Source organism: Annulohypoxylon maeteangense (assembly GCF_022496945.1).
Source record: "Annulohypoxylon maeteangense strain CBS 123835 unplaced genomic scaffold GGS22scaffold_16, whole genome shotgun sequence".
NCBI lineage: Eukaryota > Fungi > Ascomycota > Sordariomycetes > Xylariales > Hypoxylaceae > Annulohypoxylon > Annulohypoxylon maeteangense.
Window position 1 is genome coordinate 108,828 of NW_025953263.1, and position 132,301 is coordinate 241,128.

Sequence of the window (132,301 nt, forward strand, 5' to 3'; positions counted from 1 at the left end):
GCTATCCACACCCTGGCCCTATGACCGTGAGTTGCAGGGCAAATATGCAGAGAGTGTTGCAGCAATTAGGGCATCTTGCATATCGGCTTCATTGGATGGATGTATTGGATATTTGTGTTGGAGTGGTATCGGCGCGATCACCGCCGTCCTATCATCAGCAATGTCGTCCGATTCCAGAACCGAACCGAACTTGTAGATTGCCAGGTTCGGCAAGCGGTGTCTTTTTTCTAAGACTGTATGTATACTATGTAGATGGTAGGATGGGTAGGTAGATTTTGTATTAAGGTATTTTATGTAAGTGTATTTTAGGTAGGCAGGTCATGATTGACTTGCTCCCCCCGGCCTGCTCAATAAGCAAGCAAAAGGGGGGTTGGCTGGGCTGGTAGACTGGGCTGGGTTGGCTACATAGAAGGTGTTTGGAAGCGTGTAACGGTGAACAGCGACACCGCAAAGGAGGCAAGTCAACGGTTGACGATGAACCACTGGGTATCTACGCTGGTATTGGTAGTAATTGCGTACATACACCGATAAAGTAAAATAACTTGTCATCTGTGAACAAATGAAGATCGATCTCCAGTATTCCAAAGTCTGCAAATGCAAAGTCTCTAACGAAGCGAGGATTGCCAATAGCCAGACAAGTAAGCTGGGTCAACCCCTGATGGTTCTGATGATTAGGTGTTCAAGAAACTCGAGGCTTTCCTTTCAATAGGAAACTTTCCGGTACTGGTCTACTGGTGTTTCTCCTAAACAGCACTGGTGCGCGGTTGTGAGAACGACTGTCCATTGAGATGACTGGGAAACAGTCTTGTCCCCCTTAACCCCCTGTCGATAGCCCATGGCCACTAGTGCGCCGGTGCATATTAAACGACGTTGTAATTTCGTCGAGCGAGCTAGACAGGGCCTTCATTTTACAGAAAAAAAAAATGTTGCAGGCACAGACCATAGCCGCAAGATTTGCACGATGCGATGACCCAGCAACAAGTTAGGTGTAAGGACCAGGTTATTATGCGAGAGAGGAGCAAATGTACCGTACTATGTAGTATGGAAATCTCCTTAAGTCCTGGTAGTATTCCAGGTATTCAAGGTATTCCAGGTCCCTTGTGTGTCGGTCAGTCTGAGATGTTTGTTGTACGATTTTGCATTGCGAATACATGGAGACGCGTTTGAAGTCTCGACAAGGTCGACGTTACAATGTAAGAGGTTTCGATGATTTTGGACTATTTTCGACAATTATGGAAAATGTTAATAATATCGGTTTGAAGCTATCCAGATGACGTTTCTTGTAAAGTTGAAAAAAAGCGAAAAGAAATTTGAGATAACGATATTGTATTCTGTACATCTACATACGTACTTAATTAAGCATGGTCTGTGGATGACAGCGGGTCATCCCCTATGTTCACATCCATCGTTCTTACCTCGATATTGGATGGTTATTTTTTTTCGTGCCTCTAGGGCTTTCTCTTCCCTTCTTACAGGGGATTAGGGGGGATTAGGTCAATTAGTGCAATAGCTCAAATGTACTGATGTGGGTCACCTGTTTTCGCTCAACCACCCGCGACCCGCCCAGTCCCACATTTACATCCTTGCTCAATTACTACAGTGAAGAATACACTGTACCTGGTACATCTCTCAATCCCTGGTTCTCCTGTTTTGGTGCTTGGCCTTCCCGACCACCACCACAGTAGCAAGTACAGTACGAGTCACTGTACTTCAATTTCGCGGGACTGTGCTCCCTTTCCATGTCACTCTTTCCTGAATCACGAGACAATAAATAAGGACCGGCAGAAGCTGCTGTCCTCCAATTCGACTTTTCCCTCCCACCCTTCCTGTCGTACTCGACTTTAAATACAAGTGTTTCTTATTCTTCAACTTCCATCAGAGGTTCAACTATAAAACACTCACGAGACAACGAAGTGTCATTTAATACTACTCCAATACCCTTTCGAGTAGATAGTCGATTGTTTAATTTCCCTTTTTTAGTGATACCCATCTTCTTGATACCCAATTTTTCATTTTCAAAAAACCCCAACTATCAAAATGGCCGATCAACAGAAGCCCGTCGAGGTCGCCGAGACCACCCCCGCCGTCGTTGAGCCCGTCGCCGAGACGAAGCCTGAAGAGACACCCGCAGTCGAGGCTCCCGCCGCCGAAGCTGCTGCCACTGAAGCTGCGCCCGAGACAACTGAGGGTGAGGCCGAAGCTGCCGCACCCGCTGAAGAGGCCAAGAAGGAAGAAGTGAAGCCCATCGAAGCTGGTACCCTTGAGCACAAGGGTGCTCCCGCCAACTTCCCCAAGTAAGACTACCTGACAATGTGACCTCCTCGTTACAAAGGGGCTATGGCTAACAAAGATCAGGAACCTCATCTACTCCAAGCTACACTTCTGGTTCGGCACCGAGGCCGTCCCCAAGGACAAGCTCGCCGCCTACCTAAAGAACGAGAAGACCGCCGAGGTCGCCCAACACGTTGCCGCCTGGGCCACCGAGACCGGAAAGGGTCTGTTGTTCTACGGAAAGGAGAGCGATAAGAGCACCCCTACCGGCGCTATCCAACTTGTATGGTTCTCAACTTGTAGTACCAAAGAAACTAGTACTAACGCGCACATAGGCTGAGGCTTCTGAGCCTAGTACCGAGGGTACCAGCAAGTTCTCCTTCACTGCCAAGGGCCACAAGCACACCTTCAAGGCCCCCACTGCTGCTGAGCGTGACAACTGGGTCGAGCAGCTTAAGCTGAAGATCGCCGAGGCTAAGGAGGTCGCCGCTACCATTGCTGAGACCGAGGCTTACAAGCAGACCATCGAGAGCTTCAAGCCTACTCCTCCCCCCAAGGAGGAGAAGCCTGCTGCCGCTGCTGAGGGTGAGGCCCCCAAGGAGGAAGCTAAGGAAGAGCCCAAGGAAGAGGAAGATAAGGTTGAGGAGCCTAAGGAGGAGAAGAAGGAAGAGAAGAAGGAGGGCTCTAAGCGCCGATCTGCCAGCCGAAAGCGCGCCTCCATCTTCGGTAACCTTCTCAGCAAGAAGGAGGAGCCGAAGAAGGAGACCCCTGCTGAGGACAAGCCTGCCGAGACGACCGAAGTTGCTGAACCCGCTGTCGAGCCCGTCGCCGAGGCTGCTGCTGAGACTGAGGCGCCTGCTGCTGAAGCTGCTGCACCCGCTGAGGAGGCTAAGAAGGAGGAGCCCGCCACCAAGCCTACTCCTTCCAAGCGTGCTAGGTACGTCATATTTACTAATCACTTTACTAATGCTGTGCAATGATGACTAACATGACGCAGCCTTTTCGGTGGTCTATCTTTCGGCAAGAAGAAGGCCGAGCCCTCTGCTGAGTCTGCCCCCACCACTCCCGCTAAGGAGACATCTGGTGCTGAGGCCCCTGTCGCTGAGACCGCTCCTGTGATCCCGGCTGTCGAGACCACTGAGCCCCTCTCAACTGAGGTCGCTTCTCCTACTGCCGCCGCTGCGGAGGGTGCTGATGCCCCTGCTACCAACGGCGAGACCAAGGAGGTCAAGACTGAGAAGCGCAAGTCTTCTCTGCCTTTCGGCTTCGGCAAGAAGGACAAGTCTGCCGCTTCCGACGAGGAGGGTGAGAAGGTCAAGTCCCCTCCGTTCTTCTCCAAGCTACGCCAGACCGTGAAGGGTAAGGGCAAGGCTGAGAAGCCCGCCGAGGACAAGCCTGCTGAGACCGCCGAGGCGTCTGAGCCCACTAAGGAGGCCACCCCTGAGGAGCCCGCTGAGGAAGCCGCCCCCGCGGAGACGCCTGCCGCTGCTACCCCTGCCCCTGTTACTGCCGCCGCATAGAGTGCGCGCCGGTTCGGCCTACGGGTCCTACATTAATGTTTTCGTAAAGAGTATCCACGACACTGGGTTTGGTCGGGAACGGATCTGCATTTCAAGATACCCTACAAGACTGGTTCTGAACTGATACCCCCATCTGTTGTCGGCTATTGACATTCGCTTTTTCCGTTTGTTGCGGGAGTGGGCGCGTTGATGAGCCGAAGGAGATGGCATCCATGATCTTTATAATTGACGCTTTTTGCATGTCTTGTCTCAATTTGCGAGGAGAACTGCTTTTGTTTTGACACATCTTTTCCTAATACTCAGCTGATACCCAGTATACCCCCTGTCATTTGGTTGATGCGGATCAGAAAATACCTGCGAGACGGCACGCAAACGTTTCTTCTTTTACAGTGACGGAGTAGTAGGAAGTGGAATATGGAGTGGCGTTGCTGCTCGATGATGAGTGGGCGAAGCCCTCTATGGAACAGATGTCGTGCAGAGTGTTTTACCATGTAGGGTATGCCACCTGCCGGCTGAAGCATTCTCTTAATAGCTAATAGAAACTCATGTGTTTGGTGTTGTTACCTTCTCTGTGTTTCGTAATATTTTGAACTTGTGATTGTGGTATGTACTTAGCTGAGTTGATATTGCCCAGGTGGTACCGTAGTAAATCATATTATTCAATTCGTTCCGAAGTCCTCAGATCGGTAAAATCCCTGTGATATTTCTTTTTTCATCCAGTCCTAGTCAACTTCATCCAACTTTTTCCTTTGTACGTAAACATGACCGCGTGCTACCTGTTGAACATTGCGTAAGCAATTGGAATCCCAACGATCCCGTTATCATAGTCAATATGAACGTTAGATTATCCAAGATCTTGCCCATACATAAATCGTACCTACTAATCGATAGTCTCTCCTACCACCTACCTACTTATCGCATATCATTCACCCGTGGCATACCTAGTACCCATGTACCTGGTAGGTACACGGATATATCTCATTGTAGCTGCATATTCAAGATAACTCGGTTGAGTTTACCCCTAAGTAGCAAGGTTTACACTAGCTATTCTTATGTCAACGACAAATCGATATAATGGCGTCTTCATTGTTGGCATTTTCCTTGCCAATTTTGTTGCCTAGACTAATGCTCCGTCTTCGGGATCATGTCGGTACCCTGGCGGCGAGTAATCTACTTATAAAGTGATTCGTTTCAGTGTATGTATGTGCCTATTACCTATGGGCTCGGCGTTTTTCCTATGCTTTAAAATTCATGATATCCTAGTCGAATCCTTTTGTGCGGTATGCGAGAGTCGGATAGGGGTTCGTTCTATGAGAGGCTTGACCTGTTGGGAGTGATACATCTGCGCCTGACAGGTCTTGATACCCAATAGGTAGGTAAATGTACCTTATAGCCTTGTTACCATATCGTAATCATCGACGGTTAGATTTAAGATTCTTTCCGTAACAGTGTCATCATCCTATTTACAAGGCCTATGGTATGGGAGTCTAATAGTTGACATATCCGATACCCCCATAAACTCGGCAGCATGAGAAACTCTATAGGGTATAACTAGGTACCTATTCAGTCGACGGCCCTTCCTAGAGAATTAACCGCGATATTGGAGGAGCAGCAGATGCTACTAACATCGAAATGTTCGACATATCCCTAGGCACTAGGTAGATATCGGATAGTAAATCTAGGCTTGTTCCTGGAACCTATCCTAACTAACCCATATTGTTCTAGCCATACTGTAGGCAGAGTTGAGATAATGGAGATAGATGTCACCAACGATAGCGAAGCTTGCTTCGGAGCTGACAGCGGCGATTAATTCCTTGTGCTCAATATGAATACCCCAACTTCGCCCTCGTCGAGTTATAGGTCGTCTGTTGCGATATTGTGGTTTCGAGGGCTCCATGAGATGTAGGCTAGACACATTAGAAGATACGATTACCCCTACTGGACATCGGGAGAGTCAAGTATTTCATGGAGCTCGAGCAGTAGATAGGTAGGATTTAGGGATGTGGAGGGAAACGGGGACTTGGTGGGTTTAGAGACGGTATTCTTAGCATATGTTGATGCTATAAGAGACAAGTCCTATCTGTAGGTCAGCTGAGGTCTTTGCAAGACATAAGTTACGATATACAGGGATAGAATTCGATTGCTCCTCCCCTTTCACAAAGCTAACGCAGATAGAAGAATTCCCGAAGTCGGGTGATCTAAACATAGGATTCTCGAATTGTAAAGCAGCCAGTTTCTAACGGCGTAGGATATATCTTTGCGATATTGGTGGTATCTATATGCTATTATTATATATATGTATTATGATTTTCATAGCCCGTTTGTACAATTTTCTTTAATCTCTTAAACGCCTTTATTGCTTATGCTTAGAATCGAAGTGAGGTTAGCTCCAGAGGAAGCTCAGGGTCGCGAGACCTAAACCAACGAATACGTATCCCTTCTGGACGCCGGAGTAGGCCGAGCCGGCACCGGATGTTGTCGCTGCGGGAGAGGACGACGCTGCGCTGCTGCTTTCCGCCGCCGCTGTGCCGGATAGTACCGTGGTGCTTGGTGCCGCTGTGATCGATCCCGAACTCGCGCTCGCGGTCTCCGATGCACTCGACTTCGAAGTACGTCTCGTAGACGTGATAGGCTCCCCAAACGCGTTCGTGGATTCAGGCGCTAGAGTTGTAATATCCGGCGTCGGCAGCGTGATCTCTACTGTCGGGGCACCAGATGTGTATGCCCAGAAGCAGTTCGGCGTGTTTGTAGGTATGAAGTTGCCCACCGTATTGGAGCCAAAGCTCGCGCTCGTATACGTGACGCGGAAGAGCTGCGCGTTCTCCGTGTTCGTGTTCGCTAGGCTCGCCAGAGGCGTCGGTGAGCCCCCGTTGCACTCGGTGTTCACTTCAGGGAGGGGCAGGACGCCTCCTGCTTGGGGCCCGCTGAGGCCGCAGCAGATCATGTCGGACAGGCTTAGCGAGTGGTTGTTGCCCTTCCAAAAGGCGGGCTTCCATATGTCGTGGACGGAGTTGATGATCTCGCCATTGCAACAGAAGGTCTCGAAGTCGGCTTCCTTGGTTCCCTTCGTCTCGTTCGCGCATTGGTACTTGTCGCCATCGTAGTATTGGAGTGGCCCTACGCACCACTCCGATATGGGGGCGGTGGGAATCGCCGTCGTAATCGAAGACATGGTTGCGGATCTTGTGCGGAAAGTTCCACCGAATTGCGACTCCTTTATTGTTGTCGAGACTTGAGCACCACCACGTGTTGAAGACCAATTCTTTTCACCGATAGTGTTTTCGAATCTGGGGTAGAGATTCGTGCGGTTATAAGAACGAGAGGAAAAGTCCAGCGAATCCACCAGGCAACGGGGAAATTGTCACGATCATGTAGGGAGGCGGCGTAGGCTAACCAGCCGTCATTTGCTTGGCTCAGGCAGCATCTTCGCCACTATCCACCCTAGCCTGCACTTTTTAGCTCCTTGTAATTTCGGTCCGCTGCCGAAGCCTAGCCCCAGAATCACGAACCATTCAGCCAAGCACAATTGAGGGTGCCGAATTATGCGTTCGCCATTGCCAGTGATTATGCCAAGGCTAAGGGAAGGAATACGAGGTTATCTTTGTTTTAAGCAATGATTATGGATTGGTTGGCGGCAACCCAATTATGATGATAGACAGCTGGAGATGATGAGCTGAAGCTAGGGCTGAGGCAAGGATAGGCTCGTCCTGAATTTCTTGATTTTTTCGCGCCCCTGGTAGGGCGCCTAAGCTCTTCTACGGCGTTAAACAGCACGTTAATCCGGGGTAGATACGGCAGCTCTTGCATAAGCGAACGGCGAAGTTGGGACGATCTCGAAACATATTTCTATTCTCGCCTATGCCACTTCTTCGGGATATACGTTCTGAACTAGTCTTATCAAAGTCGGGCATCTAAGACTGTCTTTTAGGTGCATTATCCTAGTAGTCTCCGGAGAAATTCGCTCGCATAAATAATACTATTTTGGTATGGGGTAGACCGAGATCGACGGGCTTTCATATTGATTCAGATACCCGACCATTTTCTGCAAGCGTGATAGCCGAGGTCACCGCTATGAACTCGCAGGCAAAACATATGTGATGATGAAATCCTACATAGGTAGGTACCTAATCATGTGAGTTCATGAAGAATATCTCTAGCCATACTTCGGAATCCTCCATAATAGTTCATCAAGCATTCTTTGACAGCGTTCTCCCACCCCGCGTATTATGAAGGATACGAAATATATGTAATCCTAAATCTGCCGTGATGTGCGTTCCTGTTAGACTCGGCTAAGGACGCTAGAGGAGCGCGCAATTGGGTGATAGAAAACGTCCGTCACAGAGATATGAGAGGGATAACAAACTAGAAGGTTCTTTTTTTCTTTCCCCAAAGAATCAATGTAAAGCCGCGGGTAAGTAAAAGCCCGTCATAATCCGAGAGCCTTACAAGGTTGTCTTTACCTTCAAATATTTTACTTGGTTTCCAGATGACGGTAATACAACATCTAGCCCATGGACCACGGACCATGGTTCGTCCCAACATGTAAGTCAGTGTTTCTAGCGCCGAGGTATCAAAGGAGATTAATTCTTTACTGCCCCCACGTTTTTCTCAGAGGTCTTAGAGTAAAGTAAGCGGGTCTAAGACCCTGAGAATTTCATAGCTGAGACCTGTATCAGTTTATCTAAGACAACAGCACGAAGAAGAGACTTAAATAGGTACCCGTGCTGCCGTCTAGATATATATCTGATAATGATCAAGCCGGCGGAATCCTCACTCACCCTCGTATCGAGGGAAACAACTATCATTATCATACATAAAGCATCTACCCATCATTCTCATACACATCTAGCAGTAAAACATGAATTACCTATCCATGAGTAGAATTAGCGTTATCGAACGTATGGTTTAGTAATGCTCTTCTAGCCACTCCCACATAGGAAAATCTAAGTGACAAACGCACATGGATTAGCATGAGAATCAAACCTCATTCATATTTAGGTAACTTATAAGCCAGATAAAGTTTGGTAGTTATTAGATTTTGTTACCAAGAAACCTGTAGTCCTGAACCCGAGATGTGGACTAAAAATAGTAGCTCGTAAGAAGTAATTTCAACGACAGTAATGCGTTAGAAATTCTGTTGACTACTACCAAGCTTGATTCCTATTGCAACAATAGAAAACGAGAAACGAGGCCAGTGCTTTTAATGTAACAACGATATTATTTCATAATGACATGATTATGGCGAGCACTTCTGTGATAAGCACCTAGGACTTGGTCCTAGGTACCCGGGAAAGTACTTTAACGATCTGTCGGCTTCGAGCTGTTCGTGGGATATATGTGATACGTTAACCAATACGTATTCGCAGCAACTAAATCAAACAGACTATTGAGATTAGGATGGATTACGGAATTATGACTCTCTATGAGCAAATCATGTTAAAAAAACAGAGATTCTGTATCACTGGTGGTGTTCGTGTTCCATTAACGCCATAGCCATGCAACCTCAACCAGCTTTCCCCACCCGTGATTATGGTTGCACTGAAGTACGTAGCAACCGGACAGCGCCTTCTAATTCCGCCCGACTATCCAATAAATTCCGAGAGGCATCTATCATTAGATTTAGAATGGTAGAATAGTAGAATTTGTGAATTATTTTTTGTCCTCTTTCGTGTATCTGGGGTTGAAACCTTGACGTGGAAACCAGAAATGTTATGGCAAATGTCGCGCCGAGTCTATTCTTCTTCATCGTGTTCGACGAGGGTGACAAATGGTTTGTCACCTAGCAGCGCCTTGCCCTTGAGATTTGTGATCTCAATCATGAAGAGGTAACCCATGACCTTAGCACCGGAGAGCTCCACAAGTTGGCCAGCAGCGGCAGCAGTTCCTCCTGAGTCATCGAGTCAGTCGAGAGGGCAGGCTGAAAGAGGAGCTAGCAGATAAACAGGCAGGTTACGCTAGAAATGGGCTATAAATGATATTCGCCTAGTGTTGAATGCGGCACTAGGTCTTATCTATTCGAATCCTCTCTCACTTACATGTGAGATTCGTTGACACAACTTGAGTCAACTTTAAGCCGTAAATCGAACAGATGGCTTATCCAGGTTCAATTGTATGTAAGCCTCGGGTGATAGTACTTTTTCAGCACTGCCGCTATGTCCGACCATGCTCGTACTAAACACCGGATGGTATTGAGGGATTAGGAGTAGGCAAATTGCTTCCACGTTCATTGATACTTCAATGGGAAACAAGCAAATAAAGGCATATGGAAGGAAAATAACCGAGTGATCTCATATTTCAAGCGACAGAAAAAAGCATGTGATAGGTAACGCGGACAAGGCTTCCACTCACCAGTAGCAATGATATCGTCCACTATCAAGCATGTTTGACCAGGCTTGATGGCATCTAATTGCACCTGGAACTCGTCTTTGCCATATTCTTTCTTGTATTCAACAGTCCTGCATGCGCCTGGCATCTTGCCCTTCTTTCGGACTGGAACAAATGGACGGCTGAGCCTCAATGCAAGTGTAGGCCCAAAGAGGAAACCGCGGGCTTCTAGACCCACTATGACATCTGGAATCTGGTTGCCGAATCGCTCTCGGATCAAGAGGACGAGCACCTCAAGAAGCGACTCAAAGGCGACTGGGTTTTGGAAGATCGGTAGGATGTCGATGAAGTTTATACCGGGGATAGGGAAGTCAGGTACGAATCTAAGCGCGTCGATGACCAGTTTCTTAGCAGTCTCGAGTTTCTCCTGCTCGTGCCCAGTCAAGGCAATTACCGATTGACCGGCGAGTTCGGCGGTACCGGCGGCGGAGGAGGCGGGCTCTCGTCGCGAGGCATCGGTTATGGAAGATGAAGTGATGCTTGGCTGACTTGGGTTTGTTGCCACGGAATCAGCGGGGGTGTCGGTGGTGGATAGACCGCTCATGCTGAGGAAGAGAAAAGGAAAGGAGAGAAGAAGAGATGATGAGGAGTGAGGGCGGGCTTGGACGATATGTGTACCGACGGAAGAGATAATGCGAGAGAAAAATTTTGGGGGTGTGGCACAGTGAAGGACCAGGAGGGGAGGTAGAAAGACGAATGGGATAGGCAGAGACAAGGCACAAGCCCAGCCAAGTCAGACAGGCAGAGAGACAAGGCCGCCTTAGAGGTGACCGCGGAATATGCGCAGGGGGGCGGGATGGGATAGTAGGTAGGAGGAGGTGTAGGTAGCCTGCTTGCCGCCAACCCGGGTGGTAGATAATAATAACAACAATAATAAACCGCAGCCCTAGTTAGGAGGTCTGTGAGATGTTTCTATGTTTCTATGTATGTATGTGTACAGTACAGTACAATACAATACAATACGATGTGATATTGGGTACCTAGGAGAGGAATAATAGGGAGGGAAAAGGGATAGATGAGAAGAAAAAAAGTGAGACGGTCGCTAGGAAGACAATGAGGTTGCTAAGACGAAGTGGAGTGTCCAATAGAGAGCGGGATGGAGTTGAGCTCAATTAATTTTTTTCCTCTTCTTAACTCTTTCCCTCTCGAATTTTTTTTCTCTCCATGGAGGGGTAGATTATCTTAGAGAAACCAAGCGCGTTGTACCGAAACAGTTTAATCTACTTATTTTCCACAAGTAATAATACCATCTTCATATGTACCTAAGAACTGTACGATACATGCGGAAACCCACCAACCAACTAGCTGGGGACCCTAAGGCAGGTCTAAAGCAAGCTTAAATGATAGCCCACTTACCAAGATAGGTAAAGGTACGGGATAACTGGGAAGGGGGAACAGAGAAAGGAAAGGAACGTGCTAAAAAAACTCCTACTGCTTACAAGGTACCCAGGTATATAATTGCCATCAATCAAATCTGCAACAAGATTGACTTGAGCATATATCGGTGTAGTGAAAAAAGAAAAAGAAAAATTGCTTCGCCAGATTTAATTAAGAAGGTACATGACGCATACACACAATTAAATACGCAATCAGGTACACACATATTATAAGGTAATATCGAGAACGAATGATGAACCCCTCTGCCCCTCTCGTGGTGGTGGTGCAGGGGTTTTCTGTATTTTCTCGGTGCTCTCTTTCTCACCATGCAAAGACCCCACTACCTCCTGATGCCACCATTATGACCATACCGAACGAAGAACTAGAACGTATGCAGAGCTGGCCGCCTTATCAAGGATTGTCCTCTTCGCTGCAAGTCTGCCAGTCTGCCAGTGATGGCTTGGTTCGATGTTCCCGGCTAACGCCGCGCTTTTATTAGCACCTGCGTTTACATAATCTTGTACAAAGAATCGCCCGGCGGAGAGTCGGTAAGAGCTCATTAAGCCTCGCCTAGTACTATGTATGTATATCATGTACTCCCAGAGGTGTCCGCAAAAGCGTGAGCAGCCATGCATGTACATGCGGTGTAAGGCAGTCTGAGGTCAAGAAACAGAAAAGAAACAGAGAAGAAATCAAGGAACGCCCAGTGACATCGTGTACCTTAGACAATAGACGGCTTGTTACAGAGTTTCTGCGATACTATATTGAAACCCGTAGTAGATTCCTTCTAGAAGCATTAGAACATAGAAACCCTGTAAAAGGATAGGATGATCAGGGGAAATGTGTTGCGGGTTGTACGGGATACTGGCTCGAAACGGGAAACACAAGACTGACAAGAACTTACATAGTAATGTCGATCGAACGGCATATAAAAAAAATAAAAATTTGCCACCTTCCTAAAGAATTATTTCGGTCATTGAATAGGTTTACCGTAGGAATCATTACAGTTGTGAAACTACATGTATACTACCTACTTGTATACATAAACATAAATAGCCTGGGTCTTGATATGGGGGTGGCCTAAATGGAGGCCCGAATGGCACATTATCTTGCTTAAGAGATTTGAGCAGATATCAGATATCACAACAGACAAGCCATGAAAATTCCTTTCTTTAATTATTATTAATGAGAACTTATAACTTACACATATGTAACTCTAAGTACTTGCACATATAGACACTTATAGACACATGTCTCTCCTGAGGTAGTATATCCAGGTTACGAATTTTTACAGTACCCTGGAAATATCACATACAGCAATCCATTGGACATTGGACGCATGTAAGGTAGTCTATAAGTACATGTCTAAGACTCATCAGATATAGTATGCTCTCCTAATATACTTAAACAAGGAATAAGGTCAGGGATTAACAAGTTAAGAAACTACTGCCCCGCTACGACTATTCATCAGATTTTTTGGAAATCGCGATTCGACTTCTACCTAAAGTTTCTTTGGTCAGACCCCACACTTCGTTTCCCTAAAAGACTTTCTACATCTTTTTTTTAAACAACGAAGCCTCCTTTTACCCTTCAAACATTTTCCACCTAGGCAGCCTAAGAAATCTCCTTGAGCCCTGACTCATCGCATACTTCCCCGTACACCCGGTTTCTTCCACAATCCACCTATGTACATCAATAGCACCTAAGGTATGTATTCGCAACCCACTTGCAACGCTATGGTGGCTCGTACAATCCTGGCCCAGTTCCGTCTTTGACACGGTCTTGGGTTCTTGGCTACGTCCCCGGAATACATACATGAAATGTTTCTATGAAAAAAGCCCCCAATCGCCACATCGGCGTCTGTGTGGAGCAATTGATGAGGTGATCGAGTTGATCATTGACTAACAAGGTGCTATCGATGCTCCCCGAATTCGTTTCGTCAACTGCATCTATAACGGTCCGGGATCCAGTTAGAGAATGTTTCGAAGGATCCCATCTAAGTTGCTAGGATCTCAATCGTCCCTTTCAGCCTTTGAGCATCACTAGAGCCAAATACTACTTTGTTCACCTACCACTACGTACATACGTACATACATGCATACATACATACGTATGTACCTACATGCCTAGATGCTAGGCACATACTACGCAGTATTGCACTTTCACATCCACCGCCTAGGCTCGTATCCCGTTGATCGGCTGGGGCTTAAAGGCCGCGTTGCGCCTCAATCGCCATCCGCTTCTCTTTTAGTCGAATCAGACCTATCCGTTGGTCCCCGTTTCGATCGAGGTGGTACAACGCACTCCGGCTCCTGCAACCCATCTCTTGCATGCTCTCAGCAACCGAAACAGGGGATCCAATGTTGTGACCAACATTTGATGCTGTAACCACACCACTTATAACTCACATGTTTGAACTTGGAGTTGTGATAGTTTCCGTCGAAGCTCCAGCATAGGTCTGTTGAAGTTGTTCTAGCCGGGGAAGGATACCCGGATGATTGGACGCCCAGCGTCTAGAAATTGTAACTCTTAAAGTCTCCTAGCCAGGTCCTATCCATGATGTATTGCTCGAAACGCGTCAAGAATTGGGTCGACACAGCCTCGCACATATTAATTCGCCGGTTTCGCCGAATCGCGTTCGAAACTCATATTTAGCGATGCTTGCGCTAAATCGAGCTTCCAGGTTTATCTATTCTTCTTCGCGTAAGCCGGCCGTACTCACTCCTGGATTTGGCCGCCATAGAGTTACGGACTAATAAGCATCGGCTCGTGTTCCTGAGCAAGGGACACTGATAACGATGAGTCCCTTAATTCCTTTTGTCAGCCACCACACCATTCTTTTATTCCCAACATGGCTGGCTGACTGTCCTACCCACCGGCGATTTTCCGAGACAAAATGGCAAGCCGTACTCTCATAGTCTATGATAGTCTATGAGATTCTTACAAGCCGCAAGCTATAGGTATATGACTCAACTTTATGTAGGTAGTCAGGACGGCTGCCTTCGCCCATCTAGACGCTATCGCCTAACCCTTTACGGAATCCCGGCATGTTAAAGACAACAAGACCGTTGTATCATTCCGTGATACTACAACCCACTTTCTGAAGTTCTAGTTGGGCCTTCAGTATCCGCGTGGGTCATTCAACACTTATAGCCACATGCGAGGTTATGCGACCTGCATTGGTTTCACCTCAACGTCCTGTATGCATGGAATACTCTGTCCAGCGTTTCAGTACATCCCCCAGTCCCCCGCATGTTGAGGTATCTTGACCGCGTTTTTCTTATTATCCTATTTGTAGACAGCTATGCCGGGGAACTGGACCACAAGCAGCAACAGTTAGTCATCGCGTATGCTCACCGCCAGTCTACGGGTTTAGTTGAGTAGATTTCCCTGGTTGATCCATCGACCTCTTCTGACTGGACCGGAAGACGGGAAGATGGCGAAGGCTTTTTGAGCATTTTTCAAGTTGCCGTAGCAGGTTGATAGTAAGCGTTGACGGCCACGACCACAGCCTTGCCAAAAGGCGACGTCGCCGTTAGTGGATCTGCAAATCTGTCGATCATCCAGAACACACACCATGCCCACTCATCAGCCTTGGGGTGTTCTAGGCTTTCACCAGAAAGCAGAGTCGAGATGGTTGTACCCATTCGGTAAATGCTCGCTCTACCCTCTTGCTGCAACGGTCTCGTCTCCCGGGTTGAGACACCCCGTCCCGGGAAATCGATCTTGTTACTGCCAGGTGCTAGACCTCGATTGTTGATAGGCGCCACCCGCTATATCGGAGGGGGTGCACAGCGTCATGCAATCGGCCGATTCAGACACACGCTAGTATGGCCTCATTTCTACCTGCTTCTGCTGCCGTGCGTACATGGCCGTCCCGAATCTTAGGGCATATACCGGATAGGTTTAGGCGACCGGAAGCATCCTCGGATGTGGCCATGAAGCAGATATCACATACAAAGCTACACACACCTCTTCGTATTTGCCGGTCCCCCCAATATACTAGAATAGATGGTAGTATGTGGGCGATACGTCGCCAAGCTCCTGCGCGGTTGTCCGGCCGGCTCTACGTACTCCACACTGCTCTCTCGACTTTTTCGGCCTCCAGAACTGGTACACCGGGTATGCAGTATTTCGTGCATCATAATACCTCTCCACCAATAAGTGACCCCACCGCGATGCAGAGATAAAGGCACTGCAATCGAAACTAGACTTGGACAACCCTTTAGCAAGCTTCTCTTCCTACCCTGTGGACGTGTCCATTTCGCTTTAGCTCTTCTCTCTTCTAGCAATGCAAAACAATCAGAACACATGCATCTTCATTTCGATCCACGTCACCACTACACACCATCTCCGCGCAAGTCACGGTGAGTTTATAGCAGAATTTGATTAGCAGTTAGGGGATATCTATTCTACGGTATTTGTTCTAAAAAGGGTATCATCTACTCCGCCTTGGGCATCTTTGCATAGTAACTGAACGAAGAGCAACATCTGAAAGCAAACAAGACGCCTACGGCCCGGGATACAGGCCGCTGCCCGACAACCAGAAGCCAGTCGACCGAGCACCACTAATTCCCCAGATTCTGTCATTGATAAGATCCTATCCGTTCGTCCTAGACATCGAAGCGCGCGCGCAGCATTCGCTGGCCACGCTTAACCGAGCTGCAAAAGTCTCTGGGGCCACCAATCCAGACTCTCCACATCAGTTCAACAAAGGTTCCTCTACCATCCCGTCACCGAAAGTGCAATCGGATGATTGAGAACAGCATGCTCTGCAATACATGCAACATGACGGCCACGCTCGTCGGTAGCAACTCCGGCCATACAGCTAGGTCCATCTTTCCCTCGACACTGGCATTCACGCCAAAGATCCACCGAATTAAACCTCTGAGAACGATTCCCGCGACCAATTCACAAGCCCAAGTAATCATGGACGCATAGAATGTTAGTTCGAAGTCATACAGCTCATCAGGGTCGTCGAAGGCGAAATACGGATATACGTCCTTGTTCGCCCCAAAGTGCAGTACCAGGATGCTCCCAAGAAATGTGAGCATGCTTACGTTTTCGGCTAAGAAGCGGATGAAGACATTTCTGGTGCAGATCTTCTGGTACGAGGCATACGACTGGGTAGTCAGCCCTATCATCGATAGTATGCGATGATAAGTTTGCGTCATAGTTACCGGAGTAAGGATGATGAGGAAGCCGGACGAGAGAGCTTGAAGCCAGATGAATTGGGTGGGTGAACGAAGGCGCGCATATAGCGCGCGAACATACGTTTGGTACGTCAGCATGAAGTAACTGCTCATTTTGTCAGTAGATTCGGGGTAAGCCGGCGAACCCCCACGAAAACTTACAGCTTGAAGATCCAACTCAGGGGATAGCTTCCTACTCGCTCCCCTTCAGTAGCACCGAGAATCCAACCCGTAAGCGCGTCCAATAGATGGACCGTCACAACCCAGCTGTAGACATAGACGATCGTTTCGAAACTGTTGTGCGGCAGCGTCCGTAGATAGATCTCGGCGTACGCCTCTCCTATCAGGTAGGCGAGCAGACTAATGAAAAGCGCAAGGCAAAACCACACGAAGCGTACGAAGCTGGCGGGCAGCCAACTGCGTCGTTGCATGAATGCCGGAATGGTTGGTCGTGACTGGTCTGCGATCTGCAATGCGGCGTCTGGATCGAATGAGGTCCTAGCCCGACTCAATCTCCCTCGACGTCGATTAAAATCTCGAGTAGCTGAAAGCGTGTCCGACTTGCCAGTCCACCACGAGCTTGTGAATATACGCTGGGTTTCGCTGAGCGAGTTCCTAAGACCCAAATGGCGCTCGTGCGTCATCAAGATGCAGAAGGCAATAGCCACGGGCATGGCCATGATGACGAATGTCCAGCTGATCCATGCCGTGTTATGAACCGTCAAGTAGCGTGCCTCTGGGACCAGATATATGGGAATTGGGGCCGCGAGAGAGATAATCGCTATGAGCGAGACGGTCAGGGGAAACCCGAGAGTTGACGGCCACCAGTTGAGGGAATAGAGGTTGAACACCTTGGTGATCCAGATCAGAGCTGTTAGGTTGTAGAAACCGTAGTACACCAATAGGAAGAACCAAAAATTAACTTGCACGCGCGCCTCGCCGTGACCGGGTGCCCTGTGCTTAGAGGAAGGAGTGTCCGGCACGGGTTTAGACTCGTGCGAGTTCGGCGGGAAGGCGTATTGCGGGAATGGGAGCGCGCACCATGCTACTGCCTAGATAGACCGAACATAGCACACTCGTTAGCCTTCATAATCCTACTGTAATCCTCGAGCTATGCCGTGCCCCCTTAGAATGTGTATCGACCATAGGAGCAGTAGAAGAATACTCGAGAAATAATGCAAATTGCGACTCACCAAAGTAGCAGGAAGGAAAACCAAAACCCCCCAACGCCTCCACCAACTCTCCACCACACGTTTAACAGCCGTCTGCTTCGGCGCAACCCATAAATCCCGTACACTCCGCCGCGACACCCTCGCGAACCGTCGCCACGTCCGCACCGCTCTCCTCGCCGCGTATCCTAACCCCCTCCCATTCCCATTCCTATCCCCATTCCCATTACCATTATCCATATCATCATCATCCCCGTCATCCTCGTCATCATCCGAATCCATCCCCGCAACTAACAACGCTCCGTATCCGACATGCACGCTCCCCCGCCCGCCGTTCGTGGACAGGAGTCCGAGCTGCGGCACAGCTGATGCGGCGGCGGTCCGTGACGCGGTGGGGACGGCGCGGAATCGGCCGAGAAGCGGCGAGGCTTCGCTGGCGTGTTGCCGGGCTAGCCGCCCGGTCTCGGTTCCCGGGATGAAGGGGAAGAAGTCCGGCATCGGGTGGGTTGTCGGGGGGCGTAGATTTCGCTCGGGTTGTTTTGTTTTTTTACCGAGATCTGGGTTGAGGGATGGGTGTATGGTCCTTCTACCCCTGTTGTAGAACTAGACCTAGGACGGGTGGCGAGACGCTAGCTACTGCTATTATTTCCTCCTCTTACTTGCCCTTGTTATTCGACGTTGGGGGCTACCCCTAGATAGGCTTGGAGCTGACCTACTCGTGGCGGAAACGGGAATGGGGGCGGCGGTTTTGGAGAGGTGACGAGGCGGCGCACATGACGAGCTGGGGTTCTTGTCGGGGGATGTTGTCGCGAGGTGTTGGTCGGTGGTAATAGGCCGAGGCGGGGGAGGGAGAGAGGGAGAGGTGGTGTTGGTCAGATTGGATGTTCTTTTGTTCTTTTGTTCGATTTGTGTTTTTTTTTTCTGGGTTCGTTGGTGATAAGGTCCCGCGCAGGAGGGATCTGAGGTGAGGCGAGACGGGTTTCCGAACTAGTGGCTAACGGATCAGACGCCGCTAAAGAATGGCAAGGTACGTATGTACGTATATATGTGTGTAAAAGAGCAAGCGAAGCGAGGAGAGGGCGGAAAGATAAGTGTCGTCTTCCCGTGCTCGTGATCACGGTTCGCTGCAGGCCGCTGGGTTATGCGTCCGGCTGCTGCGCTGCGCTGTTGGTTGGGTTACCCTACCGGCCTCCCTACCTGACGGCGATGCGATGTACCCTTTCTTACAGGACGGTGTGCACGTGTAGGGAGGTTCGTTCGAAGCATGTATGTAGGTTTCAAGCGCAAGGTAGGTCAATGGTAGGTTCGGAACGCGCAAAGCGGAGGAGGGCGCTCAGCGGTGCCGTGCAGTGGATTGTCGCTGCAAGAAGGGGAGCGCGTGACGATGACGCTACGTAGGGTACCTGTGTACATGCAGCGATAATAGGTAATCGCTAGACGCATGTGGGTCGCTGGCTCGAACTGAAAGAGCTCTGTGCTTAAGCTACTGTGGGGCCGCTGCCGCTTCTGTTTTTTTATCTTCAGCGCAGCGGTCTCCTTTCCGATTTTGGGAGTCGGAGAAATGAGAATTGCATTGCCCGCTCATCCAATCTTATTTTTTCTTTTATTTTTTCCTGTCATTTTTTATTTCCTGTTGGTTCGTTTTCGTACCTATCAATAGGACCTATCTTTCTATTTCTTAGCACGTGGCTTGGTTATAGGTGAGATGATCTGAGGACTTTTTAAGCTATTGTTGTAATTTATTTGAAATCTTGGAAGTCAATCGCAAAAAGATGCCTCTTTATCCTTAGTCCCGGCGCTTCGTTTCAATATATCGATACTAATTACTCAGTGTTCACTAGGTACCTAGTAAATATATTCTTATCTAATCCGGTCTGATGGAACTGACGGGTCCCGATGGCTGGGATAGCAAGATCGCCATGTCTACGGTACACGTGTATGGACGATCTATAGTTAGATGGGCAGTAAGAACTCAAGTTATGATCTCCAAACGTTAAGCGATTCAAGGTTGTTGGTAGATGCAATGCAACATTAAACGAGCGAGCAAATCGAACTTCGTCCTCTCTTTTTGTCTTCATGGAACTTAGTTTATCTCCGCTAACTATGAACGGAAATACTAGTAACTCCCCCGTGATTGAACATTTTCCGATGTGGAGGACACTATATTTACATGTGGTTCTATATATGTATGTGGCTATGGTGATGTTCGCGTATTTTGATATTATCGCTAAGGAACACAGCCTATGATCACTACCTGTTATATTCCCCGTCCTATACCTAGCTCACATAGTTAGTTGGTCACACAAATAAAACATGCGGAATTGTCAATGAGACTATCGCGCTTAGCGAGTAGGAGACTAGTATGTATCAAAAAGGGGGTCATATTTGCCTATAATTGAAGATATATGCATCGAACCATACTCAGATTAAATAGGTCCTAGCTGGAAGCGATTGTCTAATTATTTTCTAGAAAGAGGCCGGCGGGTAAGCAAGCATTGTCCTGTGGCTTACTTACATCGCCTTATTACCTCCCTAGTACCTAGTGTGTAGTATGCTTGATTTTCCAACTTCACAATTAGAATGATGGTCACAATTAGAATGATGGCCTTAGAAATATCGGAGGAATCACGGCGCTGACGTACGCGGGCTCTCGAAGGCGAGCGTGCGGAATGGAATTTCCGCCCCGGAGCGGGCGTCTCAAAGTTGCAGTATAAGGCTAAGCGAAATATGTACCCAAAGCACCATCGTACGTTACAATTAAGGACCTTAATGCCTGTATGTACGCGAAAGATTGTCAATTATCGACTATGTAATGATTTACAGGAAGCAAATGTTTTTATGACACCTAGGTAGGCACAGACTGACGATGGGACAGTAGAGCATTTGAACAACGATTGGTTACTAGAACTATTACATAACTATGACCGTGACCCATTCCCACTTTGATATTATTCCAGTTAGCTCGATTAGACAAGGTAACGCATTGCGACCAGATGCTGCGTATGTAAGCATCCTGTAGGAGACCTATTCAGGACGAAGTGAGAGTTTTATTTAAAAGATGATAAAAATAACATCGATTGTCGGCCCTGAGGGATAGGAGGCGTAGGGCTATAGCGAGAGCCGAGACGACCGCTAAAGATATGGAGCCTTCGAGCATTAGGTAGTAATGGATGCAACTTATGCCAGGCGAGAGAGGTGTTGATGAGCTGAACTGCATATTTCTTCGAGTTATACCTCCCGGCTTATCCTGCAGCCTTACTGGTCCTCCCAACCGCAACCCCTGAAACCGGGGCCAGGCAATAGGCTATCTCACCACCGACTTGCAAAGTAAGACGCGACGACAAGTAGCCACACACGTGTCGGAATAAAGGAGGTACGGATCCGTTCTTCTATTTAACTGGCTCTGGGAGATTGAACGCATAAGGACACGTCCAGGTAAACCTTCAGCTAGGTGAGATAGAGAGGTGTGGGCTAACAAGGCGGTCGGCGAAATTGGTTCTAGACGCCAGCAGGTTGCCCTTTTCTGATAGGAGAAGGTTGATCATAATGCGCGACGTTGCGTTGTGGCTCGAGAGCTGCAGTACAGCGTTAATGGTATGAGTATAGGGGACTCTCTAGTTAGTGTAGCTAGAATCTGGACATCCCGAGTCTTGCTTGTCCTTGTCTATTTTGGCAGAGTTGTATCCATCTTGCGATGCTAGGTGTAGATGACGAAATGATAATCAGTCATCAAAGTCGCCGTTAATTTCGGCTTCTTCTTCCTCGTAACCCTCCGAGTCGCTGTCTTCAGGTTCATCTAGAGGCTCAGCTATAGGTGCCTCGTCTGGAGTTACATTCCCAGACCGACGAAGGGTATCGTCCTTCTCCTGCAGGAGATCAACGGAGGGTTTCTGATCGTCAATAAACCCAACGTGCTTCGTAGTTGGTGCCGATGATTTGATTTGTTGTTCCAAGACGTCACCATTCCATGGTTTACACTCCTTCACTAATTCGCCACACCGAAGACAGGTCCATCCCTCCCCTTCCTCGCGCTCCAATCTAGTCGCAAGACATACGAAACAATATATGCAGCCGCACGGGATGGTTTCGTATGGATTCGTGATGTCCGTCTGTGCCGATCCTACCACTCCGCTCGAGGCTGCGGCGGCAAGGACTTCATTTTCCGACACAGCTGAATTCTGGTCCTGGTAACAAATGGCACAAGTACGTTCCGGTAGGAATGCATAATCGCCTTGCTTGCCGCTATCACCGCCGTCCGTGCCGACGTTGATGATCTCTTTTGTCTTCTTCCATGTGCGACTGAGCCATCTACGCCACCGGTTAATACCTACCAAAGGTAACACAAAGAGTAAGAATTCGGTAAAGGCGTGCCACACTAGTTGCCGGTTGAGGTACTCGAAGGACACCTCGCGAGTCACCTGACTTGTGGGGGGAGCGAGGCGCATTCTCAGCACTCTATCCAGTATAGTCCGGTACCTCCCATGTAATAGGAATGCAAGAAATGAGGCGAAGGCTGCTATAGAATGCAGGGTAGTAATCTTTGATGTGATCTTGGAAAGGCGTTGGACCGTTGGTGAGGGTTGATCGTATCCATTATCCCGATCTAGAAGCCAATTCTCCCATTTGGTCCAACCGTACTTACCCCCCACGGTTACAAGGCCATAGAGGCTCTTTTGCCATATCGTGGGGGGTGTCAGGATGGGTCCATCACGTCTTGCATCGGTATACTTGAGGTTCTGCAGGGCAGCACCATAAGTCGCGTCATGATCCCATACCGTAAGTTTAAAAAGAACGGTACGGAGTGCGAGTAGTATCTCGGCAGACCAGTCATCCTTGATGTTTCCCCCAAAGTATTTAAATGCTTCGCCGACCTGATCTCTTAATTGACCTACGAGGTCTTCGTCTAATAACTCGGCATCGACTTGACCGACTCGAAAGGCCGGCCTGGTGCCTTCGCGTGAGGATATTACTTCCCATGCCGACAGAGAGGTAGCCCCGAGTCGATTCAATGGATATGGCAAACGCGTTACCTCTGACCAAGCTCGCGATGCTTGACGAGTTGCAGCAAGTTGAGCTTGAGCATCGCGTTCACGTGCCAATCGACGCGCAGCCAACCGCTGCTGGGCTTGGGCGAAATTTGTTGAGCTCATCTGAGCTGCCGCATGGTCCGACGGTGAAGCTTCGTTTCGGTAGTTTCGGTGGTTTCGGTGGCTTCGGTAGTATCGTCAATCGTTAGCATAGCTCCTCAGTAAACTTGATCGTTTGATTGTTTGAGGTTCGTTGGCCGATGTGTGTAACGTTTAATGAGGCTTAGAAATGGCGGAAGCTCGACTAAATTGACTTAAAATGGACAAAAATGGACCGAAATGGGTTTAAGCCTGTTAAGCTCAGACAAAATGATCTGGGGAACAGTGACGTTGTGGGTACCTAGCTTTGTTAGTGCAAAAAAAACGTTTGGGAGACATTCGGGAAACACCGAGGTTAAATGGTAGGTTACTCTCTGATTGGCCCTTATCCATTTATCCCATTGAACTAGCTTTTCACACAGCCTCGGTACTACATAGGAGTACGAGTTTTTAATATTATACCAGCCTTATATAATCATGCATAAAAACATGCACTGTGTTTATGCCTCCAGTTGTAGGAGGAAATACAGGGAAATGGCATGAAATAGTACGCGACGCGACATATTTCGCACGGAGTCCATTTACACACATTTACACAATTTTAGAATTTTAGTATTGTTTTTTTGCCAACCCGCCAACCTGCCAACTCGCCAGCGCCACACAACGCATTGATGCATTTTTCTAGGCATTCGAAAGTTCAAAGCGTCGAAGGTGCAGAGAAGCGTCCGAAAGAAAGAAAAACTTGGAAGTAATATCGGAGATGTAATATCACCATATTATCTTGCTACCCAACTACTGTATGTCATAATAATCAAGCCCGTCTTATCAAGGATAAGTGTGGCTTGGTTCTTTTACGATTTCGGAGTCCTCACGAGTCATAAGCTCGACCGCCTAATCACTAAAACTTGAAGCCATCATGACATGAAATTCTACCTGGTACTTCCAACAGGCGTAATCATCATCCTTATGCAGTGTAACTTAAAAATAAGAAAAAAATGGGAAAAAATAAGAAAAAAATAAGAAAGAAGCGCCTTAGTACCTACGTGTATTAAAAATTAAGACCGAAGCCTGCTTACCTGTTTATGATTAGCTGATATTTACTAGTATATACTATTAGGTATTAGTTATCAGGTGTTGAAGCAAAACTTGAATATAGAGAGGCGGGTGTAGATGCTAGATCCTAGGTATGTACCTGGTACGGAGTACGATGCCATCCCAAGGTTACGGATCTCTCCATGCCGGAATCGTAAAGAACTAGATTAGATGCATATGATAACCTCAACTCCCGAAGTCTAAACCGCGGGTTAGGTACTTAGCCTTGTCTGTTTCTATTATTGGATGTTTCTAGGGTGCATACTTGATCTAGATGTCGGAGGCTCAAGTCACGATCGGATGCTATATGTTATGGAAATTACCTATCTAGGACCTAGGTACCTCAGGTAGTTACCTACTAGGTAATTACTCTAACGTCGAACGTCGAAACAGCTGCAAATCTCTCCTTTTCGGCTTCGAACACTCGAGTTAAAGTCTATCATTTCCATTCCTGATTGGAAGGTTCATTAGAAAGATGCTGAACACGGCCATAGAAAAAGCCACAATGTAACCAACGGTGGCCATTCAGAGCATTTTCGAGGTTTATAGGTCATGTTTAATTCTAATGAGATGTTACCAGTCCATTGTTGAAGAGTCGATCATGGCTATGCATTGCAACAACGCGACGGTTGGGCCACATGCATACCGCCCCCCTTTTCGCACTAAGAGCGGCTTACCTGGGAGGTGACTGGCCGCGGAGGTGTAGTGGAGGTTGGTGGAGGTGCGGTGGAGGCACAGCACCACGACGTTATCGGGCATATCAATATTGTTTTTCCCTCCATCCCGTGCTAATTCGCCCCACTAGGGCTGACGGGCCAAGATACATTCATACATCCACCGCTGACACCAGTCTTAGGGGGGCCATGGGCCTTGTCGTCGGGTCCTGGTACACCACGTCGTACCCTTGTACATGGCTGCTTAGAGGCCTGAGGACCCATTTAACACCCCTGGAACCCTGTTCCTCGACGAACATTTGTCAGAACTAAATGTGAAGCATCTGAGCTCATATATGAGAAGTCGCTCATCAGCCCTACACTTCCGTCGACCGCACTTATGGTGTGTAGACATATCCCTCTCGACGGGCACGAACGGAAGTTCGGTGCGTTCAACTATAGACAGACAGACAGACAGCAGCGGCAAAACATCCAGGCGATCATTGCCGTAAAGTCAACTTACAGTACCTAGAATTCCGCTTCACAATCGACGATCTTCGCAATAGGTGATGGGCATGAGTCGAGACAGTGAGCATACGGCAGGCAGCCTCAGCCGCCAAGGTTCCGCCGCCTCATCGCCAGACGGATCGGAACCTAAGGCCGCCAATCGCTCAAAAGCAAATATACGAGTATCGCTGGCTTGCGTCCAATGCCGTAGCAAGCACGTAAAATGTGACGCCACGCTACCCGCTTGCAACCGGTGTCAACAAGAAGACAAGCCATGTTTCTACGCCAAATCGAGACGAGGTATTCGCGATCCGAAAAAGAGGAGTCTAATATCAGACAAGCCACCGGCAACTTCAGCCGGGTCATTTTTGCCTACCAATTTCTCTTCCGGCTCTCCGTCGGTTCAGTCTCTCTCTCTCCATGACTTACCAACCGGGTGGAGCGTCAACTCTGCCCCCTCCGCCGCAAGCTCATCTAAAAACGAAAAAGATTTATTGATCGACCTATTCTACAATCATTTTCATCCTAGTCACCCTTGCCTTCCACCGAAAAGATTTTTTGGTAATCATGTCGAAGCAGACCCAGATTCCTACCACTTCCTGCTTTCCGTCATCAATTTTTGCGGGTCGCTATACTCGGATTCGATACCATCGGATGATCTTAGAGAGGCAGCATTCTCGGCAGCATGTGCTTCATTGCCTTTTACTGTACAATCAGTACAGGGACTTCTCATACTAAGCATCGCAGCTTTCGGAGAAATGAAATTCGAACACCACACCGGATGGGCTAACCGAGCCGCCACGATAGCTGTTGAACTTGGGATGAACCAGAAGACGTTCGCCGATCGAACAACGGATTCCGTGCTTGCGGAAAGCTACCGAAGGACGTGGTGGTGCCTGACTTTCCAAGACTCTACGCGACACCTGGGTGATGTTGGATCTACGCTCTCCATCACAGACGTGGATTCCGACGTGGACCTACCCTGTGAGGAATGGGAGTACGATTCAGGGGTAAGTACTTTCCTATTTTGGTCGCTGCGCCAACACCAACACAAACACAAACTCCAATCCCTCGTGCAACATAATCCATCAATAATACGAATTCTAATACTCGTCAAAGATTATACCCCAACCCATTTCTCAATCGCAATACGAGACGCAGGTCAACCTCGGGCAATCCGACTTCTCCTCGATGGCCTACCTCATCGACATCTGCAAGATCCAGACCGACTTAGTCTTGCCGTACCACGAGGCCCCGGAAAATAAAAAGGCAGAGATATTTGAGCGAGCGGATTCTCGAATCTGTGACTGGTTGCGACGGGTTCCTAAGTGGAAGATGAATTTAGTTGATCCTGACGGCGTAGTCGATGTAGTTCTTTACCACGGCATCTCCATTGCGCATGTGTGAGTTTATGATAGCGTGCTAAATCGTGATGAACATTAATTGACGTCTACGGTACATAGTAATCGACTTCGGCTTCGACAATCTGCACCAAGAAGCGGCCTCAACATCCGGGAGTACTTCCCTCTAGGACCAGCAAAAGGACCGGATCGTAAGGGGCAGATGGTTAAGGGCTTCGGTTGGAATTCTCACCCAATCGACATTCAGGCGGCCAACGGTTACTGTGACCTGTTCAGGCACCCCTTTCCCACCAAAACTTTGCGTGCAGTATTCGCCGCTGGCACACTTCGAGTTATTCTCGCCTACCTAGACGCATGCGTATTCCTCGGGCTGGACTCGCCTATTTTCCGCGAACGCATCAACAGGCTCACACAAATCCTTACGGTGCACGGAGAAACATGGCCCCTTTCACGGAAGATCGCAGAGGACGTCAAGGCAGTTGCGAAAGAATACCTCACACCACGAATCAGTCAGAGTTGGCGGCCAGGCATCTCGGAATCGGAGGCATGGACTACGGTCACAAGCTTACACGAGACGCCAAACCTCACTCCTAATTTTGGCTTCGAGCCATACCAACAGGTTTACCAAGTCGAAGGCTGGTCCATGAACGACACTTGGTCTGCTAATCTTACGGACATATACCAAGCATGAACATGAATGACACTTGATACCAGATACGTATGCTCTTAAACTAAGCATATTTGATGAGGCGGGATACGATTGGGTTTTTTTTATTCACCATTGCATGGAATTGGAGCCCCCGGGAATTGCTGGTGGTTAAGCAATGAATAAAGGGGCTACGGTAGCGACCCAGACACGATTCCAGCCTAAACCAGGCGTTCTACAGTGGGCCGGAATTAAGATACCTACCTAAAAAAATTAGGTGACATTTACAAGGAATTAGGGGAAAAGCAAACAAAAAGGGAGTGGGAGAGACGAAGACCCTTGTCGAGTTTCCCAGTATACAAACCGATATTTTTACAGATTCATTGTAATAAACATTAACTGACACCTTACATTATACATTACATAACATTAACTTCGAAATGGAATCTCGTACTCTGCGATCGATAGAATTACAACTGCCGTATCTATTTTTGTGTTTTTTTTTTTCCTCGTGGCTGGAAGTGGATGTCTTCAATAATGAATGTTCCTGGAAATTATGGCTGTGCATTTAGTATACCAGGTATCGTGACGTTTTAAGGTGTTGACAGGGGAAACCTAGCGGTGATTAGCAGATCATAGTTCAATTAAATAATGGTAATTGTACCTGCCCAGCCAGCCAGCCCGGTGTACTAGGTAGTACCTTCCTGTGGCTGAGTGAACACGATGGCACCTAGCAAACTAGTACCTAAGAGCCCCGGATACGAACTGTTATTCCTGCCTCCTACCCAGCCAGCCAGCACGCGCTACTAGGTCGGTATAGTTGACTAATTTCACTAATTTGACCAATCAAATAATCCATCCTTTTACCTTCACAGCCACATAGGTAAAGTACCCAGTACATATCAATTTCTTAGGAACATGGGTACATAAAACTACCTATGTACATATCTAGGTACCTAGGTACCCGGCAGATGCCGTCAGTACGCTGTAAACGATAGCTCATTATCGCGGGGAGCTAGAATCTACAGCTTACCTTTTTGAGATCCCCCCACTAAATTGTTCATTCATCCCACCTTTCGAACATTTCATCATCGTACATTTCACTCCCAGTTAAACGTCTTAACGTCTTAACCAAGTCAAGTCAAACCAAAACACGGTCACACTGTACGCTTGGTTTGTTACGCGTATAACGCGACATCCATCGCGGATACCGTTGCTGAGATGGATTTTGCCATCGAGGCTCCTGGTGCCGCTGCACCGTTTTCTGTCGACGAACTCTATCGAGCTCTCGAAGCAGCACAATCCTACGATAACAATCAACGTCAGGCTGCTACTCAGCAGCTCTCTACATGGGAAAGCCAGGCGGGTTATTACCCAACTTTACAGGTAAGTCACCTCTAGATAGATCGGTTTGAACTTTTCAATCTTTCAATCAAACCCAACCCCAACCATAGCTCTTGGATACTAATGATGTCCTCTTTGACAGACAATATTCCTAAACAAGAATTTGTCCACACAAGTCCGACTACTTGCCATCATCCAGCTCAAGAATGGCATCGACCGATATTGGCGACTCCATAAAGTTCACAATTCAATCCCGCAAGATGCACGACAGGTAGTCAGAGAGCAGTTGTTCCAAGGAACTATCGGTGAAAGCGAAAGACAACTCGCTCAGCTCAACGCTCTCGTTACAGCCAAGATTATTCGTATCGATTTTCCTAGTGTTTGGCCGACCCCCCTAAACGATCTCACCCAAATCCTCAGAGAAAGAAAGGACGGTAATCAGGTTGAGCTGTACGGCGCCCTAATGCTTCTTCTCCGTATTGTAAAGGAGTTGGGCACTGCTCGTCTACGCAAATCACAGACAACATTGCAATCGATCACACCAGAAATCGTCTATGTTCTTTGTGAGATATACAATGCCAAGTTTACGGCATTCACATCGTTTCTTGACAATGGCCCTGGCGACAAGAATAGCGACGAGGCTTTGCTAGCTATGGAGATTAGTCTCTATGCTCTGAAAACTCTACGTCGACTGTTGTTGGTCGGCTATGAGTTCCCACACAACGACAAGAATGTACAAGATTTCTGGAGTTCATCACTGGTTCAATTCCAGACGCTTTTTCGCTTTGTCAAAGATGGTCCCCCAACCATCTCCCGCTACGTCGACATTTTGACGAAACTATTCATGCAATATACAAAGCTCCATATAGAGATGGCCGAACAGCATCCTGCTAGCTTTGTCTTATTGCCAATTTCTCTAAGACTTGTTAGTTTCTACTGGTCCCTCACGTCGGGGGTCGCCACAGTATTTAACGAGTTGGTTGGAATACGCCATAATGCATCCAGCCAAGGAAAGACTAAGAATGAAGGACCTATCTTGGAGAAGGTTGCTTTGAAAGGCCTCCTGCTAGTTAGAGCTTGTGTACAAACGGTCTACCGCGGAAAACGTTCAATCATATATCGTTCGGCGGAAGCCGTGCAAGAAGAGCAACAAGCTATTGAACGAATCAAAGTTGATCTTCTAAAGGATGAATTCATTGTCCATATCAGTGATACTATCATCACACACTTTTTACTCTTTCGCCAAGCTGATCTAGATGCGTGGGAAGAGGATCCACAGGAATGGGAACAGCAGGAAGAGACCCAAGGCAATGCCTACCAATGGGAGGTCCGACCCTGTGCCGAGAAGTTGTTCCTAGATCTCTTACTTCATTATAAGAGACTCTTGTTACCAAAGGTCTTATCCTATTTTGTCGCAATCGAGGACCCTCAGACAACCCTAGTAGCAAGGGAGGCAATATATACTGCCATGGGTTTATCTTCTTCTGTGATCCACCAAGAGGTCAATTTTGAAGGTCTCCTTAAAAATATCATAGTGGCCGATGCCCAACGAGCCGAACCATTCTGTCAAGTCCTTAGGCGGAGGATCGCCATCTTGCTAAGCCAATGGGTTCCTGTTCAATCAACCCCAGAAACTCGCCCGTTGGTTTACAAGATATTCTGCCATTTCTTGAACCCTAACGATCAGTACAACGATATTGTCGTTCGTATAACTACTGCTCGGCTTTTCAAGGTTGTCTGTGACGAGATGGGTTTTGACGGGGAAATATTCTCTCCGTATGCTTCGGACGTGCTCGTTCAACTTATTAATCTATTGGGAGAGGTAGAGGTCGACGAGGCCAAGTTGGCCATACTCGAGTCAACGCGAACCGTTATCCTACGCATGGAGACGCACGTGTCTCATTTTGGTGACATGATAATGGATGCGATACCCAACATATGGCAATCACCAGCTGGCGACCTGGGATTTATGATGAAGCAATCTGTTCTGGCGATCATACAGACCCTAGTGATGTCAATGAAGACAGAATCTCAACGGTATCATCAGATGATACTTCCATTGGTCGCCGAGGCGACTCAGGAGGGGACCGAGCTCTTTTTATACCTCATCGAAGAAGCTCTGGAATTATGGTCAAATATTCTACATCAAACCCAACCTCCAATGTCTCCGGATCTTCTCCATCTTATTCCGACTGCAATCAAGCTCCTTGGTGAGCAAAATGAGCACACTGTTACCCTCGTGAGCATTCTAGGCTGTTATGTTGTTCTATCGCCCGAGACAATTCTTCAAGACCAATATCGGGCAGCGACCGTCTCTGTGCTAACGCGTTCGCTTGACTCGAAAAATCGAGAGCAAGTGAATCTTGCGGTCAAGTATTTCGAGTCGCTGATACGACTGTCTCACGAATTAGGCGGTACGGCTGGACTAGAAGTGCTCATTAAAGATATGATGAGCACGGGCGCCCTGCCTTCTATTTTCGAAGGGATCCACGACTCTTTCGAAGCCCATCAGACGTCGGGACCAAAGAAGAAGCAATCTCGAGTGACGGGGCTCACCCTCGTCGATTATTTTGTAATATTGTCTCGAATCGCCGTCCTCGAACCAAAGCTGTTCGTCGAGGTGCTTGCCTCATTTGGTTCTGTTGACCAGGTCTGGAAGTGGCTCAGCGCAGAATGGTTTCTCGCATTTGATAACATGGCGGATTTCAATCAACAGAAGCTGAATCTGCTAGCCGTTACGCGTTTTCTCGAAAACCCTCAACCAATGCTAGATCTCGCGTTGTCGAAACTGCAAGATTATTTTTCGATGTGGACAAGTGTGCTCGTCTTGCTTTTAGACCTCGAATCCCCGAACCCTGAGGTTGATACACTAGTTCTCACCTCCGAGCCGGAACCCACTGTGTGGGACACGCCCAAAGACGTACGAGAACGGGCCTTGTCTGCATCTGATCCGGTCAAACGGGTCCAGTCACTCGATTTTATACGGCAGACTTTGGAGAGCCTTCCGAACAGAATCGGAGCGAAGAATTTCGAAGAGTGGACTGCCAATGTCGATAGAGAGATCTTGGTTAACTTCGCATCCGTATCGCGGCTCCCCTTGCCCACTGGTGTGGCCTAGTCCGCCGACAGAGTGGAAGAGCTTAAGACTCGTATGTCAGACAAGATGCAAAGGCTCTGGGAACGGATGTTTCAAATCGGACAAAGGTCCAGACAGGCGCAAAGTATGGACACTCAGTACATGAGGGATTACAATGATGAAGATTCTGAGGTATCGAACTTAGCCAGATTTCAACTGGAGGATACGAGGCACTGAATTAGTGATGACGGTGACGGGAAATGAACCACCTTTCTAGCCACGAGGTTGAGGCGGGCACTTTGTCAAATTGCGTTCATAAGATACCACAGGATTTTCAAAGTGATAGATACGGGGAAAGGTGGTGGCGGAGAAATCAACACAGAAGTCCCGTGGTATTAACCCGCGGACATTGATCCTTGCTTCGTTGCTGGTCTTAGGGAGGTAGCTGCTTTCGATTCTAGCTACCCCAGGATATCGACCTGTAGCTATGGAAGATAGGAAATCACGAAGAGCTATTGACCCTATATGCAATTTGACTTGGTTTTTTTATTGATTGGTGATTTGGTCTAACACTATAAGGCTACGTAAACGACTACATATAAACTTCATGGATCCATTCCAATGCTCCTCAACCCCGAGACCGGGTAGCATAACAAAGTATAGGTACACTTTAGCAGTAGCTCTACACGCTCATTTGAAAGCGAGAGCGGCCCAACCGGCGATCACTGTAGCGTTGTCAGTATACGTCGTTATGATCATTCATACCAGTTAGGTAGGTACATAAGAAGGAAAGAAAGGGGGAAGAGATGGGAAGGGGGAACGAACAGCACAGCCCACCGAGAGGCGTAACAGGCCCGAGGAACCGGAAGCGCGCGGGATCTAGCACGAGCGCGTACAGGCTGCCGCTGAACATGGTCATGCCGGTCGTGAACAGCACCCCTGAAATCGGGTTCTGGTTCTGTGCGGCGACGAGGAGGGCCACGGAGTGGATTAGCTGTGGAGTGTTAGTTTGATCGGATCCTCTGAGTCCTGAATCGAATGAAGTTGGGTTTGTCTCCTCTTCTTTTCTAGGGGTTAAAAGGGGAAGAGATGGGGATAGGGTGCGAGAGGGTATGGGAATACCTGGTAGTGGGCGGCGGTGGCGAAGTTGGCGATCCGCGCCGGGTCCGAGATGGTCTTCTTCAGACCGTGGGCGCCGAAGGCTCCGAAGCAGACGGCGGTGGCGCCGTAGATGCAGCCGAGGGTCCAGAACATGGCGCTTCGTTTTCGGGTTGTTGAATTTGATGGTAGGCTTACTAATAAGGGTGTGCTCTCGCTAGGCATGATGGTTGTTGTGGTGGAAGTTGCGGGTTGGGAGTTGGGGATGGGGTGATGGATTGGGGTTATAAGCACGAAACGATAGCTGCGGCAGGTGCAGGTCGGTTAGGTAGGTAGGTGGTAATTAAGCCTAGAACTATGGTGGAGAAAGCATGTGATTGGTTGTATCTATTAGATTAGGTAAGAATACGGCGGCGCTTGGCAGGCGATTTTAGCTCCCGCCCTCTATTACCAATAATCCCGTAACTGCAACTTCTTTCCGATTGTCTCGATCTTAGCATCCGGACTAATAGACACAACAGTTATATCGGACTCGGTCATATAAACAGTCCTCAAGAACTCGTAGAAATCTTCCTGTCCATGGAAGGAGATGCAGGCATGCGTCATACCCTTCGTATGTATGGACTCAGGCTGTTTGTCTGCACTGGCCGCGACATGGATAGGTTTGTATTTTACGACCCTCTCGGCAAGCTCTTTCGCGGAATCCCATCCTTTCGGCAAGGGTTGATAGTCCACCGCGGCGATCATCGCCACACGGTACGGCCTTCCCCAGCGTTCGTTGACATCGGTCGAAACATTCAGCCTGGCCACGTCGACGTTTCGTGGGTGCATCAGCCTGTCCAGTTTACCTAACTGCCATATGGCTTTCGCGGCATCTCTATATTTTTCTTTTTCAAAACTTGAGACACAATCGTCGGCAGAGAACATATCCGTTCCGTCTTCAAGGCCCAAGTCCTTGTTTTGCCGGCTCGACGCAATGACTTTTGGGAGTGAGATCCGGTAGTCGATGCATTCGATTATGTCCTCAACTTCTAAAGCTATGCGCTCGAAGTCGAAGTAGTTGTCTTCGCCGACGAGTGCGATTCTAATATCCCTTTGGTACCCCTTGCGGATTTTTTCTATCGCACTTTTGAATCCAATTCGGAACGTTGACAAGTGCCCTGGGTATGTTTCGCTGGAACTGTGGTCGGTTCGCTCGAGTCTATGAACTTTGACGTTGTGGCTCTGGACAAAGCTCTGGGGAGATTGCCTCCCCCAGACAGTCCACGGAAGTTCCCTGAGTCGAGGTAGAACGGCGATGTGAGCCTTGTCCACTCTCAGGCGAGCTGCAGGGGGTTTGACTAGGCGAGTATTGATAGCTATATAAACGACGTCGTCAGGAAGCTTCCCTATTGATTTTATAGAGCAGATAGGCGGCATCTTGGGCTCGAGGAGCTCCCTGTAATTTATACGAGTCGACATGTTGATGGAATTATGGACGTATTGGATATGTTAAGAGGTGGTAATAAACAGAATGTGAAGATTGAAATGGGAGGTTCATGTTTAGATATATATATCCAAGTAAGTAACCCATCTCGGATACAATTTAGCTATATTAATAAGACCTAACTCGAATTACTCCTATGTAGGTAGCCATCGAGAATCAAATTCGAATTGATGGTTTACAGTTTTCACGAAGGTAAACACTTACGCCTCCTCGCATAGCGAGTGCGTTAGTGCATTAGTACCTATAGAAAACCATCGCAAGTGAGTATGGTGGCGTGAAGGTAATTTTTTATATCCTTTAGCCCATACTTTATTTTCGCAGTTGAAGTGTCAAAGCGTTAAAATTTCAATAGTCAATATACGGCGACGAGAATATGAACCTTATCGACGAAAACTTGGCGAAAAAAAATAAGTTTTTGAAAGTATCGCGAAGTTTACCTATCGACTGCATCACTCTAGGTCCCTACCCGGAGGAGGGCGGATGCCATTAAAGCCACGCCTCAAACCATCATATGCATGATGATCTATGTACTATTTAGCTCTCAAGCCCATACTCAGCGGCAGCCATCATGTGCATCTATCTACTCCTGGAGTAGTCTGCCGCCACCATGCCGCCGCCGCTAAAAGAGGATGATTAAGTCTGAGACAATATTATTTGCTTTTCGTTTTCTCTGCGTTTCCGTCAGTTTCCGTCGGTCTCCTCGCTGTTCTAAGACTTAGGTTTCAGCTGGATTACATAGAGTGAGAGTAGTGATAGAAGGGTTAGGTAATTCGGTGCCTTTTTACCGCAGCTTTCAACTAACCTCCGATGATAGCTGCATAACATTTCATGTCATATCCCTTCGACAAACATTATGTTAATCTCCGCATCCTTATTAAATGGGATGCCAAATCCTATGATCAAAGTCCTACCTATCACCTATCTAGTAGGCGCCTACCAATAAGATGCTTCAAGCGTCATCTTCTAACCAAAAATTGAATACCCAAAGCAACTGCAAAACGTGGTGGGCGCATTTCAAAAATGATACGCTGTAATACGGAATCACAGAAAAGGTCCCAAGCGACGGTGGATCAATGCTCAAAGAATTTCCTATTCCAGGTGGTAAGGTGCGACGCCACATAATTCCGCTCAGCTGAGCGTGCAATTCTCAGGAACATGTAGCGCTGTTAACCCAAAACGTGCGCAGAGTTTCTAGAAGCAGGGAATAAAGCATTGTCAAACAGGGGGATGAAGAAGCGAAGCAGATCAGCCCTAACATGAGGCCTACCACTCTACCACTTACCCCGGATTCCGGACATACGCGATCTACGTACAGAGCAGGCAGAATAAATATGGCAGTCCGTCTTCCGGCAGTTCCTAGTTCTGTTGTTACCTTCTCTTGCTCGTCTCGACATCATCCTAGTCCCACCTCGGAGGCCAACCCGAAGACCAACATCTTTTCGCTCGTTTTTATTCGGTTGGATAATATAAAAATGAGGGGGTCGTCATCAATAGAGAGCATTGTGCTCTTCCTCTTTGGTGGTTGTATGATTTTACAAGTGTTGGCGGCGACATGCTATCATCTCGATGGCACAAACGCGGGTCCATCGAACGCCCTGTGTAATCCCAAGTACGTAGACTTCAAACTTCTCCTATCCCCCACGATACCCATTATCAGTTTAGAGCATAGGTCCCCATATATTAACAGCAGATGTTTTAGTGCCACCGGCACGGAAGGTTCACATAGTTCGTGCTGTAATGCGGATAATGGTGACGCCTGCTTATCAACCGGTCTGTGTCTCAACAGTCTCTCTCGTCAACAGAGCCATCTGCTATGGGCTACGGCATGTACGGATCCCACATTTAAGGACCCAAGCTGTCCTCAATACTGCCATGGACGTAAGTTACCTACCATATCCTTTATCGTGTCTTATTAAATACCGGGTTAACAGAAGATAAAAGTCAAGATCGACAATGCACATCTTAAGGCCTGTAACGATAGTGGCTTCTGGTGTTGTGAAAGTGACGCCAATATCTTAACTACCCAGCAATGTTGCAATAATTCCTTCAAATTAACGCAACCTGTCGGCACCGTCATCGCACAACTTCAATCCGGTATTGGGGCGATACCTCTCGCAACGGCCTCTTCTGTGATATCGAAACCTGCGAATAGCAATTCCTCCACGGACACATCAGATTCCATCCCTTCGGGTGCCGTCGCAGGGCTTGCCATTGAGGGTGTTATCATGACACTCGCTCTTGCGGGAGTAGGTTTCATGTTTTGGCGTAATAGCCTATTGAATAAGAAAGTATTGGAAGCCGAAGCAGCTACCATAGCCGCGAGGGCTCAGCAGCAACAGCAACAGCAACAGCAACAACAATATCAGTGGCAGCCGCCTCCTTCGTCGCATGGAACAATCCCTCACTCGGGTGCGTGGGGCTACAGCAGTCCAGTTGAGGCGGAACCAAAAAGGAGTGAATTGCAAACACCGGGATTAGGAGCCTACACGGAACTTCCTGGGGCAGATGTCATAGGGACTGAGCTTTCATCGGAGCCGAGGACACCGAAGACACCCGGAAGTCCATTCCATCAACAGTAGATTTAAAAGGGTTAGAGTTACCGAGGTCCATGCTCGCGTTCCGTCTGATAGCTAATCGAAGTAGACAAACTTAAGCGGGATTGTTCATTTCAGGCACAAGACTATTACTCGTTCATATGTACTTTAATACGCCTACCATACATAATTAATTAGATGACGGTCCGAGATGAGCTATGAGGGGAAAAGGTGGTCGTCCGACTCTAGATGGAATATGAGATACAAGCCTTGTCTACCCATTATTCACACCCGCGATCATATACAATTTAGTTTATACCAACAAGTCTGTATTTAGGTAGTGAGAGGGTTCAATTTCTTTGTTTGCCTTCGAATCCAGTGGGTGAGTTTTAAAACACACTCGTAGTAGGATATCATGGATATTGTTAGCGAACATAGGATTGTTCAATCTGTCATTAAATACGAGGCCTCTGAGCAGAGAAAAAAAGGATTCTCTCATTCACCATCCCACACACAAACACACAATCCCAATCTTTCTTCAACAAAGAAACACAAAGAAATACACAAAGCTAAATTATCACAGGAAAATGGACGGGGCACCGGATACGATAGCCACAAATAACTTCCACCGGGTACTCACGTACTTTGACAATGACGGGCTAATTTTGCACCGGAATTCACGGTTCCAAATCGATTGTGGGATCTGCCAGGAGAAGCACATTGCCCTCCTGAATCCCAACTTCGACACGAGGTCGCGGGAGAACCACGAGTCGTACACGGTTCTTCCTCATTGCGCCCACGCCTTCGGGTATACTTGCCTCCACAGCTGGATCGTCTATAATGGAGATAACGATGCGACTTGCCCGAGTTGCCGAGAACCTATATTCATGGCTGGCGATGATCGAGTCCTCCCTATATACGGAGACTCGGGGATTCTAGAGCAGCATCTGGAGATCCGGGAAATTCGGGAGAGTATTCGTAAGGCCGCTGATATGGTGGCAGCTGAAGAGGTACGACGGGCAGCGGCACAGCTATTGCAGATGCAGCAGGGTGCACAACCGCCGCAACAGGGACAGCAGGTGCAGCAGGGGCAGCAGGGTCAGCAGGATCAGCAGGGTCAACAGGGTAATCAAGCCCCAGATATATTCCGGATCTTAGGACAGGACAGAATAGATGATGAAGCCGTGCATATCTTGAGGGATGCGATTCAGCGTAGGGGGGCTATAGCAATGGAGTTGGCCGAACTCCGTGAGATGCTTTTAGAGGAGTTGCGGGAGATGAACGATAATCAGCACTGGCACTTTAACCAGTGAGCTACCTCCTACCTAGTATTCGTTTTCTTCACCACGCTCATATTTCTAACAAAGATTCGAAAGACGAAAAGCGCGACAAAGGAGCTGAGACCCGGCACTGTTTCGGATGGACATAGGACTCAATGTAAGTCAACTGTTTTCTAGTTTAATGTTTATATGTAGCGTAATGATTAATTCTTTCAACCCTGATATATGAAAATATACGTCCCTCTATGAGAAAGTGAAATGTGATGAGCAGAATGTAGTGTATCAAGGTTTGCCGACACTTAACGAGTTGGCAGGTGGGTATCAAATAGTAAGTTCACTTATAGAACGTGACTAACTAGGGATTAGGTATAGATATGTTCATTTAAACATCGTTTCTGGGTATCTTAAGCAGAACTTTGAAAGTACCTATATATCAAGGTGCAATGACACCATCCTCGTCCCCAATTTCAGGGGCATCATTACCATGAACCTTCCCCTTTTTCTGATCTCTCTTGTACATGAACGCCACTACCGCCGTGATAATCGCCTGAGCGCCGAACGCAACCGTCGAGAAAACGAAACCCTTCCTAAACGTTGGCGAATCCACTTGCGGGAATGTGAGTATCGGCACCCAAGCGTTAAATGCGTAGCCCATGGAGTTCATGATTCCAATCACAATCGCTCGCTCCTCAGCATCCGAACCACATATCTCGTTCGCCCAACTCATGCTAAGTGGCCCATACGGCACCGACGCACGCTGAAGTAAGAATGCGAACCATTTCAGTCCATCGGGGATGTTCCAGATGGCCAGGAGAAGAACCGAAAAGCCCCCGAGGAAGGTAGATATAGACATGATCGAAGCGCGACGACGGATCGCATCGGAGACGATGGCGAAAGTAACTGTAAGGACGAGCTGGATGGCTGCTGAAGCTGTCGGAATGAGGTTCTGGTAGGCGGAAAAGGATTAGTACCTATCCTTCACGAATAATAGGGGTAGATATACTCACTATTCGTTCAACGGACTCTCCCTTGGCTTTAAGCCATAGGGCGAAAGGATTAACACTTGAAGACGGGCCAATATTGATGAATATTATGTATAAAATCGTGAGAAGATATACGTGCCATCTGCCTGCTCCGTTTATCAGTATTGCAGCTTTCACCCATTGAATATTTTTTTGTCAAAAAACGCAGCAGTTACGTACCGAAAATCCGTTTGAACGCAGAGAGCCCTAGTCTCGTGCGAGGCGCACGCCCGACCTTGGCCATACGCTCCTTCGCCATAGCACGGTCCTAAAAACCCATGGTAAGTCAACTGAAAGATTTTTTGGTAGGAAAACTTCTCGGTAAACTCACCTTCTCATTCAAATAGAACGCCCTCGTGTTTTCGGGGAGATCGGGTAATATGAAGAATCCCGCGATGCAAATCGGAAGACTGATAATCCCATCCATAATCTACACCTCACCGTTAGCTCAGGCAACATAAATTCAGAGAGTAAGCTGTGAACGCACAAAAAGCCACTGCCACCCAGCAAACCCGCTAACACCATTCAACCCCCGGTAAACACCCGCCTGGAGATATCCCGAGAACATGCCAGCCGCAGCGGAAGAAGCGTGGAAGATACAAGCGCGTTTTCCTAACTCCGACGGCTTATACCAGGACCCGAGAATAGTGTGCGCAGCCGGGTAGAAAATGGACTCGGCCAGGCCGACGAAAAACCGGATCGTGATGACGTGATTCGAGGTCTTCGCCGCAGCAAGGCAGAACGTGAGGACGGTCCAAACGAGCTCGCAGGCCGGGACCCAGACGGAGGGTCTGACCTTGGTCAGGATGATCTGCGAGGGGATCTGGCCGACGACGTAGCCGACGGTCCAGGCGGTGTCGACGAGGTTGATCTGGTTGCCGTTCATGGCGAGGTCTTCCTTCATGCCGCTGACAAAGGCGTTCGAGATGTTGGTCTGGTCCAGGTTCTTGATGAAGTATCCGAGCGAGAGCATCGTGATGAGGAAGACGTCGAGTTTTTGGATGAACACCCGCTCTTCGTGCGATCGCCCGGGCTCGTAGTCCCAGATGTAGGACCACCATGGTGCTTTCAGCTTTTCGTCTTGTTCGGTGCTGCCTTGGTGTGAGGAGGATCCGGCTTCTAGTGAGGACTCGTGCACGAGGATCTCTTTGGGGTTGGGGGAGGGTAGTTCCGACATCGTGGTGGATGTGATTGATCACCCCTCAAGTGAGTTTGGACGGTGCTGATTCACGATGGATTCCAATCGCCCCTGCGTAGGTAGAAATGACCTACGTAGTAGGGGCAACGATAAGTTTATAAAGAACGCACACATGATTTAAATGCATGATATGGCTTGCGTCGACTATGGAGATACGGATTATAGATTATCTCAATACATACGTAAACTCCGATTGATAACGATCGATAGCTTCGCTTCGCCATGTCGGGGTGTACTGTCGTGATGGTCAAAGACCGGATAGGTACTGGTCGGGAGGGTTGATTGGCCACGGGGTGTTCGCGTGTCCAGGTTCCACGCCCAAGTCGATGTCATGATTGACGTCTCCGATGGCGCAATCTCGACTACAAGCCATCGCGCATAGAACCGCGCGCGGGGGAACCCATCGACGCAAATTACCAAGCATTTAAACTGGACCAACTTCCTATCAACCCTTCTCATTATTTCGAACTTCGTCGGTCTTTCTTCCCTTTGGAGGAATGGGCTCGGGTTGTTGAAACAGGAATAGGGGAGTCAATGGAGCATATACACCAACAACTCCTATCAGAAACTTGACGCCTAGGTCACTTGCGATGTCGCTTAAGAAATATCAAGCACGACATGACAATTTTTTCTTCAATAGGTTGAAGCTGAAAGTTGGCTAAGCTGATGACCATGTTCAATAAGTCTGATAGTCTCATGGTCGAAAAAAACTGGTCTTGTCGCATGCTAAGGATAGAACCAACGGTAGTCTTAGCATCTTAGACTCTCCATATGATATTTAAATGCCTCAAAAAGTATTTATTGTCATGTGGGAATATGTGTGAGTGGGAGCAACAGCATTAGAACTTGTCGGCTCCCCGTTCCGACATTTCGCATTGAAGCCATATTGAAATATGGTCCCCTGGAAATTGTATGGGGAGTATGGACTGCCAATAAGCAGAGATGTAAAATTGTTATGTGATATAATAGGTTCAGGTAAGACAAATCAAGGGTTTCTAATAAAGAACTTAAGATATAATAGTCCCGTAGGTAGGTGAATGTCGGGTTAGGGAAAGAGAGTGAAGAGAACAAACGCATCTGTCGCGCAGGCAAAAGGCAAAGACGGTCAACCTTTTATCAATCATTTCCCCTTCCTTTCCCTTCTCATTAACTTATAGCCTACCGAATCTTTAGTACTAGATGCATATGTTGTGGAACAAACGTATTATCAGATCTCACAATAGAGATGTTACAGTAGAGCCTCGCGAGCGTGAAATATTCCGAAGGGTCCGAGACTTAGATTAATTGTTATGTACAGTGTTAATACTGTAAAACAGACACCGTGGTGGCTTTTTTCGCTACCCTCTCTGCCTCTTGGTTTAATAGAGTCTTAATACTTAGAGGACTTTTAAGTTACCACACGGTCACGGTGTCGATATGCCCAGATAAGTCCCATCAGTAGTACTAGGTAGACAGCTTCTTATCAATTTCTATCGAGATGTAGAAACAACAAGCTCTAAGCGGGCGATATTGTATTCATTCTAGCCGATGCGTTACCGACGGCAAGACTAATCCCACCGCATCGCCCATCATGGCCTACAATACTAGATCTAGACTCACTCTAGCGTTGCCTCGTTTTCAGCCCACGGTGTCGTTAGGACAAGAAGAGCAAGTAATAATTGCAAAATGCCCTAGCCAACGATTAGCGATGAAGCATTCGGCCGAAATTAGAGTCAACTAATGCTGAGTGCTGTGTAGACCCTGGTGACAAAGGGAGCTTGCCAAGAGAGATCAAAGATAACATGCTAGCTTAAAGGGACCGCCCGCAATCTTTGCAGTAGTCTAATGCTATATTTAGAGCGTCATTTCCAGAAAACTACCTAGTATTTCACATGTAAAAATTGCGTAAGAATGCCAGAGCTCATCGACTAGATATAAACTGCCTAGGCAAGTAGAGTTCACTAATCGTCTTGGTACGTGATACCATTTATAGCTATGCGTCCTTGAGCACAGGATGCACTCTAGCGAATATGACCTGTTGAGTCTTACATATTTAGTTGTCCGCCTATAGGTATAGTGTTTATACTGTTAATAATACCTATAGAACGCCCTATAATAGTTAACGGAGCGCTATAATCACTGGACACAAGCTGACAAGTTAACTTGCCATAGCATGTAGAAGCAGTAGAATATTAAGCGAAGTGTACGCTGCAGACAACTGACCGGAGCCGAAACCTTGAGGTTCTACAACAATAAATCGCCGGAACCCCAACAAGCGACCCAAAAATTAAGCATTTCCGGTCAGGTTTTTCTTTTTGAGGAGCTAAATTGGGACGGTGGCTGGCTGGTTCCCAACCTCCTAGTACCATGGGGGACTCCGTGCGCTAAACATGCCGTCACCTTGTTTGTCGAATGCCTCGTCTTGTGTGGAGGTTGACATAAGAGTATTTGGGTTGTAATATAACAATATGTATCCAAGAAGCCAAGAAGATAGACCTACCATACTATAAGGCCATTCTTGATGACATGTCCACCTTACAAGATCCTAAAAGGGTACTGAGGTTACATAATTATGCCTCGAGCTGCTTGTGAGATTGTGGCTTAATATACTATGGAGCAGAGTTGCAGTGGGAATAAAGTGCCAATGTCTCGGCACTCGTGATATATCCACTAATGTCGCTGCTCATTTTCTCTTTTACTAACATCTTCTGCATCTCTTGCTTCGAATAGACTATGTGCGAATAATACTGCTCCATGTTTTCTAGAGGGAGCCGGATCGTGGTAAGCCAAGATCGCTAACGACAGCTATGATGTTAGTCTACTATGTTGTCATTAAGCATATTATCTTACCCCAGACCTAGGCCGACCAGAGCGGCCTCACGCTAAACTTCTATCGCGGGGGCTGACAATTCAACCTTCTCACTGTCTCGATAGCCTATTCCTCTATGTAAGTCTCACGATCTCGATCTTAGCGTCGCATGATGAAGGATGAGTATGGAATCTTTCGAATCAGCTAGAGAAATCGTGAAGCTCTACACCATCGTTTTATAAGCCTGTTAAACTGGTGATAATGGGAATAGTATGCCCCATACCTGAACTGGATACCGTCGCGATGTCTATCAACAAAAGAACATCTGCCTCGGGTCTTTAGCTGCGTTTTCAAACGGCATTCGAGAACATAGGCGACCTATTAGCCCTGCAATGGCTTTTGAAAAAGCTCTCAATCCCCTACCGATGGTAACTCTACCTGCCTTATTTCGGAATCTTGGCGAGGTTCTTTATTCTAACCCCTGCTCCGGACATGGGTGAGCGAGCTTGCGATTGGTAGACGGACGATATTTTTAAACCAGCCAGCCCTATGAGAGCACGAGCTCGAGAATACGGGGATGATTAATCCAGAGGACACCCTGATCCCAGAACCACGGCCACTATGTATCCTTGCAACTCGAATGTTACGCTGTCAGCAGTTCTGTCGAGCACAAGCCTCAGTGACGGCTCTCCATTGGCGGAAGCCAGTCTCACCAATGGAGGTCAAAATCCGGCGGGGTTGAATCAGAATCCATCAGTTTCTATTATATCAGCGGCGACCGTCGTGCTACATACCTGCACTGGTAGCTCACGGAGATGATCGCCCGCGTGCTGACAGCCTGACTCCCAGATATCATGGCAACATGAGATGTTTGAGGAGACCTCTCCGCATCATTATACATATATCGTAGTTGGCGTCATCTCGACATTAAATGAAAACCCAGCGGTGAAGTCCCAGTTTTGTTGTTTTTCGGTTCGTCGTCTATGCTTGCGACGTTTTCCCACTTTGCATTTCATCGCATCATATCGCCTTTATGGCGCCTTTAGAGGTAAGTAAGCAATCTCCACCTTCAATGGCCCGCGCGATCTTCCACCGCGTCCGGTCGGCTATTGCGAGGCCAGAACCATTCTGTCGGGACGAATAGATTACTCACAACGTTGACCCTGCAGTTGACCGGGCCCTCGGAGGTGCCTGACATCCTAACGGGAATAATCATTCCAATAGTATTCGCCAGCCTCGTGGTTGTCGGTCGGCTATACTCTAGAATAATTCTGAAAAATCAATGGTGGGATGACGCCTTCATTCTCCTCGCATGGATATTCGCCGTCACAGTCGTCACCGTCGTCGGTGTCGAAACTAGGTATGGACTCGGCCACAAGTTCAGCAACATTCCTCTCCACCTCCGACCGACCGGCATCCGGCTATCCTTCGTGACCATAAGCAGCTATCAAGTGTCCTTGGTCCTTACGAAGATCAGCATTTTGTTCTTCTACCTGCGGATTTTGAAGTTACCGTACCAACGGATCCTTGTCTTCATCACGATGGGCTGCGTTGTGGTGTACGGTACCGTTTTGTTCCTCCTCACGTTTTTCCTGTGCAACCCCGTATCCAACGTATACGAGCTCGACATTAGAGTGGGACAGTGCCTTGCATACTACCCGATCTTGACTGCATCCGCCGTCCTGCATACGGCCACCGATCTATGGCTGATTGGGCTGGTACTTCCTCACATCCTCAAGATGCATCTGCCGATACGACAAAAGATTGCCCTCGCATTCGTATTAACGTTGGGTATATTTGTGGCTTGCGCTTCCCTGACGCGCATGGCGGTAGCCTGGGAATTCCTCAACCCGAAATATGCGCAATGGGATTCTTTTAGCTTCGCAATTTGGACTACACTTGAATCGAGTTTAGGGCTAGTCTGTGCCTCTGTACCGATGTTGAAACCTCTGGTTAGGCAACTGATGGGACGGAAGCCATCTTCGAAACCCGAAATTGGGAAGAATATCCCTCGGACGAGAGGTCCGGATCGGCAGATCGGGTTCGACGAGTACAACTCAAATGCAACGACATTATGGACGAGGAGGACGGGAGACGAGGATGGGATAGGCCTCGCCCCTATAAAATCGAATCAACTACCATCCAGACCACCGACAGCAGTTATTTCCTCAGAGAGACTGTTAACAACTGTATAATATGCATCGTCTTAAGGTTGGGAGGGAGGGTCGACGAGCTATAACGAGATATAATGAGTGATGAATACTACGAAACTGACTGTTCCATACTGAAGCCTTACGAGTGAAGTCATGTTTTCCGGTGTCGTTAATGCGGCTTATAGGTACCCGTCTGGTACCTACCTCTACATAATACGACCCATCAAGTGCGGCGCATGATCTGCACTATGCTATATTACTCGCTGGAACTGAGATGACTGCATCCTTTGTGAAACATGGAAACTAACCCGCCTAGATGCCCTAAGCCGCAGTTGGCTACGGTAATAAAGCTTTATCAGCTGCAAACTAGTTCATAGGCTCGCTGTCGATAGCCTAATATGTCAAGGCGAGTTGATTCCGTGTCTGGAGGATCAGATCTAGGCTGGTAGCGTCGAATCTAGATCGGGCCTCTTGTAGATATCTCTTCGATATATGTTGGCATTCATTGACGGGCTGAGACGATATAACCCGGGCGTTCTCCAAATCACAAGACCCCCACCCCACGCCTGCAAAGACTCAATACATCCCAGAGAGATAATGCTTGACTCACGTTAGTTGAGGTGATGTGACTTGCCCCAGAAGCTGAGCTTTTCGGTATTCTTCCCCGCCACCTCTTCCTATCCACAGACAGTTAAGTGAATATGTGCTAATAATATCTAGATATGATGTTGAACCTGGGTTCTCAATGAGAATTCACCTATACCTACCACCTAGATCTTCTTGTTGGGAGCTGATAAGGAGAAGTGATGTAACAGCGCCTTTGCTGTATTATGTGTAACATACCTGGTGCCTAGTAGGTACCTACCTATATATAAGATGATAGGCATCAATAGTCAGTTAATTATAGTTATACACTACAGCGACTCACCTGCAACGATCACTCACACTGTGACACAGTCTTCAGCTCACGACCATCTACTACCAAGTGTACTTTTCGTAAAGTGCGAGCTCAAGCTGGACTAGATCTTCGGCAGAAGACTCCAGAGGTGCAGCCAAAGCTAGTTCTGACTACTAGGGAACTGGGCATGCATAGTAGCATGTGAATAGAGTCACATAAGCCACCGAAGCCTTCATGGAGCTGTTTTGGTCTATGAGAAACGACCTGAAGAAGTGACTAGCATCTTCGTCAGTGAATAACCATGACCTATCCCAAACCAGCGATCATGAGCTCAGGCGATCGTCAGAACAGAACTCTCGCATGATGACGCTAGGTAGCTAGAGCCCGGAAGACTGGTCCTCCGACCGTTTATAAAGATGGAGATACCCCACACCGGGCTGTGCCGTTCACGATGAGGCTACGATATCTGCTGGAAACTTTCCCTGAAATTTAGTAGTGTATCGGAATAGTTGGAATGCTTGTTTATATTTAGGGCGTGATTATAAAAACATACCTAAAGAATTATAGGGGCATGAAACGAGGCTCATTTCACTAGCGGAAGGACAAGGGTGACCTTTTCCAGAAACCTGATAGACTGACCTGGAGATCCACGTATTTTTATTTTTTATTTTTGAATGCCTTACTCATCGTTTGTTCAAAATCATGAAATCTCGCCAATGAGCTTTGGCTCATTCTGTGATTTACTTGTTCTGAATGATCCACTTATTTGCGGAATTATAATCCGAGTCTTTTAAGCCTTGGAGGCCTGACTCGTTGGTGATACAAGATGCCTGGAATGAGATCGCTAAATGAGATTGTCCTACTCGACATCGTAAAAGCGAGCTGGGCCGACCCAAGAAACTGGATTCCCGTTGCTTCGGAATTTAGTCTACGTCAAATGCTCCGTCGGCCTGGATATTATATTAAGCATTATTGTGTCCACCTCATATGACATCATGTTCGAGTATTTGTTGTTGGTTCGTCACATGGTCGATGTCTTGGAGGTTCGGGTACGTGCAGAATTATTATCGATAGGTCGCGTATGAATGAATGGGAATGTCGTTGAGAAAATTCCATGGTTCAACAACAATAGGTGTAGACACCCGGGACCCGGCCGGTAGTCGGATGCAGGAAACCCTATCGGGACCGTAGGTGAGCATTCGTAACGTTATCCCAGTCGTTGCGCGGGCACAAGATTACATGATTCCATCGTGAGGGGTACGCGACGACGTTATTGGCTCAGCCCCAAAGCTCAAGGAAATACGCCGGACTCAAAAGACAGCCACGTGCGTCACTTCGCGACCCATCCAAATGAATACCGCAGTAACGCAATAAGAAGAATCTCCATACACACGTAAGCATTTGCGGATGCTATGCGGAGGCCATGCGGGTGCTCAATCGGAGTAGCGCAAAGAATAGCGGTCTTGGACTGGCTCGTAGATTATGTACAGCAGAAAATGGTCACAATAATCCTACTAGGCTGACCACAATATCTGCAGCCAGCAAGATGACGTGTCAGTAGATGCGCTATTCGAACCCGTTGATAAGCTAGTAATCGATTAGAGAAATGTCAACTTGGATTTCTCCTCAATTCCTTCTCTTAGGCCAGACTTTGTGGTGAGGTTAAGCGAACCCCTCAGCCCAAATAGGGATTCAAAGTCGAATCGGGCATATGCCAAGTTATTAGAAGCCGTCCGCTTTGTTGTTCTCATTAAATCCAAGACCGACGATGTCCTTAGCCCTGGTTCCTCCTGTAGTATTCGGCGAGATTGGATATCTTGGAAAATTCGGGGGTTCAAGTGTGCTAGATTAAAAAACATAATAACCATGAGAAGCTGAAGTCGGATATTATCTAATAACACTAAGGAACTGTATGTCAGCTGTTTTGACGGGTAGATTTAACCATCTGTCGGACAGTGACGTGGAAGACATGACTAGTAGTAGAATTAGGAAATTTGAATATGATGGCTTAAAGATAAACTCGGTTCCCTTTTTGATCCGTCAAATCGAAGGATGATCCTCCCACAAAACAAGCTCAACAAGGTCAACGATATCTGAAGGAAATCGACCATCTTGAGTCAATGTCATCCTGACTTCTAGACCGATCAGACCGATTCACCATTAAACTATTAACGACTAACGGCTCCGAGCCAGAGCGTCAGTTCTTAATCTGGCCGATCGCAGACACATCTCGAAAAGCTTGGTACTGACGGAATGATCAGAAACTGGGGGCCATTAAAGATACGGGCCTATCAAGTTGCATTAAGCAGTGATCGTAATATTACCCGTGGCCAGGTTGGGTTGTAGCGTAGTGACGATCAGCTCTCTCACAACCATGGAATGAAGGGGGAACTTGAGGAGGCATTGGCGAACACTGCCAGGAACAGGAAATAAGAAATAAAATAAAAATTAGACTCGCAGGACTGTTAGACCAGATGAACCTTAATGACCTCCCGGTGTGTTCCTAATGATTGGTTCCTGGCTACGATGCTGACTTAAGCTGCCGATCCCCCTGATTTTACACCAATTACGGCATAGGATGGAATATGTGCATGTACATTGACTTTCCAGCAAAATTTGCTGCATGGCCAAGTCACCGATTCCTGGGTCACGCAGGTACAGAAGTGTTAGTTGAACTTAGTTGAACTTAATCCCCTGCTTAGCGTTCCATCCATCCCATTTACTCGCAGGAGAGGTTGGCAGGTCCCAGCCAATCTGGGGCGAATGGGAGTGAATTAGGGCGAATTACTTCGTAGGGTCGATTATCACCAATGACACCCCTGCATCTCCTGTGGCGTCTATCTTGAAACCGACTTTGTTGTTCACACTCCCTCCATGGTTGCCAAGTCCTTCTTTAATCTCATTTATCCACCCCTTTCCACTCCTTACTCCATTCAAGGTTCTCTCTTCCTTCTCTCTCGACTTGACTTTCAATATTCATTGTCGTCGTCTTTCTTTGCCCGGAAGCAATTTGCTAATTCCACTCATTGTTTACTGGTGATTTTTCGCCAATCCGCTCATTAACAAACATTTCAATTCAAGGTCAGGCGATAGGCGACCCTTCGTTGTTTTACGCTTCTTGAACTGTGTGTTTGCTTGTCACGTTCACTTCATAGCTATTGTCAATTCCGGTCCACTGAAAAAAAGGTTGCCTTGCATTCCAAAGAGACGATTCCCATCAATCTAAAACAACCTAAACTCGGTCGAGAGAACGCGAAGCCGCATAGACACGAAAGAACTCACGAACCCTTGAATAACCTCATATTTGGGAAAAGCAAACTTCGTCATCAAGATGAGATATTCGATTGCCTTTGCCGTGGCCACGGCCTCGGTCGCTAACGCTGGTTTCTGTACCGATGCCTTCGAGGAGTCTGGAAACTTCTTCTGTCCCAATGCCGTTAAGCAGATCAAGTACAATGGTCTCGACATCGCTGGCAAATACCGAGCCGTCGCCCAGATGACCGAATCGGGTACATGCACGTTCGAGGACAAGGCTTACTCGGGCCCCATTGCGCCCTTCGACGAGGACGTGAGTATCCGCCCCATTTTCCCTTGCGTAAGGCGATTTTGCCGCTAACTTTTAGATCGCAGTTGACACTGCACTTCCGAGGACCCCTTTCGCTGAAGTCGGTGGCTGTCTACACTCCGTCCAAGGGCAAGCGTGACGTTCCTAAGCCTCACTCCAAGCGCCACGGCCACCAGCACCTCCACAAGAAGTTCCATGAGCAGCAGCAGCAGGAGGCCGAGAAGCGAGGCGCTGACATTGTCACGGCTACCATCGACGGCAAGATCGCGACGTGGGTGAACAACTGGTTCGGCGCTAACACCGCATCTCCCACAGCGACATCCGCCGCTACCAGTGCTGCCACCTACGCCGCAAGCAGCGCCGCTTCTGCTAAGTCTTCCGCCAAGGCTTCCAAGAGCAGCAGCTCAAGCAGCGCATCCGCGTCCTCTGTCCCCGTCGGCGACTACCAGCGCGTCGCCTACTACAACTCCAAGGACCAGGTCGCTGACGGTCTTGTCTTCCTTGGCAACCTCGGTGACCCAGCTATCTCCGGTACCTGGGATACGTAAGTGTACATTCGTTTGGATGAGGGAGCTTCAGAGACTAATAATGCGTAGTGTTTGGGGTGCCAGTTTGGCCTACGCTAACGAGGACGGCACCAAGGCTGCTGCTTCCCCCACCATCCTCAAGGATGGCCTAATCGACGACTCCACCGAGATCATCATTGCTTCCGACCAGGAGTGCAAGGATGACTGCGGCACTGTCCGTCCCGGCACCGTTGCTTACAGTAAGCTTCCCCCACCAAATGCAGTTCGATGCTTGTATGCTGACTAGACTTTGCAGAGGGTTTCGAGGGTGCCAACAAGGTCTTCCTGGCTGAGTTCACTATGCCCTTGAGCGGCAAGAAGGGCTGGAACATGGATATGCCTGCTTTCTGGATGCTTAACGGCAGAATCCCCCGAACTGGCCAGTACAGCAAGTGCAGCTGCTGGAGCGGTGACAACGCCAGCCCGCTACAAGGTGGATGCGGTGAAGCCGACATCATCGAGATTCTCGCTACCGGTGACACCAAGGCCAAGTCAACCTTCCACTTCGCAGCCGGTACCGGTGACTCTCACTACTTCGACCGCCCCACCTCCGCGCCCATGAAGGTTGCCGTCGTCTTCCAGGCCTCTTCTTCCACCGCCTCCATCAAGGTCCTCGATGACAGCTTTGACTTCTCCACCAGCCTTACCTCCGATCAGGTTGAGGATCTCATCAACGACGAGAAGGATATTGACCTCTTCAGCTTGATGTCTTTCATTTTGTCGTAAAATTCTCATCAAGGGGTAAAGGGGTACTGGCCACGAGGGACGTATGGTGGTAAAACAGGATGGGCAGGAAGGAATTGGATGGAGGAGGATGCCTCAAAGGGCGGCTATATGTCTGGTCTTCGTGTCTTTTAAGCTGGATATAGGAGCTGTTTTTCAAAGTTCTTTTTTTTCTGCGCCTATATTACCCATTTCTCGCATACGCATTTCCGCATACCTAAGATGACTGACTTTTGCCCTGTTAAGTTGTAATACCCTGCCATCGCATGCATGCACTCTTTTTCTGGACATATCTTTTTCTTCGAGCGTAATGTAGATGTTATGTTATTTAATATTAGCGCCTGTTAGAGCGATATGGCCTTCATGGGCGGCTAGTTAGCTTGATGAGCTTAGGTTCATGATGATTATGATATCGGACGCTGTATGATGAGGTTGGTGAAAATAGGCCCTTGCTTGGGCGTGTGTTACGCTGAGGCTCTACGGTCTCGGGAATGGTCTGAGACAGACTGGTGTCGGGTCCCGTGGAGTGGAACTTCGGTAGGTAGGGTACATCTAGGAGCTTGAACTTAGGGTAGGTTGATATTGTCGATAGGTATCTGTTGGAAGTCTATTGATGATAGTATGGGCTGGTTACTTGTTCGTCTCGTCTCGTGTCATGTTGATGTTCATTCTTGATCCAACTTCGCATCAATCCTAAGGAACCTAGTTCAAGTTAGTACCAGATACCGAGGTAGGCAGTCAAATATACCGGTATGGGTTTGTTTATCTTACACACGTAATTGTTTCGAGCAGAGTTCACCGTCTGCTTTCTTCCCCCTTGTTAGAATCCTTTTCGTCGAGACACCCCTTGAATCCTTGGGATATTAATATAAACGACGCACTGTATAGCAAGACCTTGATCAAAACCCCGGGTCTAGTTACAGGTAGCTTCTTTTCGTGAAATGGATTCTACTTTGTCTTGTAAGCAGATAAGTCGATGTGCAAAGAGTCGGCGCACAGGATTGAGTCCACGAGGTTTCGAGTTATAACCCAAGATGTTTTGCAAAGAAAAAAACAACCTGTGCTATATCAATTCAATCAAGGTACTTTATAGACCTTATTCCAGAAATTCTTTGAGTGGTTTTCAGGTGTATAAGGCCAGAGGAAATAAACTGGTTGAGTCTTCAAGGGGAGAAAGGATTAACTTATATTCACATGGAGCGCTATGTTAATATTGAATAGTGATATTTCTGATGTAAAACCTTAGAGGATAAATCATACTCATCACCAAAATAGATATATGTCATTATTAAATTGTGAGGTTAGAATAAGATGTTGGGAAATGATGATTTCTATTCGGATTGCTGCACCCCCCCAGCAGATATGGCTGAGCTATTTCGCAGAATCAATACCCTCCGATAACCTCCATGCACGTCAGATAATATGTAAAAAAACACTTGTGTATAGGTATATCAAAGGGACATAAGCGAGTTTTCATCAATAATAGAGAAGACACGAGTGTTGTCGAGGGTACGAGTATTAGCTGATAGTTGACTGGACAAAATGAGGCGAGCTATTAGCTTCGGCTATGTAGCTAACTTCAGCAGTGACGGTATGTCATAGATCGTGATGTCAGTTTTGAGTTACGCCTGATATCTTTGTGTAAAAGAAAAAGTTAAAGTACCCCGTAGATACTTCAAATGGGTACATAAAAAGGCACCAGCAGGTCCAACGAGAGTAAGAGAAAACTTGAAGGCTCTACCTGTATGTATATCGCGTCACCAGCTCCTCGTGCAACGATGTCATCGTTTAATCGTTCGTCAATCCGTCAGTTCCGCCTCGTATCGTTTTTATGAGAACAAATGATGTCAAAGATGAACTATATACCTACTAGGTAGGTACCTGGACTGGCAAGCAATGCTCGAACAATGGACAAACCAGGGAAACACATACCGTACATTGTTTCGGTAGGACGGGTACCTGCTTAAGCTAAAGGTGACACTTGCTCACTGAGTTCGATCCTCCAGCTGCGGAGTAATTGTTCCGCTTACGAAATGCAACTATTAGTACAAACTTCAAAGTTTCGTACTTCCCAAACTTACTTTAGGTACATAGGTAACCTTCTTGCCGCGATCGAGAGTTGAATCGTTGTTGCCCCCTTCTGATTTCAGTTCACTTTTCACATGTGCTTGCCTTCAAATACGCCACTTAGTGTGAGCTTAAGCTTTCAAAATGGAGGTTGTGACTGTGTTTTGACAAGAAGCCCGTTTGAGAAGATGGACGCTCAAGTTAATAGATAGCCGGACAAGTCCTCAAGGCATCATCTCTTGACTTATAACCATCAGAACATCACCTCGAATATCCTTTCGAAACGGTTACCACAAGTTTTGTAGCATCAAATACATCTTCGCATTCCGCTTAGAGCTCTATTGGTCTGCTTATTGATAACAATAATGGCTAGTTCTATCGACAATATGGACTCGACAACAGTAGTTCCTACTGTTGATCGTGGAACGCAAACGGAAGATTTTTGGGATGCCGCCGATTCGAAAACAACAGCCCCTACTGCTGGTAGCCGATCTCAGGCCCCACGTCTTGCAGAGGTGATTAAGAGTCATATTTCCAAGAAAATGGAACCCGACAAGAAGGTCTGGCGTAGGGTCTACATACCAGTAGATGTCCTCGAAAAGACAAAACAACCCTGGATCGAAGAGGGCTATCTGGAACAAAACCCGTCGTACGGACAACCATCTAAGAAGCCCATCTGGAGCGTCTCTAGGGGTTTACCTCGTATAGTACGTTGGGAGAAACAAGCTGATGGGTCGACGAAACCTGTACCTAAATCTGCTGAAGACCTAGCAGAGCGCGGACAGTGCAATCTCACGAATACCTCGCTGTCGCAGCTTAAGAAGCAAGAGAATTTGGGAGCAGATACGCGGGACGGCGCCGGCCAACTTAGAAAACGTACTAGCGACACAGAGAAGACCAACAGCGAATCATTGGGTCCACGAGATCGTGATGAAGCAGGACAAGGAGAGAAACCTTTAGAAAAACGGCAAAATTGGTGGGCCCGATTACGAGCGAAGCACTCGGAGCCGTTTGCCGAATTTCTTGCGGTATGCTTCTCGTCTCGGACTTGCCCTTTGTCATGCTTCTCCCGTGACCCTCTGGCTAATCCCCCCACTAGACGTTGATAGCTGTATTTATGGGATTAGCAGCGAATCTTTCTGTTAATCTTTCTGCTAACCAAGCGACCCAATATGGCACATACGAAACATCGTGCTGGGCATGGGGCCTTGCTTGGTCATTTGGCGTATATCTAGCTGGCGGAATTTCTGGAGCACACATGAACCCGGTTATCTCGGTCTGTTTTTCGATTTTCCGTGGCTTTCCCTTAAAGCAATGCTTCGTCTATGTGCTCGCCCAATTCATTGCGAGTATGGTGGCGGGTGCGTTAGTCTTCGGAATTTATCACAACGGCATTCAACATGTCGACTCCACAATGACGGATACGGCCATGACCTTCTTTTCGACTCGACAGCCGTGGATTCCGCTTGGCACGGCCTTTTTAAATCAAGTTGTAGGCGGCGCAATCATGATGATTCTAGTCTTAGCGTTGTGTGGAGAAAGTACAGACAGCCCTGGAGAAGATGATGCCGCTGCACTGGTAAGAATATCTCAGGCATTTCATACTTTATTTTTAATCTCTTTTCCCACAATCGCAGGCTGACGGAGACTGATAAACGTGTAGGCATTTGGGCTGTTGCTTACGGTCCTGAAATTCGCCTTAGGGTTTAATGCCGGATCAGCATTAAACCCGGCTTCTGACTTTAGCAACCGCATGGTTCTATGGGGAGTCGGCTATCGTGGACCAGAGACATTCGGAGGAGCTGGTTGGTGGGTTTTGGGACCTTGGCTTGCCACTATGCTCGGATCTATCATTGGATGCACAATATATGACGGCCTGATCTTTGTTGGTCCCGAGAGTCCAATAAATCGTCATCACCAATGCAATCTCAAGAGGGAAGCCCAAAGACTCTTCAAGTCTGGCAAGAAAAACTAAATTGAAGCAGGTGAATTCGGGCGGGTGAAATAGAGTGGGTGAATTCAAGCAAGCGAACTGTGGGGTTATAGGAGGAATACGGCAATTCGGAGCAGGAATTTCTGGTGAAAAGGTGATTATTGGCGTTATAGAAACAGTAATAATTGGAAGCTATATTTAATCGTGTGAAAGAAGCCTTATGAGAGTTCTACGAAGTACTATGTACTTATGAAGGCACGTCAACCCCACCCTGAAGAGACCGAGGCTGCGACCCGACTTATTAGGTAATACAGTTCACCTTTAGCAGGCTTAGGCATGAACAAGAACCACGTGATCAACTGATCCGTGCGTATTGTTTAAAGTCTTATTGGGTCTTACCGTAGCCGAAGCTTAGAAAGTCATGACCGGGAACAAATACCGAGGTCGTTTCTATCCATCGTATTTTCGCCTCAACTCTCCTTTGTTACCACCGATTTTATTGGAGTAATTCGACATCCCTTTTGCGATATCGTCGTCTATCAATATCCCCGGGCCCCCTGAAGTATTGTAAGTGTCCCCGTTACGATGGCTTCGCCGCCCAAACCCTGGGAGCGTGCCGGCGCGACAACTAGTAAGTTTGCCGTTACCCAAATTTCACATGTGAGCAACAGATTTTGCTAACATAGATATTCATAGCAAACCTCGCTGTACCAACTGCAACGGCGACTGGTGCATCACTACCGACTCCTCCCACCGCGAACGCAATGTCGGCTCCAGCATCAGTCAATGCCGCCACCAATTCTGCCACGAGTACACCGTCTATTCCTCCACGTCCCGACTCTCTAAACTCGACCGTGAACCAGAACGCGTCAGCATATAGTCGAACCCCGTATAACTCTGCCTACAGCCCATATTCATCTCCTTATCCTAGGTATGGAGGATATGGTGGCGGAATGTATGGTGGTATGGGTGGTATGGGCGGCTACGGTGGCTACGGAGGCATGATGGGTGGTATGGGTGGCATGGGCGGTATGTACGGTGGCATGCCAGGAATGATGTCGGGTGATCCCAACAATCCCAATAGCTTGACGAATAGTTTTAGCAACAGCACTCAGGCTACCTTCCAGATGCTGGAGGGAATTGTTGGCACTTTTAGTGGATTCGCACAGATGCTTGAGAGCACATACATGGCAACTCACTCCAGTTTCTTTGGTAAGTTGTGTTGATGTGGCATTTATACAAAGTCGGTTGAATGGTATACTAACCACATCATAGCCATGGTGTCTGTGGCTGAACAATTCAGCAATCTGCGCCAGACTCTAGGGTCAGTTCTCGGTATTTTCACTATGATGCGATGGTTGCGCACATTGTTTGCCAAGGTGACCGGACGGCCTCCACCAGTTGATGCAATGGCACTTACCCCGGCATCATTCGCCCGTTTCGAGGGACGTAACGCGCCCCCCGTCCCCGGTCCCAGTGGTGCTCAATCGAAGCCTAGCAGGAAGCCCCTAATATTTTTCCTTGTGGCGGCTTTCGGGTTGCCGTACCTTATGAACAAAGCAATCCGGTCCATTGCGGCCAATAACGAGCAGGATGAGCGTAAGCGCATGGAAGTGTCAGGTCAAAACGCATCTATGGATCCTAGCAAACTCGAGTTCTGCCGCGTGCTTTACGACTTCACCCCCGAAGCCGGCAACGCTACCCAGGGTGTCGACCTTGCCGTCAAGAAGGGAGACTTCATTGCGGTTTTGAGCAAGAGTGATCCTCTAGGTAACCCAAGCGAGTGGTGGCGCTGCCGGGCTAGGGATGGACGTCTCGGATACCTCCCCGCAACATTCCTAGAAGTAGCCAAACGACCAGGTCAAGCCGTTGCCGCGATTAAGGCAGCGCCAGCTGAGTCGGTGGTATCATCATCTGACATTTCAGAACGGGAGGCGCCCACAGTTACTAGCAAAGCAGGCGATATCTCCCCCGAAAGCTTCCAGAAATCGCACTTCTACTCGTAGAAGAGAATGAGTGTACCTAAGCGTTGGGCCATGCTAGCGAGTTATCTAAAAACAATCACTACATCTCGTATCGACGATACCGACTTCCAACCACAATGGGATTATGACTCGGGGTTGACAAGCGAAATTAGTGAGGGGGAATTGACGCTATTATTTAACAAATTTTGGAGTGCAGCAGTCAAGAGTGTTACTCTATTGTCGGGATTTACTAGAGATGAACCATTAAAGGAGCAGACACGACGGACATTGCCTAATGGAAAAGGCAATCAAAGCGAAATCCCCATCACTACGAGAACGGATAGGCAACAATTAAGCCATCTGATTCGGATTGGAAATTCCACATCAAAAGACGAAGATCCAGCTGTCGACAACACAGAGGCCAGGATGGATCACTCCTCATCTAAATGGCACCTCAGAAAGCTCACACTTTCGGGGATGAGCGGTTACGACTGAGTTAGCATTCATTTCTAATCACTTTTATTTCACTATTTACGATTTTTTTTCGCCCTTTTTATTGCTTTTTTTATTATCCCGGGAAACCGAGCGGGTTAGATGAATTATCAGCGGGGGACAACACAACGGCGAGCTATCCTACGGAGATACGCATACCAGTATTACTCGGTCTAATCCAAAACGACACGAAGTTCAAAACGTTCCAAGTAAAGCATAATGCTTATATATCTTTACACGGCCGACACAGAGGAGAATACGATGCGGTTGATCCCTCTCCGAGACACCTCGATATTCCCTTATCAGTTATGGTCTTTGGCGGAGTGGTGTGTATGGACTAGGTCATTGAAAAAGGTTCTCGGTCGTGCTTTTAGTTTGGCGTTAAGGATCTTGCTGAGGCATGGCTAGGGGCCCTGTATAAAGTAGCGGCTTAGGAAGTACATTAATTAACGAGATTATCGGTTTCGTCGTAATAGATGACAAGTCAACCCAGCTTAGGCTAATTGTCATGAAATGGTTCAAGTGAAAGGGGTTAATTATATCGAGGCGAGGGAGAAGTAGCGTGTGTTGGGCTCGACAAGCAAACATGCCTCTTCAAGACAAGCCCATACTATCGCGGCGAAGATACGCGCTACAGTCGCAATTTAGATGTCTTCCCCGAGCCCCGGCGTCCGCCGCCACCCACTGACGTCGGCACCGCCCACCTTGCCCGCCTTTAGATAGGGGTAGGCCGGCTTAGCTCACTCAGGGACCTCGTCTACCTAACACCCATCCCTCCAGTCCACTCCACGCGGACCAAAATAACCGAAGACGATCATTATCAACCTTGAAACCTAAAAGGAACAATAAACGAAGGGACCCCCCAATCGAACGAAAAGTGACGTCGTCGGATTAGAAATTCCAGGTCCCAAGATTTGGTGGGAGAGGCGGCTGGATACTGGATAATAGCAGCGAGTCGCATACCCCAGGTCTCAAGAAACCCAAAATCCTCCCGTCGCGGATGCCACGTCGATGTCCAATCCGTCGCTGGCGTAAGCGTTGTGGCACGCTAGTGTAGTTACCTAGGTCGTTTGTTTCCGCTTGTCAATCCTCCCCGTCATACATACCTATTTACTTGTTTATTACTTAGTAGGTAAGTAAGTATGTAGTAGGTATGTATATGCCGAAACGATTTGGTTTGGCGAGCTTGGGTTTTATAGGCTTTTACTGAGATATCGCGATTTTGTAGGTATGTCTCGGATGTAGGTACTCGTTATATGCTTGATAGTTGATACTGTAGGTAATTATGGTAGGATATTTCTTAATTGTATGGGTAGAGTACCTAGATAGCATCTCGCTATGTCTATAAAAAGAATTCAAGAAATCCAAGTTTCTTCTTCGATAGACAGGAGTCTCAATAATGAAACAAACCCAAGTTCTATCTATACACCAACCACACAATCACCCTCTGAAAGATACCTATCCAAATGTATCTACCCAAGGCTTTTCCAACCCCAAAACAAGCACAATACACATACACGCGCCAACGCTCGATATGCTCTTCGTAGTATCAAACAAGTAACATCGACAAAATCTCATCCCATCTCATCCTATCATACTTCTCCATGTACAAACATATCCGTATCTTCATTTTTAACCTATCGTATGTAAAAGAAAAAAATCGCCACGTGTAGAAGCAACCACTTCTACCCAAACCCCACCATTTCACCTCCTGAAATACGCAAACTCCGCCGTCCTCATCACCGCATAACTTATCGCCGCAAACGCAAACGCAAGCTCGAAACCCACGTCGCCACCATATCCTTCCGCGCCGCATAATTTGCCAATCGGTCCTATGAACCATGTCTGCGCCATGCCTAGCACAGCTCCCATAACGCCGAAGCAGAACGCGGTGATGGCTGCCAGTCCGGGCGGGAGCTTCTTAGGCTCCACGTAATCCTCGGGGTGGTAGCGGTCGGTTCTGCCGCGGCGGAAGACGAAATGTTCGGTGAGAGAGACGCCCTCGTAGATGGCGAGCCAGTACCCGATGATCAACATGAAGCTCTCGAGGGTGCTTTCGAACTCGTTGTAGCCCGGGATCGCGACGGCGATATAGACGGCGGTGCCGACTAGGGACCAGACGAAACGCGGCACGCGCTGTGTCTTTTCGGAGAGGACCTGGAGAGACAGCGATACGGAGTAGATGTTTGGGCAGTTGTTGCCGATAATGGAGAGGCCGAGAAGCACGATGCAGAATTCGCCGAATCGGCCAAGTCTCGGAACGAGAACCTCGGCTAGCAGACCACCGATATGGGCGTTGTCGTAGGCGTCGAGGTAGGCTTGGTTGTTTGCCATTGCGGTGGCCACGGCGGCTCCGAGGAGCTCGGTGAAACACAGGGCGACGAACAAACCGCCGAAGGTCCACAAGAAAACAGCCTTGCTCGATCGTCCCACTGGCTGGTACACGGTGTAGTCCGCAGCGTAGGAAGTCCATCCCGTCGCAAAGCCGTATACCGACGCTGCAAAGGAGAGAACGCTACCAGCCTCAGATACTCCGGTCTCCAGTGGGAGTAAGCTGTTAAACTCTCCAGAATGGGCAAAGACACCCAACACTATCATAAAGATGATGAAAACAGGAAGCCAAGACCATTTCTCGTAAGCGTGGACGACTTTATAGCCAAAAGTGCAAATAACCAAGGTAGAAAATGCAATAACCAGGATGCCGGCCCAACCAGGAACGTCCTCATTAATTGCGTGGAAGAATTGAGCTCCGACAATAACGTTCACAGCAGACCAACCAAGGCAGGCTAAGACGTTAAAAATGGCAACTACGGGATAGGTTAGCCGGGTCAGATACTCCCAGTGTGAACAAGAATCGAAGATGTCTCGCAAACTTACTCAGTTTGACGCCGTAGTATCCAAACCAGAATCTTGATAATACCATCTGACGTAACCCAAATTTGGGACCGAAGGTCGAGAAGAAACAAACCGGCAAGATTCCAAGGGTATTGATGAATATGATAGTCAAAGCAGTATCAACGAATCCAAGATTGAATACGGGCTTTCCAAGGGCACCGATGGCAAATGACGAAACAACCATATTCGCAGAGAACCACTATATTGTGTCAGAAAGCACATTCATAGGGGTTCATAAACTCGGCATACCAAAGTGCCTATTTGGCTCATATTCGAGTCCGTCCTTTCATCACTGGGGACTCGCTCGATTCCTCGCTGTTCCATACCGAACTTACCAGCGAACCGTTGGAGTTTGGCATACATGGATTTGCCCGAGGCCAGTTCCCGTCCGTGTACGGCATTTTCGTCGCTAACTTGACCGAATCCATAATCTACTATGACGGAATCCTCCCTCTTGTGCTCCTCGCTCCCGGTTTCGTTGCTTCTATTGGAGAGCCGCATGTTGGCGGTCCGCTAATAAAAGGAGAGATTGACGTATGAATAAGTAGACCAGCTAGTTGAAAGTCGGATTTGAGGTTGATTTCACGTAGGTGTAAGCTGACGTGGAAGTGATACGATTCAACCCACTTAAGGTTTGCGAAGTGAGTTGGTTTTTATGTGTCGACACCTAGAGTGTGTCATAAACTGCGTCGTCGATTCCAGATGTCCAGTCTTAAACCTCTAGGGCAACTCCGTCATCCAAAATCTCAAAATGTGGAAATCGAGGAGGATCGATGTAAGTCGGAAGATGCCGACCAATGCCGAAAAGAAATATTGAGGAGGTCCAGGTAAGTTGGGGCGCGATAGGATGAAACAGGTGTTTATAGCGGCGCTCTCTCAACGGCTAGAGTCTGCCACCGTAACACACGATGCAAAGCTCGAGGTAGCTTACGAGACAAAGAAGCGAACATGCGACTGGACGCGCAAGAATTGTGTACCTGAAAGAGAAACTAGGTCCAGCCCAGGCTATCTAGGATTTGACGATAGTGAATGGTTATTGGCTGGATAGTCTTAGATAACGAGTGTCTGGGGGGCGAAATCTGCGACCCTAGCAGTTAGCTTGTAATGTGAATTACAGCTGAATTTAAAAGATAAGAAATAGCAGTGGTAATAACCATACCCACTTATAGAATAAGATATGTCCAAGTGGTGAATGAGATCGAGGCCCTCATATGTACTGTGTGCTAAGTAGAGACACCAGTGTGTATTAGAATGCGTATAAAACTCATAGCAACTTGTGACGATAAAAATCTATGAGGATATTAAATTTATGATCAATCTTTCCTAATGAAGTGAGTACCTACATAAGATATAGTGGGAAAACAGTATCACGATTGGATCGATGTGAGCCAGAAATCACTCCTTAAAGTGTTCAATGACAAGGAATGCCCCGGATAACGGCTCGTGCCATTTTAGTGGTAGTGATTCTTGTCAATTGTCGATTGTCAAGAAATTGTCAAGAAAAGAGACAATCAGTCTAAAATCGGGCCAGTCTAACGAAACAGGGTAATGGCTCGCATGCTGTGCGGTGCTAGAGGCTCGCCATAAGCTGTGATGTCCCAGCACGGCGTCACAGACGAAGATCTCGAAATTGAAATCTTGGCGAACTTCATCTGAAACTTCGGTCCAGGTAATTGCCTTAATTGGAAGTAACGAGGATCTTCGGGGTTCTGAGAACTGCATCTACTATGGACCTGAATAGGCCAGTCAAGCATTTTTGAGTGTGTAAAAAGCTGCCAGCACAAAAGCAATCCATCCGATTGATGGTCGATCCTGGCAGTGCCATGAACAGGGATAATGATTTGAGCTTTACACCGGAAAGACTCCTTTAGGTACCGATTACGTCGTCCTCGACAAATCGATTGGATGATGAAGTAATATTGCACGTCCCGAGGCTTTTCTTATCAAAGTCCATTGGTATCTGTTTATCTGGATTTTGCTTTCAATATCGGCGACTTAAGCCACTGAGCCATTGAATATTATTCCTCGAATAGGGAGGTACATAGGTGAGCCACTGGCTGGCTGACCGGACATCGCTCAAATCCGAGTGGGAGAGAATTAGAATAGAGTGAGCGGAGATGCCCGCCCAGGAGTTGCTTTGCTTTGTATTGTAAAATCTAAAGAGAAATTCTAAAGAGCCCAGAGATTCGGGATCAGCCCGAGAAAATCTTGCCTTGGCGTGCACTAGCGCTTGTGCGCCTATCAGGTCTTTCTCAAGCCCCGTAAATTTCGTAGAATTCAGCAAGGAAAAAGCTTGTTTAGGTCTTCCAGGACACAGTTATCAACCCAATCGTCCCCCCACTTACATGTAGATCAGACGCATGGACCACATTGAGGATCCCCCGCATGCAGCTACGCGATTCTATTTCTAAACTCCCCTCATCCTCTTTTATTCTAGGAACACTCCTATATAATAATCACGATGTGTATGTAGGTAGGAAATTGTTGATGTATTCAACTCTACTTTACACACAGATATCTTGAAAAATATCGCGATGTTTATTTCCGCTGTTTGACATAAATAGCGGCGTCCTACCGGCACTTCGTGTAAGACGAACTTTCAGGGGCACGGAGAGGTAAGGTGGTGGACCGCAGCAAACACAGCAGATGCTGAGCGAGGTGTATAATCGCGATATCGGTCACAGCCAAGGTTCTTGATCCCCCTTAAGGATTCACCTCTACGCGCCGACTAGTTTGAGTCTCGTGTTTTTGCATTTCCCTAGTGTAATTAGGTAACCTGTCATCGACCCAGCCCTAGCCTTCTTACCGCCAGCTTGGGTGGTGATATGAAGGATCAGCGTTTGTCAACTTACCCAACAGGTCGGTAATCGTATAGGATTTTTTTCTTTATTTGCTAGCTGCGGGACGGTCACGGCAACGTGCCCAGGCCATCTCGGAATCCGGAAAGCTCTTGTTTCGTCCACGTTCCAAGACGGCGGGGAGAAGCAGCATATCCTCGTGGGATGTATCACCCGTCCTACCCGTGTGACATATCTGGAGTTCCGGGGGCGTGCAATATCACCTTAGGCCAATATCAAAATTGTAAGGTTAAAATGTATGTAGACGTTGAACTAATGTGGCTACCCGTCCCGAGAAAAATCATCCCTGATGAGAGCGGCAAGCTAAGCTACTGTCTAATTTGACTGCTATCATATCATTCTCCAAATCAAACACCAATCCGGTTTGACTGAGGAACCCCGTGTTCGTGCAAGCGATTGACGTTTGTACACTTCTGTTAACCAACATTCCTAATAGTCGCCCTTACATCTTCTTTTTCTCTGGTAGGTAATTTGCAAGACGAGAAAAACCACTGCCCCTTTTCTCCTGAGGATCACCGTCTACCATTGCAGCAATCGCCCTCAGATATTGTCTTTGCGGCCAGTTATGTGGTATTTTTAGAAGAATTTCCCATTTCAAGGGGTTGAATCTCGACGGCATCAAATGCTCGGCCACGGCAAGCTCACTTTCAGGAGGGTAGAAGCCGCCATTCCCCCAACCAACAATCCAAATATTGCCTTTATTGTCAACAATGAAGCTACTCGGGTCTAGCTTCATGTTTGCCAGAACAAATTTTCCTAAATGTGTCCTCACAAAACCCTGTACTCGAAGGGAATGAGGCCGGCGACAATTGGTTATATTGAGCATGGTGTTCATATACCCATCGTAGTCTTTCCCACTCATACAGACCGGAGCGACATGGCTCTCATGAGCTAAGGCCCGCATGCGATTCATTCCAACCGGTCCTGGATACCTGGCGGTATTTGTTTGCATGGTGCGGATCAATTCAACAATATCCGTAGTGAGTTTGTGTTGACGTGCTGGTGATATATGATGCCAGATGTCGATCAAGTTGGAACCGTGGATGTAATCCATGATGATGATTAGATACCCGGTGACTTCGTCGCGGAGGATCTTGTGCACTATTGGGACATGAGTTTTCACTCTCCATTTGCTCTCAATAATCCACATGATGTCTGCCTCTGCTTGACAGACGTTCGGTCCCCACTTTGCAACCAAGTTAGGGGTAATACGCGATATCACATTTCGAGTGTCAGGTCGAAAGGACAAAGCTGGAGTTCGGCGCCAATCGGTGATTATCTGGGCCAGTAACTGGTCGGGCATAGACTCGATTTCCCACCTACAGTAACCTTTGAGCGGAAAGGGGAATTTATCGTCTAGACTTCTGGTCTGTCGGGATTAGCTGCCGTTAGAAAGCAAGTGTGAGCTTATAGAACTAACATCGCACAGCCTGAACTTGTTCTCGCCGGGACCGTAATTGGGACATGGGCGCCAACGTGGGGGGCTTTTCACTGCTGGGCAATGAACGACGGCTGGCTTCCAGAGACGCCATGTGTCAGGAAGCTGAAGCTGTATAGGAAGTAGGAAAGGCATGGGCCTAGGTGGTCGCCTGAACATGCGATTTGGGGGAGGTAAACTTCTTGCACGCCGTGGTCGTCCATATCGATGAACACGGTGACGACGGCCAGATATAGGGTGAAGATTCAGTATGGACCCGACCCGGGGTGATTCCATGGTATCTGTTGCTCAAGAAAATTGATTCTTCGATCGAATTGGCCGTATCCTATTATGAACGATGCTTGGAATTTACCATGAACAGGCCAACTAGAAGATGAAGCAGAATACGATATGAATGGAATTTGAGCCTAACTTTGAGAAAGAAGTATGCTGGTGCTAAGAGAATCCAAGCACAGGCAAACCTACCTAGCAGTCGTTCTTTCTCTAAAACTTCAGAAGACGCTTGGAAGTTTAGAACGAACGCGCTTACCATAATTGCTATTGATCATTCTTACCCCTATTCAATTGAAGACTTGGTGCCTCTTTCATGTTGAGCGAGAAGCCTGACCTGCCCATTCGAAATATGTGATAGAAATCAAACTGTAAAGGATACAACCCTTTCTACCTCCACGAGATTCGTACCTACCTACCTACATATACATGTGGGTACTCCACAAGCTGTGTCAAGAAGGACGTGCGCACATAGCCAATATCTGATAATTCGTGAGGGAGCTTTCGAAGACTAATATCATGTTTTCTGATATTTCCAAAACCACAACAAAAAAGATCATGATATAATATTAAGAGACGAACTTGAATCGCGGAAACTAGGCAACCGCTTTTGTACGGCTTTGCGATTCGACATGTGATTTGGCGAATGATCCTTTTTGTTTCATATGCGGCTAAGGTACTTGGCAGACGCATAAGGCGAGGCTTGAAGTTTTATATGTGAAGTTCTGAAATAATGAAACCTTGGGGCCACAGGGGAAGGGGAAGGAGAAGGGGAAGGATTCGGGAAGCAATGGCATGAAATGGATTATGTAATTTCGGTTCTTAAATTGGAAATGTGGTTCTTTCCATTCGATGTTTTTGGTGCCCGGACTCGAGATTTTCCGGTCCACGCATCTTAGCTCCGGTTCCACTTAATCCAAGCCACCACCAAAGAAGTTTAGCCACCTGCCATCGTCGTTGTTTCTATTTTCTTCGTCCCGAGACAATTCTAGCATCAGCAGTTTTATCCAATCACGAACTTCGTTTAGGTGTCTTAGGAGAATCGGTAGGGCCGGTGTGAAAGGCTATTACACTTTCGATTTTTCTATGGTCTTTTCTCGTATCATTGCGCATTGAGAAATAGTTCTTAATTTTAAGCTACTAACTTCTACGATGAATTGTAGTGTGCTTGGCAAGACCGCCGGTCTAGGATCTTCACGAGATTCCAATCATAGCCACTTGGCCTTTTTTTCTCTCGTTGTTTTCTGCCCCGAACCACTGGTATGTAAATGACGACCCTGTCAGCAGCCCTACCTGACTAGTCTGGCCAGTGACAAAGCTTACTCGCCGTAATGGCGGGCAATCAGCGGTTGGATGCCCGCCATCCAGCCAGATCTCAGGCACATTTCGTCATGTCCCCTAGCAACGAATTCACAGCCACAGTTCCCTGAATCACCAGCTCCTTCAGCCGCCTTCCTATTATATTTGTCGTTTACAAGGGAGCCCTCGTACACAGGTATCGAAATAGCCGCAACTTACAATGTACAAGTAGTACTCGGGACACTCAGCTCACAAGGGTGGGATGTTTCCGTGGCGCACATAGGGCTAACAAGCTGCATACATCTATGGATACAGTATGTAGTATGTGTATGTAAGGTAGGATGTCCCGAGTTCTGACACCGATGCACCCTAGTGGGATCCATCCGTTGATTTCTTCTTATATTATGAGTGCCGCTGCTCATTAGTCGTTGGGGGATGGTCTCGTCTGATCCCTCTCCTACAATTTATATACTAGTTGGAAGTTCTCTCGTTACATCCAAACTACCAGGTCTCTTCTCTTATTAGCAGGTCGATAAGGATTGTGTCAGCTATATACCTAGCACACCCAAATTATATTAAAATCCTTCCCAACATACCACACGAATAATAAATAAACCAGCTCCTCGGCTTTCAGCCACCCCAGATTTACCTTGGATATCTCTCGGTCACATATCAGAATTATCAAGATGCTGTTCAACTTGATATCGGCCATGACGGCATTCTCATTATTAGGAGCCTTCGTTAACGCATCTCCCATCCTCTGTCCCGACGTACGTCTATACAACACTAAATGAATATTATATCAACGCTAACTCTCACCTAGTCTAAACGAGATTTAATTCTTCGAGGAACAATGGCGGCCGAAGAATGCTGTAGTTATGGAGTCTGCAAGAACACAGTCGTTGTCGCGATGGGACCAGCGGAAGAAAGCAAAAGCTCAGCGATCATGTACAACACGCGATGATCAAACGAGATTAGTGCCTTTCCTATAAGGAGCACTATTCACGATCCTCTTCATTATCTCAGCACCAGCATAATCAGCATCATATCGGCGTTTCTTCCATGGGTCTAGCATATTGTCATGGGCAACTGGAGTTCGGAGTGGGGCATTCGGTGGGCGAAAATTATTATGAGATTAACGGTGGCCAATCATCATTTACACCTGGTCGATTGGAAGATGAGCATCTGCACTGCATGCGATAGAAGTTATGGCGTTACATGCGAGATGGATATCAAGCCGAAACGACGTTACATACCGTCTTCGAGAATACCCCCAACAATTGGAATTTGTTACTGAGTGATATTTTGGTAGCTCAAAAATACAACTATGAGGCTGATAGCTTCCTAATTACCTTAACATACTGCAACAATATCGGGCTAATTGAACAATTACGAGATCGTGAAGTTTAGTAAAAGAGCACTAGAGTGGTAAGGTATCGTCCGGGCAACTTGGCAGATTACATGGCTCGAAATTCGGCGCTCCGGCCGAGGCCAAGCGAAACATGGCGTGGGATGGGTTCTCGTATCTGCACTGACAGCAGATGCGGCTGTCTGATAATGCAAGCGATAACTTATATCACGTCTTCTAATCGCAGCCACCTCTTTTTTCTTTTATCGTCAACATTTAAGTCGAGCCATCAGTCGGACATCCGGACTAAAAGCTCCAAAGTGCAAACTGCTGTAACAATCGTAACAAGTCGGGAGTCTCGGAGCCACGTGTGGTTCCGTCCGATTTCTCATTTGCTATATCTGCTGTGTCTATCTCCTTGATAGCTCGGCGGTGAACATTTTTGCGGTTATTGAATGGAGCGATCGGCTATCTTGATCCAATTGTAGCATCATCTTACTCTGATACACAAGCGATCTAACATGGGTCCAAGGGTCTTGAGTCAGATACGGCACGGAATGCTCATCGCTGGTTAGCTCCATTATCACAAGCTTACCTTACCTACCTATCCCAGCCTCTGAAATACGCGATGCCAATAGTCATCGTAGCTATCCCGAAGTTATAACAGCGGCACACTATTACCTTGTTAGCTCGTACCGGCGTGTAGGTTAAGTCAGCTGTCGCTAGCTGAGGGTCACAGACGCGATGGGGATACTATGATATAAATACGACCCGCCGACTGTATGGTTCGATGTCGATTGCGTTGGTTCGTTCGCTTATTTTTACGATGTTATCGCTAGCTTGTCGCTTGTACTGTCGACCCCCGAGTTCGTGATGGATCGTGCTAGTTACAACTCGAACTTAACCCTCATGAAGTCTAGAAATGATCAAGTGTTCTTTAAACGAGAGCTAGACTTATGTCATATATGCTAAGCTGAACTATTGGCAATTCTAACATGTACGCTTATCGTCCGAGATCTTCTAGTGCCATCAAGCTACAGATTTGTACCTATGTAAAGAGAGATAGATCGACAGATAGTTGATGCCGTCATCGCGGAGATATGTTAGGCTGTACTGAAACGTTTTCTTATTCTAGGTACGGGCCAATTATCTAAGATCAACATGTAAATACCTTCTAACGACTCATGAGCTTACGTCCACTACGGCTCTACTATTATTTCTTCCACAGGCACATCATGAACTATATCCCCGCTCTGGATATCCCAACATCCTATCAACGAAACCCTTTTCATTCAAGAGAACTAACCCGAACCCACTGATAGGCCAGACACCATTTCATCCCAAGATCCATACCTATCCATCTCTTAGACCGCGCTATGTCACACTAACCCATCTCCACCCCGCTTGGTCCATTAGGGCAAGCCTTTCCATCTAATCCGCCATGCAAACACCACAGAAAACGACATAGACTTGAATAAACTCATCGTTTTCCACCAATCGGCACGGCGTGTCGTCAAGCGGGCTTGTGGTTTAGTGGTATAATACTCCCTTAGCAGGTATGACCCACCGACGACGATCTATCTCACGATGGCTTCGTTTCTAGGGTTCCGTCTACTGAATCTGGGAGTGGTCCGGGGTTCGATTCCCCGCGAGTCCAGTTCTGAGAGGTTAAATTCCTCTTATACCATCTTTTTTACGGTTTAATTTTTATAGGCGATAATAAATTTGTTTTTTACTCTGTTGTTTCAATGTCGTTGTTGATACCTGTTTTCATTTTAATGAAGTTTCATTAAAATGTTCCTTTTAATTATTGGTGAGTTTTGAGGAAATTATTGTTATGCGCGAGACTATTCGAGTCCTAGGGAGGTCATCACGATCGGGGGTGGCAGCTAATTTCAATTGAAACATGCTGAGATTTTCTATAGCAAGGAGTATCGACAACATCCTCGTCGCTAGTGTGTCACTTGAGTTATGTCATTTCCTGTTTGCCGGCGCTAGACGATCAAACCCGGACTAGACGCTTTTACTCTTTCCTACTCTCGCGAGTAGTATCACCATTTACTTGCCTATGCATTCAAGTGCAAGTCACTTAAGTGTAATACATGACTTAAGGTATCTAGGCAATTGGACTCACGACCAAACTCAACTCAACTACGGTACCTAAGCACGACACTCATCTATTCAACCAACACCTCAAGCTTTTCCAGTCAAATATATACATCAGGCCCTATATACCACCACCTCCCTCTCAAACAGCACAGAACAGCACGACACAACCGCGCCATCATCATAGCTTTAAACCTATATAGCTCCACCCCCCAGTATCTCACAATGACCAATCATAGCACAACCAAGTTACTTATCTTCAGTCCCTGACTCTCAACATGATACCTCCTCCTGAGCCCCAAACTCCTCGTCGTCTTCAACAATTCGTACGCCTCCTCGCCGCCGCCGGTCATCAGCATAGCAATAGGCCGATGGCGATATATACCCGCGGGCGTCTTCTGCGTCTCGTCTAGCAGGGGCCTGATGAAATCCACGTTTGCCGCATCCCTTTCCCCGGCACCCCTACCACTACCCTTCTTCTCGTTCTGATATTCGTTTATGTCATCGTCATCATCGTCGACCTTATCGTCTGAAACCACGACCACGAGTTGCAGCGCATTCCTTGCTGGTGCGAACGAGGGAATATTCGCCAGTTTCTGTGAGAACGAGCAGCCACCACGACGCATAACGATGACTTGGTGAGCACGGGGCGCTGCGTCGGGTAATTTGCCATCGCAGGCGTAACCGGCGAAAAAGACGCGCTGCCACGAGAGCGATTCGATAACCCCGTTCGTTTGTGGGTTGGGCGCCTCACGGACGTCGGGTAAGGGAGCAGCGCCTTTGCCGACGGGTGTGATGGCAGGCAACTCAACGTACTTGAATACCGGCGGAGGCACTGGTTCTGGGCCAAAGGTGGCGACAGGCTCCCGTAGGACGGATGTGATCTGCTGCAGGAAAGAGCTAAACATGCCAACGGCGGAGTCGCTTTCGAGCTCCATAGTAGATTGTGATTCGAGGGGAGGTTCTGGATCCGTGGAGGAAGAGTTATGCTCTGATGGTTCCGGAGGAACTTCGATCTGTAGAAGAATGTCGACTATAACTGAGTCACGGACACGATGAAATAGCGGATCAGACATGTCCTCGAGGACATCGCGAGTGATGAAGACCTTTTCGTCGCGACCTAGAGGTAAGCTACCGATGCTGTAGACCCTCCAAGCCCGATCAGTCTCTGGAGACTCTTCCATAAGTAGAGCTAGCTTTAAGCCAGCTAGACTATTAATTGCAATGCCCTCGCTTCCCATACGAACGAGATTATGGCCCCCGAACATGATGTTGAAGGCACTGCCTACAGATTGCTGAGAACCAGAAGGGAATTCGATTACTGACGTCTGGGCCTGTTTTGTTACTGCACAGACTCCGTCGGCTGGAATCATGGAACGAGGAAGTGTCCAAGGGAAGTAGGTATAATTTTCCCTTGGTCTCTCTGGTAGCCTTATCTGTGACTTTGAATCACCTAACTTTGGGATAGGAGTCTCCAGTCTACCGTGTATATTAGGAATTTGGTGGAGTCGTATCAGAGTTGCTGCGTTATAGAAGTCAGGTCTCGCAGCAACGGCTGAACTGGTCAATGGAGGCAGAGCTGGAGGACGAGGACAGGTATTGGTGAATTGAGCATCAAAGTAGGGTTGGACAGCTCTTTCAGGTACTGGTTGACGGACTGGACGATGTGCCTTCTTTCGAGGGATAATCAACGGATGTCCCTCCGTCGTGAATACGTATGAAGCGTCAAGCTTATTTAGGGGATGGTCTGGGTCAAATAAGAGGTATAGGTACTTGGCAGTTTCTCCGAGGAAGAAGCTTTCCATTCGGTCGCTCTTCTCTCCAGTGCGCACATCCTGCAAGCCGGACCAACCGCACTTTGTCCAACATCGCCTGTTGATATCTTTTAAGACCATTTCTCCCGCATAAAGGTACCACGGGTCTCGAGTAGCACGATACAAATGATACGTGGATTCGATGAATTCTGGACGACCAGGCCACCAGCCGAGATTTCCTTCGACATGACCATCGCGTACGGACCATCGCTCTGGGAGGGCGGAGTATCGGGTCCAGAGAGCAGTGTAGACTAGATGCGTTTCAATAGCTTCGTCGAGCTCCCCGGCGAGCGCCAACAAGCCGGAGTAATATGCGCCTAGACTATCAATCCAATATGCCTGCGGTGAACCTGTAGACATATGTGCATTCACATAGTGCGGATGATGTAGACCGGAATAAAGATGTCGCTTGATAGCAGCGTGAGCATGGTGCCAGGCTTCCAGAAAAGAATCAGCAGAGTTATCCTCATCTGTAAGTGGATGGTATATCTGGTTTGGGTCAAGCCAGTCCCCGTCATGACCTTGAGGCATCGTCCGGTTCGGCAACTCGTGGCCAGACAACAAGATATGAGTCTTCAGAGCATATTCAAAGAAGCTGTCAATCCCGGCGCCGATCCCGGAAAATCCCCCAATCCAGTGACCTCCTTCGGCATCTACGCCGGCTCCAATAAGGCCAATGTTGCTTCTTCTCGACCACACAGCCCAGAATGCTCTCTTAGCTGCTTGCTCAAACCTCGGGTCCCCAGTGAGGCGGCTCAACACGGTGAATTCCAACACCAAACTACCTGCCCCGGCACTGCAAGTTTCGGTGATTTCGGGGGTATCTTCGGCGGGCTTCGAATCTAGATTATTTCCGTGAAGTGGTGAGTTCAGATAGAACGGTATCCCATGACGAAGGTTAACACGTGGGTAAGGTAGCCCGGTCTGGGTATAGAAGGCTGGAAGTAAGCGTTGAGCTAAGTCAAGAGCAAGTCGCAACAACTGCCCCTCATATTTGAACCCATTCGGCCAGGGGATAGGATGTTTTTCTATATCGCTATCACCATCATCGTTGAGTACTATCCGTGGGTTATAACCAGCAATGGGCAACTCCCCAACGGCGAAAAGGTGGGCACTAAGCAGTCCACCAACACCTCTTATCACAGTCTCGAAGACTTGGACCTTGCTGTCAACATCGAACCCACGACCACGAGCACCTTGACCTGATGGACCGGGCCGACCATCACCATATTGTGCGACCAACGCAGCTACACCATCTTGAAAATCACTTAAGGCTTTCGGTCCAGTATTTTTACTATCGGGCGGAGCAGAGGCAAGTATGGCAAGGGACGAAAGACTATCGATGAGGGTGAGTGAGTAGTTCCCAAGGACGTCATTAAGCGCAATATTTCGGGGATTTAGAGGATCTCGAGTTAACGGCGTACAAGAGACGGGCCGTAACTATAAATTAAGTATAAGCTAATGCACAAATCTACTTTTTCATCTTCTTTCTTTCACAAGGTCATTAGATGCATACCTCGTCTTCGGGAAAGGCAATATTCATGTAATTATCGAAGCCGTGATAGAACATGTCGGCCGTCTCCTGCCTCAACTCGGCAATGCGACTGGGGCGCATCGCCTCCACCAAACCCACCCATGACACCAACAGCGCGAATAACACAATCAACCTGGTAAGAGCGCCATGATTTATCGTTTTGTGGGAGATGGCCAACGTCCAACTGCCCATGCCTAGCAAGGGCATCACCGGCAGGGGAATGCAGAAGAAGGCATGTGTATAAAGAACGGGTAAGGGAACGACGAAGGAACCGGCTAATTTCCCACCGTTCTCGAAACCAGCAGAGACGAAGGTGAGGAATTGCAAAAAAAAGAATATAAAAAAGAATGTTTGTTACGATGAAGTTGCGACTGTTCTTTCGGGTCTTTCGGGTTTAAACTTCGAAACCAACAAAACAAAACGCGAATAGAAATTTAGAGCTTTGAACGTGATCATCGGATGTTTAGCCACGATCATTAAAGGCAGGTATCGGTATCCATTTCATTGCTATGCTGTCATTAAAGATTAAGCTTCCACGCTTGGAATTCAGACGAACTCAAACCGACGCGACATAGGTACTAACAGAATTCACCAATCTAACGCTGGTTGGCTGATAAGAAACTTTGTACTCCCTTACCATCACCATCTTTTAGCGGGTCTGGATTGGCCTGAGGACACGTGCCAACGTTGGCTTGCATGTGATTACATAATTAGACAGCACAATTCTAATCGATAATCACAAGCAAAAGTTGACTAATCAGTATCTTATCTTATCGATATCAGCTTATGTACTGTTTGTAAAGGTCCGGTCTTGTACGACGCCAACGACATCCGCTTCTTCATTCCTGACATTCAGCATCTAACCTCTTCCGAATAGCTTCCCGTCGTATCACAATGCGGTAACCCGGTGTCTATTGTGTTCATGCTATTTACTTTACCAGTTGTACAGCTACAAGACGCACAGTGTGTGGCCAAGTACCGCGAACTCGCGCAGATCTCGTTCTACGCCGCACCAATCCTTATGGAATATGGATACTCTGGATTGCATCTCATACAGCTAGTATGATCATGGCATGTTCCTACCTCGATGATCTTCCACTACGGGCTCGAAATCATCTTCATTAAAGTAAATGTCTCAACGCTAGCGCGTCGTCGCCGCCCAAGTCAAATTTCCACGTGTCTCGGGGTCTAAACTAGATCCTGCACTTGCTGTAGCGGCTGAGACAAAGCTCGCTAGACTTCACGGTAATAGCAAATAGGTAGGTGTAGAATTGGGTTTATGGCTGATTTTACATAGGTGGCTGGCAGCGAAATTCCGGATTTACGATATCCGGGGAAAGACTAGAGTTATTAAGCGAAGAATATATCCATGTGTCGAGACGCACAACTTTTGAAACAGGAATGCTGTGCGACTCGCGGGGACGCATGTGCCTCTCCCTTACTTTGTGTATCAGCCTTCTACACAACCGATTGGTAACTACTTGACAGGTGCGGTTAATATAAAGTGCTGGATCGAACGACGTAAGGGATGGCTTTTTTTGCGTGTTACCACCATAAGACTTCCTCAACACGATGTTCGATATTGGGATCTGCTCCGCCTACAAGACGTCGAAATTCTCTGTTTTGAATCATCGACCTTGTGACCGGCGGTTCTGGCCAGTTCTGGCCCATCTGATTCGGCCTCAACGGCTTTTGGACTTCGCCGACGTCACTACTCGGGTACTCGAAACTAATGCAAAACCGACTCGGCCGAGCGTCGTTTTTGGTGTCTTTACTGTCCTGCACTACGCTGCTGAGCCGCATTCCTCCGGAGCAGGATCTTAGACCTTACTAAAGTATTCGTCAAGGCTTAGCGAATGCGCTCTAGCACATTGCCAGGGGATGAGACATATTAAGTTACCACTTTCCTAAAGTACGAAAGCTCATCTAGGACTACGGAAGATGTACATTGGTTGATCTGTATGATTGACCATGACAGCGTAGTTGTCGCTTTCTACGAATTATTCCCCTTATTCCTAGGTGGATATTGACGGATTTTAACAAGCTCGAAACCCTCCATGATGCCACCGCTATATCGGCAACGTGTGGTACCTACAATGACAAATATATCCTGGACGAGGTGGATCTCTGTCGTCGAGATAGACTCCACAGAGCGACGAGTAGTTCATTGTGCGATCCTTACCATATGGGTAGTTTGGATATGCTAGGTACTTTAAAATACCTGGGAGGTAGGTAACGGGGAGACACAGCCGTAACCTTTACCAGAGTCCTGGTGGAATCAGAACCATAAAGGCTATCATGGATATATTTAGGGTTCATAAAATCATCCCTGCAGCATACTAAGGTAGACAGAGTGGAGATACGGTAACTCGGAGTCGCGAGACCATGTTAACTTATCGGTTTGCAGACTCATTTGAGGTCTCTGTTAAACATTGCAGTCGCACAAGAGTCTAAAATAGACGCTCTTTGCCAGGACATGGCCCCTATGCTCCCTGGGTAACGGAGAGCTAATGCGGGCGACGACGACCTAGCGTAAAACGAGGCTTTCCAGACTCCGGCTACACGAGTCCGGGCAATGCTCCGGTGCCCGGATCTTGGGACCATGTTCTGCATTTTTCTCGATGTACCCGCGAAGGCCACGATATGGCTCCATGATCTCGGATGAATATCCGTCGGCAGGGGCCCTCATTTGATAATTCCAAGTCTGGGACCGGGGGATGATGGGCAGATTAGCACTTGTTTACATCCCAGAACCAGCGCCAAGGCTAGGTAACGGCCCGTACGGGCTACCCCTTGAAGTAATGTTAGCGTCCAGTCCGTGCGGTAAACCTCATCGATGATTCTCGAGAAGAAAATCAAAAAGGATGTTCTTCTACCGGTATTTTGGTAAATATGAAGCCATACATAACATATACTATCAAGACAAAATGACGCCCTACATATATGATATCCGGTAAGTTATCTTCACCTACTCCTAATAAAAATTATAGCCTATACCGTGCCTCTTTCAATTTCAAGAGAGTTCGAATATTGCAACCCTCCACGCCACAGTATAATACGTCCAATTCACAATCAATCATTTCTCGACTCTTTCTCGAAACAACAAAGTCCCCGCATGGATCTCGGTAACCGAACCCAATTATTATATAATTCAGGGATGTCCGGAATACTGTATACAGTAATACAGTATAGATACCGTTTTAATTGTGGTTCCCTACCCCGGGTTCTTCTTCCCCCTGGCTGCTTGGAACCCTTAAGGAACACTAGACAGGTCAAATTTACGCCCGTGCCTTAATGATCCGTGACTAGGGGCTCCAGTATCCAGTTCATGCGGGCTCAGTACCGGTCTCGAAAAACGCTCCTAACCATACCAGGGCATCCGAGCGAGATAGGATTAGAAAACCCTTGTGTATATCATCGCCCTAAACTGCTATGTGTAGGTTTGCTGATGTGTGCCAAGTGGCTCCCAGTTTTCAATTATGTATGTCATGTCGTGTGTATGTATTCAATAGCGCCGAAAAAGCAAAAAAAGGGAAACAAGGCACACCCGATTATACCCTTCCATTCTTCTTTTCCACGTTTCCCCTCCCGGTCTACTGCGGCTTGACCGCTATCACAGAAAAGATGTCAGCAGCGTAAGCTCTAAGGCTTCGGCTCCAAACCGTCGGGTTAGGTATCTGCCCACGAGTCTGACAAATCTTCATCGGCAGTTGTCTTTCATTCGGTGACTATCTCCGACCCAAGGTTTCTCTTCTTCTTCTTACATCTTACATACTTCTTTTTTTTCCTTCCTCCGCATCTTGCGGAGTTGTTCTCCGTCTTAGTCTTAGCATTTTCCCTCCCCCCTTTCGCACGGGGGCGAGGGTTTTTGTTTAGAAGAGATGGAGAATCTACATTTACAGCGTAGTGAGAAAAAAGAGCGGAGCCGGATCAGAAAAGACAGCAATAGATAGCGAGATTACCTGGTATGAACCAAGTACGCGTACAATTTCTTAAGCTTAATGGGTGGATACTTTTGGAGCAATGTGGTATGGTCGGATCGCCGTTTGGGTCTTTGCCCTTCCTTTTTGATGGCAGGCTAGCTAGTAGCGCACTGCAGCCCTGTCCTGTCCTCTCTCTCTGTACCCCCTGTTCCCTCTCTGTTGCTCCGCTTCGTGCCGTCGCCCGCCAGTCAGAATTCTGCGTCCTCTGGATGGGTCACGTTACACCTTGTCTCATAGCTTAACGTCACTCTCAACGTCCTTCCCGGGTACCTTACCTACACTAATGATGACCCTACATGCGACGGAGAACCGGAGTGGACTGTCTTGGGTATTATCGTTCTTCACTTCTGGTCTTGCTTTGCCTTAACCCTCTCTTTTTTCGGTCATTTTAGGCCGAGTACAGAGGTGCCTTTCAAAAGATTTTACCATACATCAATCCCTGTCAGTTAGTCAACCAGCTGCAAGCCCTCATCCACCAGCTGGCGGAACAGATCGCCGATTTGTCTCAAAAACCTCTTAACTTTGAGTTAATAGTTATCAAACATATTGGTTTTCAAATCAATAAAAACCTCATAACATATTATAAATTACGTCGTGATCATAAATATATAGATTTTAATTTAAGGTTGTTTATCATAAGATATAAGTGATTAAAGTTGATAGTTTATTGGAGATTATACGGCAGCTGGGAATACAGCTGGCGACGTGAGCTGGCAGTTGCGCGTCACAGCCGACAGGGATTGGTCTATGGTAAAATCTTTTGAAAGGCACCTCTGTACCGGGGCTTGGTTTAGGTAATGCTTGAAAAGTCAGTGTGGTAGATAGTTATTTCATGCGAGGAGAATGGCGGGGACGGGAAAAATCAAGGGATCTACCTAGGGTAGCCATGTACACTGGCTGACTGGACAGCTCGTTTGTGCACCCTTTTCTTATTTTCTTTTAATCGAGCCAGTGAGAATTATTCCAATTTCCCAAGGACGCGGTTCATGGCGCGCTTCGTCGAACGCCATCACACCTCAACCATGGGGGCAACCCGGTTGTGGATGGGGTACCGTTATTGCGGTGGGTGGTCTTGTTTCCTCCCATTTGTCGGCCCGCCCTCTCTGCTTTCTACAGTGAACGAAGGGGCGGTGTCGCTAACAGATACCTGCGCCTACACGCACTCCCACTCTTGCCTCATACCGTTGATACGCGCACATCTCCCATCTTCGCCTCTTACATATGTATGCCTAGCATCTATAACGTCTTTGATCGAGGCGCGGGATCATGGAAACTAGTGATATCCTAGCCATAATACCGACGATGGATGTCTGACCTGGTCTTTGTCAGCCTAAACCTGGAAAATATCGTACCTCTTCACACTACTATCTTGATTTGTCGGCGTTAGGCGCTCTATCTCCGTGGGGGCGGCCAAGACCAAGTCAGATAGAGATACGTACGAGCCGACATCCATGATCATGCCATTGTAGATGGCCCTAGACACGTAATGCGATGCAAGTACTAGCTAAAGGCCGGAGGGTACTGTATGTGCACACAGTTAAGGTAAGTAGAATAGTTGTAGCTACAGTATGTACGTGCAGCTTCAACTTCACGTGGTTGACTTCTTTAAGGACTAGCCGTTACCAATGCTATGGATACAGAACCAAATTGTAATCACCGATATGATGACCATTTACGTACCTACCTTAGGTAGGTAAGTCCGATGCCGTTGAATTATTGAATGTCTCGGGCTTCACCTCGCCCTAAGGCGTCGTAGAATGGTACTCTTTGATCTAGAACATATCCTAGATAGGCATATAGAAAGAGAATCTGACCCAACCACCACGAAAACCCACGTGTCGCCATTCCAACAGGATGCCAGGAGGCGGTAAAGCCACCTTCCGGTGGGTGGTCCGGTCCTCGTGTTAAGGTTGCGGCGAATATCCCCCCAAGACATTTCTGTCTCGCAGGTCAACCCGGAACGCAGGAGTGGAAGGGCGGTAGAATCAAATAGCACGTTCTACGTAGTACCTACCTAATAGTAGTGGTATAGTTAGGTAGTTAAATGGTATTATTAGAAACAGGCGCAGCGCGCTTCTACGATTTTCTTTTTCTTTTTCTTCTAACTGACTTCCTGATTCTGCCTCTCTCCCGCGCGGATGGTCTGTTTGAAAAAACTGGTCTCCCTTGCAGCCAACCGTCGAAACTCAATCCGTGCCTCACTACGCGTGTAAATCTGCAATGGTCGGTTCCACTAGATGTTTAGGTAGTAGAAAAAAGCAGATCCGACGGCACAGTACAACGGGGTAGCTCTCTTCTTTATATAAATACCCAATGTTGCTAAGCCACCCGGTGGTCAAGGGAGAGTAGATCAAAGTCGAAGGCTATTGTCGTGATTTTCATTACATAGTAACGAAAACTAGATAGTACATAATACAGAATAGATAGAAATTCTACAACCCGCGTAAGTAACTTAATAAGACATGGATGGTATACGTAGTACAAAGTTTAGAAGAGACAAGTTCGGCACCGTAGTATAGGTAATGAATCTTGTAACAGCGACATCAACAAGACTCGTCCATGTTGAAAAGATACCCGGTATAGAAATCAGTAGCTAGTTATTACAGTAAAACATGACAAATAACTCCTTGCTCCTCATCAGGGATCTATCTCCAAGTGTTCATATGCCCCCTTATTAAGCCAAGCTTGAAGTCCCATCCCTGTGCCTCACAAAAAATCAAAGTCACCCACCACCCTACCACACACACACACACACATTCTCCGATAGCAATGCCTAGGCGCAAGCGGATCAAGGAGTTGAAGACGGTGAAGATACCGAATTTGACATAAAATAACTAGGTAATGACAAGCCGGGTCGTGGATCAAAAAAAGGTAGAATAAATAAAAGGAAGACCGGAGGAAATTTGAAATATGTACCGTGCCATAGCAATGCATCTCAACGCCTTGATAGAATCACCCACCCAGGCCCCCCCGGGTTCCACAAAAAACACATCCATAATATGGACCTTGACAAAAATACACCACATAAACCGCCCGCCTAGTAAAATCACATCATTATCCCATTTTTGCCCTTGCGAGAGGGGTGAATTGGCCCTCTGTAGTAGTGATACGATCCATCTTTCCAACTCCAAACAATCGCTAAAATTATGACTCTGAAGTATCTTCTAGTAACATGTAAGCAACCGTTCAGCTATGACAGTGACGATTTGAATAGCGGTGATGAAGATCCCGTAGAGACTATTGTATATAAAAAAACAAAGGGTTGCGCCAAGCAAAAGTAGACGAGTCGTCCTGTTATGCTTATGAGTGGCTGTCGACCACAGGAAGAGCGCCGTATACATGATTGCCTCCCTTGGAGAGTAGCTGCTCGCATGCTTGCTTGGCTACTCGTTCGCTTCGACTCTCTCCGGGATCTCTATCGATGCTTCCCCTTGAGGGTAAAGGGTTCGGGTGTTCCATGACACCTTGCATGGCGTTTGGATCTGGAGAATCGGGGTCCGGCTTACAATAATTTTCTAATATGTAGTTCTCCTGGTCAGAGGATATTATCCGACCGTCTTCGCTGTATAGAGGCATATTCGGAGCGACCCAAGATTGTTTACTACTCGACCGCTTATTCATAGTCTTCTTGGTTTTTCGGCGAGGTTTCTTTGTGACGTCTTCGGGATCGAATTCCTCGATGCCTAACTCCATCAACCGCTTCAGGATATGGCCGTCTTTCCATTCCCAGGCTTGGCAGCCCCCATATTTTTCTTTCATCAGTTTAGCTATATCAGAGTAGCGGCGGCGATCTAATTCTTCGACAGCACGTCTTAGCGCATCATCCTATGGCCCAGTTAGCTACCTCAAGTAGGTCTTCAAGTGTGTCCATTGTATACTCACTTCTTCCTCGGGCCATTCCGCGTATTTTAACACAGCTCGAGTAAGGTTCATCTGGAGCGACTCTTGCCTTCTTTTCCCGAAACGCTCTTCGTATTTTTTTGTGATTTCTTCCCAAATCCCCTTCCCTTTATCGTTATCCATTTGGCATCTGAGCTCTAGTATATATCGGTCTTTCTCTGGTGCGTCGGGCCTCAAAGTGATATGGCGACCTGGCACTTTGGAACTCGGAACTCCATCGCCAGATGCGAGCTGGGGATCCATGTAGTCTGCGCCACCATTCTTCGAAAGAGCCCGGCTTCCGCCTCGCTGTCTCTTTGGGGGTCTTCCTGATCGTCCATTCCTAGCCTTAGAGACTTTCCGTCTAATACCATAGGGTTCATAATTTAAAATAACTTGTGGCGGCTGGTGGTGCATCATATTAGGGTATTGGTGATGCATGTTATCGATCGGCGTTACCGAGGGAGCTAGATCCCGTGGATCCGGAGAATGAAGAATGGGAATATGCGACGACGGCGCAGGAAGAGGCATTGAAGTCGAAGGGTGCATAGAAAGTGAAGGCCTAACTAGCTCCGTGGGCGCTACTGAAAACATTGACGGGTGTGTCATATGTGGAGGTAGCTCTTCTGGTGCTTCGGTGCTAGAAACCGTATAATGGCCCCACTGGTGGAATTGAGGTTCCGGAACCAGTTGGTTATGATCAGGAGAGTGAGATGCCTCTAAGCCAGACATCTCTAGAAGGTCAGTTGCAGTGGCACTCATCTGATAATTGGACCACGGCCGCGATGTATTTGGTGGAGTGGGCTGCTGGGAGCTTGCCCGGTGCTGGTATGAATGCATCATTTTCGAAGTCCGTTCATTCATCGAAGGAGATCCAGCAACAGATACCGGTGTTGGAAGCGAAGAATCATACGGCACGGGGTAATTACTAAACGAAGGGACCTAGATAGCCAGTTAGTCAATGTATCCTCGACGTCGCAAAAGTCTTAGCTAGCACTCTAAACATACCGAAGCGTAGGAGGTAGGAATATCGTGAGTGTACGCAGAACTAGAAGGCGATGGAATAGATCGCCGATCTTCGGGCATACTCGAATCTCGGGAAAGACTATGGCGCATCTGGTCTGACCTTGGATGATGAACGTAGACGGTGTCGTCCATTTGAAGACTAATAAGTAGTTGTCGAAAATGATGCGCGGTTGGCGACTCTAAAAAGCGACGAAGGTAATGTCGTCGTGGGAACTAGGTCGGACAGTTGTAGGGGTGGGCTGTCTCTTATTTGTACATGTGGATCATCAGATGTCCCTCAGAAGATGTGAAGCGTAGAAGTTGTTCGGATCACTTCAACTAAGAGTTAGAAAAATCTGCCTTTCCAGGTCCCGGCCAAGTGCGAGGCAATGTCAGGAGACGAAGGGATATTATAGACAGAATCTGAACCAGAGCCTTGTCCTCTACAGGGAGGTCAATGATGATGAGGTGGGAACCGGATGGCATATGTATGTACGTCGTTCAAGCGTTCCTGGAAGCTAGACTTCGAGTCCCAGGCCGTAGGAATAGCTCCACTAGGTACATTGATAGGCGATGTACAGGAACATGCTACATTGTACTCGAGAGAGTTATCCACACCTGCATTCGGGGATGTACCTCGAAGATGGACAAGGGTACAGAAATGACAGAACAAGCTATGAGGGGGGCTTGGTTCTAGCCACCGATAGGGGTGACCCGAGTGCTGAGTGCGGAGACAAGGGTAGCAAGACGCATGAATAGCCGCCGCAATATCTAGAACCACTACTACTTATTCCTTGATGGGCAGATTGGCAGACACCCTAGTGTGCCGGATCATCAAGGATGTCGTCGCCGGAGTACGTTCATTAAGCGCCATAAGTAGGGGGTACCTCGACCCTTGGTCAAGGCCATACCAGAGCAATGGGACGGGGGGCTCATCAAGGCTTAGGGAGGGTGACTGGGAAAGGGAAAAGAAGTAGCGGGGTGGTAGTAGATGTGGCAGCTTTGGAAGGGCAATGGGCAGGATGGGAAGTATGGCATAGTGAGAAAATACGGGGTTGTAGGGCAGGCATGGCAATGAAAGCAAACGTTTTGGATGAAATTCCCCGTCAATCTTGACTGGAAATCGAGTAATAAGCGAACGACCTGGGTTAATAGGTACCGTGGACTGAAGCACTGTGTCGATGTATAGCCAGATGGTCGACATCCGTCCGAAGTACCTGACATGTAACTGATGCAAATTAGGTACGAGGTACATGTCGACCCATGAGAGTTGCATTGGGACTGGCGGATATGACCAGGGTCGAGAGACCCAAGGATATGGCATTGAACGTGTATGGAAGGGAATTATCCCTATATTGAGAGAGTCGCATACAGATGCTGACAAACCCCAGTTTGAAAGTGACGAAACTTTGGAAGCTTGTCTTTGTGGTATTCCTTCAAGCAGGCGGTATGTCAATGGCCACGATGACGAAGGCGGATCTCTGTGATGCGATCTCTGGACGCGCAATTGAGAAGATACCTAGTAGGAATTCGAAATATTCGATCTACATTATTTATAAGTTAGGAACTATGCTTTTCCGCACATAATGTTAATGTTATGTTATGTTATGTTTCTTATGGTTGAATAATTTCATGTTTAAGATAGATATGCTAGTATTAATTCAAGCAGTTTAAGTGAAAATGAAAGAGATAGGCGTAGCGAATGAGAAGGATAGACAGTTCTCCGCGCCGATCAGTCTGCTAAGACGTGGATTAGATTAGACCGTGCGTTCGTTCTGAGAGAGGCGAAGAAAATGAAACCGCTTCATAGTCAATATCAAGCTATCTCGTCCGCGTTTGCAAATTGGCCTACTTTGCCCAGTTTGCTTCCTCATTTCCCCTAGTCCATATTTCGTTGTAGTTACTATATGGTATACGGCACGTCGGTGGGGAAGTTGAGAAACACAGTTGAAGAATTAAAAGGGAAACAGGGTACGAGTACGAGTCTCAGGTGTCTCCGAACATGTTTCCGCCACGCCGTAGTGATGCACAGAAATTTGATATGAAAAAAAAAGAAAAAGGGCATGTAAAGCTTAGGATAGGTCAGCGCTCGAACCACGAAGCACCCAGGAAGAGTCATCCACGACTCCTATCGAGTTACGCCCGATCGGTAATCTCGACAACTGCGACCGTTGTCTGCAGAAAGAGGATAAAGGTTGCCACCTTAGAGGCAGCCGTTTTGAATTTTGGAGGCTCATTTCGGTCATCATTCGCTTGAAACCGATGATGCCTCGATGGTTTGTGGCATCGGCATCATCGTTAGGCAGATAATCAGTCTGCCGGGTCGGCCAAGAGGCGGCCTAGCGTGCGTAATTCCTTGAATTTGGCCATGACGCTCATCGCGAATCGCGCTTGAAACCACTCATAGGTTGAGGCTCATCGCCCCAGAGTTCTTCTCTCACCTCCAGGCGAGAATTTCGAACGTGGTAAAAATGCAAATCCCTTTCGGTGTATGATCCGGACCTTGAAGGAAATAGGCATCACTTACCTCCTCGGCCGGGCACATGTCTCTTTTTGGCATTTTTGATGTCGAGACGGTGAAGACCTAAGCAGTAGGCAATTGGATGTTTTGTTAATGATCAACGAATACCTAGTAGTGTATGGGGCGTGATTTTTTGGTTCTGGAGATGGAAATGGGACCGGGGTAGGACGGGAGGAGGAGTGAAAGACGATTGGATCTTCGAATCAGGTCAATTAGATTGTGGGTTCTATGAGAATTCTTAGGTGATGAGACCGGGGTGGAAAGGTTGAAAATGGGCTGAGTTGAACGGGGCTTGGTGCCCCACACGGCCAAGCTGGGACAGTGTACCGTATGCACGTATTGCTGTATTTGCATCGCTAGGCCAGCTGGGAAGGTACCCTACATATCTCAAGGATGTGACTAGGTGCTAGGTTTGTATTTGGGTTAATACAAGGATGGCATGGATGAAACTAGTTAAGTATCTATGTATTTAATAGCTGTTGTGGACCCCGTCGACTGCCTCGGCCTCCTTAAAATAATTAATTCGGCCAATCGCGGCATCTTGCAAAAAAGATGTACAGCGTACCTACGCAGCATCTCAGGGAGTACCGCAGAAGACTAAGGTAGTTCTTGACCCAATTCCCGCAATTGCTATGCCAGTACCTACTTTGAAAGGATCTCGTCAAATCAAAAGATCCACTAGAGTTCACTAAATTCACTAAACTGGCCTACCTTTATTACGTGTACTACATTAGAACCACGGACTGTCCCACAGGTCCACAAACGGGAAAATCGACCTGGGATACCGTTCTACTGAGATCCGCTAGATAAACTATTTATCTCAATTTTCAGCCTAATGAGCTACGTATAAGGTTAGAGTTGTTAGCGTTGGTTGGTATCTATAGACAAGTGACATACATGTCGTAATGGTCATTTGATAATCTCTATAAATTAGATCTTTTCTTTTTTAACTCTTTCAATATTGATATATTGATATTGGATTATACTCATTTCTATACTTAGAATACAGATCAAATATGCGGTATGTCAGATGGGTAACTCGCAACTCCCGACCATATCTCGCATTGCGTGACAAGAAAAAAAACAAGGCGGGGTTTGGGGTCTAAAACCGTCGGGTATTTTTTTCCTTCTCTTTTTGTTTATCTCTGGTCGGGTCTCGGGTCGCAATTATTAAGACTAAGCCCCCAAATGGTAGGTTAAGACAAATTGACCAGGTCTCCTGAAAAGTCGGGAGTGTGATTGTCGGTTGTCCCGCATAGCAACTCGGCGACTACCTACCTGCCTACCTGCCTACTTGCCAATGAACCCTCGGGCGGACGGTGATACGATCCAGATATGGGCGAATAGTCCCTCCGGCTCCCGCTTACAGCCGAAGACATTTGTACAAATTTATGCGTTCGAGGCAGTAGATAGGTCCTAGACGATGTGCTGTCCGACCCGACCGTACGGGACGATATATTATATGATGCGTTACGATCCTCCTGGACTGCTGGGATAGAGGCCTTTGCAGTCTGACTCGACCGGCTCTGCACGAGCGTCGCGCAAGACCCCAAAGGGGAAGCGGATGGCTTGACGGTGCAGCAAGTGCAGGAAAGTGTTAAGAGATTGCGACATGCCGACGGGACATCGATCAAATGACGGGAAGCCGGAGGAGACGGATGAGCGGCTCCACCCATGCATCTCAAACCGACTGGACATGTTTATGGCAACTTTTGTATGAACTTTGGAAGCATAATTGCCATGGTAAGTACAGTGCGAATAATAAGAGGGCTAAAAAGCAGCAGGTATTACGGTATCAAGGTACAAGCAGGTGCAGGCGGGGGTGGAAAAGCGGATCATGGATGTTGCAGCACAGCGCTTAGCGCCTAGGACGGTGGCACTGCACATTGACCACACTGACCACGAGTTCTTAGTGGCTGATCTAGGAGCTAGCCTGTACTAGGATGATTCGTTACCGTCCAGTCGGTAACCAATCATACTTAGCCACACCTGTGACATAGAGGACGAGAGTAGCCTCAGCACCACATTGGAGCCTATACTTACCCTCTCTTACCGTCTCTTACCCTCTAATCGCCTGAAGGGTGCGTGTGACGCTGACTTGAACCAGATTTCCAAGTTTATGTACGTGAGACAATAGTAAGTGTATGCTATACTACTACCTACTTACTATCTACCTACTACCTATGCAGGCCGCGTTGATTAAAGGACGATTGCCAAGAATCGTGCCTCATCGAACGATTATGTGAGAAGAGAGCCTCGAACTGGAACTCGAAAAACTCCCTCGGCCCGTAATCTCTTCGTGAACTGGCGGTAAGCGGCGTGTACGTAGCGTCAGCACTCTAAATGAAGGTTGATGTGCTCCTGTTCCCAAAGCTTCGGCATATCTTAACTGGTAGCTAGGTAGTAACTACTACAAATAGCAATCACGACATACCCATGGGCCTGGTCTCCTCTCCACCTCCCTTTGTGCCCAAACACGATATATACGATAGGGCTGAGCTCATGTGAGTTTCTATATTCGGACCGGACCGCCGACCGTTAGTTGGTGGTGAGTCGGTTTATACGATCCCGAGAAGAGAGAGAAATAAAGAGAGATCTATCATAACTCCGCAGTTGCATTAGAACCCTAGCACTTATCAGATTAAGTTAAGTATATTTAGAGAACCTATCAAGGGATAGAGATATCCGAGGCAGCAGCGCTATACGAGACAAAATCTGACTGGGTATATATCACTTGACTCTTTTTTACACAACATCTTCTCCTTGCAACTAGTCCTCGCCCCGACGATCACATCGACATCCGCGCGCTTGTTTAGGAAGTAGTCAGTTTTAGTCGCGATCTAAGCCTCAAGAAACGTGTTGGTAGTTGCCCACTAAGCGATCTTAGTTAAAAAATCCGCTAGAACCAACAAGTCTAAATAAACGCTGCTCCACCGCCCATAGCCAACAAATAAATTCTAACAAAATCTCTTAGGGCGAGAAGTACCTTAGCAAGGGCACACGGCGCACTAGGGGTTTCTAGTCTAAGTCAATTTGTATCGAATAACGAGGATCAGATCCCGATTGTAAACCCCCTTGGACAAGGCCTGTACTCTTCCAGGCGCATCAAAACATCTGGGCAGCCTCGGCGATGGACCCGGGGCTTTGGGTATCACTCCACGCAGAGATTACCAACTCTGGGATCTACCAAACGAGCAGGGCGTTCACCAATTGGCACCCTATGCTGTGACGTCGGACACCAAATTATCCATCGAATGCTACCATAATAATGCACATAAGCGCTCCGCTCGTGCTTGTCTATGCAGTTGGTCATCGTGAGGCTAAGTTTGTATCTTTTACCCCATGGGATACAGTTTAGATACGCGGTTGAGCGTCGATTTTGACGCGATTGCCCAAGGATTTAATGGTCCATGTCGGGTATTGGAAAACAAGCTTAATTTTCCATGTTTTCCCATTTTTAACTTCCCAATCGATCGCGTGGCAAAGTATCTCGACTACTCCAACATCGCCCGGGGAACTACGGGTATGATGTCGGTAATTAGGTAGGCTTTCGTAGCCGTCTATCATTACAGCCTTCTACTAGAGTTGGCTTTAGGGGCTCTCTCTCTCTTAGGCAAGTGTGTCATCTACCTAGTAGGTAACACGACGAGAAGCAAAAGTAATTATTTCTCGGGCTCTGCAGCCGAGGAGGATCAACTTGCTAGCTTCCTGCCTTGTTCATATTTCATAGGTAGGTAAGGAGAAGCACATCTATGGCCTCTATCCCGAACAGCGTTAATTAAAAGCGCATTGACACGGAGTGGTTCATTTGCAGGGAGGCAATTCTTATGGGCCCCCCTTAACAGCAGGTAGGTAAGTACCCCATTCCAGGAGCGAACCGGCTATCAGGTATGTAATTAAGACTCAGGGGTTTACCAGCGCCACGACTTCGAGCCCGGCATCCTTGCTGTCATTTCGAATAGCAGCTTCCCCCGGTAAAAAAGTTTCAATCTACTCGATGCAATGCTAGCAGAGGTATCTCGGCCGGTAATTTCCCTTGCAATACTCAGGTAGATACGTCTTCAATGAAGAGGACGCTTTCGGCAGGTCAGGACACCGTAGGATGACCAACATGGCCATATGGAGCCCCCTATGTAATTAATACCCGCTGATGGTATGGCATGTTCATCGTGAGGCTGAATGTAGATTTCACTAGCTGATTACTAGGTGCTGCCGGACACGTGCTAACCCAGAAGCTCTGAATCCTGTCATCATCTTCATCCTCTAGATGAAGTGGGTATCGTGTTTTGTTGATATTTGATCCAAAGATAGAGACAAGGAGGTATGAGCTTGTTGAGACTACCTGTTAATTTGCCCTCTGTATTAGACTGTCTGGTAAGTTTAGCCCGATTTACCCGCCTACGGTGAGGGTTTTTAAACGATTACGAAGCTTCACCCTTGCCGCTACCTGCAAGTCTGGGGTTTTCCCCTTCCATCCTACGGGCGCGCTTCAGTACCTACTTGGTATCCTCAAGTATCCTCATCGTGTGCCAAGCTTGATTCCGCCCGGACCGAAGTCAAGATCCAGTGAGGTTGCTTGATCGCTCCCCCTTTTAGGAGCAGCCCCTGCCTACGTAATGACTTGGGTCAGGCATGTAGTGTTTATCGTAGATCCGAAATGACTCTAGATGTCTTAGGAAGGTATGGTTGAATGACTTGTTCGGCAGTTCCATCTTTTCTACTCCTTATGGGAGCTTAGACTCTCGGACTGCATGTTGATGCTTTTATTCGCGGCACAGCAAGGGATCTCCTCATGGTACTTGGACAATACATGCTGCCAAACGGCGGGCACGAGATATGAAATCTTAACGTTACCCTTTAAGCCGGTGCATTTTCGCCGCCATCTGCATAATATCACACACCGACGATTAGAAGCTCTTTGATATACAGCATGTGCGTCATCGGATTGGTCGCCAATCCTTCGGTAACGCTGGCTGACACTATACCCGGTCCATTGGCCAGCCCTATGATCTGGGCGGTATGGATGGGCGAAAGTATAGGGTACCAACACATATTCCGACTCGAGGGAAGAGGATCTTGACGTTGGTTGTTGCTCTTCAAAGGCTTAGGGCTTCGAGTGCTATCCAGATTCCAGCGGTCCAATCCCTAACGTGGGTCCTCTGGATTCTATAATAATAGCCCCCAAGACTCCAGCCCATCCGCGCCGCAGAAAAGTCTGGGCGAGGAAGCGCTAGAACATTAAACATAAGCTAAAACCCGATCAAAATCCGACGCCAGAAGGAAGGGTGTTAAGGAGAGAGAGCTACATACTACATACTACATACCTACTACATACATGTAGTACGCTGCCTGGCTGCTACATACAGCGTACATAGTACGGCCAGTACGGTATTCAATTCAGGGTATGGTAATTGCTCGACACCGGGGTAGGGTGGAACTTTGGGTACTCGAGATGTCGACTATTTGGCCGGAAGCGTGCTCGAATGCAACGTCGGCCACCAACGCCTCTCCTCCCTAACCGAGTCGAGTTATGGGATTAATAATTGGGTAGGATTGTAGGTAATTCTTTGCCGTACAACGGACGAGATGCTGGGTCCATTACCGGATTACCTGATTACCTGATTCAAAGACAGGTTTAATAGGATCGAAAGGCTTTTTTGGCGAATCCCGAAAGAAGAAAAAAAGAGAAGTGGAAGTTTCGAAAGTGCAAAATCAGCCTGACCAGCCCAGTCTACCAGCACCGCCGCATTTCTGCAGTTTTTGGCCCCCATTGTTCGACACAGCGCTTATCCGGCAGTGGGAGCGTGTCGTCTTCCTCGACCGCAATTTGTCGCTGATCAGCGGTCGCCTGGTTGCCTGCTACGTTCATCATGCGACCCAAATGCCGGCCGTCCTCCGCTTGCGTTTCGAACTCGAGCAAGCTTAGCCACACGGCCGACTCGCTAGGTCCGGGATCGACCCAGACGTGGCATATACTACCAAGTTAAGAATCCAAGGTCCGAGAAGACACTCCTGCTTCCGGAGGGCCAAGAACAAAATGGAAGCGTGGGGAGATGGGGACGAAAAGCTTCTGTAACACCGCAGACCAAATCCGACCAAATCCGTGCGCCATTTAGGCCATTTACGCCATCTACACCATTGGGGGCGCCACCACCCTACACCCGCCTTTTCCTTTTTGGCCCCGTTTTCGTTTGCAGCGATTGAATTTTTACAGATACACTTCCGGTCCGGTAGGAACGGATTGACAGGCACATTACTTAAAAGAATATCATATTCAGGTTCTTGGCGGTGACCCCGAAATGAAGTCATCGCCAGTTGCAGCTTAGATGAGAGCAAAGAAGGAAAGAGGCGACGAAGGTCTCCATGATGGTCAAGTGTCAAGTCACGGTACTGCGCAATCTCCTGCTGCAGAAACACCTGCCCACACTTTCTTCACTTTCCTATGTCAGCAACGCCTAATTGTCTTACTTGTAGTGCTCGTCCCAATACCATGGACTACTGAATACCTAATAGGGAGTCCATGTTCTTTTTCGCTGATTCAAACTCTTAGCAAGGGTTCACCGCGACTTTTTCAAGAACTCACCGGTGCTTACTTCAGACTACCTACTAGATATTGATGTTATCGAATATTGTTAGACGATATTCTCTTCGGACAGCCAAAATGGGAGCTTACCTCGTGGCAAGCTTACGTCGATGGACTCGCTTGGGTCAACTGCTTACAGCAACGTCGCCTGAGAGACTCAATAGTGTTACACAAACCACGAGAATCTCTTTCACAGTTGCATTCCGGACCCTGTAACTGCCATGAAGTAGCCTTTCCGTGTAACCATAGTTTCCATGGTTGATATCTAGTAGTTATTAGAATTTGGAACACCTGAGAGCTAAAAGCTTAGTATGTTCTCATTCGGTTTCTTGCATGATTAAGGATTCGAGTCGTCAGTTTATTACAATCTGTCCATGTATGTACCAAAGACATCTGCAGATAAGAGAACCAATACCAAGTAATAAACTGTGCAGGTTCGCGGTAAGGTGGTAGGGTAGCACTATGACAAGCAGCTCGTTTCACGTTGCAACTCGCTTTCCCCAGCCAACTCTATCGCGTCGTAGGTTTTTTTAATTCTTATTTTCCTGAAACAGATGAGATCTGGAACCTCATCAAGTAACCATCTTGTACAGGATCTCAATTTTACCGGCTCCCACAAAGGCATGGCTAGAAGCGGCGTAGTCGAACATCTCTGATCCTGGCATTGCGTAACTAGCACTCTATCGTCCAGGGAATAACCCGGAGGCGTAGACAGGTACAGCAGCCTCTTTCTTTATTTGTGAAACCATACCTACTTCCCAAAAGGATATTAGACGTCTTATCTCCGCAGGTTTGCCTCGGGCTAAGCCATCGTGTCCCCGTAGAATCCGGAGGTGAACACAGGTTTGTACAAGACACCGCTCCGACGATGGCCGAGCTTTCCCTCCTCGGTGTCTTGGCCCATCTGCGAAGGAGCCAGAGATTCGTAGTACCGACTCCTCCGGGGTCTCAGGGCAGATTCAGGCAAACTTTCCGCTGACGGAACGATCAAAAAAGTCCTTGGCAGGCGTCTGTGGCGCGGGTCTGCGGCGGCGCGCCATACCTGAAAGAAGCTGGTCTCGCCGATCTACCTCTATCTCAAAAAACTCGTCCCGAAGACGCAGGAACAGAAGCCCCGGATCTGCTAACAGGTAAGATCACGCTAGCCCTACGCCCTCCATGCTCTATGCCCTATGCCCTATACCCTATACCCTATCATTCCTACGGGTGACGGAAAGTAGCGATCCAACATAGCGGCAATGGCTTGCGCCGTTCACGAAGCCGTCGAACCCATGTCCTATGCTTTGGGGGCGAAATTGGACGCGCTGATCGACCAGCTTCTATGTGGCTTCTCCGATCCTTCTACCGGGACCTTCCTAGGTATTAAGAGATCGGAGGTGCATGGTATCACATCAGCAACAAGCGCTGCAAGTCAGTTTTCTGAGACGACCTAGAAGATATTTGGATGATAAAGATGACGATGATGAAATCGTGTTAGTAGCTAGCTACCTACCTATGTAAGCCACCTACATATGGTAGTATCTGGTAACTATACATCTCACGCTAAAAAGCCATCATGCGGGAAAAAGGTGAACCGAAATGCTGGTAAACCACGAGCCAACAACAGTTTACCAAAAAAAGAATACTACCTACCAGCGAGGGTTTTCAAAGCTCTAAAGTAGCGACGTTTCTTCCCACCTAACCACGCAGCAGCAGTTCTTAGCGAACCAGACTACCGCCGAGCTAGGATGCGTGTATTTGTGTATATGAGTGTGTGTGTGTGTGGTGCGCGCGCCCAGCATTTTCGTCTGCGCCGTCGCTCTGCAGACTCCAAGATATATGCCACGCGACATACGTACGTAAGATACCTGCTACTAGGCACGTAGACTCACAACGTAACTCGTGCGTTGCAATCCGGGCCAGCCACGCGCAGTTCTGAAACACGCCTGCCCATCTAGCTGAGGGGACGATCCCACCCTTCGTCGTCGTTCCTCCCACACACATGTACATACACACATACATACCTCATACATACCTACATACATATGGATATTCACGTTCCGATTCGGGCAGGCCACTTCTGCAGTAGTCGTTACCTCACGTCCCCCATCACCGGCACCGAGTGTAGTTACACAGCGCCCAGCTAAAAGTCAAGAAAGCCTACTTCACCTCTCAGAAAGCCGCATTCACCACATCCACCACAACCACCCCAGACCAAAGCACATGCAAGATGGTGTCCAGAGTCGGTTGACGGGCATGGAAGGTTCCGAGCTGAATAATTGCTGTTGCTATTTCTGGCACATGTTGTTGATATCACACTTTGCTGCTCTGTTAAACATCCGTCGGATCCAATATACTGTCACCCGACCTCGATCTTCGCCCGGTACTTCATCATAAAGAAACAGAAGCTTCGTATTCACGGTAGCGAAGCTTACGCGCGCGTAATTTAAATCACATGGCATAGGTATACACACCATACATCATACAACTTATATACCATCTGATTTTCGGTCCGAGAGCTAACATTGCCGGAAACCTCTTAACTTTTCAGCCACAGCCTCGTTGGATCTATCCCCAAGCAAGATGTCCTCTCAGGAATATCGTAGGATCTGGCTGATTTCGCAAAAATTACTAACTTAGAATTTCTAAGCGCTGAAGACACTGCCTTGCGATGGACAGGACTGTGGTCGATTCTGGAGAGGTTGGTATCTTAACTGTTGTCCTCTTCTGAGACTCGAGCACATCCGCATCCAATTCTCAGGGTTCGCTTCTGTTAAGGACTCGCAAATATGTTGAACAATTTCAATTTCGTACTCTGCTCCGAATAAATGCTGACTATGTAAATCGACCACCGTGAGACTAAGATATACAGGTTATATATCACATGTAAACATTTCGCTTGAACCCCAACCGCACCTGGTATAGTCCCCTCCCTCTTTTCGCAATACCACGCGCAAGCAAAGGGGTATTAGGCCATCTCCGGTCGTTTCTCCTCAATCGTGATCAATCTATACCGAAGCGTTATCTTCAGCATCGAACGTAATTAAACCCACTCCAGGTGGCAGGTGAAAAGAACAATACTTTGCGTTTATCCCTTGCGCAAGTCATGTTCTCGGTGCATCGTTGAATCCCATCCTCGTATCCTCGTGCCCCCCGCCCTTATAGTAATTATGCCCAAGTGTTTTGACTCAATAAACCTCCATTTTTAAAACCCTGATGTCTCGGCCTGGTTTGCCATGCTGTTGGCTGTTGAAGGTTTCCTGTTATTCATGTCGATATTCGGAAGGCGTGTCCTACATGCCTTCCAGGGGTTGAGCATAAGTATAGTTAAAATCTAACAAACCGTCGAGCATCCAGTGTTGTGGATCAAAGAAGTCGTAGTTTGCATCGCTGCCATAGCCAATCCCGATCATGCTATTGGCGCCGGCGTTCAGGCCGTGGCTTGCCGTCGGTGTTATACCACCATTACTCGTTGCCATCGTCGTCAAATTCGCGAGATTGTTATGAGGCAGAAGTGTGCTATCCATATGCGTAGAAGATGCTGAAGACTCATTACCTGAGTCCGGGTTAGTTGGCTGCTTGAGAGCTACTCGACCATGAATTAGTAAATAGTAAAATCTCCAACCCACACAGGCGTGGTGTACATGGAGAGACAAGGAAAACGACATACCGTCGAGCGTACCGCGACCCTGAGCCTGATATTCCTCCCTCCAACGCCAAATAGAGTCGAATACAAGGCTCATGCTATGCCTACATCGTACTTTCAATTGCAAGCTATCGTCAATGAGAACTGAGTTGTCGTCCTCATGGAATGAGGTGTTATTTTTATTGTCGATTCGGGCGCCGTTCCACATCTGAACCATGAGCTCTGCTAACCGCCATTGCAGATCATTGTCGAGTACGCTTGTTGAGCGTATTGCCTGGATCGTCTTGTGAAATAATGTCCGTCCCCTCTCGAACTCCATCGTCTTGGCGAAGAATGATCTCATCAGCTTCAACAAAGCAAAGCCAGCGGCGACGAGCATCTGCTGGATGTAATTAGTGGCGTACAACAAGATGTGCTGGTTAGTCTCTAGGAATAGTAGATCTAGAAAGCTTGTAATAGCCCGCCATAAACCCATGAGATCATCCATGTAACCGGGTGTGCTGCTAGAGTCAAAGAATCCGGCGAGACGGAGGTGGACGTTGGCAGCTGTTAGGTGAATCTCCACGATGGGAGTCAGACGTTGGGACAAGATCGATGCTTGCAATTCTTGGAAGTCTCGACGGTACACCCGCATCAGCATTGCTCTGTGCTCATCGCCGGCTACACCCCTGGGATCGCTTGCATTACTGTACATTTCCTTGGAGACTTTATCACAAAATCTCTCTATCCTCAATCTAGCTTCGAGTTCAGGCGATAAGGTGAAGGGTCCTTCTTCTCCGGGGCGGATAGCAAGCGTCCAGTCATATAACGTAGTGGCGGGCTGGCCGTAGCCGGTCCCAATCGATTGAGAAACAATGTTGCACACAGCCCAGGTAGTTACTCGATCGTGAAGCTGGTCCTTGTTGAGCTCAACGGAGACGCGGGAGAAGTCCTGTGTATGATTAGGCCGATGTAAGCCGATACCTGTGGCGGCTTTCATCATCACGCCACATAATATATGTGTCGGGTCCGCCGTGGTCGTGCTTGTCGGCAGGGGCCATGTACATAGTAAGCAAAGAGCCTTGACGACGAAGTAGCTATTGGGCACATCGCCTACGGTTCCCCATAGTAACCTATTCAGAGGTCCGCTCGAAAGTTCGTGTAAGATACTAGGCTTAGGGGTATACCGCCGGGAAGCGATGGCAATGATGGTCCAGAAGAGCAAGGCATGTTGTTGATAGTACAGGTCAGGTGACTGGTGCTCATTCAGAAAAGGGAGAAATGGATGGTAACATGAGAAGAATTCCTGAAATAAGCCATGGACATCCTGCTCGGTCAGCCGCACTGTCTCAAGCTCGTAGGCATAATGGGTTGCGGCTAAGCTATACGACCCTCCTCGCTTTAGAGTCAGAAGGGAAGTGACAGCTTCATCGGATCCCATGAGCGAAGGATTGCGGGTATGCGAGTACGCACTATTTGCGACGGGGGATTGCAATTGGGATTGCAGTTCTTCATCTTCGTCTATTACGAAACCCTGAGCCTTTGCTTGCGATATCTTACGTCGTAGACGGTCAATCTCTTTTTCCATCTCTGCATGTTTTGATCGCTTGCCGATGCGTTTGAAATTGGACTCGATCTTGCACTCGAGCTTTAGACGATTACACCTCGAACAACTCTGAAATGGTTCTTGGACAACATCGCACCTCAGTTTCTGCTGTCTACATTCGTTACATGCTCTGCGAAGATGACCTCATTAGTAAATTGCCTTACATATTATAAAAACATATTATATATAGATATATATATCTTGGTAGTATCCAAACAGATACTTCCTAGTAGATATACAGATATGAATATATATATCTGTCTGTTTGCCTTATACCTGGATAGTTGAAGGTCTAGGTAGATGGCAAAAGTAAAGTAAAATAAAATAAAATAAAATAATGAGTGAGAGATGGGGTTAATTGATTCTTTGTCGACGTACCGCTTCACGCCAGGCTGTCTCTTCTTTTCGGGCTCTGCTAAAGATTGGTCTTCGTCGCCGATAACGCTTCCCGGACTACTGTCGACTCCAAGTCCTCCTTCGCTGCGCTTTCGCTTCATGGAGCCATGGCGATGTACGCTCACGGGGCTGGTTGGGCTCGTTGACGGGGCCGAAACGGCGCCGACGACTGTGTGACCATCCATGCACCTTAGAACCGTGGATTGACAAATTATATCAAGCGGATCTAAGATGACAGATGTGACGAACCGTAGGATGATTTGCTTGAGGTAATTACTTCACTCCGTAGAGCTCCGTATGCCGCTATGCCGTTGTGCCGCTATACCGGCCGAGGCTGAGATTTGCTTGCTCAGCTTTGGGTCTTGCGTCGAGGTCCAAGACCGATCACGGAATTGAGTAATTGGAGGAGGGGGGGTCTGGACTAATAGGCGATAAGGAAGGATAATGAGTTAAGGAAATTTTTGGTGGGAGAAAGTAAAAAAAGGCGGCTCGGGGCTTTAGGTGCTTAGGTGCTTAGGTGCGTAAATGCTCACCTGGCAAAAGCTGGTAGGGGCGCCTGGGCACCTCTTTCTCAATGGAAAAATTTGTAATTTTGCCGCTAACTCAGTTAATACTCTAACGCGGGGTCCACGAGTGGCGGGCAACGCGTGGGAAGTGGATCAACCTAGGTTCCAAGGTTCGATTCCAAAGTTTCAATGTATTAAATTGTACGTACTAGAAAAGAAAGGGAAGGAATAATCAATGTTAAAGCAAACGTTTTAGGCGGTGTTAGGGGGGGGAATCTAATTGATTTGATATCGTCTTTTGGTCAAAGACTTATAACAGTCAGAAGCTACCCCGAACTTAAAAATCTTATGCTTTGGAACTAGCCGTGCCAATTGACCACGGGGATTGGATTGAATCAATTTTTTTTTTCAAAGGACGTAAGAATTGGAATGCACGTAGGGTCAGGTAGGAGCAAGCTAGGGACAAGGTAGAGGCCACAAGGTACGCAAGGTATGATCAGGTACCCAGATTACCTAACGGGTGAAGAGGTACCTCAATGACCTCAATGAGCAAATCACGAGTCTTCTAATAAAGAATGAGTTGTTCATTGTGCAAAGCTACCTCCATCTCACGTCGTCAACTGCATGCGACTACACACGACCTCCTTGGCCGCCTTCCAAGGACAAGTAGAAATGAGGGGTAAGAATATTACGCCTTGCCGTTTGTAGTTAACGGAATACTATTATAGGAAGGTAACCCCGGTCGAAATGGTCAGGTGCTCGTACCCCAATTTGCATCTTCAAATGAGATCCCTGACAGCTTAGAGACAGCATTTATTCACTATATTCACTTCGCAAAGTGTTGAAAGCTTCCATCGAAACTTTCAATTGAGTTTAGGAAAAGCTTCCCTTGCTTCTGAAAACGCTTCTATAAGGTAAAATGTTTGCAATTGAGACACATAACATAATTGTTGAGAATCGGATTGCTCTCAATCGTTCTCAATTGCTCCTGCCATGTTATTCTTGTGTGACCAAAAGGATGGGAAGGTCCGTCATTTTTTTCAAGGTTCTTCTGCCTGCCCGGACTAAAATATTATTATCGTCAACATTTCATCCTTGAGAAGCCACTAAAAAAGGTCATAGCGTCTTAAGAATTTCTAAGGCACCTGATCTGCGCTCCATGCTTCAATTGCCGACGTATAAGCGACCCGTCTTTCGGTTCCAATAAACATTCAGCACCTAACGAATCCAAATACGACAACAACATGCAAACCACATACATAAATTTCCCAGCCTATCGCTTGAGACCTGCATTACGAACTGCAAACAGGTCTTAAACTATAGGATTATAGGACTATAGTTGAATCCCCACACGAGTTCATGTTTACTTAGGTAAATATCATGAGAACCTTGAAGCATGTCTGATAAGCAGCAACCGAAGCAACAGCAACAGCAGCAGCAACAACCTCAACAGCCTCGTCAATTACGCCGAGAGCTAGTAAAGGGCAGACTGCGGCCACCGTCAAAGCCAGCATCGAATACATCATATACCCTCGCCCCCGCATCTATCAAAGAGGTTACAGTGAGACGTCCAAGCGAGAGACACTCGACCCGTACGTGTCTATACCTAGTAGTTAACCAAGCTTAAACCAAACTTTTATTTTGACGATCACCTCAGAAAGTCCTATTGAGATATCGTCCGCGGCGACGGCTCAGCCGTTTGTAGACCCCGCCGTTCTGGAACGTCACAGACGCATCGGCGGGCCGACGTGATCTCCCTGCAGGATTTCCGGCTTGCAACTTGCAGCTGTATAGGCTATCCTGGCTATCTCGCACTTATATGTGACCTCTGCGCATGAGAGGATGCAGCTAGCTAATCTCAAGGTTGGGAAGTGGAGGGGCTTGCCGAGATAATGTCGATCTTCAGGATGCCGTGACGATATAGTCCTCTCGGCTAGACTAAGTCTTATATGCGTGATGCACAAAAGCGGCACCCCGGGCTTAAGCCACAGCCCACATATTTCCAGTTTCGAAGATATATGTTTCGGTCCGGACCCTGGAAATATTCAAATCTCAGATAACCTCTGTCGATATTATGCACATTTCAGCCACGGTTTCGTATTCGTTATAGTCCGGTATGTCTTTGACTAACATCCAATGCGTCACCCTCAGCGACTGGTACGTGGTCAAACTCAGGTGAAGTCCCCTTAACGCCCACCTAGCGATCATTCGTCGAATTAGTCTGAAACAGCGGCGTCCTGCATTTATTGGCACTTCTTGATTTACTTGAAGCATACACGTATCTATCATGTGTATCAAAACATATATTGGATATATTGGATACCCATCGCACTGCAGGAAGAATTCTATTTGGTAGTACTCCCAAACGACTCTATCCCCAAATCAGACGCCTGCAACTAGCTGTGCCTACTGCCCTATAGCACACACGCCGTTCAGCCGTAATAATAGTACGAACTAAGGAGAAGCGAGCATGTGCTTCTATTCCGTGTCCGAATTCCGTCCCCACCTATGAAAGCTACGCCGGTCGGCAGTGTAACGAGAATCCCGACACCCTCGATGTGGTGCTTGCACATGCTACAAGCTCTATGGCAGCCTCTCGACGCCGTAGAACTTTAGTCGTGGCTTTCAACTCTAACAGCCGTGTGGTACTATTGATGCTCTTCTTGTAGAGTGGCAAAGTAGTCACATGTCCTCCCGAATACAAATAGCCGAACACGAATAGACGAGGCCAAGGTTGAGCTGATTAGGTCACGTACTGTCGTGTGTCAAATGTGGACGCGGCTATCCTAATGCTCTTCCATATAGAGTATCAAGGCGCTTCATGTGGCAGTTATGTCGTGCTACTAGTTAATTTAATTGAAAGCTACCACAACTGCCACAACAACGTCAGGGGCCATTTTGTCTTTCATGGCACAAGCCATTGCGGGTGTCAAGGCAGGGTTTACTATAACACAACACCCAACGAACAACTTTCTCATCGTGAAAATGAAGTCTCCACATCGATTTACTGACCAGTCGGCTGAGCCTAAGCCGGAATTTGAATGATTCTTGATATATATCAAGGATTATGCATGTGGCTTCCTTTGTTCTATCAAGAATATGTTCATACTCTTGACACTCTTGACTGGGTCCTTTTTTTACAGCCTATGAAGTTCTAGTGCGCCACGACTATATTTGACATCATTCAAACTTATCACAACTCAAGCCCGTGCTGTCCCGCTTAGACGAGCTCGGATCACCCACCTGTCCACCTACTAGTATTTAAACAATACTATAAACATTTTCAGCATCCCTTGGTAGTCTAGTTGGTTATGGCGTTCGACTGTAATTGTTCACGATTGTTTATCGAAAAGTCACCGGTTCGATTCCGGTCCGAGGGATCGTTTACCTTTTTATATTTTGCGCCTCTCCTACACCAATTTTTTTGGGGGGAACGCTTTTAAGCTTGTAAAAAACGGGTCCTACTAATACTCTCGCCAACGAATCATATAACACCATGGTTTCGCTAGTAGTAACCGAAACCTGCGATAGTAGCACTTATACCGCGGCATCGGGTTCGTGAAGATGGAGCCATCGCGGTGGGTTCGGGTTAGCCTCCAAACTAGGCACTGATGCATTGATTCCCAGTCCCAGAATGCGTCGCTTGGTGGATTGGACCCGTTTCTATAATCCACAAGATACCAAGGCGCCTATGTATTAGGTAGTTTAAGGAACGAAAATTTTTCAATGAGTCCTGCGAGTTGCTACTAGTTTAAGGTGTTGTGTGGTTACATAGGATATACCCACCAGTCGAAGACGCTTGTTACGAGCTGGCCTATAGACTTATATGCTTAAATATGGGATGATATAACTCGGTCAAGGGTCTGGTATCCTAGTCGAGAATCATGTGAAAGAAAGGTTTTCTTGAATCGTTTTGGGACAAGGAATAAGATAGGTACGTATAGCACGCTGTAGAGGAACATCCCAAATAGGAAACTCCGCAGCATAGTGCTTAGTTGGTTTTTATACTAGTGGGTGACGCAACCTTCAGCTTGCGGCTACTGCTCAGCATGGTCGACTTACGAATGACCATATGGCTTACTTGACTGCTGGCAATCGCTCCATCATGATTCCGACTTTTGTTTGGGACTAGATTTGAAAGTTGACTTATAGAGCGTGCCCCTGCATTAGAGCCCCATATTGAGCCTGCTAATAGTAGTAAAGCGTTCCGCCTTTGCTACTAGCTAAGACGAACCCATAACAATGCGGTGTCATAATTAGTAGTGATCTTGAAACTGGTAGCTAGTTCTCAGAAAAAGGAAACAGCCAGTAAGATGATACGATGATAAATGTAATATGCACAAAGATTCTCAAGACTTGTTTAGCATCATATCCACATACATATCTGGATTCTGGGTACCCAGTATGTTAGAGAATATGGAGGCTTAAGCAGGTGGAACTTTATGGGACTCGACGATCGTAGAAAGGAGCTAAAAAGAACTAGAAGAAAAAAAGAAGACATACAACACCAGGGATTCGCTGGTCGTCACCGACCCAACTACTGATCCGGCGGTATCTGGTTTATCAAGGGGAGAGCGGACGGGATCCCGAGTTCTCCAGATCCTATGGTCGTATGTGATAGACTGAATCGCAAAATTGGTATAAGGGTCATGGCAATGAATAGCCCCACAGCGTAGAACGACCACTCGTAGACAACAACACGAGAAACATGAAGATCACACATAACGTAGCATATTTAGCTGATGATTTGACGATGGCAACTCTGTATTGTATTATAATCAGATCAACGCGTCCAAGCAGCAACGTCAAGCCAGCTACCACATCATCAAATCAACCTCCACCCCAACCCGCAAACACAGACATTCCAAACATCATATCTCGTCAGATTTCTCAGAATCGTAACCAATCAATTCAAGCACGCCTAGTCCAGCCAGGCCAACTTGCCCGCATCGAAATAAAGAACCAAGCTCGCCCATCCCTTCCTTCCTTCCTTCCTTTCTTCCCCATCTTATATCCCTAAAGTCAACCCGACTGTGAAAAGCGTGAAGTAGATATCCCTCGAGGAAAACAGACCCCGAAATGCCAACACCCGAGTGATGAAAACTTTTCCCAAACCCCGCCGAATTATTGCTGAATAGATAGATAGGTAAATAAAATGAGACGAAGCCGTCGGAACCGAGTATTGCTACAAGCGTTTTACAACTTGCCTTGCTTCCCCACTCTTCCCGTGCCGTGTTTTTCAAACCTCATCTCTGAGAGTCTTCGATCCGTAAATCAAGGCGACGACCTCCTCGCCCTATACTGACTCCCACCACCGCCCCCACTACCCCCCGAGACATTCCGCCCACGCTTGCTGAACAAGCGTTTCAGCATGCCTGGTTTCTCCTCATACTCATACTCCCCATCATACTCGCCCTCATAATCATCATCCTCATCATCGTCCTCCTCATCCTCATGCACCTGTTCCCTCACAGGCTGCTGCTGCTGTGGCGGTAACTGCGGCTTCGGCGCCTCTATCGGGGGCGTGGGACTCGCGTCCTCGCCCTCATACTCATACCACAGCCTTGGAACCAGAAGTCGATACGGCACCGTAATACCCGCCGGATCCTTCGGATTAACCTCGACGTTCAGACAGACATCCAAGCCGCCCTCCAAATCAACCTCGTACCTCTCCACCCCGCGCTTCTGCAACTTCTTCGTCGAGAGACCAGTTGGGGTTCGATGAAACGGGCGCGGTGGAGGCGGTTCTTCTTCCGAGGAATTAGGATCGTAGTAATTATCATATGCATTGCTACCACCGCTAACCGGACCACCATTCGTGTTTCTACGCACGGGCGTCGGGGCCGCGGCGGAATAGGAAGAACTAGCCAAGGCAACCGGCTGCGTAACAGCGCGGCGGGGCGGGCGCGCCGTGAAGAACACCTCGTCGCCGACCTCGTACTCGTCGTTAACGTGTCGCGAGTCGCCAGCGCCGCCGCGTAGATGTCCCATACTCGCGCCGCCGTCCCTGTACTCCCTACCCCCAGTCATCATGGGAGCCTGATTCGCATTCCCCCGTACATTCCTCTGAGGTCGAGCATCGTACACGCCATCCTCATCCTCGTCGCTATCGGGTCCCCAGGCGCCGTTGATTCCGCCGTCGTCGGAGCGGTCTGTGCTTCTTCGGCGGAACAGGCCGCCGCTGTTACCGGCGTTGTTTCCACGTCGCGTGGAGTCGACTCTGCCGAGCGAGAGTGTACGAAGGAGCTTATTCGGCCGCACGCCCGCGTCGGAAGCCCGGCGCGAAAGCGTGCGGAATAATCCTCCCCCGCTAGACACGGGCGGGCGCGAGCGGTCGACGGATGCGTGCGAGGTATTCGGACGGGCTGCCGGGCCCTCTCGACTCGAGAGGGAGAATCGGCGGAGTAGGCCGCCACGGCTATTCGGGGGCGTGGCCTCGAGGGGTTCATCGAAATCCTCGGGTGGTGGAGTGGGCGGAGGGGTCTGTCCCGGCACATACTCGCGGATAGAGCACCAATTGCGATGGGGGAGGAGATGCTTGTTATTGCGCTGCTTGCCATCGACCCCGTTAGTGAACAGGGGAATCATGTCCTCGTCGGTCTCCTTATCGAAATGGTGAACCTTATTTCGCTTGTTCAGAATATCGGCCATTAGATCTGGGGGCGGCGTGTTGGCGATGGCGGATGAGATAATATTAGGCATGTATCGGAAATCTTTGTGTTTGGGGAGGTTGAGCTTGGGGTTCGAGTAGAACTGCCCGACGGCTGCGAGATGCACGTCGCCGCTGAGGATGGTCACGCGCACGGATGCGTCGACGGCGAGGTCTTGAAGGTCTTCGATGACAAAGCGTCGCTCATCTTTGTGGTTCTTTGCTGTCCAGTGGTCGTCGAGATCATCGAGGACCTCAACACCCCCATCGAAGCGGTTGAGGAAATTTCCTAGCATTCCCGCTTTTCCGAGGGCTTTGATCGGATCCATTAATCGCGATGTCAAGCTATGAAAGTTAGTATGTCTTGTGCCATGTTTTTATGGGGGGTTGGAGGTCACTCACATGTTTTCCAACCACACAAGTCGGGGATAAGCAATTGGAACACCCAGAAGAACGAGCAAGTGTTGCGTCTCGCCCTTGACAAGTTCGGAATCGCAACGATCCATGAGCTTCTTCCACGTATCCTCCGTCACAACCTCATCTCTCGTACGCTCGGTTCGGCAGTCGACAGCGAGCAACGCAACCTTGTTGCCTAAGAACATGAACAAACTGCGGCTCTGTTCGCGAATATACGGACCGGGTTTGATACCCGTAACCCAACTTGGCTCAGTCTCCTCAGTTTCATCAGGTAGACTTTGATGCTGGAAAAGCATGTAGTACTTGAACGCAACATTGCCCAAGCCACTAAATACGGGCGATTTCATGAAATGGTCAGGATATGAACCGAAGCCGTCTATGATATCGTGATCATCGTACATGTTGACCATGGGGATTTGGCAATTCGCTAGACCGAATAACCCTTGCGAGAACCACATCATGTACCTCTCTAGATAGAAATTCTCCATCTCATCCTGCATATCCGGAGTTAAGGGAGCATTGTTCTTATGTAGAGGGTTCTTGATCTGTAGCCAATCTTGGAAGTGGCGGGTATCCCGCATAATAGCATCATTGTAGAGCTGGTCACCCCCTCCGATCATTACGTGGAATGGCCGAGTTTGATGATTGTTGAGCACATCGCGCCACATAGGGTCCGGCCCGCTAAAATCGTCTGGATTTACACTCAGACTGAAGCCATTGCAGCTGTGGAACATGATGTTCATCGACTGGTCACGAGCGGGTACCCAGAAGCCCGTGGCAGGGCCATGGTTGATACGGTAGGCAATTCGTTGTTGCTTCTCCCGGAGCTCAACTTCGATATTAAATCTCCAGAATGTATGACCCCTTTCGGCATGTAAGCGGAATCCACGCACATCCTTGTACTTCCCAAGCTTCTCCCCATCGACCGGAGTGCGTCTTTTACGACTAGCAAAGGACCCAGGCGGGTCGGGTGCATTATTGAAGTCGGGAGCGGACCTTGTGATTTCAAATAGACCATCATCGGGATCTAACCTTGAAACATCTTTGGCCTCTTCCAGATGTTCCACCGGTCGCACATAAAGTGTCTCTCCTCGTCGACCAAGCTTCGGTATGCCGGCAATAGGGTCAACGTACTCTGGCGGAAGGACCTGCTCCCCACGCAGTTCTGCGGGAGGCGGCGGCAGGAGCTCAATTGGCTGAACGAAAAGTCGAAGGATTGGAGGAATGTCATATGATGATTCTGTGTCCTGGGTGACAATCATAACAGTACCTCTCCATATATCTCGGTTAAGAGATGCATTATCGCGATTTGCTCGCCCTAGGGGCTTTTCATGACGCATACCGCAATAACGTAGTAGCGGGCCACATTTGAGATATAGTGGCGGTTTAAACCTCGTTGGAACTTGCGCATCATCATATGATTCGTTGAAAAATTCTGGCGGCGGTCGAGTTGTTGTGCTGCTTCTACGTCTGCCGCCGCTGTTCTCCCACCACGGCGTGCCCTTATCAGCACCTGGGTTAGGGTTAGGGGGCTCCACGTTGAGATCAAGTAATGAACCCGCTAGTGTTCCAACTGTAGACTTCTTCCATTCTTCCAAATACTTCGGTGGTTGATACATTCCCCGACCAGGTTTCAGTTTGCGCCGATGCATGTAATCATGAACACCGAACTTGTGCTCGCTGAAATCTGAGTCATAGTCATCGTCGTCAAATTCTTGAGCTTCATAGCGTCGGTCCGGAAACGTGACGGATTTGACAGCACTCCTAGGAGGGGCATCCGAATTTCGCAATGAGCTTTGATGTGTTTGCTGTGACGGTGGAGAGCGCTGGCTGCTGGTCACGGAGTCATTTCGACCAGGCCCAAATGTAGCAGCGATACCTCTTTGTCTAGGTTCACCATAATCCTCTTCTTGCTCGAGCTGCTTACCCCTTGCCGGAGGTCGGCCGACAAATTGTGAGGCGGGATCCCTTGTAATAGGCTCATTCCTAGGCCTAGCAGTTATTGGCGCCGTACTGATATCTCTAGGCACCTCATAACTTTCCCCATCTTGGAAATTGCGTCTCTGAAGGGCCGCAGATTTCTCTTCGGCCTCTTTACGCTGGGCATACCAAGGGTCCCCAGGTGGATTCTTCTTCAGTTTATTGCTTCCGTTTCGAGTGAGAGCAAACCCTCCACCTGGTGAGCTAATTGGTGATACAGGTGAGTTACTACCCGCATCGACTGAGAGGTCGCCGTCATTTTTCGCGGTCCTCTCGCGAAAACTCAAGTTACGTTGAGGAAGATCGGTCTTCTGAGTTGCTGCGTTATTTCTATTTTTAGGGACTGGAATTTTAGAGCTTGGAGATTGGCTGGATGGTGTATACTGCTTAGTTTCCTCGGGTGGGTTCTGAGACAAAGGTCCATGGAATGTAACCGCCGATGGCTGAACTTGCACCGAGTCATCATGCTGACTCACGGACTGGCGTCGATCACGAACCTTCACCTGTTGGCTGTTCGAGCGCTCCGGCGGAGGTTGAAGCTTATCTTGATTTACGGCATTCTCTCTTCGAACTGCTCGCTCCCTTGCGCGACGCTCGGCAGCTTCTACACGAGCTCGCTTCTCTTCCTTAGTAATGCTGTCGAGGGTAAGCTCAAGCCTTTGCAGCGGCGATCGATCTTCTGCAAATGTCGGACGTCTTATCGGCGCGTTTAGAGTTGGTTGTCTCTTTGGTGCATATGGATCTACAGTCCCTTGCCCTTCCAGATCCCCGTTTGTTGGTTGACGTATGGATCCAGATCTTTCGGTATCCTTCTCCAATTGTTTATCGATACTTTCGTTTTCGCTGAATGTTTGTCGAGTTCGATCGAGTATAGGCGCTCTGTTTTGCTTCTCTGCTGGTGGAGTAGAATCCTTGTAGAAAGATTCGGACTCCATTCCGGCAATCCGTGCTTGAGCGGGGGACCCGTATCTAGGAGAACCGAATCTATAAGCTGATAATGGTGGTCCGGGTTGACCGTTTTCGTTGTAGGAATATGTCGGAGTGAAAGCAGGACTACTATGTCTGTAAGGGTCCTTGTAGCTAACAGGCGGAGCTCTAGGAACGTCGGGAGCGGCCGGAGGAGGAGAAAGAGCGCCTTCGTCGTGCGAACCGATCTCCAAAATGTCTTCTGTTGTTCGGCTGGTGCGTCTTCGCCTTTTTTCTTGCAGATCTGAAGGGTACCGATTATGTCCGTAAGGTAGGGAGGACGGACGAGGAGCTAAGCCGGTGTTTGGGAAGTTTGAAGTGGCGGGGGATTCTAGGGGGCTGAAGGTAGATTCGGTATGTGCAGTTTGGACAGATGCCCGATTCGATCGCGACTGAAACTGGGCGGGAGGCTGATCCAAAGACTGTCTGCGATCAGGCCGATCAGGTTGATCGTAGTCACCGGACATGCGGCGAGCATTTGAAGGGGGCAATTGGCCCCAATATGGTGCAGACATAGACATGATGGACAACTATCAGGCTCGGCGATGATTGGGCTGCGAGATAGGCTGAGCTCAGGACGGATGGAGGCGTGTCGGACTAGCTATCATCTGCGGGCTTCCATGATGACCAATACGATGCAGACACATGCGACTCGGGTAGTTGTGGGTAGCAGGTAATTAATGCAGGGGAAATTCAGAGGTACAGTCACGAAGTTGCCGTTGCGAACATGAGGAGAATCGTCGAAGCTTGAGTTGTATTAATCAAGATCAAGTTCAAGGTTGTTGGCGGAAAAAATAATAATATGGCTGGTAAGAGAGCTAAGCTTCAGCTTTACCAAGGCTGGCGAAGGTAGGAAAAAAGAAACCAGGATCTTTTTGCTTTTCCCTTTCGGACGTCCAGAGCCTTGCAAGCCTCCCGGTTTTTTTCGTTTGAATCCTGGCGCGGGAGACGGGTAAAAGGCCGTGTACCCGGCAAGAAACAGATCTAGCCTCGTACGATGCGTACGATGCCTAGATAAATCATATACGGGCGTATTCCGTGGCGGAAAGATAGATGATGTTTTATATTGTCCGTTATTTCCTCACTGACCGGTTACTTGAAAAAGAAGCGGTCAACTGTTGAACGGAGTTTTTTTTTTTTATTAATGCACCTAGGTCCTAGGTGTGCTTCTTGCATTCGTGAGTGGATTTTACCTATTAGGTATGTTAGTCGAGAGATACTGGGGCTTTTCAGCCCTCAAAACTCCAGAGCTGAATCTCTTTTCATGTACGATGTACAGTATAAAAAGGCTAAGAGCCAAGGTCAGAGCCAAAGCCGGAGACCAGTGAGCCACAAATGACGGTGGTTGGGTAGCCCCTCTTCAAACGAAATATATCTCAATCAATAAAAGAGAGACATTAGTTTCCGACAAGGGCGACAATACGATAGTCCTTACCTACCCAATATGGAAATATATAATGTATATATTAAGGATATCCTGTTATCTCAAGTCGGATGTTTGTTTCTTCAGGTACCGGAGAGAAGAGAGATAGCTGTTTAACAAACTTCAAACGGCGAGTTTCAATTCACTTCGAAAATTGTCCAAGAATCGGGATGAGCCGTGTGGCTCTAAACGGAATAGGCTCTATCTAGAGCTCTCAGATCTTTAATTAGATATTGACGGTGTCCAATTGTAGATCCTAGTTCAGCTTGTGATGTCATTCCCGGAATAGAACACTCTGTTAGTGATGTTGGTGATGATCTATGCAAAGCGCATGTAATAATGGTAAAGGAGATATGTTTATCTCCTAGAACTTTTGGGAATAGTTCTGCCTTCGAGTATTTAGTATTTCATAGTTGATATTCGAGTTTTTGATTCGGGTAAGATTGCTGAAGAAGTTCGGATAGACGCTTGTACTTTGATAGGTGGAGTTTGAACACCGTGGGAGGTACCTAGTATCACATATGTAAGTGGGCGGACCTGGCAGGAACGGCTACTGGCATGCACACCGGATTACGTATGTACGGTACCACCACGAATCGATGCTTGTGTCTTCATAATAATAAGGGGAATGCTAATTCCATTAGTGAAACAATCTCAATCTGCAACGAGCTGTACATAATTATTTCATAATCGATTTTATTTCTCTAAAATCAAATTAATTTCTAAGGTTATTAGAGGCTGATGGTGCAAGCATCTACGTACTTCCGAATCGCTTCATTTATATGTATGAGGTACATTATGATGCGATCAGGTGAATGTATGTTAGGGCTGGTTCAGGCGGCATAGGGAGAGAGAGTAAGGCATTTTAGGGGTCTCGAGAATTCGTAATGGCCAATCATAATTTAATATGTTCCCCACAAGTTTGTCGATCTAAACCCAAAGAATGGCGTGGCGCGTGGCTTGGTAGTGGTTTTAGAACACCTGGCTTCCGCATTATGTAAGGTTTTAGGCCTGTAAACTGTAAGCTTACAAGGCAAGAGCGGAAAAGATTGGACTACGCCGCCACACTTGCATCCTTGAACCAATCCATTACAACATTTCAACAACGAAGAGGAGTTCATACGTATTCCTCTTCCTATCTAGATTCTTACTTTCTACTGAATTTATCTTTGTCGGATCCAAAACACCAAAAGTGATAGCAAGTCATTGTTCTACTGGATTAACAGATGCCGACGTCTTCGTCCGCCAAGATATTGATTCACGGTTTCATTAAGGGGGTTCGTGCATGGCCTTGAGCGAAGGTGTTTTGTTTCGTCTCTGCTTTTTCTGGATACCTACAATCCACTACCTACGAAATACCTAAAGGCTAAGGTCACCTAACAACTTCACTTTCGTATCTCTTTATCCTCGTCACAAACTCATTGTATCGATAAACACCAACTCCTTCCCGTTCCCGTTCCGAGGTTTGCGGGGCGTTTTGAATAACCCTCACTCAATCTCACAATGAAGCTCACCCCTCTAGTCGGCCTCGTTGTCGGTGGCCTTGCTGGGCTAGGCACTGCATCTGTACAACGTCGGAATTTCGACTCCAACGATTACTACGTTCTCCATCTCGAACGCGATGCGCAACCCGATCTAATCGCATCCCGCCTAGGCTTGAGGCACGAGGGCCAGTTGGGCCAACTTCCTGGTCACCATATCTTTTCCACCTCCAAAGCCGAGGTTGATATTGTACGGCGCGCAGTTCAAGATCGTCGACGGAAGCGCTCGCTAGGCGGCGTGGACATTATCGACGGTGTAAAAGCCTCGCATAAGCAAAAATTGCGGGCTCCTATGCAAAAGCGAATTATCCCGCCTCCTCCAGCCGGCTATACCCCCCCGAAGCGAGCAGACCAGCCCGATGCGGCCACGGTGGAGAAGCAGAAGTCAGTGATGCAGACACTCAGCATTTCCGATCCGATTTTCAACGAGCAATGGCATCTCTTAAATACAGTTCAACTAGGTCATGACGTAAATGTGACAGGTGTTTGGCTTGCGGGAGTCACGGGCAAGAATGCGACAGTAGCTATTGTGGATGATGGGTTAGATATGTACAGCAACGACTTGAAGCCGAACTACTACGCTGAGGGCAGTTACGATTTCAACGATCAGAGACCCGAGCCTCGCCCGACTCTATCCGACGATAGGCATGGTACCCGATGTGCCGGTGAAGTCAGCGCTGCGAGGAATGATGTGTGTGGTGTCGGTGTCGCTTACGACTCTAAGATTGCCGGTATTCGAATTCTTAGCAAGCTCATCAGTGACGCGGACGAGGCTGAAGCCATGAACTACGATTTCCAACACAATGACATATACTCTTGCTCCTGGGGTCCGCCAGATGATGGAAAATCAATGGACGCCCCCGGTCTCCTAATCAAGAAAGCTATGTTGAACGGAGTGCAGAATGGGCGCGGCAAGAAAGGATCTATCTACGTTTTTGCTAGTGGCAATGGCGCTGCAAGTGAGGATAACTGCAATTTCGATGGTTACACGAATAGTATATACAGTATCACTGTTGGCGCGATTGATAGACAGGGGGCACATCCTTACTACTCGGAGAAGTGCTCGGCCCAGCTTGTTGTTACCTACAGCAGTGGCAGCGGAGACGCAATTCACACGACTGATGTCGGCGAAAACCAATGTTATAATGGACATGGCGGTACCTCTGCTGCCGCGCCTCTAGCTGCTGGTATCTTCGCCTTAGCCCTCGAAGTTCGACCCGATTTGTCCTGGAGAGATATGCAGTATATCGCCTTGGAGAGTGCGGTACCCGTTGACCTAGATACTGGCGAATGGCAACCTACTACTATCGGCAAAAAGTACAGCCACACATTTGGCTACGGCAAGGTCGACAGTTGGGCTCTTGTGGAGATAGCAAAGACTTGGAAGAATGTTAAGCCTCAAGCATGGTATTACTCTCCATGGCTGCACGTTCGCAAGGAGATTCCTCAAGGTGACCAGGGTTTGTCGGTTAGCTTCGAAGTCACGCAAGACATGCTCAAGGAGGCCAATTTCGAGCGTCTGGAGCACGTTACTGTCACAATGAACGTGGAGCACACCCGTCGCGGAGATCTGAGCGTTGATCTTATTAGTCCTAACAACGTGATCAGTCACTTGTCAGCTACGCGTAAACTGGATACTAGCACTGAGGGTTATGACGACTGGACTTTTATGAGTGTCGTTCATTGGTAAGCTTCCTGCGCATACGTATATCTTAATAGCGTTTGAAACTAATAGAAATATAGGGGTGAATCTGGAGTTGGTAAATGGACGCTTATTGTACGCGATACCAAGGTCAACGACAACACTGGCAACTTCACCGATTGGCATCTGAAGTTGTGGGGCGAAAGTATTGATGCCTCCAAAGCTACGTTGTTGCCTATGCCTAGTGAGGATGACGACGCAGACCACGACGTGACTAGCACCACCACCGTACCTGCTGCCACAACCAGCTTGCCTCCTAACCCGGAAACCACCAACACCGTCTTACCCACTTCTCTTCCGTCTGATCATCCCGAGCGACCTACAAAGCCTACTCAGACCACTAGCGGAAGTGTCGCCACCCCGACAAGCACTGAAACAGCGGCGGAGACCACTGCCCCGAGTTCTTGGCTACCATCATTCCTTCCCACCTTCGGCGTCTCTTCTAGCACTCAAGCTTGGATCTATGGTGCCCTCGGCTTGATTGTAGCCTTCTGCGCCGGTCTAGGCGCATGGTTCTGGTTCGTGCGCCGCAAGCAACGCCTCAACAACCCCCGTGACGACTACGAATTCGAGCCTCTCAACGCCGACGATGGTGGCGAGGGTCTCGGTGCGACTGGTGAGAAGGGCCAGAAACGACGTGCCGGTGAGCTGTACGATGCCTTTGCGGGCGGCAGCGAAGACGAAGCAGAATCGTCAGAGACCGATCACTTCAGCATAGCCAGCCACGATGAGGACGATGATGACGATGACCACGAGCGAAGGCCGGGTCATGTCGAGAAGCAGAGCTCTAGACTGCTAGGCGACAGCAGATAGGGTCTCAGGTGGGATAGAGAATTCTGGTAAAGAAAGAAAAATAGCATCGCTCGTCTCGGAAATTCAATCATGGCATCGGTTGGGATGTGGATACATCGACCCTTCCCCCCCCTAGAGATTCATCACCATAAGCATACCACTGTTTGCCTTTACTGCTGCTCTTGTCGTTTCTGTATATATAGGCATACTTTTCGTAGTATCGACATATGGCATGGTCCGTACGGCGTTCGGGAGTATTAAATAGATGTAGGCTTTTAAATAGCTATTTTTGCTAGGTATTGATTGATTGGTTGATTTCGTCATGATGAGGGTTTTTTTCCTAAGCTATTTGTTTTTTCGTGATTCTTAAAAATGTAAAATCGGATTACCTACTACCATCTAGGTACCTAGGCACTTTTCGTCTAATATGGTCATCGGCTTGATTGCGACGTACCTGCATAGTATTTGTATGGGTACACTTCGCGTACGACGGCGCATAAGACGTCCTTGAGGAGTAGAGTGCCGCGCGACAAAAAAGAAGAAATGCATCAGCCGCGAATCGAACGCGGGGCCCATCGATGGCAACGATGGATTTTACCACTAAACCACTGATGCTATCTTATAGGTCAATCCGGAGAAGTGGATCATGACAAATTTTGGATCTAAAATGCGACTTGTTCTCATGAATCGGAGCATGAAGTAAATTCTCCAGTAATATGGAGTCAATCACATAATAGTCACCTCTCACGATCCACGTAAAAGCGCCCAATGTATGTAAGTGAACAAGAAGCAGAAAGCTACTCTCTTTTCTATGAGACAGCAGGACACAAATTTCCCTACAACGCCGTAATACCCCCTTAACTCCCTGATGTTCATTCATTCCATTCCATTGCTTGCTCGCTCTCCGGCTTGCTTACATACATCCATCCGTACATCCGTCCCTCAACGCCATCTCGGATTTTGCTTTCTCGAACCTGGGAATGGAATCGATGAAAGCTCCCTGATGAGCTTTGCGTAGCTTTAGGTAATCACCCAAGGACCGTTGGCTTTCCTTCAAGGTCGAGGTCGAAGTCAGGTAGGCAATGCGCAACAAAACAATCAGTTTTACTCAACCGTCAGGTTCCGTTGACATGCCGACAAAGCCCCTTCCATGCCCATCGTTCAACCCGTATACGCCGACTCACTCAAGCCCTCCTTCTCCATCTCCCGGACGTATTGCTCCCAAACATCAATAGTGCCCCCGTAAAACTCCACATGCGCGTCGGCCAGGCCGCCGAACTGTCTCTTCAGCTCGATCCGCTTGATGCGCTCGAAATCCACGACCTCCTTAACGACCTCCTCGTCGAAGGCCTCGCTTGTCTTCTTCGCGCGCTCGGCCTCGGTCGTTAACTCGTCGATGCGCATCTCCAGCTTGCGCAGGCGTTCGCGTCGGCTTGCCTCATGGTCCACGCCCCGCACGTCCTCGATCTTGGATCGGATGAAGCCGCCGGCGCCGCCCAGCGCGCCCGTGGTGCCGTACCCGTATCCGCTGGCTAGCGCTTCACGGTCTACTGCCGACTTATTGAGGTACTCTGTGAGCTGCTCGTGGTCGAGTTGTTTCTGCTCGCGCGCCTTGAGCAAATTCTTGAGCGCTTGGCTGTACGCCTGCATATCTCGCAAACTGCCGAGGTAATCCTGGTCCGTATGCTCGCGCAGCTTCTTTAGTCCGGTTGCCGTGTCCTCAACGCTAGCTGCGAACCCGTGGACGGCGCTTTCAACCCCCGGTTCGAGGGTGATGAGCTTCTGGAATTGCTCTGTGAGATCTCGTAAATCTATCTCGAGGTCCGTTTCCCGCCGGGCTACTCGCACCACGACCTTTTCAACATGTCCCAGATCTTCATCTAGCTTATCGCTCTTCTCGCGTACCTCTATGAATCGTTTGTCGTGTTTGTGGACTTTAGTAAATGCGTTGATGAAGGTGTCAGCGAAGTTGTCGAAGACGCCTCCGCTGCCTTGGTCCGAAGTTGTGCTAGTTCTAGCCGCGCGGGATCTCATAGTCGCGTTCCAGTCGGGGGATTCTAGGAAGGTGTGTAAAATAGGTGCTCGCCGGAGGATAGGATGTAAGGTAAGGCGCATGAGGAAGCGTTGTAAAGAGTAGGCTCGGCGATTAGTGAAATCTGGGCCAAAGCGATCTCCCCGTACATATTCCATGCGCTGCTTGTCAGGGAGGGGAGGTACGGCGCATGCCGGATAATCTTTAGAAAGAGACTTGTAGAGAAAAACGAAATCGGTAAAGCGACGACGGGAGGTGAATGTGGGTTTCTGGAAGGAGGGGAATGTTGACTATAGGAATTAGGAATTAGTAATTAGTAATTTAATACGAAAACTTCCTAGACCATGATTCTTCTAAAGGACGAACTTACGTTTGTAGTAATCAGATATGATACAAAAGCGTCCTTGGTGCCATCCTGCTCCTTGCGAGGCTCCGATACAATACACTCCAGTATGTCTCCGGACAATCCGGGGTCTTGGAGCTGCAACTCTTCTCCATGATGTTGGTCTTCGGCGGTAGGTGGTTCAGGATTTACTGCAGTAGTCGAAGAGCTTGAATCTGCAGCATCGGATGCACTGTTACTGCTATTCCAAGGAATGCTGGAGAATGTATCTTCGTCAATGACCGCCATCGTCGGTGGGGTCTTGGTTTAGTTATCGCCGCAGCCTAATTCGTAACCGCGTAATTGGGATGCTTAGAATTATATGACCATGAATGATATGACGGTAGGTTTAAATGTATCGTATCGCGATATGTTGCCGTCGAAAGATGCTTCTTAAAAAGGGATAGAGTAGTTGTCCGTAACGTTGTCGCGGCAAGGTAGGAGGTAAGAGAAGTGAAATTGTGAAGTTGGTGATGCGGGATTGGATTGGTCAAAGTGGGGAGCAAGGTCGAGAGAAGCTGCCTTGTCAGGTACACGACGTCACATCATGCAATAATTCATCAAAATAGGGATTATGCAATTTGCGAAACAATACTGTGTTAGGTCAGCATGGTATCGATAAGAACGATAAGTATTACCTAAGAATGGCGGGAAAGCGGGATTACGTACATACATGCAAACGCCCATCGCGAATATAAAACATGCTACATTTTCTTGCTTTTCTTTGTAGATAGCAAAGCTAGCCACTCAAAGTACTTTGATACCCAGATCCTAGGTAATCATACAAGCCCAGGGCATACAAGATCTATCGAACCCTTAAGTTCACGTCTCCATTAAGCACAACAAGTTAACCCAGTTCACACCCGTTCAAGCAAAATTGTGCGACTCCTTCACATAAACCATGCTAAAACATTCCATGCCACGAACAGCCGAGAGTCCCAGGCAACCCATTAAGTCAATACCCCAAGTCAAATAGTAGAGTGGTCCATAAGGCCGATTCCGCCAACCCGCCAATTCAATTAATGTATTGAAATGTATACAGTATAATACAGTGGAATTACGTACAGTTTGAAAAGTATTCCACACGGTGCCCCCAATCTTACAGTGGGTGTTAGCGCTAGAAGGCGCTAGAAGCCCTGTAGCTTATAGGCTTTATAGCGCATCAACTCCTTATACCTTATAGTTGGCTTTTTAGGTATGTAAAAAGCCCTCAAGCTAGCGCTAGAGCCTTCTAAGGTTATCATTAATATTTCAACCTTTTCGAAACGAATTAAGTCAATTAATTTATCTGATTCAATCGATTAATTCGATTTAGTTAAGTGCGTAATAAGTAAGTAAATAAACATATTCGCGTAATAGTTCAAAGCGAGGGGTATCACGTGATATACGCCGAGCCTTATTAGGTAGTATCTATGTAAAAAGGCTATGCGCTATAACCCTTATAAGTTACAGGGCTTTCAGCGCCCTGTAGCGCTATGACCCCTGTAAGATTCGGGGCACCGTGTGGAATGCTTTTCAAACTGTACGTAATTCCACTGTATTATACTGTATACATTTCAATACATTAATTGAATTGGCGGGTTGGCGGAATCGGCCTTATGGTCCGCCGTCAATAGTCCTTTGCGCCGCAAACGGGACGGGATATCTCAAACGAGTGCATACCATTGTACCCGCTATCCTGCACAAAATTTAATTGCATGCGATTCTGACGGCTACTCCTTCTTACACCCAGTCTACACATGTCCCCATGGTGATATTGATAGAAGTACGACATAGCCTTGACATTGGCTATCTCGAGACTTCGAGCTGTTCCGATCACCGCAGTTTCTCGTTCACGGTTCACGCTGTAATAATCATTCGATGGGCGAAATGCATGTATGATTTCAAATCTCATAGGAGAAGAGATCATTGTCGTTAGAGAATTTCGCATGTCTGGATCGTTCAACATTCTCTGACGGTTCATTTCCAGCTTCATCATCATATAGAACGGGAAGCGAGATTTTCCCTTCTGTCTCAACTCGCGAATAATGTCAGCATATGGACCCTCGCGGATCGCTAGGCTTGTGCAACCGTCATCGGTATCGGGGTAATCTTCATCGCCCGAACTTGATTCTCTGCCGCTGTATTCTGATTCGCAATCAGACCATACAAGTTCAGGCACATCGGTATTATACATCGAAACATTATCTTTATTCTTATCCAAATGATGGATGTCGGTCTGAATAAATAACACAGGTGGTTTTAGACCGGATCCTGATGTCCCAATCTTTGTTGACATCGGGTCACCCTTGCTGCTGCTGTTTTCAACCCTAATTCTTGGAATTCCGATGTCCGAACGTGAAGGGCTGGTCGTACTAGTCCGAGGTCGTTTGTTGGCCATCTCACCATCTGTGGCGGTATCGATGGCATGCTTGCCAGAGCCAGATCTCATCATGTTGGAATAAGTCGAGAATCTTGATAAATAAAACTTGGGAATGGAGAGAGAAATTATTTACTCTATTTTAAGTATTCATGATCAGTACCGCATTGAGAGATCACATAATTCAACAATATGTATATTTTCAGTTTCATTCACTAGGTACCCTAGGATGATAGACTTATTTTTCCGCTCATGCTGTTTTCCCCTTTCTGATAGAACATTGCAAAGCACCAGCAAATCAAGTCATCTCGCTACAAGCCGTGTTTAACATTTGAAGTAGCGTAGGCCAGTTCACGCATGAAAACTGCGGCAACTCGCATCTCACCAAAATGAGCATTGGCTGATAGTCATCAGAATGTAGATTGTGGCGTTCTCACGGGTGTCTCTTCTCGGTGGCCGCCTAGGTACCTACCTGATACCTAGAAGCAAGAGCAAATCGAAAGTAAACATTAGAACAACAAGTCAACACTTTCCAAAAGCACTGGCTACTATTTTTTATAAGCTACCCGTAACAAAAAATGCATGAAAGTTCCTAAACGATGGATCCCATTTCTGTGGCAAACACCAACTACCATCCGAACACAACATGAACAAATTTAATGTCCGAAACGCCTTTTTATTACCCCCACTTAGTTGTCCCCAGCAACTACCTCTATGCCATGCAAATGTACGTAGATGTTGCTGTATACATATGTAGGTACAGGTACCTCTAATTACACAAATCCCTCACCCACCACATACGCCACTCTCACAGCGTGAAGCCCAAATTATCCCTATTCTCATCGATGACCCTACCCCACTCAAGCAGGAGTCTAAACAAGTAAACCTCCATATCCTCTCTACGAACAGCCTTATCAGCCCACTTACGCCCCTGCTCCGCGATCCACCGCGCGTCCTCGTGTCTGCCGTCGGTGGTTTGCAGTCTCCCGTTAATCGGGCCGCGGTTCTTCAAGCCGATGAAATACGCCATCGTGCTGTGCAGAGCGTGGTATCTGAGGTCCACCGGAACGAAGTGAACCCACGGCATCAACCGCTCGGTGAACCATTCTCGGAAAACGGACGATAGCACCGGCACGCTGTTTGACCGGAGCGTCGGTATGAGATCCTGTGGTGGTCCGTCTGCGCTGTCGAGTAGTACCACGTACCTATTATCGAAGGCCTTCTCCGGCTCCTTGAAGCCGAACTCCCGCTGCAGGAGCTGGCAGTTGGTGTCGTCGCACGATTCGGTGTTGGTAAACGAGAACTCGAATGGTAGCGGTCCGTTCGCATCTTTGACCTGCGTTGCCTCGTATTGGAACTTGTCTTTCTTGTTGGCTTGGACGCCGAGGAGCATGGACACTTGATCCACGACGCTGGCGTTGTTGGCGAGGTGCACTAGTCGATGACGATGGCCGCCGAGCAGGGATTGAGTCGTCACGATTTGCGAGCCTTTGGCATCCCCTTGCCAGAACACGATTTCTTTCTTCTTGTCGAAGTCGACCTCGTCTGGGTCCTGGTTGACGGGGCGTACGAGTGGTATGAGGATATCGTTGAAACTATCTGTCTTTGACCTACTGAAGAGGGGCAGGAGATCTTGATGTAGGTCATGGAGATGAGGGGTAGTGTGTAAATCATGTAAGTTGAATATGTCAGGTTGGTGGCATGGATCAAGGAACATCTCCCAATCCTGTAAGAATTGCCCTTCCGAGTGAGGTTTGACACACGAGGAACAGAAATCCCTCGTGTCCCAGTTTACGCCTCCGCGGGCTGCCGACCCCGGAGGACATGCCAAGGCCTCCAGTTGTCTAAATTTCTTCGGGGACACATACGGCTGGGTATTTGATCCTAGAACCTCTTTAGACACGTCGGCGGGGTTAACGTCCGTTAGCTTTGGGTCATCCACTAGGCGGTTGCGTGAGCGAGAGGATAGAAGTTGGAACCGAGGTTTGCTGCCCGCCAAAATGAATCTATGAATATCGTCCCATGGAACTAGAACCCTAGGCCGTTCTTTCATGTTGATAGCAATAGACATATCAGGAAGATACTCAACAAAATTTGAAATCATCGATACTGCCTCGTCCAATATCACATTTTGAACGGGGTCCACAAGCTGGTTGTGAGATGCCTTGCCTTCTGCGATAGTAATGATTCCAATGTCAGGCAACACCTTCAATCGATCCAAGCCCTCTTGGATTTTTTGTTGTTTCATACCCCAGAAAGGTCGGATATCTTTTTCTACCTGGTCAAATCTGTCGATGACAACAGATTTCCGCTGCAGCGCAAATTCGAACCATTTGTCAAAATACGGCGGTGGGTCGCGCCCTTGGTGGCGGTCTTTATATTCGGTGACCGCAGATTTTAGTGTAGTACTAACAGTTGCGTGCCGTAGCCAGCGGTCGGCTTCCACCCTGTTCTTATAAACGAGATCATCAACTGGGTGGCGGTCTAGATGCTTGCTCCTAAACGTAGCAAAGATGGCAGATGTGATGAATATAGAAGCAAGCAACAACATGAGGAACACCCGCTTGAAGAAGATAATCCATCTCATGTTGTTTGCATACGTAAAAAGAATGAACCCAGTTGAGATAACAGCAAGTACTAGCAGTGGCTGACCTGGAGAGGTCTGCTGGTATGTTCCGATCAACAGAACATTTTGAATACTCCCGAGTAAGCCCGAGGTAAAAGATGCAATGGCTATAGGCTCCAAGACTGTTGAATCGCAGATCCACAGCGCCGTTGAGATAATGAGGGTAGAGATGAGGAGTGCCGTACTAGAAACGTCAAAGAAGTAAAGGGAGCCGATTCCCCTGAAAGGATGATGGCCAATGATTTCTTGATGCTGGGAAACTCGTGTTGCCATCCATAAAAGCGAGACGCCAGTAGATGATAAGATCAAAATCCCACCTAGAGTCCGAAGGCGGCTCCTCGTTGTTCTCGCCCACGAAAGCACTCTCCATAACATAATGATGATGACAGCATCGGTGAAAACTCCCAACCACTGTATGAGTACAGTGAACGAGCTCTGATTCACCAAGGTCGAGCAGAAATAACTAGATCTTGTGGTGAAATCGCCCACCATGAAAACACCATAGCTAAAGAGAATGGTGCTGAAAAAAAGAGTGATCGGGGAGCTTATGAGCCAATTCTTGAAATCGTCTAGGGGGTTGCCCCACATCTCTTCCGGGTCATCGGACATGGCCTGGCCCGTACGATGCGAGAAGAACTCGTGAGCAGCTAGGAATACAGGAAGAAAGGCCTGGGAAATGTCAGTTCAGTCTACCATTGCTTTGGTAGATATGTGTTACCTCTATGCCTTCGGTGGCACATTGAAAGTCACGCATAACCTTATGCACGATCTCTAATCGAAAAACGATGAGAAATATGATACAAGGCACATAAAACCGGCGAGGGCGGTGTGGGAGAGACGACTGCATTCCCTTTATGACAGCCTCCGAATCTACCGCTCAATGTCAGAAGTCGTTTCTTCAATAGAGAGTAATCTGAACATACCAAATCTTCCATCTGCGCCGGGAAGCCATTTTGAAAACAGGCTAGCTATGAAAGCTATGATACCTGAAATGAAAAGGAGTAAAAATGAAGACAGCCGCGGCTGATCTATATAAGGCGGTCAGTCATCAAATGTTCATACTAGAGGAACATAACGAAGATGGGCATACCTATTAATGAATGTCGCTGTAAAGAACATGATAGCCAGATATACGAGGCAAGAAAACTGTGTCAAAGGTTAGCCGCTATTCAGAGGTAGCAGGGTCACGATGTAACTCACCAGACAGCTGTCAGCCTCGAGCCCCCATCACGTGCCATTGGGACTGCATAAAGGCCACAATATCAACGAAGCCATTCAATGAAGACTACGGCTTCGGTCCTATGAAAACTCTAATAGGGAATGGACTGAAAATCGGACATCGGATGGTAACTAAAACAAAGCCTCGTGCAAAAAGGGCTGAAAATGGAGATCCCTATTTCCCTATTTCCTTCCTGTGGCGCAGCTGAAGTACGTAACAATTATGGGGCTAATTTCAAACCTCCACAGTGTGAACCATGCATGCATTTATAGAGTGTTCCTTTTCTAAGTGCATATTATGTAATGTGGCGTATTACTAATATGCAGCAAATGAGGATTAGTCACCAATAAGTGAAACATGCGTCTATTGTGGCTTGTGAGGAGTTGTCATTGAATTCCCAACACTTCAACAACACAACTCGAGCATAATTTTATGATAATTGGAAACATCTATAAATCATGAGTCAACGTTCCTCATCGTAAGTGCGCTGGCAGTGCTGGCAAACTCTCATAAGTAACACGCATTTCACATGGATCCAACTCATACCGCGTCAGCAACAGTGTCCGGGTAACAGCATCTATGAATACCCCTTGTTCTATCAACAAGAGTGAATACTAGAAATTGCCCACCATTAGCTCCATTACCTTAGGTAACACTTATAGAGCTATGCTATCCCGGTATAATATTCGTTCAGTACCAAAAACTTTTACGTAATACCTAATCCTACTTTCAGAATCCTGGTTCGGGGTTACTCACAGTCTTAAGCAAGTCGTCCTTTTCGGCATCGGCATGCATATGAACTTAAATACCTACGAAGTTACGTCCTTATACTTTAGTTATAACATAAGGTATTTCTAACACCATAGTAAGTAGATCACAGGACGTTTCCAATCTGTTATTAATCTATTGGAGCGGAAGTATAAAAGAGTGTTCGATGGACGGCTTAAACATGGTATTCTACCGAAGATATATCTAGCATCTAGCATGTGACCGATCTCGATATAGAAGACTTGGCTTTCGATAAGGTTAGTTTAGTTAGCGATTCATTTCTTCTCCGACTTGCCAAACCTATTTAGCCTCAAGAAAAAACGCCCTCCCAACCGGCATCTAGAAAAGTACACCTTCACCTGGTGCCGCGTACCAAACTTCACTTGTCTATAAACCATGTGTGATTCGATTATTGGCCGGAAGATAGAACCCTTAAGCAGTTCCCGAAGACCCTATCTAGATCCATGTATACTAACAAGAACCAGGGTGTAGTGTGACATCTGTGAAGTCTAATGAACGTCTACATATCCACGTGCTGTATAAGTGCTACCTTAATAATACCCTTGTTTCCATATTCGGTGAGCGGAAATATCGAAACCACTTCTGTTTCTATCCTCGGCTGGGATTCACCTCTCTTCAACGTGTAGTCTTGCCTATACTGTAACGTCATAACGATCAGAGATGTATGTGCTGGCTATAACAGTGGTACATTGGGTCCTTCTGCGTTCAACACCATAGTCGTTTGGGCGATTCATAGGTAAGTTTCTACCGGGTTTAATCTTGACCCGGCAACGTTACGACGAGTCTTATCTGGCAGATATTACAGCATATCCTCACATACGTCATCGAAAACCGGTTTCCGCGGTAGCGGTGAGTTAATTTAGACTCACAAGGGTCGTAGTTAGCTTATCTGGCATACTGCTATCCCCATAATTTGCGGCTTTTGGTATTTGCTCTCATTGGAGGACGGCGCCCATGTTGACGGTTATTGGGCTTTGGACAGTTAGATGTGACGGTTTGGGGAACTGCAGTCGCGGGTTGAACCGGCATTTAGTCAATCTTCATACGTAGCTCATGCAAATGCTGTCACATGCAAGCTTGTGAGACGCCGCTCTACGGGTCGGAAATAGTAGATATGGTCTTTTATCTAGGTAGGTGAAGATGTGATCGAAATCATGGATAACGAACACGTTGTTGTCAATATCTATATGTAATACCGAGATTATTCCTGACTGCGTATGCTGTCAAACCACTCGAATTCATAAGATTGGTCACGTTTCGGTCGGTAATCTAGATATTTATTCGCCTCATTGCTCGGATCCATGTATGGGTTCTCTTCCTGAGATACTGGCAGTAGGTAAAATTTTCATAATACAGTACTTAGTCGAGGGATAAAGGAGTACGCTTAGGGGCAGTAGTAACAACCGTTAGTCTTTAATATTTCGAGTAATTACTCTGGCATTTCTAGTTTCGCGTTTATCTCTGGCCCATGATCATTTCTAATACACCTTGTAGGTGAATGTCTTTGGCGTTTCTCAAGGTGGCTTGGTTTCCGAATGCCGTAGATTCTCGACGAGGGTCTCGGTCGTCTCGTGCAAATTTGGAGGTTGGACAAATTGCTTTTTTCACATATTGGGCATCAATTATTGCCTTTTGAAATATCGATGTTGCGGAACAACCACAAGAACAAGCGGTAAGGCCGATATCATGAAATTCGCTCTTTTTAGGGGAAAGACTTGACGACGGTGGCGATATTCTGAGTTGTCTCGATGCTCCTACTCGGCAAATCGTTTTGTGACTACTTTCTTGCCATTTGGTATTCACCGTTTCTCTCATGCTTCGCATCCGCATGCCATTTAGGAGCCATTGCCGGTTATTGAACGGCTTAGGCACGTACGAATAGCAACATTACCTCTTGGCCGAAGAAATTGAGGCATCACTTGGTTATTTGTAGATAGTACCTATTATTTAAACATCCGCCAGAGGCGCTTTTATTTCTAATAGGTTGCCCTCCCGGCAGGCGTGTAGGGCTGAGAGATAGGCTTCCATTCCGAGTAGAGGTGAGACCCTGAATGTTACCCTTCGGAGGACCCTTAGAAATAGAAATGTAGTTTGCGAGGAAGGACGCGTGATTCGAACTTTGAAGACGCGGGCGGCTTCCCAATTAAAGAAACTCCTCATTTTCGTCAACTATATCCTGCAGTAGGGGTCTTGCTGTATGTGCATCGGGGGGCAGGGGATTGTACCAGAAACACCCGACCACTGGTAAATATTCTTACGTTTTCGATGACTACGCTAAGTGCCGAATTGATCTATCGCATTTCCTCGACGGCAACGGACCGGCAATCTTATCAATTAGCCTTTGAAGTTGACAAGTCAACAAGTCAACAACGGGGAGCCGGGACAACGAAGTATAAGCCTCAGGCGGACGGGTAGGCGTGTCTGTCTTGGGCTTACCAATCGCGGGAGAGTGGAATTTCTAGGCGAATATACAAGACAGATCTTGCTGACGACTCACTAGTAGCTGCTGTATTACTTCTTCTAGCGGGTTTATAAAACACTAATGTGGCGGAACTGTACGCAGAGCTAAGCCTAAGCCTATCCAATACCTTGACACTCCCTAAAGGGGAACGCCATTGGTCCATTCATCATGAACCACCCCCAATCTGCAACCTTCACTGACCCCAGAGTAAATCGCGGGGAAAGTCAGAAGCATGGCAATGCGGGGACTCGCAGCTTGTATACACAGTCGTATTCATCTGTAGTGAGGCAGCGATGCATGGAAACAGAACCGAAAAAGATGCGATCATGTGGCGTAGGGTCTGATATCGACGAATATTATACCCCCAACCACTCGCCGATTTGTCCGGTCGATAGACCATCGAGGTTGTATGTAGACATGTAGACATGTAGACAGGGTCCAGCATAACCTCCTAACTTACTAAACCACCTTAGTCTCAAACGTGATCATAAAAGTTGTTACGGCATACGGTCAACTTTGTGCAATGTTTTATAATAAGGATGAGCCTGGCGCTGGCTAGCGGGATCCGTATTAACTCCACCTCACTGAGTCCTTCGTGGATTGCCCGAATAGGTAACCCGAAGCCTATAAACTATTGCCCCGTGATGTCTGTCTGATGGTTCAACTACGGTTTTCTTTGTTCGAGAATAGGCACGTGGGGGGTCGATTCTGGGTTCCGTAACGCCTCGAGAGCGAAGCTGTCGTGTTTCTGATAGCCTTACGGTGTCACCGAGAGCCAGATTTCATACCTTACAGGTTTTGATGTTCGTCGGTCTTAGTCACATATCGGATTTCAACCTCTCACCGGTCCCCTCACCCCAATTTACCTACTTAGGTAGTCGAGGCAAGTTATTCCTAGGAACGTTGCTGTACCGGTGGGGATGGATATACTTAGCTCTATAATCATTGAACCCTCGTCCCAACACCCGAGCTCTTGGCCCCTCTCTTCCCTAGAGGGGAGCGGAGCGAGCCCCCCATCAGCAGCCTTTCTCATTTGCCTCGTCGCTAGTTCTAGGAGTTATGTCCGCGGCTTTGTCTTAAAAGACAAGGGGAAGAGGGGCTAGACTTGGGCGTAACGAGGCACCTTGGCGGATAAGAGCTTCGGCCCACGATGGCTGCCTCGAGCAGGGGGTTAAACTTTGCTATATAGGATGCCCGACGCGAGCAAACCTTCAGTCACAATGGGATTCCTCCATTATCGCTCATCTACCACCATTCCTGTTCCTGGATACCCATGCCATTGTCCACCCCTTGTGTCTCTTAGCCCTACAGGTTGTCAAATTTCTTCAACAAGACATACATCAACTTGCATTATCCGGGTCAGGGGTTCCCTACTTGAGTCGGCTAGAGAACATAAGGTTATACAGACCCTTTAGGCTCCCACCACCAGAGCTCTTAAGACCTCGGGAGTAAGGTCTACTCACAATGGCGACGCTTGCTCCGCGGATGTCTCGAGCTGCTCCTTCCATAGGCAAGCTCGCCCGCGCGACGCCGCGAGCGACGCCGGCATGCGGCTTTGCCGCCGCTAAGGTGACAGGATCGGCGACCTGCAGATGGCCTACCGGTGATCGGCCAGCACACAGATCCTTCCACAGCACTCCTATGCGTGGTTCTAAGCGAGAGCCGGTTCAGGGAAGCCCTTCGGTGCTGCCTGAATTCGATTTGAGGGGCAAGGTCATTATTGTTTCGGGTGCAGCACAAGGACTCGGCCTCGTTCAAGCCGAAGCACTTCTAGAAGCAGGCGCTACAGGTATGGGCGATGAATTATTCTCTGTTCGGCAGGACGCTAAATTTAGTAAACGATAGTACACGTCTACGACAGACAACCCGAGCCGGCTTCGGGTTCGAAATATGACAAAGTAGCCCGTCGAGCAAAAGAGGAGCTGTGCACCTCAATGTATTACCACCAAGTCGACGTATTAGACGGCGCCGCCAACCTCCAGAAGATTACCGGGGAAGTTTTTGAAAAAGAGGGACACATCGATGGCTTGATTGCAGCAGCTGGTATCCAGCAGGAGACCGCCGCTCTAGATTATACGGCAGAGGACTCGAACCGCATGCTGGCAGTCAACGTTACCGGCGTGCTGATGACAGCGCAGGCAGTTGCAAAATACATGTACGAAAACGATACACCCGGGAGTATCATCCTAATCGCCAGCATGAGTGGTAGCGTCGCAAATCGTGGCCTGATCTGCCCGTAAGTCTCAACCTCTTATCAAATCTTTAGAAACACCAAAAACCTGACCCGCTATTAGTGTATACAACGCTTCCAAAGCCGCCGTGCTCCAACTCGGTCGCAACTTAGCTATGGAGTGGGGTGTCAAGAACATCCGCGTAAACACAATCTCCCCAGGCTACATCGTGACGGAAATGGTCCAGAAACTATTCGAGAAGTTCCCGGACCGGAGTGTTGAATGGCCCAAGCAGAACATGTTGAACAAACTGAGCAAGCCGGAGGACTACCGTGGCGCGGCCGTATTCCTGTTGAGTGACGCTAGTCGCTTCATGACTGGAGCCGACTTGCGCATCGACGGAGGCCACTCCGCCTGGTAAATCATATGAATATTGACACCTTGGGTAGTAGATTTACAGGATATATGCTGGGGGGCGACCTTCTCGGATGAACGAATGGGCATCATTTGTGGTTGAGCTTGAGGATACTGAGTTGGGATAAGTATATTACAGGCGCGGAGCGTATAGGGCGATATGATAGATGGCGCTTTTACGTACCTTTTGAAATACCTCGAATGCATAGTATTATACACCCAAAAACAACAAACTTTTATGTCCCTAACAATGCTGTGATTTTCCTCTTTCCATCCCAATTTAGACCCAATTATAAAATTTGACCATATGGCACGGTAACTCCCTTAGGACCTAACCTCTCGACAACGCCGCTCTTCAGCCTAAACCTCTTCTCGATATCGGCATGCGGGACACCTCGCCCTTGCATTATGAGGACCTGCGTTAGAGTCCCCACATCCAGGAATTCGCTCCCCTTACTCCTATCCTCGTACTCGGCCTGCGCGCGTTCCTGCAACCGCTGCCGCGCCTCAAGCGCGCTTAACGTCCGGTTCTGGGATAACGGAGCAAAACTGGGTGCTCCCGGTTTTTGCTCCGGGAAACCGGGGTAGGAAGATGCTGTCGACGAGTTCGATAGAGTCGGATTCGGCGTTGCAACACCCATCTGCTTCAGGCGCTGCGAGAACGCTGCGTTTGTCGAGGGATTCGGATCTGGATCTATGCTGTCCCTTTTGATGGCTAATCGCAGAACACACCGCTCATCAGCGATATGCTCGTCAGGGCGGCTGGAGACTTGTTACTCACCGTCGTCTTTCGCATACGAAGCGCGGGGCTCCGAACGAGATTGCGTCGATGGCTGTGGTCGAGTATGTGGTGGAGCGGCATTACCGGGCGCCCTCGTGGGGAACTTCCGCGTCGCCGACTGAACAGGTTTTGATGCTTTCGCGCCCATTGTGGGTAATTATTTGCCCTTCTATTTTGTTGCTTGGAGAAGGAGAGAAAAAAAGTTTTAAGAAATATTTCGAGATGACGTTATGATTGACTGAGGTGCGTCGCCCCTGGTGTTTCTGTACTGACCCATGTATGCTGAAGAATTTAGAGGTACGTACTCTGTACTATCCATTAGGAAGGGAAGCCTGGACCAATCAAAGCTGTGCTATTGGTTGCAATCAACTGCAGGTGCTACTTCAATAGTGGCCGACTGCCGTATGATCGTGGTTTCCAACCTTGAATAATACACACGTTTTCGTCTTAGACTCTTTCGGGCACCAGCTGAAACCTAAAGTCAGTTATCACTTCCTAGCAGAATTGAAGAAATAAATAGCAACTACTCCTCTTTAAATGTTGTTATAGTTAAATTCTGGTCTTTTAATATGACTTCTTCATCTACTCTTAAAGGACACAGGGCCTGGGTATTACCTAGTTTCTCCAAGTGATAGTCTTTGTTCTAACCCATTCCTCAACTCCGGGCAAGCTATTGAATCGACCATACCCGCTCGCCTTAACTCCTCCATGCGGCAACGTCATCTCGTCATGGATGGTCATATTGTTGATATGAACCGCGCCGCTTTCAATGCCTCTTGCGAACCTCAGACCGACCCTCAGATTCTCGGTGAAAACCGCAGACGTGAGGCCATACTCGGTGTCATTCGCCACCCGTAGTGCCTCTTCCTCACTTTCAACCTCGATCAAACTCACCGATGGGCCAAATGACTCCTGTTTGTATAGGTCCATATCGGAGGTCACCTTACTGATCACTAATGGCCTCATTCTCGTCTTCGAACTCTCTTCGGCGTCCACGTCTCCATTTAGAACCGAAGCGCCCTTGCTAACTGCATCCTTTATGAGTTTCTTGTTCTTCTCTACACTTTGAGTGTTAACTAGAACTAAAGCATCGCCTTTGGACGAGAACATCTTCTCTACGGTTCCAAGTAGCTTCTCCTGGAACGCCTGACTGATATTCTTGTGTACGATGATTCTCTCCGTACTCATACAAATTTGTCCAGAAAAGAAGAAGGCGCCAAGAGCGGTTTGTTCTGCGGCAAGGTCTAGGTCCGCATCTTCCCAGACGATAGCTGGCGCTTTTCCTCCGAGTTCCAAGACGATAGGTTTCAGGTATTGGCCTGCTAACTTTGTGATTATTCTTCCCACGGCCGTGCTACCTGTAAAGTTGATCTTCTTTACATTCGGGTTTGCGACGAGAGCTTCCGTAACTGTTGGTGCATGGGCTGGGTCAGTGACGATGTAGTTAACTACTCCTTTGGGTACTCCAGCCTCGTTCAGGATAGACACGATAGCACGATGAGCTCGAGGCGCTGTTTCGGATCCCTTGAAAACGACCGTGTTGCCCGCTGCGATGGGGAAAAGTACCGAGCGAGTACCTAGGATGTATGTCGCGTTCCTTGAAGCGGTTAACTTTGATTTAGGTCACTCAATAATCTGGGAGATATTTACCAAGGCGCTATCGCTAACACAACGCCATAAGGCTCCTTTACCACTATCGAAGTGAGCCCAGGTTGACATGGGGGGACAGTGCCTTCTACGGCACCGACTCGCCCAGCCACGTCCTTGTACATGTCGATGACAAGGTTGAGATTGAAGTCAGCCCAGCCACGTGCTGCTGCAACTTCATCCATCATATACTGAGCTAATTCATCACGTCTCTTGTCCATGATGTTAGCTGCCTTGAGAAGAATATCCCGCCGCTCGGCCGCGGGCGTATTTGCCCATTGTGGACCCGCAGCTGCGGCTGCATTAACAGCTGCGACAACGTCCGCTTCCGTTGCAATGCCGCATCGATGCAGGACCTCGCCAGTATCTGGAGATTTTACGTCGAAGGTGTTCTCGGCTTGACGTTCCTCGCCATTAATGACGAACGGTACGGTGTACATCGACATAATGGCGGAGACTCGATGAATAGTCGATTAAGAATGTGCGTGGCGCTGGTCCGTTTTAACTCTAAACCCCTAGCAAGTCTATCGGTTATACACTAATGACAAGGGGAAAGATGAATTTAGTTTCACCGACTATGAGACCCTTCGAAGCCCAGCACACTTGTGGATCTCACCTGGCGCCGAGATTTTGTGTGCAGTTACTAAGTGATGCATCGCTCTTGTTATATTCACACTAAGCGTACACGAATTTGCAGGTCGGCAGTCGCACCTGACATTGCGTTCATGCCCCTCATATTCTACACCCCGGTAGCAACCAAGTGGCTTCCACTCGATTAGCCCCTCATTTGTCATCCTCTACCGAAATCAACCCTCCGGTATCTTGAGACGGGAAATGAGTGATATCTTCACCGGACCGGCCATTTACTAGATGAATTTGTGGCTATTCAGAAGGAGGGTTTTCCTATTGGAACCTTTACTCACATGTCACGATCCAGATGAGCTACACGAATTTGTGATATGCTAACTGTTTTACAGCATTTCTAAAGTTTACGTGATGTTAACATTAGCCAAGCTCCTACTTAATATATGCAGGCGAATATACTAACTTTTCGGAGTTTGGGGGACCTGAACAATTGTACTACGGCGTTTTATGGCAATCTCTTGATCCGATGAAACATGTCTTAGTTAACAGTATCTCCGAGAATGGAAACATTGCTATAGGAGACAGAAAGCCATTCGTCCAGCCATGTTGATGGACAATGACAACAGTTTTCTATATGTCACACCCGTTCATATTCAGGAGTTTCACCAAGAGTTACCATCTCAATACCCAGGCACCACGGACGATAAATCAAGACATTATGTGCATCTAAGGCTTAAGCACAACCAATGACCAAAGCCAGCCCCGACGCACCTCCAGCACAATTCGGTTAGCTGTAGCGCGGCACCGTTCCCCTAGGATCTCATCCTTCCTAGGCTCTAGCTTCATAACGGCTTAGTATGATTCTTCGTCTGGAGACCCCGCAAAGTTTCGAACTAGTTCCTGTTTTCTATATTCCAAAAGTGACATTGCTTGGGGGGCGCTATGAAGCTACGGTACAACTTTTCTGTAGGATGAATTGGGCTGTGTTACGTCTGCTCGGCAATTTGAGATTCTGACCTAGTTGAACCAAGAGATGACACAAAAGCGGTTATAACAAGATGACACGAATCTTCCTAATGGATAAGTGAAAATATATTCTTAATAACTAGTTCATGTTATATGATAGTAGGCGTTGACTCGCCAAGATCACATTGATCTTATAATCCACTTCACACATCCCGATATAGAACGTTAGCTATCGCATTGCACCCCTTGAACAACGTTCTTAATTTAGAATATGAACATTGAAAGCCAAAGATATATTAATTAGTCAACTAATTTCCAAGGTTGCTATGCGTGATTTCTCTTCGTCCAGGTATTGCTATCGGGAGACTAGTGCTAACAATACAGGTAGGTTTTGTAGATCCCACATGTGCTATAAGTATATGCACTAGAGTGTACATGTCAATCCCCAATATTAAGGTATCCTCATAAAGCACATCGCCTATTACCTGTAATCGGAAGGCATAAGTACCCTACCAGGTAAGAGGTCTATGTTGGTCGGTTCCAAGTAGACTTTGGCTCTATGATGGTTGATCTACTCAGCCCGCAAGGACTCGACCAGCCTCCATAGCAGCGCAATCGCGCAGTTTCCTCCTTCGTGTATCTGACATCCACACCATTATCATTGGTGACCGTATATGTCCTTTCTATCGAATATCGAGCGACTTTTAACCTGACTAGTGAATTCTTCGACTTCCATTTTCACAATATGTTCACCGGGGACCACGACGAGGCCCAAATACCGCGACGTCATGTCCGCAGCCAACTTGTCCTTGCCAGAGCTCTCGGCTGCGGCTGCGGCTTCGGCGATCTTCTGTTGCGACGGCTGTCGATATTCGTAGCAGAGCGATAGGACGACATTTCTGTGCTATGCGTAGACTTAGATCAGCATATGTCCGGTTGTAGTGTATATCGGGACCTACGGTATCGGTGCATTTAAATGTGCCTATGAATAGCCGCCCGTCCGTTGTGTAGATGCACAGGTTCTTGTTGAGAAGCGACCTCAGAAATGCCCCGGCCTCTGCCTTTTCGGCATTGTCCTCCATGACGAGGAACTGCACTCCTCGGGCGGGTTGTCGCGAGATTGTAGGAGATTATTGGACGACTAGGGGAATTCTTCGCAACTATTTATTAGAAGTGTTGCTCTTTCATTAATGCTGGAATAGCAGGTATGGTGGGGCATGCGTCGTAGGGCTTATCGATAAGAACGCGACAGCCACTTCCACGGTTAAC

General features: G+C 47.8%; 33 protein-coding genes and 3 non-coding genes across 36 annotated transcripts; 16 read left to right on the top strand and 20 right to left on the bottom strand.

The window, feature by feature from the left end:
• Positions 1-1,780: 1,780 nt before the first annotated feature.
• On the top strand, positions 1,781-4,456 carry GGS22DRAFT_170285 (Pleckstrin homology domain-containing protein). The gene is made up of 4 exons (XM_047962422.1): positions 1,781-2,294; positions 2,356-2,554; positions 2,607-3,208; positions 3,269-4,456. The coding sequence occupies exons 1-4, from the start codon at positions 2,038-2,040 to the stop codon at positions 3,789-3,791; spliced, it is 1,581 nt and encodes a 526-aa protein (XP_047815965.1). The 5' UTR covers positions 1,781-2,037; the 3' UTR covers positions 3,792-4,456.
• Positions 4,457-6,019: 1,563 nt separating this feature from the next.
• On the bottom strand, positions 6,020-6,759 carry GGS22DRAFT_170286 (uncharacterized protein). The gene has a single exon (XM_047962423.1). It carries the CDS (start codon positions 6,733-6,735, stop codon positions 6,175-6,177), a length of 561 nt encoding a protein of 186 aa, XP_047815966.1. The 5' UTR covers positions 6,736-6,759; the 3' UTR covers positions 6,020-6,174.
• A 2,045-nt stretch (positions 6,760-8,804) lies between these two features.
• GGS22DRAFT_170289 (adenine phosphoribosyltransferase) lies at positions 8,805-11,375 on the bottom strand. Its single transcript, XM_047962424.1, has 2 exons — positions 10,140-11,375; positions 8,805-9,678 (listed from the first exon to the last, which is right to left on the bottom strand). The coding sequence occupies exons 1-2, from the start codon at positions 10,717-10,719 to the stop codon at positions 9,524-9,526; spliced, it is 735 nt and encodes a 244-aa protein (XP_047815967.1). The 5' UTR covers positions 10,720-11,375; the 3' UTR covers positions 8,805-9,523.
• Positions 11,376-16,075: 4,700 nt separating this feature from the next.
• GGS22DRAFT_48216 (uncharacterized protein) lies at positions 16,076-18,808 on the bottom strand. The gene is made up of 3 exons (XM_047967197.1): positions 17,938-18,808; positions 16,907-17,796; positions 16,076-16,850 (listed from the first exon to the last, which is right to left on the bottom strand). Exons 1-3 carry the CDS (start codon positions 18,409-18,411, stop codon positions 16,286-16,288), a joined length of 1,929 nt encoding a protein of 642 aa, XP_047815968.1. The 5' UTR covers positions 18,412-18,808; the 3' UTR covers positions 16,076-16,285.
• A 2,574-nt stretch (positions 18,809-21,382) lies between these two features.
• GGS22DRAFT_48231 (Pex12 amino terminal region-domain-containing protein) lies at positions 21,383-23,153 on the bottom strand. The gene has a single exon (XM_047967198.1). The coding sequence runs from the start codon at positions 23,061-23,063 to the stop codon at positions 21,636-21,638; it is 1,428 nt and encodes a 475-aa protein (XP_047815969.1). The 5' UTR covers positions 23,064-23,153; the 3' UTR covers positions 21,383-21,635.
• A 1,782-nt stretch (positions 23,154-24,935) lies between these two features.
• Positions 24,936-27,744, top strand: GGS22DRAFT_170304 (uncharacterized protein). Its single transcript, XM_047962425.1, has 3 exons — positions 24,936-26,301; positions 26,411-26,694; positions 26,755-27,744. The coding sequence occupies exons 1-3, from the start codon at positions 25,354-25,356 to the stop codon at positions 27,341-27,343; spliced, it is 1,821 nt and encodes a 606-aa protein (XP_047815970.1). The 5' UTR covers positions 24,936-25,353; the 3' UTR covers positions 27,344-27,744.
• Positions 27,745-28,379: 635 nt separating this feature from the next.
• GGS22DRAFT_170305 (ARM repeat-containing protein) lies at positions 28,380-32,242 on the top strand. The gene is made up of 2 exons (XM_047962426.1): positions 28,380-28,684; positions 28,785-32,242. The coding sequence occupies exons 1-2, from the start codon at positions 28,520-28,522 to the stop codon at positions 31,758-31,760; spliced, it is 3,141 nt and encodes a 1,046-aa protein (XP_047815971.1). The 5' UTR covers positions 28,380-28,519; the 3' UTR covers positions 31,761-32,242.
• A 10-nt stretch (positions 32,243-32,252) lies between these two features.
• GGS22DRAFT_170307 (uncharacterized protein) lies at positions 32,253-33,116 on the bottom strand. The gene is made up of 3 exons (XM_047962427.1): positions 32,841-33,116; positions 32,544-32,712; positions 32,253-32,443 (listed from the first exon to the last, which is right to left on the bottom strand). Exons 1-3 carry the CDS (start codon positions 33,039-33,041, stop codon positions 32,409-32,411), a joined length of 405 nt encoding a protein of 134 aa, XP_047815972.1. The 5' UTR covers positions 33,042-33,116; the 3' UTR covers positions 32,253-32,408.
• Positions 33,117-33,263: 147 nt separating this feature from the next.
• On the bottom strand, positions 33,264-34,416 carry GGS22DRAFT_195904 (uncharacterized protein; the record flags this gene model as incomplete). The annotated part of the gene is made up of 1 exon (XM_047965742.1): positions 33,264-34,416. The coding sequence occupies exon 1, from the start codon at positions 34,275-34,277 to the stop codon at positions 33,264-33,266; it is 1,014 nt and encodes a 337-aa protein (XP_047815973.1). The 5' UTR covers positions 34,278-34,416.
• Positions 34,417-35,633: 1,217 nt separating this feature from the next.
• On the top strand, positions 35,634-36,881 carry GGS22DRAFT_191310 (uncharacterized protein; the record flags this gene model as incomplete). Its single annotated transcript, XM_047965099.1, has 3 exons — positions 35,634-35,911; positions 36,002-36,180; positions 36,244-36,881. The coding sequence occupies 3 exons, from the start codon at positions 35,634-35,636 to the stop codon at positions 36,879-36,881; spliced, it is 1,095 nt and encodes a 364-aa protein (XP_047815974.1).
• A 542-nt stretch (positions 36,882-37,423) lies between these two features.
• GGS22DRAFT_191311 (uncharacterized protein) lies at positions 37,424-38,149 on the top strand (the record flags this gene model as incomplete). Its single annotated transcript, XM_047965100.1, has 1 exon — positions 37,424-38,149. One exon carries the CDS (start codon positions 37,424-37,426, stop codon positions 38,147-38,149), a length of 726 nt encoding a protein of 241 aa, XP_047815975.1.
• A 285-nt stretch (positions 38,150-38,434) lies between these two features.
• On the bottom strand, positions 38,435-40,411 carry GGS22DRAFT_48271 (MFS general substrate transporter). Its single transcript, XM_047967199.1, has 5 exons — positions 39,626-40,411; positions 39,470-39,568; positions 39,319-39,406; positions 39,124-39,245; positions 38,435-39,062 (listed from the first exon to the last, which is right to left on the bottom strand). The coding sequence occupies exons 1-5, from the start codon at positions 40,313-40,315 to the stop codon at positions 38,550-38,552; spliced, it is 1,512 nt and encodes a 503-aa protein (XP_047815976.1). The 5' UTR covers positions 40,316-40,411; the 3' UTR covers positions 38,435-38,549.
• A 3,639-nt stretch (positions 40,412-44,050) lies between these two features.
• GGS22DRAFT_48288 (uncharacterized protein) lies at positions 44,051-45,559 on the top strand. Its single transcript, XM_047967200.1, has 2 exons — positions 44,051-44,172; positions 44,294-45,559. The coding sequence occupies exons 1-2, from the start codon at positions 44,158-44,160 to the stop codon at positions 45,317-45,319; spliced, it is 1,041 nt and encodes a 346-aa protein (XP_047815977.1). The 5' UTR covers positions 44,051-44,157; the 3' UTR covers positions 45,320-45,559.
• Positions 45,560-49,372: 3,813 nt separating this feature from the next.
• GGS22DRAFT_48303 (putative TOS1-like glycosyl hydrolase-domain-containing protein) lies at positions 49,373-51,655 on the top strand. The gene is made up of 4 exons (XM_047967201.1): positions 49,373-49,743; positions 49,806-50,284; positions 50,337-50,506; positions 50,563-51,655. Exons 1-4 carry the CDS (start codon positions 49,507-49,509, stop codon positions 51,030-51,032), a joined length of 1,356 nt encoding a protein of 451 aa, XP_047815978.1. The 5' UTR covers positions 49,373-49,506; the 3' UTR covers positions 51,033-51,655.
• Positions 51,656-53,461: 1,806 nt separating this feature from the next.
• Positions 53,462-55,071, top strand: GGS22DRAFT_191315 (aquaporin-like protein; the record flags this gene model as incomplete). The annotated part of the gene is made up of 3 exons (XM_047965101.1): positions 53,462-54,124; positions 54,196-54,675; positions 54,760-55,071. The coding sequence occupies 3 exons, from the start codon at positions 53,462-53,464 to the stop codon at positions 55,069-55,071; spliced, it is 1,455 nt and encodes a 484-aa protein (XP_047815979.1).
• A 389-nt stretch (positions 55,072-55,460) lies between these two features.
• Positions 55,461-57,451, top strand: GGS22DRAFT_48329 (uncharacterized protein). Its single transcript, XM_047967202.1, has 3 exons — positions 55,461-55,660; positions 55,726-56,241; positions 56,305-57,451. Exons 1-3 carry the CDS (start codon positions 55,615-55,617, stop codon positions 57,033-57,035), a joined length of 1,293 nt encoding a protein of 430 aa, XP_047815980.1. The 5' UTR covers positions 55,461-55,614; the 3' UTR covers positions 57,036-57,451.
• Positions 57,452-59,162: 1,711 nt separating this feature from the next.
• Positions 59,163-61,054, bottom strand: GGS22DRAFT_48340 (permease for cytosine/purines, uracil, thiamine, allantoin-domain-containing protein). The gene is made up of 3 exons (XM_047967203.1): positions 60,630-61,054; positions 60,363-60,579; positions 59,163-60,292 (listed from the first exon to the last, which is right to left on the bottom strand). Exons 1-3 carry the CDS (start codon positions 60,879-60,881, stop codon positions 59,190-59,192), a joined length of 1,572 nt encoding a protein of 523 aa, XP_047815981.1. The 5' UTR covers positions 60,882-61,054; the 3' UTR covers positions 59,163-59,189.
• Positions 61,055-63,680: 2,626 nt separating this feature from the next.
• GGS22DRAFT_191319 (uncharacterized protein) lies at positions 63,681-64,952 on the bottom strand (the record flags this gene model as incomplete). Its single annotated transcript, XM_047965102.1, has 2 exons — positions 63,681-64,607; positions 64,659-64,952. The coding sequence occupies 2 exons, from the start codon at positions 64,950-64,952 to the stop codon at positions 63,681-63,683; spliced, it is 1,221 nt and encodes a 406-aa protein (XP_047815982.1).
• A 1,815-nt stretch (positions 64,953-66,767) lies between these two features.
• Positions 66,768-67,336, top strand: GGS22DRAFT_48391 (uncharacterized protein). Its single transcript, XM_047967204.1, has 2 exons — positions 66,768-67,015; positions 67,069-67,336. The coding sequence occupies exons 1-2, from the start codon at positions 66,932-66,934 to the stop codon at positions 67,207-67,209; spliced, it is 225 nt and encodes a 74-aa protein (XP_047815983.1). The 5' UTR covers positions 66,768-66,931; the 3' UTR covers positions 67,210-67,336.
• Positions 67,337-69,112: 1,776 nt separating this feature from the next.
• Positions 69,113-69,250, top strand: GGS22DRAFT_t109. The gene has a single exon. It is a non-coding gene; the product is annotated as a tRNA-Ala (tRNA).
• Positions 69,251-69,684: 434 nt separating this feature from the next.
• Positions 69,685-73,618, bottom strand: GGS22DRAFT_48411 (glycoside hydrolase family 47 protein). Its single transcript, XM_047967205.1, has 2 exons — positions 73,030-73,618; positions 69,685-72,953 (listed from the first exon to the last, which is right to left on the bottom strand). The coding sequence occupies exons 1-2, from the start codon at positions 73,252-73,254 to the stop codon at positions 69,933-69,935; spliced, it is 3,246 nt and encodes a 1,081-aa protein (XP_047815984.1). The 5' UTR covers positions 73,255-73,618; the 3' UTR covers positions 69,685-69,932.
• Positions 73,619-80,330: 6,712 nt separating this feature from the next.
• GGS22DRAFT_181186 (uncharacterized protein) lies at positions 80,331-82,067 on the bottom strand (the record flags this gene model as incomplete). The annotated part of the gene is made up of 3 exons (XM_047963843.1): positions 80,331-80,855; positions 80,913-81,851; positions 81,918-82,067. 3 exons carry the CDS (start codon positions 82,065-82,067, stop codon positions 80,331-80,333), a joined length of 1,614 nt encoding a protein of 537 aa, XP_047815985.1.
• Positions 82,068-91,886: 9,819 nt separating this feature from the next.
• Positions 91,887-92,451, top strand: GGS22DRAFT_191323 (uncharacterized protein; the record flags this gene model as incomplete). Its single annotated transcript, XM_047965103.1, has 3 exons — positions 91,887-91,946; positions 92,025-92,148; positions 92,252-92,451. The coding sequence occupies 3 exons, from the start codon at positions 91,887-91,889 to the stop codon at positions 92,449-92,451; spliced, it is 384 nt and encodes a 127-aa protein (XP_047815986.1).
• A 1,839-nt stretch (positions 92,452-94,290) lies between these two features.
• Positions 94,291-96,809, bottom strand: GGS22DRAFT_181187 (uncharacterized protein; the record flags this gene model as incomplete). The annotated part of the gene is made up of 3 exons (XM_047963844.1): positions 94,291-94,583; positions 94,668-96,358; positions 96,607-96,809. The coding sequence occupies 3 exons, from the start codon at positions 96,807-96,809 to the stop codon at positions 94,291-94,293; spliced, it is 2,187 nt and encodes a 728-aa protein (XP_047815987.1).
• Positions 96,810-98,378: 1,569 nt separating this feature from the next.
• Positions 98,379-99,032, top strand: GGS22DRAFT_48487 (uncharacterized protein). Its single transcript, XM_047967206.1, has 2 exons — positions 98,379-98,722; positions 98,788-99,032. The coding sequence occupies exons 1-2, from the start codon at positions 98,527-98,529 to the stop codon at positions 98,880-98,882; spliced, it is 291 nt and encodes a 96-aa protein (XP_047815988.1). The 5' UTR covers positions 98,379-98,526; the 3' UTR covers positions 98,883-99,032.
• Positions 99,033-100,420: 1,388 nt separating this feature from the next.
• Positions 100,421-100,510, top strand: GGS22DRAFT_t110. Its single transcript has one exon. It is a non-coding gene; the product is annotated as a tRNA-Tyr (tRNA).
• A 1,894-nt stretch (positions 100,511-102,404) lies between these two features.
• On the bottom strand, positions 102,405-107,657 carry GGS22DRAFT_191326 (uncharacterized protein; the record flags this gene model as incomplete). Its single annotated transcript, XM_047965104.1, has 2 exons — positions 102,405-104,124; positions 104,182-107,657. The coding sequence occupies 2 exons, from the start codon at positions 107,655-107,657 to the stop codon at positions 102,405-102,407; spliced, it is 5,196 nt and encodes a 1,731-aa protein (XP_047815989.1).
• Positions 107,658-109,649: 1,992 nt separating this feature from the next.
• On the top strand, positions 109,650-112,923 carry GGS22DRAFT_170348 (peptidase S8/S53 domain-containing protein). Its single transcript, XM_047962428.1, has 2 exons — positions 109,650-111,792; positions 111,850-112,923. Exons 1-2 carry the CDS (start codon positions 110,069-110,071, stop codon positions 112,619-112,621), a joined length of 2,496 nt encoding a protein of 831 aa, XP_047815990.1. The 5' UTR covers positions 109,650-110,068; the 3' UTR covers positions 112,622-112,923.
• A 221-nt stretch (positions 112,924-113,144) lies between these two features.
• GGS22DRAFT_t114 lies at positions 113,145-113,215 on the bottom strand. The gene has a single exon. It is a non-coding gene; the product is annotated as a tRNA-Gly (tRNA).
• A 26-nt stretch (positions 113,216-113,241) lies between these two features.
• GGS22DRAFT_170349 (uncharacterized protein) lies at positions 113,242-115,500 on the bottom strand. The gene is made up of 2 exons (XM_047962429.1): positions 115,003-115,500; positions 113,242-114,922 (listed from the first exon to the last, which is right to left on the bottom strand). The coding sequence occupies exons 1-2, from the start codon at positions 115,261-115,263 to the stop codon at positions 113,762-113,764; spliced, it is 1,422 nt and encodes a 473-aa protein (XP_047815991.1). The 5' UTR covers positions 115,264-115,500; the 3' UTR covers positions 113,242-113,761.
• Positions 115,501-116,623: 1,123 nt separating this feature from the next.
• GGS22DRAFT_195922 (uncharacterized protein) lies at positions 116,624-117,626 on the bottom strand (the record flags this gene model as incomplete). The annotated part of the gene is made up of 1 exon (XM_047965744.1): positions 116,624-117,626. The coding sequence occupies exon 1, from the start codon at positions 117,446-117,448 to the stop codon at positions 116,624-116,626; it is 825 nt and encodes a 274-aa protein (XP_047815992.1). The 5' UTR covers positions 117,449-117,626.
• A 276-nt stretch (positions 117,627-117,902) lies between these two features.
• Positions 117,903-121,393, bottom strand: GGS22DRAFT_170352 (glycosyltransferase family 90 protein). Its single transcript, XM_047962430.1, has 5 exons — positions 121,200-121,393; positions 121,090-121,145; positions 120,923-121,027; positions 120,718-120,869; positions 117,903-120,668 (listed from the first exon to the last, which is right to left on the bottom strand). Exons 1-5 carry the CDS (start codon positions 121,235-121,237, stop codon positions 118,182-118,184), a joined length of 2,838 nt encoding a protein of 945 aa, XP_047815993.1. The 5' UTR covers positions 121,238-121,393; the 3' UTR covers positions 117,903-118,181.
• A 4,359-nt stretch (positions 121,394-125,752) lies between these two features.
• On the top strand, positions 125,753-127,202 carry GGS22DRAFT_48542 (putative 5-keto-D-gluconate 5-reductase). The gene is made up of 3 exons (XM_047967207.1): positions 125,753-126,257; positions 126,314-126,704; positions 126,763-127,202. The coding sequence occupies exons 1-3, from the start codon at positions 125,933-125,935 to the stop codon at positions 127,058-127,060; spliced, it is 1,014 nt and encodes a 337-aa protein (XP_047815994.1). The 5' UTR covers positions 125,753-125,932; the 3' UTR covers positions 127,061-127,202.
• Positions 127,203-127,343: 141 nt separating this feature from the next.
• On the bottom strand, positions 127,344-127,982 carry GGS22DRAFT_191332 (uncharacterized protein; the record flags this gene model as incomplete). The annotated part of the gene is made up of 2 exons (XM_047965105.1): positions 127,344-127,768; positions 127,835-127,982. The coding sequence occupies 2 exons, from the start codon at positions 127,980-127,982 to the stop codon at positions 127,344-127,346; spliced, it is 573 nt and encodes a 190-aa protein (XP_047815995.1).
• A 300-nt stretch (positions 127,983-128,282) lies between these two features.
• Positions 128,283-130,425, bottom strand: GGS22DRAFT_48574 (aldehyde dehydrogenase). Its single transcript, XM_047967208.1, has 2 exons — positions 129,485-130,425; positions 128,283-129,431 (listed from the first exon to the last, which is right to left on the bottom strand). The coding sequence occupies exons 1-2, from the start codon at positions 129,925-129,927 to the stop codon at positions 128,450-128,452; spliced, it is 1,425 nt and encodes a 474-aa protein (XP_047815996.1). The 5' UTR covers positions 129,928-130,425; the 3' UTR covers positions 128,283-128,449.
• An 884-nt stretch (positions 130,426-131,309) lies between these two features.
• Positions 131,310-132,199, bottom strand: GGS22DRAFT_170357 (uncharacterized protein). Its single transcript, XM_047962431.1, has 2 exons — positions 131,992-132,199; positions 131,310-131,936 (listed from the first exon to the last, which is right to left on the bottom strand). The coding sequence occupies exons 1-2, from the start codon at positions 132,112-132,114 to the stop codon at positions 131,691-131,693; spliced, it is 369 nt and encodes a 122-aa protein (XP_047815997.1). The 5' UTR covers positions 132,115-132,199; the 3' UTR covers positions 131,310-131,690.
• Between the last annotated feature and the right edge of the window lie 102 nt (positions 132,200-132,301).

Bases quoted from the DNA above. Each gene is read 5' to 3' on its own strand.
- GGS22DRAFT_170285 (XM_047962422.1), top strand. From the start codon at position 2,038: ATGGCCGATCAACAGAAGCCCGTCGAGGTCGCCGAGACCACCCCCGCC. The intron at 2,295-2,355 runs GTAAGACTACCT...AACAAAGATCAG, and splicing joins GCTCCCGCCAACTTCCCCAA to GAACCTCATCTACTCCAAGC. The intron at 3,209-3,268 runs GTACGTCATATT...AACATGACGCAG, and splicing joins ACTCCTTCCAAGCGTGCTAG to CCTTTTCGGTGGTCTATCTT.
- GGS22DRAFT_170286 (XM_047962423.1), bottom strand. From the start codon at position 6,735: ATGATCTGCTGCGGCCTCAGCGGGCCCCAAGCAGGAGGCGTCCTGCCC.
- GGS22DRAFT_170289 (XM_047962424.1), bottom strand. From the start codon at position 10,719: ATGAGCGGTCTATCCACCACCGACACCCCCGCTGATTCCGTGGCAACA. The intron at 9,679-10,139 runs GTGAGTGGAAGC...TCGATGACTCAG, and splicing joins GGACGATATCATTGCTACTG to GAGGAACTGCTGCCGCTGCT.
- GGS22DRAFT_48216 (XM_047967197.1), bottom strand. From the start codon at position 18,411: ATGCCGGACTTCTTCCCCTTCATCCCGGGAACCGAGACCGGGCGGCTA. The intron at 17,797-17,937 runs GTGAGTCGCAAT...CGGTCTATCTAG, and splicing joins TTTTCCTTCCTGCTACTTTG to GCAGTAGCATGGTGCGCGCT. The intron at 16,851-16,906 runs GTAAGTTTTCGT...CAAAATGAGCAG, and splicing joins CTGAGTTGGATCTTCAAGCT to TTACTTCATGCTGACGTACC.
- GGS22DRAFT_48231 (XM_047967198.1), bottom strand. From the start codon at position 23,063: ATGAGCTCAACAAATTTCGCCCAAGCCCAGCAGCGGTTGGCTGCGCGT.
- GGS22DRAFT_170304 (XM_047962425.1), top strand. From the start codon at position 25,354: ATGGGCATGAGTCGAGACAGTGAGCATACGGCAGGCAGCCTCAGCCGC. The intron at 26,302-26,410 runs GTAAGTACTTTC...TACTCGTCAAAG, and splicing joins AATGGGAGTACGATTCAGGG to ATTATACCCCAACCCATTTC. The intron at 26,695-26,754 runs GTGAGTTTATGA...TACGGTACATAG, and splicing joins GGCATCTCCATTGCGCATGT to TAATCGACTTCGGCTTCGAC.
- GGS22DRAFT_170305 (XM_047962426.1), top strand. From the start codon at position 28,520: ATGGATTTTGCCATCGAGGCTCCTGGTGCCGCTGCACCGTTTTCTGTC. The intron at 28,685-28,784 runs GTAAGTCACCTC...CCTCTTTGACAG, and splicing joins GTTATTACCCAACTTTACAG to ACAATATTCCTAAACAAGAA.
- GGS22DRAFT_170307 (XM_047962427.1), bottom strand. From the start codon at position 33,041: ATGCCTAGCGAGAGCACACCCTTATTAGTAAGCCTACCATCAAATTCA. The intron at 32,713-32,840 runs GTATTCCCATAC...AACACTCCACAG, and splicing joins CCACCGCCGCCCACTACCAG to CTAATCCACTCCGTGGCCCT. The intron at 32,444-32,543 runs GTTCGTTCCCCC...ACAACGCTACAG, and splicing joins GCCTCTCGGTGGGCTGTGCT to TGATCGCCGGTTGGGCCGCT.
- GGS22DRAFT_48271 (XM_047967199.1), bottom strand. From the start codon at position 40,315: ATGTCGGAACTACCCTCCCCCAACCCCAAAGAGATCCTCGTGCACGAG. The intron at 39,407-39,469 runs GTGAGTTTACCG...ATGGGTTTTTAG, and splicing joins CGTTCTATTTGAATGAGAAG to GACCGTGCTATGGCGAAGGA. The intron at 39,063-39,123 runs GTGAGTATATCT...TCCGCCTACCAG, and splicing joins GAGAGTCCGTTGAACGAATA to AACCTCATTCCGACAGCTTC.
- GGS22DRAFT_48303 (XM_047967201.1), top strand. From the start codon at position 49,507: ATGAGATATTCGATTGCCTTTGCCGTGGCCACGGCCTCGGTCGCTAAC. The intron at 50,285-50,336 runs GTAAGTGTACAT...AATAATGCGTAG, and splicing joins ATCTCCGGTACCTGGGATAC to TGTTTGGGGTGCCAGTTTGG. The intron at 50,507-50,562 runs GTAAGCTTCCCC...TAGACTTTGCAG, and splicing joins TCCCGGCACCGTTGCTTACA to AGGGTTTCGAGGGTGCCAAC.
- GGS22DRAFT_48329 (XM_047967202.1), top strand. From the start codon at position 55,615: ATGGCTTCGCCGCCCAAACCCTGGGAGCGTGCCGGCGCGACAACTA. The intron at 55,661-55,725 runs GTAAGTTTGCCG...AGATATTCATAG, and splicing joins GCGTGCCGGCGCGACAACTA to CAAACCTCGCTGTACCAACT. The intron at 56,242-56,304 runs GTAAGTTGTGTT...ACCACATCATAG, and splicing joins AACTCACTCCAGTTTCTTTG to CCATGGTGTCTGTGGCTGAA.
- GGS22DRAFT_48340 (XM_047967203.1), bottom strand. From the start codon at position 60,881: ATGCGGCTCTCCAATAGAAGCAACGAAACCGGGAGCGAGGAGCACAAG. The intron at 60,580-60,629 runs GTATGCCGAGTT...GACACAATATAG, and splicing joins TGAGCCAAATAGGCACTTTG to TGGTTCTCTGCGAATATGGT. The intron at 60,293-60,362 runs GTAAGTTTGCGA...CCTATCCCGTAG, and splicing joins ATACTACGGCGTCAAACTGA to TTGCCATTTTTAACGTCTTA.
- GGS22DRAFT_48391 (XM_047967204.1), top strand. From the start codon at position 66,932: ATGCTGTTCAACTTGATATCGGCCATGACGGCATTCTCATTATTAGGA. The intron at 67,016-67,068 runs GTACGTCTATAC...ACTCTCACCTAG, and splicing joins CTCCCATCCTCTGTCCCGAC to TCTAAACGAGATTTAATTCT.
- GGS22DRAFT_48411 (XM_047967205.1), bottom strand. From the start codon at position 73,254: ATGCCCTTGCTAGGCATGGGCAGTTGGACGTTGGCCATCTCCCACAAA. The intron at 72,954-73,029 runs GTATGCATCTAA...CTTAATTTATAG, and splicing joins TTGCCTTTCCCGAAGACGAG to TTACGGCCCGTCTCTTGTAC.
- GGS22DRAFT_48487 (XM_047967206.1), top strand. From the start codon at position 98,527: ATGTCTGATAAGCAGCAACCGAAGCAACAGCAACAGCAGCAGCAACAA. The intron at 98,723-98,787 runs GTACGTGTCTAT...CGATCACCTCAG, and splicing joins AAGCGAGAGACACTCGACCC to AAAGTCCTATTGAGATATCG.
- GGS22DRAFT_170348 (XM_047962428.1), top strand. From the start codon at position 110,069: ATGAAGCTCACCCCTCTAGTCGGCCTCGTTGTCGGTGGCCTTGCTGGG. The intron at 111,793-111,849 runs GTAAGCTTCCTG...ATAGAAATATAG, and splicing joins TTTATGAGTGTCGTTCATTG to GGGTGAATCTGGAGTTGGTA.
- GGS22DRAFT_170349 (XM_047962429.1), bottom strand. From the start codon at position 115,263: ATGGCGGTCATTGACGAAGATACATTCTCCAGCATTCCTTGGAATAGC. The intron at 114,923-115,002 runs GTAAGTTCGTCC...TAATTCCTATAG, and splicing joins CATATCTGATTACTACAAAC to TCAACATTCCCCTCCTTCCA.
- GGS22DRAFT_170352 (XM_047962430.1), bottom strand. From the start codon at position 121,237: ATGGCACGTGATGGGGGCTCGAGGCTGACAGCTGTCTG. The intron at 121,146-121,199 runs GTGAGTTACATC...CCTTTGACACAG, and splicing joins TCGAGGCTGACAGCTGTCTG to TTTTCTTGCCTCGTATATCT. The intron at 120,669-120,717 runs GTAACACATATC...GACATTTCCCAG, and splicing joins GTGCCACCGAAGGCATAGAG to GCCTTTCTTCCTGTATTCCT.
- GGS22DRAFT_48542 (XM_047967207.1), top strand. From the start codon at position 125,933: ATGGCGACGCTTGCTCCGCGGATGTCTCGAGCTGCTCCTTCCATAGGC. The intron at 126,258-126,313 runs GTATGGGCGATG...AGTAAACGATAG, and splicing joins TCTAGAAGCAGGCGCTACAG to TACACGTCTACGACAGACAA. The intron at 126,705-126,762 runs GTAAGTCTCAAC...ACCCGCTATTAG, and splicing joins AATCGTGGCCTGATCTGCCC to TGTATACAACGCTTCCAAAG.
- GGS22DRAFT_48574 (XM_047967208.1), bottom strand. From the start codon at position 129,927: ATGTCGATGTACACCGTACCGTTCGTCATTAATGGCGAGGAACGTCAA. The intron at 129,432-129,484 runs GTAAATATCTCC...AACCGCTTCAAG, and splicing joins GTGTTAGCGATAGCGCCTTG to GAACGCGACATACATCCTAG.
- GGS22DRAFT_170357 (XM_047962431.1), bottom strand. From the start codon at position 132,114: ATGGAGGACAATGCCGAAAAGGCAGAGGCCGGGGCATTTCTGAGGTCG. The intron at 131,937-131,991 runs GTAGGTCCCGAT...GTCTACGCATAG, and splicing joins CATTTAAATGCACCGATACC to CACAGAAATGTCGTCCTATC.